Raw genomic sequence first — 114,331 nt, 5'->3', positions numbered from 1 at the left:
CAGTATATGTTGGAGGGACAATACAGCAGGGCATAAACAATCCAGGAGGTTCCTGGAGTACATTGATGATAACTTCTCCGAGTGATAGAGATCAAATGTGGAGAGGTGTTATGCTGGATCTTGTTCTCGCCAACAAAGAGGGACTGGTAGGGAATGTGAAGATCAAGAGCAGCCTTGTCTGTAGTGACCATGAAATGGTGGCGTTCAAGATCCTTAGGGCAATGAGGAGGGTGCACAACAGGCTTTTTAACCTGGACTTCAGGAGAACAGACTTTGGCTTCTTCAGGGATCTGCTTGGTGGAGTAGCATGGGATAAAGTCCTGGAGTGAAGAGGGGCCCAAGAAAGACGGTTAATATTCAAGGATCACCTCCTCCAAGCTCAGGAGTGATGCATCCTAACAAATATGAAGTCAGGCAAAAATACCAGGAGTCCTGTGTGGGTGAACAATTTGCTCCTGGACAAACTCAAAGAGAAAAATGAAGCCTACATAGGATGGAAGCAAGGACAAGTAGCCTGTGAGGAATACAGAGAAATTGTCTGAGCTGCTAGAAATTGGGTTAGAAGAGCTGATAGAATTAGGAAAGCTGATAGAATTAAATCTGTCCAGGAACATCAAGGGCAACAAGAAAAGCTTCTATAGGTACAGAGGTGATAAAAGGAAGACTATGGAAAATGTGGGCCCTCTCCAGAATTAAACAAGAAACCTGGTTACCTGGGATATGGTGAAGGCTGAGGTACTCAATGACTTTTTTGCCTCAGTCTTCACTGACAAGGGCTCCAGCCACACTGCTCAAATTGCAGAAGGCAAAGTCAGGGACTGAGAGAATGAAAAGCTGCTTGCTCACTGAAGGAGAAGATCAGGTTCAAGACCATCTAAGGAACCTGAAGGTGTACAAGTCCATAGGACCTGATGAGATGCATCTGTGTGTCCTGAGGGAACTGGTAGATGAAATGGCTGAATCCCTATCCATCATATTTGAAAAATTATGGCAATCTGGTGAAGTTCCCATGGACTGGAAAAGGGAAAAAAAAAAAAAAAACTGTTTTTAAAAACGAAAAAAAGGAAGACCCGGGGAACTACAGACGAGTCAGTCTAACCTCTGCGCATGGCAAGATCATGGAGTGAATCCTCCTGGAAACTATGCTAAGGAACATGGAAAATAAGTAGGTGATTGGTGACAGCCAACATGGTTTCACTAAGGGCAAATTATGCCTGACAAATTTGGTGGCCTTCTGTGATAGGGTTACAGCACTGGTTGATAAGGGAAGAGCAACTGACATCATCTACCTGGACTTGTGCAAAGCATTTGACACTGTCCCTCGTGGCATCTTTGTCTCTAAATTGGAGAGATATGGGTTTGACAGATGGGCCACTTGGTGAATAAGGAATTGACCGGATGGTCACACTCAAAGAGTTGCAGTCAATGGCTCAATATCCAAGTGGAGACCAGTGATGAGTGGTGTTCCTCAGGGGTTGGTATTGGGACCAGTGCTGTTTAACATCTTTGTCAGCGACATGGACAGTGGGACTGAGTGCACCCTCACGTTTAGTGATGACAAGAAACTGTGTGGTGTTGTTGACACACTGGAGAGAAGGGATGCCATCCAGAGGGACCTGGACAGGCTTGAGAGGTGGGCCCATGCAAAAATCATGAAGTTCAACAAGGCCAAGTGATTTAGATTAGATATAAAGAAGAAATTCTTCACTATAAGGGTGGTGAGGCATTGGCACAGGCTGCCCAGAGAAGCTGTGGCTGCCCCCTCCCTGGAAGGGTTCAAGGCCAGGTTGGACAGGGCTTGGAGCAACCTGATCTAGTAGAAGGTGTCCCTGCCCGTGGCAGGGGCGGTTGGAACTAGATGATCTTTAAGGTCCCTTCCAACCCAAACCATTGTATAATTCTATTATGTGATTCTATGAATAATCTTAGGGCTAAACTGAAACACAGTGACCGCTCAAAATCTGCAAGATGGGTACTTTTTCCTGCCCAAACATGAAAAGAAGGATTTATTAGATGTCTGCTAAAAATGATTGACAGTGAATGTCTGTATCTGCATTAATATCATTCTAATCTGTGAGCATTAATGTTTCTGTGTTTGCTACAAGGAGGGGCTATGGTTAGTTAATCCAAGAGCTACAGAGTGCACTGTCATTGCAGAAGGTACAATAAGTCACTTTTTAAAGTTTTAAAACAAGATAGTTTTCCACACAGGCCTCACAGGCTGTGGGTTTGGAAGCTGTGCTTGGGAAACAGCACCTCTGTTGCTCAAGCCAATGAGAACCAGCTTGTTCAAGGTGTGCCTTATACACACCCTGTTCTGCTATATAATTCATGGTAATTATATGCTCTCTGAAAACACAGAACAAAACCATAACTAGGAACAAATAGACAGTCTGGGAAAAAACTTCTTTGGTCTGTAACACTTTTTAAATAGATGCCATTTGTTTGCTCGTGCAAAAGCAATCCTTAAGCACAACTAGATTGCTGTTTCTTGCCTTGCTGAACTTTCCTGAGAGTGGACATGGTGCCAGGGCATGGGAAAAGAAAGAGGTCACCGGGGGAAGCCTTACCCTCCAAAACTGGCATTAATACAGCTGTATTTCTTAAGAGGTAGGGGTTTTACTTCCCTAGGTCCTGTCAACATCTCTGGTTTGATGTGTGGAGCAAGCAGGTGAAGCAGCTCTGACCAGCTGCCAGGCAGAGCTGAGTGGGGCTCGCTCTCTCCTTTTGCTGGTGTAAAGGGACCCCAGCACCACTCAGTTTGAAGGGCAGGGTTGGTGACTTCTGCTCTCTTTTAAAACAAAAAGCCAAAGTGCCAGACTGGAGAGGGTAGACCAGCAGGTCCTTGGTGCTGGCAGGGATCTTACCTGCTTCTGGGTGCAATGAACATATGGCTACACATTTTCCTCCTTGCATGAGGCCATAAACTGGACCTTTATGCAGGTGCCAGAGTCTCTTATTGCTCCTGGTTTAGTCATAGTGAAGTATAAATTTGTTCTGAATTGCTGGGTTTGGTTTTATTTCTCAGCAGTTTGTTTCCTAATGAGAAAAAACATGGACTCATAACTCTCCCACAGGCTGTAGTACACAGGCTGAAGTACACAGGCTGCCTAATTTAGTGTAGTTGCAATACCATATTTTTAACAATTAGTCCCTACTAATTAGTTAATTATACTGTCACTATGTAGCTATGAATAGATGTTAAATTCTATTACTGAGTGTGGTGACAGAATTAAACCCACGTGGAATGAGATAACACTCCCTACAGACTCTCCCACGCTCCCTACAGTTGTTACTACAGAAAAGATGCAAAAACAAAGCCATCCTTTTCCAAAGTGTTTTATATCATGATATCATTTTGAAATTATACCCCTTAGAGAAGCCCTGATGACACTCACTGGTGACCCACAGTAAGCAGTGCAGCTGCACCCGTGGACGTTGGTATTTCTTGGACACAGCAGGGCAGGACTGTGTCTTCAGCAGTCCCCCAGCCCAGCTGTGGATGTTCAGCTCTGCACAGCACCTGGATCACTGCAGTATCAGCTCTTGGGAGTCCCTTGGAATATCTTGTGCATGCGCTTGTGGAGGGAACAGTGCATCCTCGGGAATATGGTACAGTGTACCAGGCTGGTGGTTCCCATGAACCAGAAACTGATGCACACAGCTACAGGCATAAGTGCTATTTAGCCATGCTCAGATGAATGTGTTTCCATGCACTGTCATGTTTTTCCTGACATTTCACTTCAGAACCATGGGGTCTTGATATAACGAGTGCGTCCTTCATATGACAGCACACATGTAGGTTTTCAAAAGACTAGGAGAAGAAAGCCCCTGTGCCTGCTGAGGTCCGTCAGTGGTGCAGATGAGACTCTCATCCCCAGACCTGGAGAGCAGAGGCTGTACAGCAGTTTTACTTCACCTCAAAGTGGCTGAGACTTGCCCAGCACAGTGGGGAACCAGCATGATTACAGATGTCCTGAATCAGGCTTTTTTGTCAGCCTCCATGTTAGTGTCCTGTGGAGCCCTATCAGGAGCTGGGCATGGTCCTGCTGTGTCTCTGGCAGAGATGGGCACCAGCAGTTCCCGGACCACTGCCTTTGCAGCTACACTGGTAACAGTCTGTGCCACTGTAGCTTCAGAGGGAATTAGAACCCTGCAGTCATATGGCCTTTGAAATGTGAATGCACACCAAACACATATTACACACAGGCACCATGGTTATTTTATCAGTATCCACACTCTGTACCACCCTTATTCAACGGCCTGTGTGGATATTCACATATATGTACTCATACAGACAAATTCTGTTGTCTTTTCCTGGAAAAGGGCATAAATGTGTAAGAATAAATCAAGATCCTACTCACTAAAAAACCCCCAAACCAACAAAAAATTCCTATAAAGAAAAACATCCAAAAAAGTCACACGATATTTTAGAAAGGAAAATAATATTCCAAGTAAGAAATGGTCATAAGTGGGTGGCAATAGTTGCAACGGTGAAGCTATAGATACAGTATGGCAGAAACAGCTGTGGGTAACCCAGAGCATTTCTTTTCAGTTGAGGAATACACTTTGAGAAGACTGTCTGATCGGGTAAAAATATAGAAGGACTATAAAGGACAGAAATAAAAAGTTCTATGGGCTAAATTATGTTTTGCAAATCAGAGAATGTGTAAGGAATTTGAATAGCTGAGTTTCATCATCTTCCAGTTGAAATGAGTGTAATGCTGAGTAATTTCAAGGGGAGAAGAAATAATTCCATTATTAGAGAAATTTAATCTAGCCATGGTAACATGGTGTCACTGAAGATAACTTTGGAAACTCACAAATTTAAATAGAGTAAGACATTTAAATGACATTTTACTACAGACATCTATATGTAAATTAACCCACATAACCAATGCTACATGTAACTTCAAGTCTGGAGCTATTTAAATAATACATAACGATAGCTGATGCAGAATCATTCTAAGTTGATTTACCTGTTTCTTACCTTCTTTTGAAATTTTAATTACATTATGACAGAAAACTCAGTGCTGTGAGACAAAAGTGGAAGGGTTTGAAGACCAAAAATATGAACACTAACATAATATGGATTGATAATCAGAAGAAAACAAAGCCAACAATAGTGGATTTTAACTATAAATGCTGAAAAAATAATTAAGGTCACATATGATCTATCTTCATGATAATGAAGGCAGCTCTCAGGTAAAGCTATGTCTTCTTTGAAGACCTCCCTCCTGGAGATTTTAATTAAAAACCTAAAAACACAACAAGAAAACAAACATAAAGGTGTACATCTTTCACAGTTGTAAGAAAAGCTTGAAAAATTGATGTGAGTGAAGAATCAGAAGGTAAACACAGTGAATCCCCCTGTTTTTAAAGGCCTGAGAATTTGAAGTTTGGTCTTCTGGTTTCTTAAGCCTGTCCTGTAAGAGTTGATTAATTTTCACTCCAGTGAAAGCAGTGAGGCTTATCTGTGAAGCACATAACTCCACTGTGTGAGTAAGGGTAGTAGAATCTGGCCTGAATGAATCAGACAAATAACCATAATTATGTTAACTAGGTGCCTAAGGCATTACCTTAGTGTGCACAGCACTCTAAGAGATGTTGAGCTCTTGATGAACCAGCTACTCTTATGGGGAGCCGGGATGCTCCTTGCTGCTAAGGATTAATTCCTCTGTGCCTGGATAGACTCTGGGAAAACGCTAAAATCAAGACCGCCAGAAGATAGAGCATAGGGAGACACTTCAGCATCAACAAATATCATTTAGCACTAGGTGGTGCTCTTTTCTCTACTAAATTACTATTCAATGGTTGTGAGTGTCATGGGCTTTTTTCATTATATTGTGCCCTATTTGTTACAATAAGACTTCACTCGAAGAACAGAAAACTCAAAAGCAAAAACGTAAAGCAAACTAGAATGCTTTCTTGTGTTGCTTAGTCATCGCCAGTAAGCCCAGAGACATATATCAGGTCATGCAGCCCATTTCTGTTAGTGGGCACTGCTGTTGTTCCTGGTCTTTTTTTTCCCCAGTGCTATTTGCAGTGTCCCGGTGGTGAGGGATTTCTTACTTCCATAAGGAGATTCTCTTGGATCTGTACATAGGTCACTGTCATTAAATTTATTCCTGAGATCTTCTATGTTCCCTTTACTTTTGTATTCTTCTTCTCAAACACAGTCTATGTTCCACCCTAAATCATTCTTTGTTCATTCCCTGTATGTATTTGAGTTCCTTAGTTATGGGCTCTGTGGCTGTTACTTAGCCAGGGATACACATACTTATATACATATATATATGAAATTAGTTATTTTAAGTCTTTTCCCATGTATCAGTCTATCAGCCATTACAGGTCTTCCTCATTCCTGTTATTTTTTCTATAAACAGCCTCAAATTTGTCAATGCTTTTATTAGCAGAAGCTCACAAGAATATTTGCTAAGATTTATGTTTTCTATGAAAAGCCAGACAACGACATAATAGCTTTAATGGTTATGAAAAGTTATAGAAAAATCTCCTAATATGGAATGACTCAGTGATAACAAGTGACAAATGAAATTCTGAACACAAAGACAAAGGAGAAAATAGTCTTTCATTTTTCAGGGGAAAAAACATGATTTCATTATTGCCATACAGGAAGATGTTAGATGACAGATAACAAATGTCAGCTCAGTGCCTGTCAGACAAACACAGTCTCAGGATTTACTTGCAAAAGGATTGGGAAGACTAGAGAACATCCTTGTGCTCAGGTAAGAATCCACGGTGCAGCCTAATCTTCAGTACAGCTTCCAGTCCAGTTGTCTGATCTCAGGCACGAGGTAACAGAGCTGGAAGAGGTCCAGAGAGGGCCAGTAGAAGTGCTCAGAAGTATTACGAGGAGAAATCAAATGGAGTTAGAGCCTTCAGCTGGAAAAAGAGACAGCTGCAAAGTCATGGCTAGTTTGCTGTCCACTCTTCCTTTCAGTGTCATCCCTGAAATTAAGGAATATCCATTTTCATGCACTTTTTGGAGAGTGAGTCCTTTTGGTGCTCTCCCAAGCAATTATCAAACTCATACTGCATTAACAGAATCTTCTTTCTTCCTCCATCTGCATTTTACAGAGACTCAGTAAATGGTTTGTTAAAGCCAAATCCTTTTTGTTCTTTATAACTCCCTTCTAACTCCACCATGCTGTTTACTGGCCCCTTTGGTGAGAGCAGTACCACTCTAGGACTTAACCCATCAGAGCATTACGAAACGTTTCGCTGGGTCAGAGCAACAGCCACAAACGCTATTGCTGCCCAACGCCTGTGATGGCACTGAGGTAACAGCATGGGTGCTGGCCATCTGTCCTGATCGAGCCACAGGTTTTGAAGGTCCCAGCAGACCCTGAAAGGTCCCCCAGGGTTCCAGCACAACCGTACCCGAGACAGGGCAGGCAGATCCAGATAGCAAAGTCTGAAGAGCGACAACAGGAGATGCGGTTTGGGGAGAGCACATGTACCTGGCCACTTCCTCTGGTCCAGTCTCCTGAGATCACAGTCATTGGAACAGCCTGTTCCTTTTATTATCTGTTAATAGAGGCATTGTTCACAAATCTTGTCTAATCCTTTTTTATGCCTGCTAATAGCCTGCTTCCCCAACCTCCCGTGGCAATGAATTACAGAAGTTCATTACACACTGTGCAAAGAAATGCTCTTTCATTTCAGGATCAAACTATATCTGCAATCCCTGTCCATAAATGCAAATTTAAATAAGATTCAGCCTGTCACTGTTATGAATATTATCTTTTGGCCTAAGTGTTCCCAAGCGATACATATACAATGAGTGGTATGAAAATGATTTCAAATAAAAGTAAAACAATGCTCAGTTTGTTGCATTTTTCCAGGGAAAAGTGAGGAATGGTTTAGCCATGGCTGCTATCCAGACAAGTGAGCACCTCTTCTCCACCAACATGTAACCCAGCACAGACCTGGAAGTGTTTTCTCGTGGGAAGTGGAGGTGAGACTTGCAGCCTATCACAGAGTTTGGCCCAGTGGCCCTGGCTGCTGCTGCCATAGTACAGCACACGGTACAGCAGTGGTCCTGCTGCAAACCCTCTTTGGGAACTCCTGCTTCTCAGATCTCCCAGCTTGTTATATCACCATTTCAACTACCTCTTTTTTTTTTTTTTTTTTTTTTTTTTTTTTTTTTTTTTCCCATAACTTTGTGTGACAGTGCAAACACAGGCTGCACACACATAGAGAGTAAAGCAACTCATGCCATGCTTAATCTACAGCTGTCATCCCTTAATTTATAAATTCCATGATGCTATCAAAATAAAGACTCTCAGTTTTGTCTTGCAAGACCTATTCTTTACCTGCCCAACCCTCTGTTATTCAGGTGACTCTCCACCTACTCTCTCTTCCCCAAGTTCCTGTGTTGCCTGTGGCTTGTGGTCCCAGTACTGTTTAGGTAATTAGTCATGTCTTCACCCACCTTCCATCCTTATTTTTTTGTTATTACTATTTATTATTTTTAATGTGGTAATGCCTAAGGATGCCAATTAGGAAATAGTCATAAAAACCGTACAACAGGCCCTAACCCAAAGAACTCACCACCTGGGGTTTAGGTACACTGTGGCTAGTGAAATACATAGACAAGTGGGAAGAAGCCTGGGAGAACAGCACAGGAGGACAAGGTGTTTACACAGGGTGATATAAAACTGGTCACAGACTAACCTCTGCTAATAGTCATTAGCAGGCTCTGCAGGGAGATGGAACATTTCCTGGCCTCTTTGGAACTAATTTCATCTGAGTATTTTACCAGGTAGAGAACTGAAAATTTATTTCATTTGGAATGTGCTAGGGTTTTGATGATTGTTGTACAAATATGTAAATTCATTTTTTTCTATCTAATCTAGGGCAGACTAGCAAAACTGCCCAGGGGAGGCTGCCCTGTGACTGCTACCGCTGTGCTCATCGTATGCATATAGGACTCCTGTCATTCAGTACCTTCCACGAGGCTGAACCAAAAACTGAAAGCATGGTAGTTACGGGGGAAAGGTGAAGGACAGAGGAAGGATGAGGATACTATTGGGAGGGACATTATGAAAAATCCATCATGTTGGGTAACTGTATCCTTAAGGCAAAATTTGTGTTGTGCAACTGCAACACATTCAAGTCTGAACAACGGGTTCTGGTGAGAGGCAGCAGAAACTAATTTCCCGTGCAACTTTTGTATTAATAATTCATGTCCTTAAGGTGTGGTCCAATAGTGTTTGCACAGACACAGGAGTCAGTCCTAATACTGGTTCTGACAACTATTTCTTCTACAGATATCTGCGATTCTCATGTCCTTCTTATTTTAATTTCCTCATATGAGAAAGGGGAAGAGCTGTACTTGCCTTGGTTCAGATTTGTAAAAGAGTTGGCCTACTACTCTGTTCCTTTGGAGATATTGTGTAGTCTTGCAACAGCATGAAGAAAGCATAACATTCAGTCATCTTGATCTAGTAGCATTTTGGGTTTATTTCAAGGTGTTAGTGAATAAGGCCATAGGACTGGGTTAAGAAGAATAAGTTTCTGACCCACGGAGTGGAGTCCATTGTAAAAGACTGCAGGACCTGGCTACACCTCAGGAGATATTTACTATAAGGTCTCATCCTTCTAAGACTTGAGTTATTTTCTTCTTCATACCATGCTAGATTTGAATAGTGTTATCATAAACTATTAAACTAAATTACATTATTGGAAAGGCTACTTTCTGATCTTTTTTCCCTCTCATCTCCATTATTTATATTCTTCCTGTAATACCTGAAGGGACTTCCGGTTGCCAGTGTGAATTTGCAAAATTTTACTGCAAAACAGCTGATTGCAACTTTCAGTTAACCAACGAATTCTGAAAACATGGTGATATAAATGGCATGTTCATCTTTAGTGTATGTCCACTGATTTGAGTCATGAGTCTGTCAAGATCACGTAGAGGAGTTTTTCCCCAGAGATGTGTTCTCTTTCTTGTGCTTTCTTCTATTCTAGCAGTGCTGGTTTAGTGGGGATCTAATTTATATGTGTATTACATGGGATATAAAGTAATGTGTATATTTATATTAAAATATTTATCCTGATATAATCATCTTCGTGTACACAGCAGTTACAGTGGTACAAACTACAGCAATCTTTAGGCCGAGAAGAAAGATAAATATGTGTATGGGTATAAGGACATTTTTGTCGAATAACACAAACACTCTGAGCTGCCAGGAGCAGAGGAAAACTGTACTGCTTTGTTAACAGTGATATAGTTAAAACAGTACAATTTTTGTGTATAAAACCCATGCATTAGTACATAAAGAAATTCTTTCTTTCTTCATCAAGTGTAGTGGTGTAGCTAGCAGCTCTATTCTCATTGAATCCTCTGCTCAGCTCCAGATACAATCACTTAATCATGTGTTTCTTTCCATTAGATTTTCTCCTTTACAGTTCATTCATTTTCTGGAAGGTGGATGGAAAAAAAACATCTCTTTTCTTCTTGCTTCAGAGGTGCCTGATGCTACTTTTCCTCTTGTGCTGACCAGCTCCAGAAACAACCCTGCAGAGACATTGCTTGGTTTTGACTCCAGAGGTCCCTTTTCCTTGTCCACCTTGTCCTTTCTGGTTTCTCTACCATCTTCTCTACACAGTGATCTATACTAAACCAGTCTGTTTCCTTTCCTTACCTGGTGTTATTGTGATTATATAAACAGCATCTTGGAATCCTTTCTTCCTTCTCAACTTTGAAATTACCTTCCCCCATCCTGTTGTGAGCCAAGTGATAATTTCACTCAGAAACCTGCTTTCTTTTCCACAGTTATTGGAAGCAAAGGCTCCCTTGTTGTACTTTATAGCCTGCCAGTTTACAGTGGCTTAACACTTTTCTTTCCTCATTGTTATTTAATCAAATGTCTCAGTGAGTGATGGGAAGAAAATGAAAAGCATTTGAAATGTCTTTTATAAGCTTGACTGATTTCCAAGACCTGCATTTTGAAATGAGAAGCCAGCCAGAGAAAGTCCTGAAAAATCAAGATGTCACATTTTTCAGAAGTTTAGTTTAGTTTATAGCAAAAATCTTTCAAAAGATGACTATGGAAGAGACTAAGGTTCATGTAAGCCCAAGGCATCACACAGGAAATGCAAACAGAAGTTTCACTTTGCTAAGTAGAAACCTGGAAGCACTGAATATGTTAATGCTGAAGACTTTTGTGTTTAGTAAATAAAATGGAGTGATTATCGCTGAGGAGTGAATGCTGCTGACTTAATTTCCAGCTCATGAAACCCAGTTCCATAGGAGTCCAGTTAACCTTCCTGTGTCAGAAGATACTGGAATACAAAGAGTTACTGGGTCACACAGTTCATAGAATTATGACAGACCCGGACAAGGAAAAAATTATAGAGAAAATCCATCATCACTTACATGAGCCAAAATTTCTACATTTTCAAACTATCATATGAATGAAAATGATCAAAATTTCACTCATTAGAACGTATATATTATATCATATTTGCATATACATTTAGGTTTCATGGTGTGTCATTCCAAAATCACTGAATAAATTCTGGCTTGTATGTGGATAAAATAGTTTATTTAATACACACATTCAAGAAAACAATAGTCACTAATGAGATGATATACTAGCTGTTTATTTCCTGTCAATTTGAGTGTGAATTTGATTAAACACTGTGAACTATGAAAATTATGAGATTTAATGACCTTCAGAACAAGACTGTTCTTCCATAGCACTTGAACATTTCATGTTCCGCTGTCTGTATCCAAAAGAATATCTGTCTTCCATAATGGTGGCTTGAGTGTTTAACTTGACAAAGGCTACTAATTTTGCTTGAAGCCTTCTACCAGTCATGGTGCAATTGGTCTAACTAATACAGATTAATCAGAAATTAGTGATTTCATATATTATTGCCTGTCTCAATGAAACACTGTCACCTCCACCATTCAGCAGAAAAACACTAGAGAACGTCACGACTGTATAATGAGTGTCAGGCTGTTACCTGATAAAGTTTTGTACAGTGAAATCTTAAATAAGGGTCATTATTAAACCATTATGTTATAGATCCTTAGGGTTATGAATTATCTCAATGTTAATATCTTCTAACACTGCTCTGTTATTTCCATCAACAGAACCTTTTCTCTGAACTAAATATTTTCAACAGGTCAAAGAAATAGGTGACCTTATCATGGCCCTAGCTAACAAGTTGAACCTTTGATTAAATTGGCTTATTTAGTACTGGTAAATTATCACAGTTTAAGAATTTGAAATGACGCCTCTACTGTTTTAAGTGGTCTATTTTAATTAGATAATTTCATAACCAGCTGGTACAACATAGGCATGGCCCAAACAACTTCTCTGCAAACATACATGAGTCAAAACACAGGGATCTTACTTCTAAGTGGAGTATGCTTGTCTCCTTCAGGTTGTGTACAACTGAGTGATTTTAGGTGGCTTCTGATGCTTAAAGGAACTCTATGGACAGCTTTACCAACTGCGCAGGGTGTCCATGTGTGTATGTGTCAGTCAGAGCCATCCCTCTTCCAAACCCAGGTCTTTGTTTGGTTGCTCCAGTGATGCTGCCCAGCCTTGCACTTTGTACCCTCTCTGCAAACCTCTGCAGCTGATCAGGGGGTGACCAGAGGTGGTTTGTGGCTGTGGTGTTGGGCCCACAGGAGAGACAGGGTGCTCTACTGCAGGTCCTACCTGCATGCATGTTGACTGAGGAGCATGAAGAGAGGGAAACCTCATTCATTAGCTCTCAGACTGGACAAATCTGTAAATGTTAACATACAGCTTTACTAACACTAAAGAAGATACTGGCAGTATGGCTACATACTTAGACAGTGAAAGAAAGGGAGTGATTGTGCCCTTATTTATCCAAGTTAATCCTTCAGTGAGATGAATAGGATGATGGAGAGCAGAGGTCAACCACATTATAAGAAATGGAAAGCGGGAGAACTGATTTAAGTTTCCTGGGGCAGCCAAGTTAACAGTATATCAGACTGTTTGTTTACATTGTGTGAGTTGGGAAAAAACTAAACAAACCAGTTTATTTTAACAAAACCACTGTATGCTTTCTGGAAGTGGGAAGCACAGAGAAAGGTCTGCCATTAAAGAAATAGGACCTATGTCTTTTTCCTGTTTTACATCTGAGTGGTCACAAATCAGGCAATTTCCATGAAACATGTCAGGAGGCTAAATGTAACTTGCTATATCAATTTCAGAGGAGTCTGGCATTGGAGTAAAATATTTCAATAGAAAATATATCTGTAATACTGTAGGATTGAAACAACCATAAATTAGAAGAGAATAGTTCTATTACATCACCAAAATCTCTGACTTCCTGTTTAATCCCGATGTGGATAACACATCTTTGTCATTAAGGTCTGAAACCTGTAAATACCAACCCACCTGTATATATAACGTTAAGATCAGGAGGACTTCTGCCAGACTTTTTAATCTAACTGCATTTTCCATGTGGCAGATGAGGTCTGGATGGGGTCAGGCTGAGTCAAATGTCTAAGGGCACACGAGGGCCTGAAAAGAAATGCCGCTGTCAAGACCTAGAGTATGATCCTGGGTCTGAGCAGCTGGGACTGAGAAAGTCACAGGAAGCTCCTGCGGCTGCTGCTCCCCGCAGGGTGTTTAGCACAGCTCACATGCTGAACCGGAGGCACTGACTTAGCAGGATTTTATACGCATGCTCAGGGTGATGTGGATGAGCTTTCCTGTACTGGGGCCTACCTAGCAAAAGATGCTGCGTGGAACAAACGCAGGCAGATATTGCCAAGGTACAAATTTGGCTTGAGCGTTTTTGTTACATTAACCTTCTAGCTGTGTCAGCTGAAAAAATGCATTGGATACTGTTGGCTGAGAAAGTATCCAAGTTATTAAAGCTATTACGGTGAAAACATAGCAACCTTTGCCTTTTCCATATTTGCTTAAGCTTTATTGTTATCTTGATTTGTAAATCTGGTATAAATAAATTATGGTAACTTCATTATGCTGTAGGATTCTACTCACTGTGGATGGGCTGCAGGTATTTTTAAATAGCTCAGTACAGGCAGATGTACGACACAGTCACAAATGTTTAGTCCCCAGTAGCTGGAAACGCCCTGAACTATGAGCTTTCAATCACTTTCATTCTGAGGCTATTTTGTATGAATGCCAACACAATTCACCTGCAGGAGCTTTTTCTTTATCTGATATCTTGCCCATTCTAGAATATGTTGCAAAAATGGAGAAGCAAAGCACCTGGCCTATGGCATTAAATAGAATATAGTAAGCTCTGAAGCCTGGGGAAATGTAGGCTTTGTTCTGCCTCTACCGGATTCCCTCAGTGACTTCAAACTGAACTGTGTCTTTATTTTTCTACATTTCAGATAAATATTATCTCAGTATATTTCAGCGATATGCTGTGTAGCTGAAGTCCCCTCATACTTTCAAATGCTGTCAGAGCTTTGTATGGTGTTGCTGTATAATTCAAAAGAAAGCAGAAGACGATCATTTTGTATAGCAATTTCCAGGTGGGCCGTTTTTCAGAAACAATCCAATTTCTAAGTGAATAGAGAAATCCAGAAAAGATAGAGAAAATATGAGAAACACACAGAGTAACAGTAATACAGTGGATTTCTTCTGAAAAGGAGGGACTTTTGAGAGAGATGGGGACATGGCTAGAGGCCCCATCCTGCTGGCAGATCTCACCTGCCCATCTCTGACAGAGGCTGGGGCCTGGGCATGAACAACCTTTGCTATCAGAAGCAAAACAACTTGAACTGCAAGGTTTTTAGCATATCATTACAAATTCAAACCCGGGCCTATTCTGATGGAAAATCTTCCCTAGGAATGTGAATTGTTTTGGGCAAAATAACCAGGCTTGTTTCCTGGCAGGGATTATATTTGCATCAAAAATTAATGTCATCCGCCCACTCAGTTTCCAGCTAAAAACCAGGCATTTCATTAGCGAAGTGAGAACAGCAATGCCTGGCTGGAGGAGCTAGGGCAAACAAATCTGCTGAGCAGGGCCAGAAAAATGGGAGACCTGCACGCTCCCACAGGCATGAGGGTCGTGACGACCGCACGGGGCCAGGGGAGGAATGAGGAGGAACGAGGACATTGCATTCATGCTCAGGAGAGGGAAACAGGTGGAAGAGCGAAACCACGAGCCCTGACAGGGGGCTAAGCTCCTCTTTCCCAGCAGGGAGGCCTCGAAAGCCGTGTGCGGAGCCCTGGTGTGTGGCTGTGCACGTGTGTGTGTGCAAGAGCCACGCATGTTGATAGCATGAGTGGAGAACTGTGTGGGGGACGAGGTGTGTGTGTGGAGCCAGGGCACACAAGTGCCACAGGTGTGTATGTGTGAGGGAAGAGCCAGCGTGTGTAAGCCAGGCGCCAGAAACGGCGTCGCCTGCGCCCATAGCTGCTAGCACGTAGGTGAGTGTGCAAGAAGTGCGTGTGGGGCTACACCAGGGTGCACGGCGCTACACCAGAGCTGTGCGTGGAGGGTGTTCACTGCACGTGTGTGTGTGTGTGTGTGTGTGTAAAAGCATATGTGAGGAGGGGGGTGTGCAAGAGGTGTGTGTGGGAAGGGCCGTGTGTGCCCGAGAAACAGGGGTGTGTGTGGAGAGGTGGGTGTGTGAGGGGCATGCGTGTGCCTGAAAAGGGGGGTGTGTGGAGAGCCATGGGGGGGGTGGGGTGGGTATGTGGAAAGCTGTGGGGGGTGTGTGTGTGGGGGGTGTGGAGAGCCGTGGGGAGGTATGTGGGTGTGTGTAGAGCCGTGGGGGAGTGTGTGGGGCACGGGTGTGTGGAGACCCGTGGGTGTGTGTGTGTGGGGTGCGGGTGTGTGGAGACGCGTGGGGGTGTGTGCGGGGTGCGGGTGTGTGGAGAGCCGCGGGGGTGTGTGCGGGGTGCGGGTGTGTGGAGAGCCGTGGGGGTGTGTGTGGGGTGCGGGTGTGTGGAGACGCGTGGGGGTGTGTGCGGGGTGCGGGTTTGTGGAGAGCCGTGGGTGTGTGTGTGTGGGGTGCGGGTGTGTGGAGACGTGTGGGGGTGTGTGCGGGGTGCGGGTGTGTGGAGAGCCGCGGGGGTGTGTGCGGGGTGCGGGTGTGTGGAGAGCCGCGGGGGTGTGTGCGGGGTGCGGGTGTGTGGAGAGCCGTGGGGGTGTGTGCGGGGTGCGGGTTTGTGGAGACCCGTGGGGGTGTGTGCGGGGTGCGGGTGTGTGGAGAACCGTGTCGGGGGCCGTGTGCCCGTGGGTGAGGAGAGGCCCGTCGGGCGCCCCGCCGTGCCCGCGCCGCCGGCTGCGGCTGCCCGGGGCGGGGCCTGCTGACGCATTGCGGCTGGAGCGGGCGCGGGGCGGCTGGGGCGGGCGGGCGCTGGGGCGGCTGAAGCCCGGAGGGGCCTGGGGCCGGAGGGGCGGGGGACTGGTGCCCGGAGGGGCTGGGGGCCCGTGCCCGCGGCCCGTCCCTCCGCCCGCCGCCGGGCTGACTGACAGCGCTCCCCGCCCAGTGACTGGAAGGGCCGGAGCGGGGTGGGGGGAGGAGGAGGAGCGGCGCGAACCGCCCTGCGCTGCTGCGGCTCCTACCTATTCATTCAGGCACCTAAAATGGCTGGAGAGAGGAGGTGGCGGAGCAGGAGGAGGAGGTGAGGGGGCAGCCGCAGCGGTGCCCCCCCCCCCCCCCCCCGCTCTCCGGCGGGCCCCTCCTCGGCCCGGCGGCGCCCCCCACTCCCGGCAAGGCTGGCGGCCGCCCCTCGCCTGCCCCCCGGCACCATGTCGGCCGGCCAGGACGAGAGCTCGGTGCGAGTGGCGGTCAGGTAAGCGGCACCGCCGCCGCCCCTCCCGTGGGGACCGAGGGTCGGTGGGTGCGTGGGTGGGTGTGGGAGTGCGAGTGCTTCCCGCGGGCCCTCACGCCCGGTCACAGGTGACCGCGGCCGGCCGTGCCCCGTGGAGCGGCTGCGGGCTCCCCACGCGCGGGAGCGGGGTTCGCCGCCCGGGGACAGCAGCGAGGGACATCTTCCCTGCGGAAAGAGCGTGTCACCTCGGCTCCTGCCGAGCCTCGTTTTCCTTGCGGCAGATGGAAATAGCCAAAGGAGAGGGGAATACCCTCCTTCTGAGGGCTTTCTCAGTCATTTCTCTCTAATTTTCAGCAGCGACCCTAAAAATGTTCCAACTAATTATAGCCCGGTGCTGTAAGTGCTTACTCATGGAAGTAAAGCAGCCTCTAGACTGTAGCGATGCCGTTTGCATCACGGAGCTTTGAGAGAGTGGATCCTGGCAGACTGATATTTTTAGAAGGATAAAGGCTTTTATCCCATGGAGGCTGCGCCTACCCTTACATACCGGGAGGGATGGACTTCCATGGGGCTGCTTGCAGTAAATGAGGATGGGTATATGTGGAAGTCATAATGGGAGTGGAGGGTATATCATTTTAAAACATCAGCTAATTCAAATTACTCTTTTATCAGAGATAAAAATCTGTTGTTCGTCAGTGAACTCTTGGCTCTTCTTGGTTTTCTATGGAAGATATTATTTTATTGTTTGAAGAACTTCCAGATTAGCCCACGGATGCCTTAATTTTCAAAATGTCTATGTAATTCAAATGTGGAAAAAAAAAGATATGCGCCTGTGTGTGTGTGTATGTATGCATGCATGTATATATGTATACGCATGTCAATATCTGATTTTTGGTAGTGATACAGAATGACAATTTATTTCTTTCCTTTAAAGAAGTTTCTTTACATTATGTGCTGATGCACTTGGAGTATTATGCCGCAAGAAATCAGATCGTAGGGGAAGGTCTGTATCTCCCAGTGAGTCCTCGGAACCACTACATACATCTTACCTTGGTAGATAATGCAGAGGTTGTGCAGGAAGACAAAGAGTGTGGATCTTTTTTCTCTGAAGGGCATAGAAATAAGCGATGATACTGCATGTAGTTGTTGGTATGTGCGTGTGGGGAGAACGGTTCAATAACATTTTCAGTAAACAGAGAAACACCGCCCCTGCATGATAACATGGGATGTATGCTGCAGTTGTTCATTAAAGTCTGCTTGCTGGTTCCACTAGCGTTTGCTATGGGGAGAGATGCTTTTGTGAATGTAGTTATCTGGTGAAGCATTTTTCACAGAAAGTACAGGGAAGTATTGTTCCAAAGCATAATTAGGCTGTATTTTCTAAAAAGGAAAATATTGAGATAGGTGTGATCCTAAAAATAGGGTGTGTTACAGGTTTACAGACTGCTCTGTCATTTGAAGAAAATATTAAATATGTTCTGAGCCAAAAAAAACAGTGATGTAAAAGTTCATTTACAAATATGGAGATCTGTTGCAGCTAGGACTAAATAAAACCTGATGGTGGAAATGGGTTTATAGTCGTAGGTGTGTGATAAATAGATTAGAAGTAATACATGGCAAATAACTTGTAAAAGTGAATAAAAATCACCAAGCTGTAGCTCTTGAAAACAAATTCCTAATGTTACAGGGTGTATTGCTGTCATATAATTGTCTAACATCTTATGTCTGAGTGCAGTTCACTAATAATGAAGAATTGCATCTTTCCTCCTGTCTGCTTTCTTCCTTTTGGCAGATTCTTGTACAAGATTTCTCCCTCTTTGCTTAGAAATCATGAACAAAACCATGCACAATTACTTTTTCTTCCCCCTACTAGTAGCTCTTTGTAGATGGTTTTCTATTATTTCTGGTTGTGTATTTTGCACAGTCCTATAATTTAACTGGTCTTGCAACTCGTTGTGTATCTGTGCCATCCTGTACTGTGTATGATGAATATTACATTCTGTTTCCTTGTTGTTTTTTGTTCTTCAGTTCTTTGGAAACTTGAGTTTAGTTCAGTGATGATCTCCGCTGTTGTGATGAATTAGCCTTTGTTTTGTATACGTTTCCTGAACAAGGCTTGCTCTACAGCAGGACCAGCTTTTAGTTTGCAACCCCTGTGGTTGGTAAATGAAGAAAGATACTGCACTGAACTTACTGCAAAGCTGAATTTACTTAAACTTTTTAAATATAGGTTGTAGAATAGACATCACTGAAATTGTTTAGCAAATTATTTTTCCAGAACCCAGTCATCTCACTTAATTGTATACAGCAGGATTCAAAAATACTTCATACTTTCCAATTAGCACCACCTTTAAGCTATCATCTTGTATGCTAATTGCTCCCCATTTTCTTTAGTATAATAATGGGTTTGTGAATGATGAGCTAAATACTCCGGTTTAGTAAAGCATGAAAGCTGAAAATAGTTTGGCAGATAATCCAGTAATTCATGTTAAATTCCCCAATTAAGAAAGAAATTCCTCCTATTTTGTCATCCATCGCTGAAGGACTTGTGGATTTATAATTATTATGATGGTGTACAATTTCAGCAAAGAACTTTGCTCTCTGTGTGACTGTGTATAGTGTCTGTTTTCAGATAAAATCAGAGCACCTCCATGGTAGTTATCTAATCAGATGGCTGTTTTTTCCTTTAAATGTGAAAAGGTATCATTTTTTGTAAATCTGAAATTGCTGTCTTGCTTTTGTAAATGTCTTTTCAGTGTATGAAAACCAGCTTTTGACCAGGAGGCTATGAAATGGTGTAAGCATCGTAACAACTGTTTCTGGAACCAAGTCCACAAAAGGATGTGGATTATAGTTCCTAATTCTTGTTTGTCTTGCCACTTCAGTGGTGTCCACAGCCAAAATACAGCATGTAGGCTTCCGCCGTAGGCTGCCGTGTTGGGTAGATGAAGTTCTCACTTAAGACTGAGATCCTCAACAGCCAGTGGTCTATGTTAGTATTGCATTTTGGAGAGCCATTGTATGAACTATGCAGGGACTGGATGGGATCACTGCATTCAGTGCCCATAACTGTTAAGTCAGAGTTATGTTTACTTTTACTAACCAGACCTGGACTGTGTCATAGGAATCGAAATAGCTCCAACAGAAGAGGTAACAGTGCCTACACTCACTTCATATTGCTTGGAGCTGTGGGGTTAGAAGGTCCTAGCAGTGATGATTTAAGAAGACAAGAAAGTTGGACTTCAGTCCTTTGCATTTTTGGATACATGCTATACAAGGCAACTCATGGAGAGCAATAATTTTTGGATAGGGCTCACCAGGAGGCTTACATGGGAGACTACTATCTGATAAAGCATGGAAGGATGTCTGTTATTTGGATCCTGTTATGGAGAAGACATAAAAGTGTGGAACATTGAAGTAAACATCTATCTTCTAGTCCTCTAAAGGAGGAAGATGGCCTTCATTCACTCTGAGTCAATGGAGGCCCCAGACGTATAGATGATAAGCTTCAGTGTTGATTTGTAATACTGACTTTTGAGATGCTGTGTGAAAATAGAAGATGAAATAGTGAAGAAAAATGTGAAAAGATGAATAGGTCTAGATGCTTACCAGCAGTTGAGAAAAGTAAGATAGTCACTCAGACATGCCTGGGTGACACCTCAGGTGGAGCAGACAATAATAGGACATGAAGTGTCAGTTGGCGAAGCGAAAGGAAGTAGGGCTTTGGCATTGGGCATGTTGTTATGAAAGACGAAGCTCAGTTGAAACTGTGTTAACAGGCAGAACACAAAGAGCCACAGGAGAGAGGAGCTAGGGATGGTATTTTATAATCAGATATGTTTAACATCAGTGAGCAGTAAAGACCAGAGCTGTGAAAGTTTCCACTCTTCATTATCCTCGGGATGTTTGTGTGTATGTGCCACCTTCCCTACTTTGTCAAGAGTACCTCACTGTTACTGCTTCATCTGCTGTGACTGACGTCTGCTCTGTGTTTCATCCCTCAAGCAAAGAAGGGGAGTGTTGCTACCTTCCTCCTCACGTGTGTAGAGAGGCTGTGGGATCCAGCCACCCAGCTCTTCCCGAATCATCTCAAAAGTTTCCTTCTTGTACCCGCCCTGGGTATCTGCGATATGTTGTGACACTGCTACACAGAGGTGCAATGTTGACGTTGCCGAGTATGGAAATCATGGGTGCAAAATGTAATGGATCTACTGGGAAATTTTCCTAATAACAGTGGGAGTAATAATTATAGCTGATGAATTAAAACCTCCAGGTTCTGTTTCTGATATTCCAAAAAGGAGATGAAGTACTCTAGGAAAACATACTGATTACTAATTCAATTTAGGAACAGAGATTTTTGCAAGTAATCAAGCTGCTTGTGGCATGAAATCAGGATACAATGTTAACTTCTGATAAGGCAAGTGTGATATGTTCATCTTTTGTAACAGTAGCCTTCTACTGCAAAGGTTTGTTACAGGAATACTGATTTCTTCTTTTCGTAGCCCCAGTTCTCGAACTATGTGACTAGTTGGACCTTTCCTATGTTTTTTTTTTTTTTTTTTTTTTTAGTCTTCTTTGGTAGTTTCTGCATGTGTTTTCTGCTCATACAGAATCTGCTGTTTGTTGTTGTTTTGCCTCCCTCTACCTTTTAATCTTTTTGCATTCCTATTTTTCAGCATTTCCTTCTGATAAATTCTACGCTGAAGTTTTTTCTCTGTGCTAGATCCAGGTACTGTTAAATACACTAGGAAAGAAGCAGACAAGTGGAAGGAACCTGTCTCTTTTGATAGGTGTGTCTTGAAGCACTTCAGCTGTTGAAATTAATTTTCTTTATTGGGCTGCTGTTCTGCAAACACTTACAGCTGTGCTTAAGCTTCCTACTGTGAATAGATCCTCAAATGTCATATGAATGGCTATGTATACTGTGATACATATCATGAGCTCTGGAGGGCAAAGGTACTCATTTCACACTTCCCATGCTAATGCTAAGCATTTTCATAAAGCATCTGTAACTAGATGAGCAACAACAGTGGTTTACAGTGATATCCACTGGCTCCTTAAAATGAACCAAAATTTTCCTTTTATTAGACAATAGTTATGACCCATCTGTAATCATATGAAGCTGTGAAAGTTTTTTTGGGAAAATGTCTCAAAGTAACTGTATTAATCAAGTTCAGCAGTCTATCAGTATGCAGGTATGTCCCACCAAAGATTGGAGAAAAAAAAAATTCAACAGTATTAAATAGTAATTTTTTTTTTTGGGGGGGGGGCGGAGGGCATGTTAGGTGTTGGGAAATACTACTTTTGGAGAGAAAGTCTGTTAATGGAAAGCTACAAAAGAGATCTTGTTTTTGGAAAGCTCATGTTGCATATCTTTTGTTAGTTTTGATGTTTCTCTTTACTCCCTGACTTAAACAAACATTCCCTTGTCCTTCACTGAAACTTTACCCCATCCATATGTTTTGCGTTTTCGGTGAAAAAAAAAAAGACAGGACACCATCTGCTGTTGAATTAGTTCTGGTTTCATCATCTTTGACTTGATCATCCGTAACTGATATTGCTCGGGGCAGGCTGAAATCTGTGATCTTGCTTTCTAGGAAACAAACTTCCCTTTCCATCACTCACATGATGTAAACACAAACTTATTCTTTGGTGGAGTGCTAGTCGGACATTTCCATTTATGTCATGTATTCCTTGCCATAAGATGGGTATGTCTTGATTTAGGAAGAAGAAAAAACAATGAGTGGTGTGCACGAGTGGTCTGTTCATGCTTGTAGATGAATTATATTTTTAACTTGACATTTCCCAAAGTTTGTAGAAGACTTGGAAGTTTGCTTTGAAAATCCATTGAGTTAGTCACCAATTTCCATTTAATGGTGTTTTCTTTACTACTCTATGAAGGGTTAGAATTTATATTGCTGGCCTAGATACGCCTTTATTACTAAACTCAAACCTTCACATTTTCAGCTTTTCTGTGTGACTTCTGTAAATTCTTCTATAGTAGCTGAATGGCCCTTGTGCTTGGGATCAGGGGAGCCTTGCTCCCTCCCTCTGCTTTCCCTTTATTTGCTTTAAGCATTTTGTAGATTTCCCTTGCTGTCCACTCAGATGGCTGCTGGAATTCCTGCTTTCATGGTCTGTTGCCTGATTACTGCTGGGGAAATAGAGCCATTTCAGGTGCATTTTTTTCTGTTAAAGGAAAAGATTCAGTATCCTGCTATATTTGTGGCATCGATTTTTGTTGTTGTTATGCTAATATAATTCCCATGTAAAATACTTGCAAGAAGTTAAAAGTATCATTTGAACTGTCAAAGAAGAAAGTTTAATTAGAAATCAAACCAAATCTGAACAAGTCCAGCAGGAGTAACTACATGAGCAGTGCCTTTTTCTTGTGATTTCTTTTCTCCTCTAAAATTGTTTTAAATCTTTGTTCATTTTCTTCCCATCCGTCCTACTTTTTTGTAGTTCCCCATGTTTATTTTCACTTTTCCCTGGTGAAATTTTTCTGAAATAAGTATGTCTGCTCCAGTGTGACTAAAGGGAGAAATGCAACCTTATTTTTCAAACACGTTCTCCTGTTTTATGTGTTTACCATAGCAACAAGATGCAAATGGAGAACAGTGAAAGGATTTTAAGGTCAGCGTCACAGGGAGTTCCATGTGTAGAGAAGGTCTGTTCAATATGTATTTTAAGGTGTGAAAAACTGCTGATTCAGAGTTAATGATTGATTAGCATCAAATATTTCTTGGATAGGCTCTGTATGGAAATAAGGAGTGAGAAGGGAGGGTACCATCTGATCCTTTATTTTGTTTGCCAAACCTGTTGAGGATACTAAGTTGGCCACTGTTGGAACAATTAATTTTTGCTTAAAGAACCTTTTTATTATTTTTAATATCAGCTGACAAGTGCTAGGCTTGCTGTTTGGGATATTGCACACTTTAAGCATCTTTATGTCTTGTAAGTCTACCTAACAAAAATGAATGACGTATCCTTTGAGGCCATTTACTGTGGAGTTTCAACATAAACTGAGAGCAACAAAACCTAAGTGAGAGGTTATAATATTATTGTTCTACTATACACAGCATTTTATATGCATTCAAGGTGAATAGTGCATTTCCATTGTATTTAAAAATGGATTAAAGGATTTGTTGTCTAGGTAACTTTTGGTGTCTCATTAGCAGTTCTCACATTCATGCTGTTACAGGAACTCTGCATAGTTCAGTTGGTTAGCAAATATCTAACTTTTTGCAGGACACTTTAGATTTAATGTAGTTTTTCCATATTTGTAATACTCCAGGTTTCTTGAAATGTTTTCTTCTGTGTCCTTCAAAGCTACAGTGTACTTATTTTCTCTTTCATTTATGTTCAAAATAATTGATCCTTTAAAAACATAAATAAAACATGATTCTCAAGGTGGGTAAGAGTTAAAGGACTGTAGCACGCTATAGCATGACGGTTCAACTACCACAGCTGAACACATGAAAGGTTATAGTTAATAAGACTGGACAGAAAATGTTTCTCTTTCATGAGACATCTCAAAGTCTGACACTTTATCTTTTCTGCTCCAGTTTCTTTTGATAATGGAAGAGTTTGATCAAACAGGCTTCTCTGTTTACCTGGTCTAACTTCATTTGGGGTCTTAACGGTCTTCCACATCTTGCATCAATGGTCCAACCACTTGGTTCTTGCCTTTGTTTTAAGCTTGTGTATTTTTTCATTATTTTCATTGACTAATTTTTTTTTCTCCCGTTTCTAACCATGTGAGTTGTCTTTTGCTTAATACTGCTAAAACAAAGTTAAGGGGACATCTTAAGCTGAAAAACTGTGTAGCTATATTAATGCCAGTCAAGAGACTATAGTGAAGTATGTGACTTGTTAGCAATGTTGATAGAAAGGTTATGCAAGTCATCAGTAACAGTTTAAAACATAAAAGAAAGAGTATCCTCTAGAAATACCATGGAAATAATGAAATAGTCTTTCATAATTCTGGGGTTGCTAGCAAGCTTGCTAAGAAATGTCCTATGTATATTATAACCCTTGTATTCTATACAATGTAGGAACCCAAATAAGATACTTTCTTTGAAGCGTTTGATACAATGTTGCATTCGAAGCTGAATCTTTTTGGAATAAAGTGGTAGGAAGATAGACTGACTTAAGATGTCTGTTTATATAACTTATTCAAAATATCGAAAATTAAGAAGTTACATATCTAATTATCTTTGCTGTTCAAAGCCAATAATTCTTAGCATTCATTTAGTTGAACATTTCTACTCTTCATCATGGGACTAGTTGGGAGATGAGTCCTGAGACCCTTTGTGTCACTCTGAGTAGCTCATTATCCCAAGATCTTGGAGTTGCTAATCTCTCACTCAATAGTATTGATCAAATATATTTACCAACTGCAGCAGTGCCTCTGTCTTAGTTTGTGCTCGATTATGTCCTAGGACAGAATGCCTATATCCCCATCTCCACCCTTATGAGGATATGAGCAGGCTCTGAATGTAGGTAGTGAGTCTTTTGTCTTTTTTTTTAATACTGTTTTCATGCTTTTCCCTCCCCATGCTCCACTGACACTTTGTGTATTGACATCTCAGAATTATGTCATAAGATCCTCAGGCCTACGATGTAGCTTCAAAGTGTGGTAAACACGGTGTGATATAAATGATACACGCTGTAGTATAATGAGAAAAGCAACTGCTACTAAAACACCTTCTATGAGAACTGTTACAATTAAAAATTGCTTTGCTAAAGAAAGTGTGTGGCTTTGTTTCTCCCTCTCCCCACCATTTGTTTCTGTGTGAAGAGAAAAAAAACCTATACCTATACCGGACGCTTTGATCTGTAGGAAATAACTGACTACTCCTTTTTTCACCTGTTAAGCAAACCATACATTGCTTCAGTTGTCACTCTACATAAGTTGTCCAGGGTAAGGTTTATTTAACTCCCTGGTCTCCAATGCAGTCCTTTTGAAGTCTGGTCTTTAATTTTAAGTACATATGAAATCATTATTTTTAGACTTTGCCTCTGTAATGTGATGCCTTTGAATGTTTGAGGATTTAAAAAGTTTTATCTATACACATTACTTTGCAGACTAGGGATATTGATAACATCTTAAACATCTCCTGTATTTTCTTGTTTAATTATATAATGTGTGTGAATAATTATACTTCCATCTAATCAGTCAGTCCATCACTCAGGAACAATAAAATTGCCATTTTGGTCTTCACTAGCAGAACTTTGAGTTCAGCAAAAGTGGGTTGGTGTTCTAAAAATTAGATGTGAGGTAGGGCTGAACTGGTACTGACAGGTAAACTGTTTGACAATTAAACATCAGTACAATTATATGTCTTTTTGTATTCCCAAAAGCTTCAGACTTCAGGGTTTTCCTTGTGGATTTATTTGTTTGTTTGTTTTGTGGGTGCCTTGTTTGTTTTCTCTATTTCTTTTTCTTCCCCACACAGTCCCCAAAGTGATTTACATTGGCTGGTCATCTAGTCAACCCACTGTCTTGGCTCTGAATTTTAAAAGATAGCTGTAGATATATTTCATTATTGTTGCTAGCAAAGCTTTTGAGGAACAGATGGACTTTTCATTGTTCTCTAAATGTCAACAAGTAAAGGCTTGGTAGGCCCCAAAGAGGAAGAAACGTTGTACAGCTGAGAACTTCAGATGAAAGTGCTTTGTTCTGTGCTAGCAGGGCTGGCCCATGCCAGGCCCATGCTTCTGTTGATTTTTAACTCTGATGACTACTGAATGCTGAGATGCTTCTTTGGGAAGGAGGAGACTTGTGTAAAATGGTAGTGGCCTACATTTTGGATGATGCTTGACTGAAAATAGAGGGCCAGCGTGTTCTGTGCTGCTACTTTAGGCAAGAATTCAAGTGCTAATGAAAAAGTGAAACAGCAGTGTTGTATTGTGACAGAAGAAGAAAATTAGTGTATATAGAAATTTGAGTTATGTAAGGTACAAAGTAATCCGTATCCTTTATTCAGTACTTTTAATGTCTGGGCTGATGTCTGGTGTTAGGTTTTAGATACTTCAGTTCAAGAAAAATGTTGGCTAATTGAGGGGAATCGAAAAGAGAAGGGAAAGACTGTCCAGAAAATGTGACCAGTTCCGTAGTGTGAGGTATGAGAAATGAAGATTGCTGAGACATGTCTTGAAATACCTAGAGTCAAATACAAAGTAGAAGGCAATAAATTGTCCTTCAAGTTCAAGGTGAAGTGAATAGAATGTAATAGGCTTAAATTACAGTAAGAAAAGTAAAAGATAGGAAGAAAATATTTTTTGATTGTAAGGATGGATGTCCTGGAATGATCTGTCTGTGGAGATGTGGAATTGCCCTTATAGGAGACTTCTAAAAACAGCTAAAACTGATAACAGCCAGGGACATTTTGGACATAGTTGGTATTACTTTGGTCCAGAAAGGTGGAGTGGTCAAATAAACTCTATGACCTTTCCAGCTCTTTTCCATCCCCATTGTCTGTAATTCTGTGAAGCTTCATGTCAAGTGCCAGGACCTGAATTCAGCACAGTTGAATGATCCCATTCAAATGTCAGAATTTGTTTACAGGGGTGTGACCATGTCCACATGAACAGTAAAGCCTTACAGATTTGGAAGGGTAAGCTTAGCCTAATTCAAGTTTGAAGGGACCTTGGGAGGTCATATGTTCCAACCTCCCACTCAAAGCAGGATCAAAACTAAATTCAGGTGAGGTTGCTCAAGGCTCTATCAAGTTAGGTCTTGGAAAAACCTCTGAGGATGGAGATTCCTCAGTTTCTCTGGGCAACCAATACTTGACTGTCCTAACAAGAAAAATTTTTCCCTTATGCCAAGTTTGGAAGTCACTTGCTTTGGTTTATGACCACTACCTCTTGTCTTCCTGATCTGAATCTCAGTAAGGAGCTTGGGTCTCTTGTCTTGATAATCCTCTCTTCTGTATTGGAAGAGAGCAGGCAAGGCCTAAAAGCCGGGAAGATATTGAAGAGCTCTGTGCCTGTGATCTGCTGGAAAGGGTGAGATACGGGGGACAGCTTTAGCAAAGGGGATGCAGCCTCTTCTCCAGGTAAGTTCTGAATGTGAATGAGCAGATTCTTGGGAGACTGGCAGTCATCCAGTGGTGCTGGTGATGTGGCTGCTATTAGGAGGTAATGTTTTGTAAATATAGACAATATGAAGTACTGGAGGCTTTTGTTTGTTTGCATGGGTTCTACATTATTTCTGTTCTAAAGTCTATTCCTTCCCCTACCTGTTTTGAAGACTATTTCATGGTAGATGCAATATTGGTGCTGTGAAAGCATTTGGAATGTGATTGTTATGGGTAACAATCTGCTTTCCTTTTCTCTCAGCAGGTAAGACATGGCAGTCACCTTCTGCCTGCATTTCCTCTGCCACTGTTTAAGATCACCTATTCTTTTGGCCAAGCCGACTAATGAGAATAATTAACCTCCATCACTGTTTAATGTTTCTTTGCTTTTCAGATGTTCATGTTCTCCTTGGCCATCTCATAGAATAATTGTGTCTATTTCCCTGTCCTACACTGGGACAGTTTGTTTCACTCTTTCACTTCTTCTGGCTTGTTCAAACAATACCTACTGTAAGTCAAAGAAATGAATACAATAGTCAGTGGTTTATCACATGAAGCATGTGACAGTCTCGTGAATACAACCCAAAGTATCAGTTACTTTATCTTGGAACAGTTTCTTATGACTCTTTGCAAATTAATTATAATTTATGCATTATCGTTTTTTTTTCTTGTCTATGAAAAATGGATTTTAAAAATGTGATTTATTTCTTTGGGCTTGTGTGTTTATATAATGTGTGTGGAGCACTGGGCAACATTAACATTCAGCTTGGTTTGTATTGTTGGATGTTTGCCTCGTATCTGTGTAAGAGTGGTTGAAGTTCAATCTGTTTAAAATGGAACAATGTATTGGTAGACTGAGGAAGGTGCTTTGAAGCTCACGGTATCTGTATCTCGAAGATATATGCTTTTGATTTCTCAGATTGCAGCTAGGAAATTCTACTGACTTCCAAGTCTTATCAGATATGTCAAGGAAATCTGACTAACTGTAGCCTAACTGGGTGACTGCTTTTTTCTATAAGTATATTCTGTAATTTATACATGCATCTCTCATTTTAAGATTAAACTTCTTTTGTGCAAGGCTATATGTCTAGCCAAGGAACAACCAGTGAGGCAGAACGCTTGTAATATACTGCACTGTGAAAATTGTTCTCCTGTTTTGCTGCCTCCTTGGTAGAGAGGGGGATGGTCATTCCAGCACAGCAATGTGTGCGAGAGGTCCTCTCCTTTGCTCAGAATTTACATGAATTGGCATTGTGTTATTTTTCTATTCTGATATTAAAAAAGAAACTGTAGGATCCTGACTGCTAACCCACTTCCTGTTCAAAATAACAACAGTGCTACAATTTGAATTTAGTGTATTACTGCATCAAATGTTTTAGTGATAGCAACTGTAAATACAAATACTAAATTTGTAAACTTGTTTTTCTTGAGTCACTCTTGTGGTTTTCTGTAGGGTTTTTGGTCTGGTTCTTCCTTGTCAGCTAATAATTCATTGGCCATTTAGTTGTCTTGCATTTCTACAAGATCTGCCTCCAGCTTTTGAATGTCAGATTCTTCAGAATGGATTTGGGGATGGCATTCAAATATTCAAAACCAAACAGCTTAAGGTGTGATTTTAAGTTATGTTGTATCCCAGGGTTTCAGGTATTAATGCATTCAACACACTGTAAGATCTTTTCCCTCAGAGTCCCTTTACTTCTAAGATGCAATATATAAATTAGATTATTGAGGTTTATTTTCCTTATCTGATTGTCTTTTGAGGCTGAAAGCCCCATCTCTGGTGATCATAAAAGTAAACGAGGGAAACGCCAGAAGGGAAACTGCTAGGCTAAAATAAAGACATGGATGTATTAATATGTTAGCACTAGTGTTGGCTGATGTAAAGTGATACTGGGTGGATAATTTATAAGGTACTGCTGGGAGAAATAGCTAAAGAGATTTTTGTGTTTTAAGGGGTCTCTGCTGCAGCTGTTACCAGCACTGGGAATTCTCTGGGTATACCACTACCTGTTCGGGTAGGTAATGCCATCTATACCCTATGAACATGAGTGTCCCCACTTCTGTGTGCCAGTGTGAGCAAATGCCTGGTTAGGAGGCACTGGCCATCTCATTTCCAAAACTGGAAATAACTAAATAATCGGTGTGATTTGTTTTAGGTTTTTTCTTCAGTACAGGGTTAAGCTACAAAGTCTTGGACATCTGCTGCTGTTTATAGGGTTGGCTCTGGTGTTGGAGTATCAATGACCCTATCTTCTGAGTATTTATTCAGTATTTAATGTGCTGGAGAGACTCATATTGCTCATACAGTGGTCTAGGTACAATTGGAGCACAAAGGTAGGGGATATCTTCAATTACTTTGGAAACAGATGAAAAATTTTGTTCCCAAAGGAAATAGACTTTCAGAGCTCTCCCTTTCTTCCCCCACAGTTAGGTAGGAATGACAAGAAAGTGTAGAGCTAGGGTCTTTCCAGCTTTATAGTGAAGTCTGAAGAATTCAAGAATAGCCAGAGCTTTTTCCCTTACTTTTAATCCACAAATCTTTCTCGATATCCTTAATATGTGCCATTACGTACTGGAGTTGTTCAGATCGGTGTGCTTGTGACTAATGCAAAAATCACAGGAGAGCTACAGATTATGCAAGGACCTCTTATGTGGGGTGGAGAGTTTTGGCTTTTTAAAAGGGGAACTTGACTGTTTTGGTCAGGTTTTTATCACTTTGAGACCTCATCTAGTTTGTTTACTTTAAGTTGTTAGCTAAGGTAGATGGCAAAGGATTTAAAACATCAGATTTTACTGTTTTTTAGAAAAGCCATTGTTCCAGCAAGAATTACTAGAGGTACTGAAGTCAGCAGTTCCTACTGTGACAGCCAGCTTTAGGTGGAGTGTCACTGCTGTACTGTGTTCCAGCTACTGAATCTTTGTGTCACTCTGTTTTTGCCGCCTTTGCAAGACTCCTGCCAGCGCTGCTACTGTGAATCAGCAACCTAAATGTGCTGCTTTGCAATGGCTGCCTGGGAACACAGGGCTGAAGTCTTGTTACTCTGAACTGAAAACTGCCATACCTCCAGATTACGATGATGACGGGCAGTATAGAAGAGACACAAGAGACGATGTATATTTTGGACCAATTCTGACACTGATAAGAATATCTGACATGTTGTGTAATGCCGGTCAACTAGATTTGACTGAGAATCCAATTATGAGTTTAGTTAAAAACATGATTGTATGTGAAGTGTAACCAGTCCTGACCTCAGACTTCAAGAGGTAAGGAAATCCTCTCCTTTCATTAGTTCCAGGTAATCCCAGTCTCTGTCCTGAATCTGTCACTCAGAGTTTCAATTCATTTTATTCCCGTTCTTAATTCAGTGGTTTAGAAATGGTTAACTCTAGTAAGTATAGTTGGGAAATAAGCTATTTGTAGTTTCCTATGGGCCTTGCTAATTATTCATGTGATAGGGTTTACATAATGGCTGCATTGCAGTTGCACTTCATTTGATGACAGAGTTCTTTATTTCTGTGTAAACAAAAGTCAAGTGATAAGGCATAGACAAGCAAAGTCTATAGTTGAAACCAGGGAGAAAACAAACTTTTATGGGAGGATCTTAATGTGGTACTATCTGCTTAACTGTCATGCTTCTTAAAAAAAAAATGAAACCCCACTGACTGTATTTAGTATTTTATTATTATTAGAATTGCTTTGGCATTTCTTCAGATTCAGTGGTGAAATCAGTTAAATCATGCAATTAACATTTTTTTTTTTTTTTTGGTGGTAGCATGGGTTAGTAAAATATTAAAATTTAAAACAGTGCAGAGATTTATCTCTTTAGCTTTGACACTGAAATTGTAAAAGCAGACTGTCTTGGAAGAATTATAAGTACCTCAGTTGGTTTTACTATAGTCCTGATATGTAAACAGATACTGTAAGCTTAAATTTCTAAAGCAATTTGAAACAGTTTATTTTAAATAAGAATACTTGTTTTGAAAGCATCTGTGTTACCTCCAGTGCATTAAGGACTATGAACTCTTATGCAGACAAACCACAAGTGATTTGCATTGATGATTTCTGAGAGCAGCTGGGAAATGTCTGATTTAGAAGTATTATGTGCCAAGAAGAGCTGATTTAATTCAGTCAATACAAAGACATGGGTTTTGACCCTGAAGAAGCTTGTCAGACAGACTTTTCTTTCTGTCCCCAAGGAGCCACAGCCGGGGGTTCAGCAGACAGAAATGATCCCAGGATCAGGTGTTGCTGCCTTGTGTGTGCCGGAGCTGAGGGAGGCTGGCACAGCAGTGCCTGGCCCAGCGGCTGCGCGCAGAAGGCACGGATCATTCCAGAAACAGAGGCAGAGCCTCCCGTGGCTGTAATCTAAAATTGAGAGAACTGCTTTTAATTTGTGTGAGCTACCTTGCTGCATGATTTTTATTTTTTTTTTTAAGTGACATTGCATTAAGAGTGTTGGAGTTCTGGTTGGATTTGTAATCTAATCGGAGAACCTGAGCCCTAATGAAAAATTAAGCCTACAGCTAGAACTTGAAGCAGAAAGTACTTAGCCTCTTTATTACACCAGCAGAGAAATTAGTTGTTTAAAGCAGATACAAGTAGCAAGGAAGTAGATAGTTCTTTCTAGATTTTATTCACAGTGTGTATGCCATGAGTTAAGTATGTAGTTGGTTTGTGAACCTGTGGGTTTACACTGTGGTGCATTACCATGGTACAATTATTTCATGGACGTGCTCTGTCCTGGAGCTAAAACTTTGCTGAAATGGTATTACCAGTATTTTCATTAGTGGTAATTCCAAACTGTAGGCTTGCTAGTGCAGTGAGGTCTGCATGCTAGTAACAATTAAACCAGGAGAATGATTGTATTTCCACACTGAATTTGCTCAGCCTAGCCAACAAAGACTTTTTACGTGCCTGGAGTGGAAGCTCGACTATTAAAAATTCAGGCAGCATTTTCTATTTTATGTTATCAAATGTCAAGAATATTAAATTAGTCCATACTTTCATGATGCATGCTCTTTCACTTTGTTAGGTTCAAGTCTCCAGTGATATATTGGATATTATAGTCAATAAGTTATTTGGATTGTTTTAACTGTTATTGGAGAACTAGTAGAAGTAATACTGAAGCATCACATCTTTAACTTTAGTCAGGTGATAAGAAAGTCGATCAGTTTTTAAATGTTTTCTTCGACTTAAGCCATTCTCTAATATGGTTTTCCACCTTTACATAGAAGTTGTTCTTCTCTGCTGGCAATGGGGAAATTTAATACTGTAGGCAATGTGGAAGAAGCCACAGTGGCTGCAGCTTTTTGCCCAATGTAGTTATCTTTGCCCAAATCAAACAATTAAGAAGCTGAAATATTCCAATTATTCATATATTTAGTAAAATAGGTAAATACTTAGAAAAAGTCTCTGGTTTATCAGCCCAAAAGTTATTTTCCATGCAGTATCCACATTTAGACACAGATCTTAATTTTAATCAAATTCCCAATTTTCTGCCAGGACTGTTTTATTAAAAAAGCTTTTAGTCATGCTGGTTTCTTGCCTTTCTTCTGGGTAATACATTTGAGTGTGTGCTACAAGTGTTTTCTTCTGTGAGAACTGGAGGTATATAAGTGAAGAGAACTGGATTTGACTATAAGAAGCTGCTACCTTGGTCTTATGTAGTTCCATGTATGTATTGCCTTGTAAGTCCTTCTGCATTATTTGCTTTCCGCAGATTGGAGAAAAGGCTGAGGATGTGAGTTAGTGGCAGCTCAGCTCTTGGTGCAGATGCTGCTGCAGTGGGAGAGCGCTCGTCCTGCTAGCCTTGGGTTGTGAATCTGTGTGTGGAAACTGGCTCTCCTGTGAAGTTCCAGAGGATTTTTTGCAGATGATGTTGAGCAAGGCCCCAGTAGTCTTCACAGCAGTACCAACTGCAGACTTGTTTCACTACTGTGCTGTGACCAGTCCCTTTCTTTTCAATTCTCTTGTTATTTAAGTTCCAGTTATTTCAGTTTTCCATTGGTATTTCCATATAAATGCTAAATATTTTCTCATGAACAAAAATATTTTGTTTATTTTTTCCTGTCCCCTCTCCACCACATCTGAAAATCAGCCTGCAGCTAACAGAACAAAAGATTATGGCTTGTATTTAATCAATTTTTTGCACCTGGTTGAAACTTCATGGGGCGTGGTGTTAGAATCAGTACCTAGAGGCTTGCAAACATCTCAGCTGTTGTGGGATTGGAGAATGGGAAGGCAGGGAGAGTAGGGGGGGGAAGTTTGGGGACTGTCAGTTTATATTTGCCTGAAATGTTTGCTTGCAACAAAAGAGCATCCAGCATCATATTGAGCAACCAATACCAAGCATGACTCAGTGCAGAAAAATGTTACCTACTGCATTTCTAGCATAGTTTCCTGAATTGCCCTGACTTTTGACTAATTTCTTAGAGGCCTTCTTTTAAAGCATCATCTGAAGCCAGCAAAGAGCAGAGAGTTGGTCAGGTCTTCACAGGGATGCTGAAGACAGTGTCTCTGCATAGGAACAGAAAGATGGAAAAATTATTCTCTAATTTTTGATGTTGTTGCTGCTAATGTAGATGTTTTTACAGCCTCACAAATAGGATAAATAGACATGAAGGAAAGAAAATTGGAGATTGACATTCAGACATATAAAAATGTGTAGCTGAACCAGAAGGACTGAAGAAGGTGGATAATACTGTTCTTGTCTTGCAAGTTTTAATATAGATAGTACTGAGTAAAGTATGTGGATGATTTTCCCTAACTACAGAGTTAGGATTTACCAGCTCAGAACTTTCAGTCACTGCTTGAACAGTCTACCTTCTGTTTTGAAACAGAGCAACTTCTGTTCATTAGAAACAGTCAACAATAAATATGAAGAAATTTTCTGCAGTTTGCTTTGGAACTTGGTGGATCGGGTGTTATGGATACAAGTCCTTTTTTTTTTTTTTTTTTTTTTTTATTCTTTACAAGGAGTGGCAGGCAAGTCATACAGTGGTTTTTGTTCCAAGAATGTTGCACTGAAAATTAACAGAGTGAAGGCACTATTCAGAGCAGATTATTGAAACACTGGTTTTAGCTGTCTTGTCCCATTGTGAAGTGTCTGGTTGTTATTTTAGTAGCATTAGATAAGCAGTCATTTCAGTAATGATTAATGACAACTTGTAATTTTCCTTTAACTGACCTCATCCTCCTTTTCTTTTATTGTATTGTTTAAGTGTATTTAACTTGGGAACTGGCTTGTATCTTTCACTATAATAGTATGTGGGTAACTTTGTGTTTGTTTTGACTTAAATGAAGTTGGTGAAATGTAATTCTTGGACCTGTGGCTCGTAAGTGTAAAGCAACCAACTGCCCTAGACTTGACAATATATAACTGGGAAGAAAAATTCTCTGTATGGTGGTGAAAGAAATAAAAACAGTTCTCAGAGCTATGGTAGTCTTGTCATGAATGTGTAGTGATTTCTGGACTACAGCTCTAAGGGTTGGGAGAGTAAGTGTATGTGTGTGGGTAGTTGGGTGTGTGGGTGTTTGTGAAAAGGAACGGGAGATCTGGGTAAGGAAGGCAAAATACTTAAGTGTTCTCCTTTTGCTGCAGATATAGGAAACCCTTTTAAATTTCTTTAAAAATAAGAGTAGCTCTCTTTTTAATATTAGGCTATTTTGAGGAAGTAATGGGCTTCTAGAATAGATAAACATTTAACTGTTATGAGGAAGGAATTGGATGAAGCTTAGTATTGGCATGACTGGCAGTTGTTTTATCATCTGGATAATTTTGCATTACATCAGTTTTCTTTCTCTCGCATTCAAAAAAATTATTTTCCTGTAGTGAATAAACATTGTTTTGTTTGCTTATTTCTGAATACACTTGTGGCACTTATTCTTGATTTCCCTAAAGGTGCTGGTGGCTTGGAATGTGAGCAAGTTCCTGAATGTATGTACTTATTCTTAAAATATTTCACTTAATTGCATGAAATAACTTTTATTTTAAATTTATTCTTTTGACTTTACAGGTATTTTTTTTTTTTTTTGTGGGGGTGTGCAAAAACCACTATCATTGCTCTGCAAGTAGGAGTATTCAGCTTTTGAGCCAGAAAGCCACTGTTAATTCCATGTCTCTTAATTGAAAATACTCTGTGGGCATTATTAGTTCATTCATCGGTGTACTGTAAAGCTGTGGGCCATGTTTTTTGAAACCAGCTGTCTCACAAAACTGTGTTTTTAATAAAGTTTGACTCTGGTAATTATGCAGTAGTTAAGTGTGCTTTATAAAGAGTTGACACCATCCATATTTGTGTTGAATGGGGTACTTCTTACAGGCTTGGTGTGTTTGGATGTGTTAGGCTGTTTGGGCCCTTGTTTACAAGAGGTACCTGAATTACCCCCAAATCCCTGAACTCTAAATGTGACTGAATTTACATTTGCAGGTATGCGGACTGTAGTTTTTCTGGCATTTTTTTGGTGGTTAGTTTGTTTTTTGTGTTTTTTAAAATTCTTTCTCCTTTGTCCCCATACACATAAATAAATGGTATTATGTAGCTTGGTAGTATTTTTGGTAATTCTAGTAATTTGGTAGTAGTCTGTAGCTTGTAGTGACTACAGTATTTTGGGGGTTTAGATAGCCTATATTCACCACATTACTTTTGACAGTACTGTTTTACCTCAATTGAATTCTTGCACTCTAAAATTTCTGGAAAAAAAGTGTCTCAAATACTGGCAACACTTGTTATCATGACTCATTACTAGGCTGCTGGGCTGTGTACTCTTCAACAAGCTTTTCTTATACTCTTTTGATAAAGTTTGTTTTCATCTTAAGTTACATATAATAACATTTGTTTAGCAGACTTAATCTCTGTTAACCATTCAGTCATGTAGCAGAAAGATGCTCTTTCCTGATACTGCCCTAATTACCTAATTAATACCAGGCTCTAGTAAGCTTTACCAGCAGTGTGACTCAGCCACTCCATACAGCTCTGTGCTCCAGAGCAGGAATGATGAGAGCTGCTAACTTACATGTTAAATCTAAATTTTGGAGAAAAAACCCTCCAACGTAATTTGTGAAAGAAATATAGGGTGCCATGCTCTTTCTTCTGTATATAGAGTTGCTTTTATTATCCGTATCCACAGAAGGATACACTTGATTGTTTAATTGGCCCCTTTGTGCAGTAGTTGCAGACACTGGTCTGGGAACATACCAGAAGACCTTGCTTTTCTCTTTCCTTCTGAATTTGTGACCTCTGTGTTCTTTAAGTAGTGTAACTGTTGGGTGCTATCAACATAATTTTTTCATAATAGTGATCATTACTGATCTTCAGCATTGTCAGTGCTAGTGACTGATGTGAAACAATGCCAATAAAACGAAGATGGTGTTTCACACTGCTATACATGAGCCTATCAGTTGTAAAAGCTAAAACATATTTTTCAATAGAAACTTTAAACTTAAAAGAAGCAGGTATACTCACATGAGAGAGACAGATTTAACATGCAGTTTAAGGCAGTCCTTTTGTCCTTGATTTGGTTTTTTTTGGATATTGGTCTTGGTACATAAATATATCCAGAGCACAGCCATCAAATTGCAGGCTTCTAGCTGGTTGAACCCTCTGAGAAACTACAGTTTTGATGACATGGAGCAGTCTTCCAAATCCAGAGCCACAGATGTCTCATCTTCCTTGTGGTAAATTTTTGGGTTACGTATTACCCTTGTTCCTGCATTTCCTATGTTAGCTGTGAAGGCGTTTCTTTGATTTCTGACAGGCCTTTTGGAGGGGTTAGGTTTCTGAGGCCACCTGGGGAAGGGATCTGCCCTTCATGCCTGAACCAGATATTTGGGATGTCTCTTCTATTCTGTTGACTGTGGGGTGATGTCCAGAAGTGTAGCATAAGCAGACTGACAAGCTGAAAGTGTGTGTAGGGTTTTCTGAAAGACTGGAGACTATTGCTCAAAAAAAAAAAACCCCCATGAAATGAGCTAGCCCCTTCTGGGGTTCCTTTTTTCTCCTTTTTTTAAAAGATGAAAAAGATTCCAAGGGATTATATTTTCAGGGTTAATCCTTACAAGAGGAGTAGCCTGTGAGTGACTTGAATATTTCAGGGTATGTCCACATATTTGGTACAACATGGTGTCCAGACCCTGAGCTAATGCTGACCACACTAGTAGTACAGCTGAGCAGTGTGTTCCACTGCGCTTTAATAGCAGAGATACTTATGTGTCTTACTCTCTAAAATTACTTGTCCATGCTCCCTGATGAGAAGAGGCAGCCTCTCCAGGCTAGTTAGCTATGTGAAGATCAGGTGTCTGTAGTCCCTTTTGACACTGGACTGTTTGACCCAGGACTGCAGAGACCAACATCTTTGTTCTGTGGCTTTATTGCACGATACAGATGTACCTGCATTCCTGTGTGGTATGAAATTAATTTTGAACTTTAGTTTTACGAAAGCCTAACTCCTTGTTTCATTTATTGGTAATGAACAATAAATACTTCAAGTCTTAATTCGTAAATTAAACTCTGTTGTATTTGCTTATATCTCATTTTCTCTAAGATACTGTGTTGTTATTTCTTGCTTTCTGAGAGCGACGAGACATATAACATTAAATGTTCACAAAAAAACAAGAGAAATAGCACAGTACAATAATTTTTAAAAAATCTGTTTGCTTTGGAAATGTAATTTCCAATATCAGTTTAGTTCTAATCAAATTGTGCTTGGATTTGGAGGCATTCCAGTTCTGTGCTTGGCAGGCACGTGGAATCTTATGGTAGTGCTGCTTTTCTGTTGCAGCTGACCTTGTCTTGAACTAGAAATAATCAAGTCCTGTACAATCCTGCAACACAGTCCCCCCTTCTCTCTCTCAAAGGTCAAATTGTTCACGAAAGCTGTGGATTTCTTTGCTTACTAGAGAGTAAATTAGTCCACGAGGAATCACAAGAAGGAGTCTTGGATTAAAGCATTCGTTTGTGTTATAAGGAAAGATGTTGGCGGTCTACTAGATGTACTGGAGGGTGTTTTAGCCCTTCTCTGGGAAGTGGGGCTGGGGAAGGGAGCATGTGGGGCCGTAGGTCTCTGAGGGCAGACTTGGGCCTTTCCCCTGCCTGCGTGTTCTTGGCAAAAACACAGGCCTGTGCCTGTCAGTGTGAGGATGCCATCTGTGTTGCACAGCCTGCTAGGCTGTTACAGAATCGCACAAGAAGTAATCTGAAATCATACTGCTAAACTGTTTTCTGGCTAGCTGTAGTGGCTGCCCAGAGATGCAGCTATTGTGTGGTGCTTCAGGAACCAAGCAAAAGCAGCAGCCTGTGAGACCGCCTCACCCTGGCACTGCAAAAGTAATCCCCACCATGAGCAGTTAATGGGTAGATGAGCTGATCAGACGTAAGCTGCTGAAAAGGGTAATTGTTTTATGAAATTAAATTTGTGTTTAAAAAAAAAATAGCTGAAGAGGTAGAGGTTGAGTGTAGAGGAAGAGAACTGGACAAATCTAGTTACAGCCGTGGTATATTTCCTTAATTCCAGTTTTCCATTTATTGCATTCTCATTATGGGCAAATTGGAAGTGACAGTCTGAAGCACTGAAACAAAGCATTCTGTATGTATGTTTTTGAACAAGAATCTTTTTTGTTTGCAGTAAAATAAGTTAGCTATTGAAAATGTAATACCTCAGAGACCATTTGGTAATTTAGTGGCTGATTTTGTTGGATGTTTTAAGGTAAGGGCTCAATGGTCATGTTTAATGGCTGTGCATGGATTGAAGGGATGCTGGTACCTTTTTATCAGTATCTTAATAGGATTTTGGAGTAAAATCTGGACCACATAGATCCCATTCTAGCTTCTGCCCTGGTCCCTAATGCATTTTTATGTCCAAGAGCTATCCAGAAAGCTTTATTCTCTGGTATTGCCAAACTTGCGCCCAGATACCCACTATTTGATGCGCCTGAAAGTTTCTTAGTGTCTAAAGGCAAGTGTTGGCACACATGCAAAACATCTGCCTCACTTGTTGCTTGCAAAGGGAGCTGGTGTAAGATTAGGCTGAGTACCACCTGTACTCTGCCTAGCTTCTGTGGGCTCTGGGCACACACAGCACCTGCTGGCTGTTCTGAGCTCAGTCTAGACCATGGCAGCCATGGCAACTTCAGAGAAACATTGATGGGAACGGTGCCCAAATCTTACATAAGAGCGATTGAGTTACAGTCGCGGCAAGTTAGTGCTCCTTGCCCTGGACGGGTGACTGGCGTGTGCCCGTGCCGTTTGCAGGGTGGGAGCTGACCCATGGCGGGGGGAAAGGCTTGGCAACGTGCTGGGTGGCCGCTTGCCGCAGCTTGGCTACTGAGCCGTGTCTCGTGTAATCGCTGTAATCTGCATATCTGTAATTGCGTGTTCTTTTTACGTCTTAATAGGAGTATGTATAATACCAGTGATTGTATCATTGATGCGAAATTGTACCATTAACTGATACCACTGAATACTAATGATTAAGGCATCCAGAAACTGAGTTAGTATTTCTGCAGAAGTGGCACTGTTACAAAGGTACACTGAACTTATCTTACGCTTTGTTTGCTTTTGTTTATAAAGATGGTTTTTATTCCATTATTTGTTCAGTCATTAAAGTACTTTATGAAGACTTGTTTTTTTTTTTTCTGGCATTGTAGGCACCTGAAACAAATGGATTCCACCCTGAAGGCTGTCAAGGGCTACTGACAGTACAGTGTATTTATGGCTTGTTTAGAGACGACTGCCTAGCTGGCACTTGAAAAGAAAAGCAGAAGACAAATGACCTGGACTTTACCTGTAGTTTATCAGATGACTATAGGGGGTTAATTTGATTCTAACCTTGGGAAAAAGTGCCATGTGGTACCATTTGTAGGCATTGGGTTTGAAATGAACTTGTATTATGTGTCATTTTGAAGTGGAGTTAAAAAAAAAAAAAATTGTGATTATTTTTTCAAAAGGAGTTGAGCTGGAAGGTGTGGTATTGACTTGTAGTACTTTCAGACTTTTTATGAACTATGGGTACGTGTGTGTGTTTCTGGAGGAAAAAAAGCAGGGTGGTAAAAGCATACTAAACCAGTTCTCAGACATTTCATACTTGTTTCACTGGCCACCCAAAAACTCTTTGGAAAGGTTGAAAGGAACATTACAGAACTAAAAGTACTGAATGGTAACTTGCCAAATGTGAACATTTATTTACCGGCAGGTGTTCTTTAGCACCACAGACTGCCAGAGGTAGTGGAGGTGTAGGGGCCATTGTGCAGAGATGTATTGGCAACAGAAGAGAAACTCTTAATGGGTGATGGTTGCCTGCACAAGCCAGAAGATTGGTTCTTGCATCCTCATTGCTGTGTTAACAAGAGGTAGACCTGGTATTTGCCATATGACAGCCTTTTTTGTACTCTCAAACCTCGTTTACAGGTTAATAATTAATATACCAATCATCCAGTTAAGATGAATGTATTCAGATGCTCTAGTTGTGGTCGCGTTTGGAGGTGCTGCTAATCATAGAAGCAAGCAAGTTTCCAATGTGTGCTAGCAAAAATACTGAAAAATTTATTCAAGCAGAAGTATTAGGTGTCTTTGGGATGACATCTGTTTAGCTTTCTTTACTCCTTGTTGTGAAAGAGTATATTTAATGGGAGTGGTTTGATGAGCGCCAATGTAATGGAATAGAAAGGAGAGTGAATTGTGATGTTGAAGTAAGGGCAGGAAGCTGCTTTCTTTTTCCTGGTTTTGGAAAGCTATTATTTGTTTCCCACTTTATATTGCCTTAATTAAATGCTTTATTAGGTGATCTTGAATTGAATATTTCATATACCTACATGTGAAACTTAATTGTGCAAAATTTAATAGGCTTAGCATAGTAAGAGAGGAGTATTGGAGAGTCTTGGATTTGCAGGTTAACTTGTTTCCTGCTCAGCACTGCATGTGGTTTGAGTGATGTTTGAATTTATGCTTTTCTGAGCAAGGTGAAAATAGTCCTTTCCCCACAGCAGAACTTTTTGATTAAAAAGAAGTTTACATGGGACTTCGTTGTCATTTTCTTTCCAACACACAATTTCTGGCTCGTTGTTGCTATTTGAAAGATTAATCTGTGTTTTTTTTTTTTTTTTTTTTTTCCTACCTCTATGTAAAACAAGAATAATTTGGTGCTTTGTCCTTTATAAGTCACTCTTAAAAGTTCTTGTCTACTTATTGCTATTCTGTACAGGTGCTGAGAGGTATATGGTAAATGTGATAATTACATTTTGTTTGAGTAGTATTAGTGATACTTCACATAGCGATGCAAAATAAGAAATTCACTGGTCTCATTTTGTTTACTATATAAAAAGAGATTAAGGGGTGGCTTGATCATAGATGTGTGGAGATTCCTAGGGAAAAATTAGATAATGGGGAGGTACTTAAATGAACAGGTACAGGGATAAAATTGTTCAGTAGTTGAAAGGGGAGGGTGTGTGTGTGTATATATCTATCTATATCCTTTTATTTATATATATAACTGGGACAATTTTCCATCCCTAGAAATAAACTAAGATAGGATGGTTTTCAAAGGGATATAGTGATATTATCTAGTTTAAACAGGAATCAATTCTGGGAAGTCACGTGTCTTACATAACATAGGGTATTGACTTGATGATTTCTGTAGTCCCTGAACTGTATTATCTGAGTCTGTTCTACCTGACAATATTTTTAGCACAGACATTGTGCACCTATTCTACTGAGAGATTAGTTCCAGTACAATACAGAGGATTACTGTGCCACCACTGGCTATTTTAGCCCTTTCTAATTAGACAGTTTTTCCCGTTGTGCTGAGGCAGAATAGATTTAGGGGATTAAGTTTCCTGTGTGTGGCCTGGAGGCTCTGCAAAGTACATGTAAACAAAAGTTGGGTGTGTTCACACTTTGGAGAGGAGGACAGGGAAGGATGCAAGGCAAAATACTGTTTGGGAAGTTGCCACATCTAAGGAGATGTGATTGGAAATAGAAACCACCTAGATTGTATACAGTCGAGAGTAGCCTGAGAAACAGGTGAGATAGGGCCACTTAAAAGACAAAATGGGTAAAGTCAAACTGGTCCTGGAGAAAAATCCCAGTAGCAGACTGCCAGGCTGGGAACTGGGCAAGGATAGATGACCGAAATGAACACTTTGACATTTTAAAGCATGGGTGCTGCCTGCTTTGCTGACAGAAGTGAACACATTAAGACATGAGAGTGGGAAAGGTTGAGCTGTAAGCAGAAGGAAAAATCACTTTCCTAATTAATGTGTGGGGTGGAGTAGGAGGAAATGTTCCTAAAGCCAGTGCTGGAACAGAATCTGATTTGTTTGAGGACTATTACTTGCTGGACCACACATTCAGTGCAAATACTAAGACTTTGAGAGTGAGGAGGTTCAGGTAATCCACTTACACTCCTCATAAATGGCCAGAAATCAGATTGAAGGTGAGGCATTTGTTGTTTGCTCATTAAGGTCATCACGTTAGCTTGGTGCTAAATTTACTGAGCGCGCTATATAGAGTTCAGAGCATGAATCATCCCTTGAGCAGAATTCAGGTTGGGTGATGAAGATCTCTTGTCTGCACATTCTTTATGGAGAAGATGTCTTTAAAACCTGATGCAGTTGTGATCTCTCTTTGGTTGCTGCCTCCCAACTCCATAGCAGAGTGGGATATTGTGTAAGAGCAATTACAAAATGAGAAGGGAGTCTGTCTTTTGGGGTGAAGCTTTCCTCATGTGGCGAGTCTTGCTTTGTTCTTCCTTTGTGCTGCATATATACTGGCGAAACACTACTTTTTTCTCTTAGTATTGCCTTCAGATTTAGTGTTAAGTCAGGAAGGAAGGACACCATCATTGCTGCAGGGTCTCTGGATGTTGTGTTACAACCCAGGGTAAATGAGACGGTAACAAGTCGCAAGTAGTGACACAGATTTCCATCAGCTCAGCCGGTCTCTGGAATGGTGTCTTGCTGTGGCCTGATTATGGTCCCACGTAATGCGCTTGCAGCTTGTGTTGTGCTGGGTTTCACAGCAGCAGAGCTCTCAGAGGTGCTGCCCGGCTGCAAGGCAGGGAGCTAGCTGGGAGGATTCTCATGGGAAGTTTCCGCAGGCCGACATTGAAACTGCTCGCTTTACAGTCCTGTCATCACTGTAATAATTATCATGCAAATCATTGATATTTTAGGCATGCTGTTCCTCTTTGTGGTCACTGTGAGCCTTTATTTAGTAGTAGAAAGGAGAAAATTATTCGGCACCTGGCATAATTGCATCAGTTCCTCAGCATAGAAAATTAATTTTTAACTTAAAAAAAAAAAAAAAAAGAATGAATATATATGAAGAAACTTTATTTTTTTTTTGGTCAACTGTCATTCTACAAGCTAGTTCTAAAAGCCATTCAGAACTGGGAGGAAGTTGGGTTTTTGGGATGCAGAAAAGGTTACTTGACTTTGAAAAAGTGTTTTCCATCTTGATTTTTAGAAAAGGTCTTTCTAGGCTTTCTTGTACTAGAAAACAATGTGAGAAGTACCTCTGGAGCTTTAGAAGCCCTCAGAATTCATGCTTGTAAGAACAATTGATTGCCTTTGCTGTCTGCATGGGATTAGTGGAAGAATAAGAGTGTTTAGTCTGAGAAAGAAGCTTGCTCTCTGACTTAATGGCATTAAAATAAGACAGTAGAATAACTTATTGAGTTGGCATTTTCTAAATACTAAGTGTTATAGACAGGATGCTACAATGTTTTATTTGGTCAATTTTCAAGGTGTGTACAATGCTTTTAGGAAAGGCATATGACTAATTTCTCTTTGAAGACTTTCTCTACCTAGAAATAAAATCTATTTTATTACAAAATCTTCATTAATTTTAGAAGAAAGTAATTTTATTGTGAGATTCTGTACATACTTGTCTGATTTTTGTCTGGTGCTAGTGGATCAAGTTAGTTGTTAGTGAGGGAGCTATGTAAATCCTGAATTATTTGTAACATTTTTATTTAAAGGAAAAAAAAAAGTTATGATAATGATTGTTATTAGAGAGAAAATCTGTGACCTATATTACACACTCCGTGTCCTTAAATGCAAATACAATTTGTGGAATATTTATGCCTATTTTACACATCATATAATCTTTCCTTTAATGATATTTTCAAAGGTTTGCTTAATTTCCACCCCACACTAGAAGGGATGCTGACAGGGGAGGTAACCACCTGATCATTAATGAACTTTCTGTAAAGGAATTAATGTGCAGAAAACCTTACAAATAAATAATGCTTATTCTCTAGTGTCACACAGTGGGATATAATGAAACCTTTAGAATAAAAATTCTGAAAAATACTTCTGACTTATGCACACGCCTGGGTGAAAAATTTGTAATCTGCAATAGAAAAAGGATACATCATGCTCTGCATGATTTTTATCTTTTTTTTTTTTTTTCAGGATATTTCTAACCAACTAAAGTATGTGTGTGCTGATATAATTTGAATTAGTCTGCAGCAGTCCACTTGGAGTTGTTGGAGACTAGTCCTCTGTCCATCAGCAAGCATTGGCATGGTCGCAGTAGATCAGTAGGTAGCTTTGGGCCCTTATGTTTCCACTAGATTTTGGAACAAGTTTCGTGTGTTTGGAGTGGAGCGTTTTGGCTTAGTTTCCTCTGTAAGGGGTATAATTTGTGCATACTGAAACTGCTCTGTCATCCAAACCAGCATGTGGTAAGTGAAGATGTTGGGGGAATTTGCTTCAAGACAGCACAGCTACTCCAAACCAAACACTAATGTAGACATGGCCCTTAAAGCACAGAATATGAAATAAATATGTGCCTTTAAAGTATACTCTATGTATACAGATCTTTAACTTTGACATTTTGTAACTAAAAGTAACTACGCTGACATAAATATAGGTACTTGAAGTTTGATATGCATAGAGAATCTATGTAAAATATTCCACGATTTTTTATGTAGTTGTACTGTTGATGTTTTATCACCCTTGTATACAGCCTTATTTGTCATCTGTCTTTTAAGCTACACACTTTTTTTTTTTTTTTTTTTTTGTTGCTTGTTTTTGTTTTGTTTTAAATTTGGTGCTGCTTTGAGAACTTGGAAACACTTTATTTTTTTAAAAAAAAAGGTAATTTTGTAAACAAATTATTAATTACAGCTAGAATAATATGTTATGTTGGCCAGAGTTTTTCTTTCTGATAGTTTACCATTAAACCAATTTAATCACAAACTTCCACAATCTTCTTTAGTCATGTACACGAGCCGGTACACGAATTAAATTTTGACAAAACTGCAAGAGTATTGGGGATGCAGAGTAATTGATAAAAGGATAGAATATAAGAAGTCTGAGATGGCTGTATTTTATGAGATAGTTTGTCAGAAACTGAATAAACTGAAAGGAATTTGTCTCAGTGGGGAAATAATGAGGAATGAGACACTCTTGCCTTTAGAACTTGTTATATGTTCTTTTTCATCTGAAGGTATGTTGCTTCACTGAAACCAAACATTTCGCAGAAGTGTTATGGCTGTGATAAAGCTCCTTCACTGTCAAAGAAAAAGAAGAAATGTGAGCCTTCTCCTTGCTCCTGTAGCAAGGAGGCTTTCATCTAAGGTGATATGTAGGCTCGGCTTTGGAGGTCCTTGCTCCCAAATTACTACTTAAACTGTCCTGCATTTTTTTCATATTTCTGTTGTTATTAAAAAAAAAAAATATCAGTTTTTACAATGAAAGCATGAAGAAGTCTGATAAAACTGGAAAACTTGATTTCGAATTCTGAAGCAGATCATGCGAGTTACCCTATAATAATCCATAGCATACAGGAACTTCCAGATTTCTAGGCAGATAGTCAGCCTGTGAGTGGGGTTCTGACACAGTCAGTACTGTGGCTCAGACCGCTTCCTGGTTTGATGAAACATTCTCATTTTTCAGGCAGTAAGGTATTCTTTTCAGATTCCTTATTTACATTGTTCATATGTGTTTCTTTCTGATAATGAGAATTTCTGATAGTTCTTTTTGTCTTTTCTAAAACAGAATTAGACCACAGCTAGCCAAAGAGAAGATTGAAGGATGCCATATTTGTACATCTGTCACACCTGGTGAACCTCAAGTGTTCTTGGGAAAAGATAAGGCCTTCACTTTTGATTACGTCTTTAACATCGACTCACAGCAAGAGGAGATCTATATACAGTGTATAGAAAAACTGATAGAAGGTTGCTTTGAAGGCTATAATGCCACTGTCTTTGCTTATGGCCAAGTAAGCTTTGCAACTTTATTTTAAAGTATTTATTTTGGAGTAAAGTATTTACAATTGTTATAACTGATCTTTCTTTTAAATTTTGCAATGCACGAACCAGTTTTTTAGCATCTTGGTTTTATTTTAAATGAAGTATCCTGTAAGATACTGTCTAGGAGTTTGTATAGATGCTGTGTACAATGGCAGTTGAAACACAGAAGATATTAATTCAGACCTGCTGCCTATATATTGTAATGCTGAAAATGGCATGAGTCCATGTAATTCCTGAATTGACCCCAGCGCAGCAATACAAATTAGTGACTTAATCAGTTGATATACAGAGATAGTTTGTGTTGAGATTCTTTTCTGAACCATCCCTCTCTGCATTTTCAGACACTTTTGGGAAGAGGAGCTTTTTAAAAATAGATTCTAGGAAACTTCAGGCCACACTGTTTGTTTGTGGGCAAAATGTAGAGATCAGATTCCAAAGTTGGAGAACTTTTTATCGAGAACACACCCTCTCTGTACACTGGGCACACATTTTACTTCTCAAAGCTGAAATGTCATTGAGCACAATGCAGAGAATGTGTTATTGCTTTCTGAATATTCCTGTAGGAATTGATTACATAGAATTTGGTCTTGGATGCTGAATTTCACCACTGTTAAATGTCATATGGCAAGTCAGAGAAGTGAAGTCTAGCCCTAGTGAAACAGAGCAATATGCAGATCCAGTTTAGTAGATTATGTTCAGCTGTGTGATGCTATCTTTGCTTTAGACTTGACCCACTAATTAAGTGAAAACACAACACTACGTTATCTTCTATAAGACTTCACATTTAAGTTATTTTTCCAGTGAAGGTACAGCTTGTATTCTTCAGTGCTGTCTATAAATTAAGAACAATGGTAATTTTCTACCTGAGATACTCAAACATCATAATTAAGGAGTCTTGATCTGCTTCAGTAAAGAATTGCAAATGCTGCTTCTACCTCCAAAATATATGCTTTTAATTAAGTCTCATTTGAAAACATTAACTATTCTTTTGACCTCAGAGATGATAGCTCAAGGCTGATATAAGCACCTTAGAGGAAGTTTGTAGGGGAAAGGTTATGAAAGATTGAACTGGTCCCTGCCCTCTTATATGTGATCTGTGGATAAACAGTAGAGTGTGTCTAATTTCTGCTGTTTATCTATTTTTCAAAATGACGTGTTGTTTTGCATGTTAATACTGTAAAGATGACTCACTAGTCACTGTCTAGCCCTAGTTGTTCACAAACTGCATTTCTCTGATTCGGCACTATCAATGTGTTCTCGTGATGACACCTTTTTCAATTTAGACAGGTGCTGGCAAAACATACACCATGGGCACTGGATTTGATGTCAACATAACAGAAGAGGAACAAGGCATTATATCGCGTGCTGTTAAGCATCTTTTCAGATGTATTGAAGAAAAGAAACAGGCTGCTATTAAACAAGGACTTCCACCTCCAGATTTTAAAGTGAATGCACAGTTCTTAGAGGTAAATATGATCTGTGTTTGTGTGTGCAATTTCATGTATTTTTTTGGAAAACCTGTTAAATATTGTATGGTTTGGGTTTTTTTGTTCTTTTTTTTTTTTTTTTTCCCCTGGTTGCTACTTTTACATTCTTTTCCCACAAGATGTTTTGAATTAATCTTCAAGATTTCAAAAGGAATTTTATGGAGTTTGCTTTAGCTCTTAAATTTATGAAAAAGAGACGTTTTATCTTATTCCAATTATTTTAGTAGTTTCCTTTACAGTGTTATTTTGAAGTGTAAAAATAATTATATTAGTCATTGTTTACCCCTTTCTGCAGCACACATTTGTCTGTGGGGCCTGTTGCTCTTGCTTATTTGTAGTCCTTTACAAAACTTTAAAGGAAGAGGCTATTAAAAAAAAAAAAAAATCAATTGTACTTTGTACCTTTGAATAGTGACGATGCTTTGCCTACTTTTGTTACTTTGCCATAGATTTCTTTAGCTTTCCAAATCTGTTCAGGAGACTTGTATTCCTGTCACCAAAGAGGAAACCTAGCATAAAAATACTTCTTCCTAAACAATTGGGGATTGCAGAGATTAGTTTCTGTGTCACTGTTCCCTCTTTCATTAGACCCAGAGAAAACCTGGGTCAGTGGCTGTGGAAAAACTGTTCGCTTTGTGTTTTCTTGTAGAAACAGCTACTGGTAAGAGAGGCCATAACATCTGTGTTCTTTACGACCTGCAGCAGCTGCTGCTTTAAGTCTTGCAGTTTTTATGCTGTGTGTCCTGCCCATGGAACTATTTTTCAAATTGATTGATTTGGGCGTAGCATATTTACATTCACTACCAAGCTGCAAAATCTTATCCTTTAAGCACAGGGAGAGGAAGAATCAATTTAAACAACAGCAGATGTAAATGTGTATTACTTAGTTCAGTATTTGCAACTTTATCTACTTTGGGGGGAAAAAACCACTTTTATAGTGTCCAAGAGAAAACCTGTTGGTTTATTACTGCTGAAGTAAACTAAGTCCTTTAGTCATATGTTCCTATAATTGTTTTAAAGATTAACAAGCTGGTGTTAGTTTTGCACTAGTATAGGTTTGTCACTGCTAACCTTAAGCAGAACTTTTGGTCGCTCTGGCTAATGTTTGCCTAGAGAGAGTCTAGGCTTGAACATGGGCCGTGGGAATGCTGTACTCTTCTGTTCTCTCTGTTTGAACATCGGGGAGCTGCAGCTTCATTTCTGCTTAGCCAGCTGCATCAGTAGTAGTGTAAGGAGTAGTAACCAGTGTAGTTTCTGAATTCCTTGTGTTTTCTGACATAACATTACAAATGTGACTGTGAGAGTCCCAAAATACAGAGCAGTAATTGTGTGTTACAGTGCTAATGGTATGCGGAATTGCAGCAATTACAGCATATTTCAGATGAAATGTATGTACTAAAACCTGTCTTGTTTATCTAATTTAGAGAAAGGTTAAATGATGTATATAATAATTTCTCCCTTAACAAAATGTCACTTTTTTGGTAGATTGTTATTTTTATTGTACTAAGACTAAATAGGAGTTTTCCCAAAAAGAGTTTTTCCTGATTAGTTAGGTATTTTACTCTACTCTTTTGTCAGAAAGTATCTTCTTCCTCCCGTCTTATCTACCATTAAAGCTGGACTACATAAACAATAATAGAGTCATTGAACAAGTTGAAGCAAGGTTTTGTTTTGGAGTACCTTTGAAGTCTGACAGCTGGATAACTGTTGGGAATAGTGACTTCTGTTTGATACTTTCTTGCTTTTCTTTAGTTTTATGCAGTCTGCGTCTTAACTCCTTTTTTTCCTTCTAACTTTTCCAAAAGATAGGCATATGCAGTGCCATGCAATTGTAGGTTCATTGCCAAGGGTGCTATCTAAATTGTGGCATCAGTTTGCTTGCACTTAAAGGTAAAACGTTAGTAAGACAGCTCCTACTTAGAATATTTATGCCTAATACTTACATATAATTAGTTTTTAATATGTAAAGAATTAAAAGCATCACACTTGCAAATGCTGAGTCTCCTCTCAGGAATGGATTTTTCACTTGTGAAAGGAGAAAGCCTCTTCTTTCAGTGTATGAGAAAGTACATTGGGTGAATACAGATCTATTGCAGTGCTTTTTTGGCTTTTACCTAGGGACTTTGATCAGGGATTTAATCAGTCTGGCCTAAGCTCTGCTGAAGTGAATTGGTATAACCAAATTAAAGACACTGGAACTGTTCCAGTGTACATCAGCAGAGTCCTGAGCCATGATATTCCCAGTGGGACACTGCTTTTTTTTGGTGGGATTTTTTGATGTTTAGCCTGATGTCTTCAGTTGAATCTGAACACGTTTTCTAAAGCTCAGAACATTCTTATGAAATGATAATCCATCTCCTCTAACACCAATAATGACACAGTAACTTCTGATGTCTTTCCCGGTTCTGATATCATTTACTGACCGAAAAGTCTGATTGTGCTTAATGGTACTGAGTTGAAAGACTGATAAATCTATATGCACTTACCTTCAGGAGACCCAGTGAATGAGGCAGTAAACACTAGGCAGCCTGAAGCATGTAATAAATAGTTGATGTTGCTCATATGATTGTGCCTGAAAGTTGTAATTAAATCTGTGGCACTGAAGTGTAGGTATTATATGGAGGGAAGTAGAAAAGCCCTACTAAAGAAACTATGCCATAGTATTTTTGGCCTGCTGTGTAGTGTCTTTAAAAAGCAGCTTGCACAAAAACTGTTCTAAATTAAATTCCTTCCAGGGCAGGAACAGTGTATCTAAATGATAGAGAGACAGAATTATTAAGGTGTGGGAGAGGAGATGAGAAAAGGTGTGATGGCAGAGAGAGCAAGTGGAGTGAGTTTGAAGTGTTTGCAGGAGGGTGCAGCCAACCGAATCAACAGAACAGAAAAAAACCCCAAGGTCAAACCTGAAGGCAGCGGGTGCCTGCCAGAGAAACCACTACTGCTGTTCTGCTGGCATTGAGTGCCTCCCCTTCCCTGGTCCCACCAGAGAATTTTCTCCCAGATCTGATAATGTGGAGGAAGCTTCTGCTCCTTTGGGTGGCATAATTGTAAGGTGTGCAGGTGACTTAATTTGCAGCTGCTCTGTCTGTCATCCTATTGTCCCTGTAAGTTTGGATGTTCCACAGCATCCTTTTTTCAGAGCCTTGGCATTTTGATTTTTAGAACTTTGTGCCACACACAGATTCGTTAGTCTTTGGAGGAATTCCTTTCTAATGTAATATGTTTTGCGTTGTTGTTTTTTTTTTTTCTCCTCAGCTTTACAATGAAGAAATTCTTGATCTGTTTGATACCACACGTGATATAGATGCAAAGAATAAAAAATCAAATATTAAAATACATGAAGATTCAGCGGGAGGAATTTATACAGTGGGTGTTACAACCAGAACTGTGAATGGAGAATCAGAGGTGATAACTGAAAATAAATTACTCCGTAGCATACCAAGTACATTCTAAATATGTTGTGTGCATGTTTTGATAAGCAGTTAAAAGTAGAGGTTATGCTTGCTAACATCTGCATCTTGGACAATTTAGGTGTAAAATTTAGCTGAAATTTTAATTTTCTTTAGTTTCTGCGGCCTTAAATCTGATAAATTTTTGATATTAAGTTCATACTAATTTCACATAATGCTAGAAACAGACTTTTGCTGATAATATTTCTTCTGGGAGAGAAAATTTTGGCATGTGTGTAAATCTGATCTCCCAAATCCTTTTTATGTTATTTTTCCTGTGACAGGAAAGCTTTGCATGGTGACTGATGTGAGGTAAACTGCTGTTCATGTGCATTGAAAATCTGAATACCAATGTTATTGTACTGAAAGTTTTTATACAAAAAGTACAAAAATTGTACATTTTTGCCACAGGTGAATGGAAGAAAGATTGTCATGTAAAAAGAGGGGTACAAAGATTTCAGTGTTTTATTTCAGAAACCACAAAAAGAATAATTCTAGTTTGCTTATTTAAGAAACTTTGTGCTTTTTGGCATATAGGAACTGAAATAATAGCAAAGAGAAAAAAATGGCTTATTATGTAAAATGATAAGCATTGTAGGAACACTTTTTATTTAAACTGCAAGGTAATGCAATGTATTACTTGTCCGTTTTCTAGATGATGCAGTGCTTGAAGCTGGGGGCTTTGTCTCGAACCACTGCCAGCACCCAGATGAATGTTCAGAGCTCACGGTCACACGCTATCTTTACTATACACTTATGTCAAACCAGAGTCTGTCCTGCATTTAACACTGTATGTATCTTTGCTGTTATTAAACTTCAATTTAGTAACCATTTTTCAAACTGTGAATGTTGTTTTGGCAGCCACTGCTATTTGAATTGTGCTTAGCAAAGATGCTAGTCATCATTATGCTCAATGAATTTGCTAAGCATTATAATAATTTGATTTAATTTGTGTATATGTAACCATCCTCTAGCCAGAGGCAACCATAAACTGCAGCCTCTTACATGAACCTGCCCATTCTTTTCTAGCATTTTCTTCAGTATTTTGTTGCAACATACACAAGTAAGAAAGTTAAAATGTAATTTGTCTTTAATTGGGAAAGCGTTTTTAAGTGTCTTAATAGTTACTGGGTTGAAGCTTGCAGTCAGCTAACTGAAAATGCTTGGATATTCCAGATTAAGTGTTGGTATCCAACAAGGAGCAAGTAGAAAAGCATTTGAATCTGAGGCTTAATGTATGTCTCTTAGAGATACATTTGGCGTTCAGATGTGTTGTTATGTCTATGCACTTAACCTGGAATTCAAACTATGAATTTATGCGGAGCTTTTCTGTAGCAGATTTTGCATGTGCACCTAAATTATTAGTTGCTGTTGGTGTACCTTGTAAAGAGGAGAGTTCTGAATAGATGCATATTACTGAAAACTACAGTAGCTTCAGGGGGACTTAATTTGATTATTCTGAAGGTATCAAAATTTTAAAATAGTTTGAACTCCTAAGTATCTGGCTAGCATTTTACACATAGATATTGCATATTTAAGCATGTGGAACAGTGACTTGGATTTGTAATGCTTTTTTGGGCTGGGGAGTTGCTTTTTTGCCTTTTTCAACACTACAGATAATCATTTGCAGGCAAAATGAGGGTAGCTCCCTGAGCCTTTGTGCTATGCAGACCTGCTTTATACACCTGTTAAAACCACTTCTTTCTGCTTTCCACACTGAAATTGTGGATCCGGTGGTGCGGGCAGGGCAGCTGTCTGTCTGCTCACTCAGGAGGGACTGACTGCTATTACACTTGGATCCCAGACAGGGCACCTTGCTCACTGCTTGGAGGTTTTGTGGAAAACTGCCCGTGTAGCTGAGGGGTGAGAACTCATCCGGGAGCCTCATTTCCCACAGGGTGTCAGCTCAGAAACCCCCCTGCGCTGGTGCACTTCCAGCCTCCCCCAGCAGCAGAGCCACCCCCAGGGCTCTTGCCTGGCTCTGCCCGGCTTTTAACAGAGGCTTGTGTTAGAGGAATAGGTGGCCACCTTATGTCAAACTGTTTTGTTTCTCCTTTTCTGGGGAGACATGAACAAGCTAATATGGCTGTCTGGAGCTGGGCATTGCTGGCTCCTTCATCTGTGAAGACAGCACCCTCTTCTTTCCCTGTGGTGGTTAGGAGAGTAGAGGTTAGACCTGACGTTAGCCTCTGAACGCTCCTGGAATATAAATTAATACAAGCTATTATTGGGTGGCTAGGAGAGATGCAGCTCAAGTTTCTGTAGACAACAGTTTTGGGAGACCTTTGTTTCTAGGGCAACGCAGTTTCTCCTCCTCAGATGACAGTGTTGGCTGTGTCCCTCTGCGTGCAGTTGCCGGTGCCCGTGTGGGCAGGCAGCCAGGGCTGCAGTGCACAGACACGCTGCTCCTCACGCTGTGTTCACACCAGCCATGCTGCTCGGAAGTTTCTGGATGTACATTTGACTACTGAAAAAGCGAGAGTGAAACCCGTGCATTAATCATTACTTTGACGGCTGGGAAAGAGAATGTGGTCCCCAGCAGTATAAATGTCAAAATACCAGAAATGGTGATTTCCGTCTTGTGGAAGTGGCACAATTCCTGTTCTCTTTTGAAACTGCCACAAAAGGAGATCACTTAAGAAGCGTGAAATATTTAACTACCATGAGAACAGTTTGGTCTTCAGAGACATGCATTATCCTTCCCAGTAGTGAAGGGAGCTGTGGGCTGGCTGACCAAGGACGTGAAGATCGTTGCCACAGAAATCCTGAGGTTTGTTTTAAAGAAAAGCTGAACAATCTAGGCTTACTGTGATAGAAATTCCTAATAAAGCCTGTAGATTGGGCTTTATGAACGTTACAAATCCAGTCTACATTCAGTATATGCCTATTACATGCTACCGTGACAAGTAGGTAGAAATTGCCCTGTGATAGGTATTTTGCCAGGGAGGTCAAGAAGTGAGCGATTTAAATATTGTTCCTATTCAGTGTTGCTTTCCTGACAACAAGTCTAACTACTTAGACTGATTTACTAAGTTACTTAGAACAAAATAGAACTCCACAGTAATACAGTACAGCTACACTAACTGACAGAATAAAGCTTGGGATTAACTAATGAAAAAGGGTAATTTTGCTGCTGTGCTTTGGGATGTGAAGTGGGAGGAAGCCGAGGCTGGGCTACCTGCCCGTAGTGCCGTGCCTTCCCAGGCAGACTCTTTGTGCTGACCGAGGCGTGTGTTACAGCGTACTTGAGGGAGGGCACTTCCCTTGTTCCCTCTGATGTCTGTATTTTCTGGTCAAGTCAGAAGTGCTGGTGGAATGCTGGCTGCTAGGAGAACTGGCTTAAAAAATTCCTAAAATAAAGTTAAAGAATCATGCCACAGGGAAGCTGATGATGGGGATTAGAGAGATATAAAGTCAAAATATCTTTCGGTTATTTGGCAGGTTTATGAACTAAGGGGGCCTGGTAATTTTGGGGGGTAATAATAAGGTTTGTGGGTTGTGTGGGTTGTTGGGTGTTTGTTGTGTTTTTTTGTTGTTTGCTGTTTGTTTTGTTTTTTGGTTTTTTTTTTTTTTTTGGTTCTTGGGTTTTTTTTTTTTTTTTTTGGTTGGTTGGGTTTTTTAAAATCCATTTCCTCTGACAATTGATTTCAAGACTTGCATTCCAGGAGGGGTACAAATTTCCTTGCTCACCTTGCTGAAGGCTTGTATATTTTAATATATGTATCCCCCTGTTTCTCTGTTAAGAAATAATTACAGCTCATACTTAAAGTAATTGGTATTCACGTGCATCTAGAGCTGGGTCTTCAAGAACGATATGTTGGTACACAATAAAAATGGAGATATACTTTTGAGAGATATAGTTGTTATAAGCAAATGAATAAATAAGGAAGGAGTTGGACATGACAAGTAGGTAGTATTGTAAATAATTGTTGACTGAACTTTGCAGTAGACAAATGTTAATGTTAAAGATCTTACCAAGCTTTATGGGTGGTTCTTTATTTCAGGATAATGCCACTGATAACAGGATAATATCTGAATCTGAGATGAATGAATTTGAAACTCTTACTGCCAAGTTCCACTTTGTTGATCTAGCGGGTTCTGAACGGTTAAAGCGAACAGGAGCTACAGGAGAAAGGGCAAAAGAAGGCATTTCCATCAACTGCGGACTAGTAAGATTATACAACTTGTCTCCATAGGCTGTTGGTACCATCTTTTCTATCTTTTCAGATCACTTGTTTTTAGTAACCTGTAAAGTAGAAATGCATCATGTGCAGAACAAGGACTGTAGCATGAGATGTAACTGTGTACATTGATTCTTACTGGGTTCTGGCTTACTAACATTTTCTCTGTTGTATTAGACCCTAACTAGCAAATTATAGTACTTATACCTGTTGTGAAATATAGTTAGCTACTCTAACTTTTAAAAGATATTGTGGAGTTCTTTCACTTTTTTTATTTTTGTTTTTATTATTCTGTCAAGATCCACACAATTGGAGAACATCGCAAGCAGTTGGAAAGGAGTACATGCATGTAAAACATGAACAATGAATAAGCTTAGTTGATTAATTAATGCTGGTTCTTTATTATAATTATGAAAGATAATGTAAAACAATCATAGGCAAAACACTTCTAAATAGAAAGAAAACTTTTAATTAAATAAGCTACATAGCCAGTACACAGACAAAAAAAAACAAAAGGAAATTATGCTATAAATTAACTGTATTAAATGTTTTACTTTACTTTTGAGTGTGGTTAAGTAAATGTTAAGCTGGTGATTATCAGTGGAAATTGTAATTTCATGCCTTTGTTTTGAGCTACTTGGCTGTGTGGAGGCTCAGTGCAATTTTCTTTTAAAGAGGCAAAAATACATATATATTTTGTATATGAAAAGATGTCTTCTGGTCTAGTGTGTAGTACCAGAGAGGTATTCTGCAACTAGAACTTTCTTAGTGATTGTCTTGCTGTCATGACAGTGGTTATATTCTGTAGTTATTCTGGTTATATGGAAGAGCAAGATAATTCAGTTCAATTTCATCATTGTTATTCGCACAAAGCCAACAGAAATTTGGCGGTTTAGATGGCACAGATGTATCCTTAACAAATAGGATACAGAATGCACTAAGGTAAAAATCAGTGTGATAAAAGTAATATTTTATATGATCACAAAACTCTCATTTACAGTGAATTCCAGCCCTCAGCTTTGGGAAACAGATTGGGAGTGATTTAAACACTTCAAAGCAGTCACAGAATGTGGCGTATACACAGTTCTTCAACTGCTGGATGCAGTAAGACCATTTTCAAGACTAAGAGCTGGCTGTACAGGGTGCCATCTAGAGGAATGTTCTTTAATTTGGCATGTGATTTGAAGTACGTGCAGTTGCACATTAAAAATAATTTTACAGCCAAATGCTAGGTTGTTTATAAACATGAATTAGAACCTTTTAGCAATGAACTAGGATAGCCATGGACTACATAATTTCAAGCCTTAAATGCTTAAACCTTTATTAGACATTCCTTACGGAATATCTGTAGATGTAGTAAATACTGTTTTTTTTTATATTAATGCCCCATATTTTATTCTAGATCTAGCATAAAGCAGATTGATAAAATTAATTTTAAAAAGAATATAGCTACTGCTAGAAGTAGAGATCAACTTTAATAATCATTGAAAGTAAATGTTTGTTACATGAAGTAGTTCTAACTTTAGTTTGTGACTGACATGAGATATCAACAGATACTTCACACAAATTATGCTAAGCACTTAGCACTTGCAGATAACAGACTGCAAGTCGTCTGTTTCAATGCTGATACCTCAAAAGTTTATAGATGTCAACTGTAAAATATAAAAATCTTCAGAAATAATTTTTAACGTTAACTTTCTGGAGCATATTATTTTTTTCACAATATGCAGACCTCAGTTTTAACTGTTTTTAACATAAAGCTACTCAGGAACTGATTTTAACTTGTGTGTTACATGACTTGGTGTTTTATAGCTGGCACTTGGCAATGTAATAAGTGCATTGGGAGATAAAAGTAAGAAGGCAACTCATGTACCATACAGAGATTCAAAGCTTACAAGGCTACTTCAAGACTCTCTTGGAGGAAACAGGTATGAAAACTAGAGCATTTTATGTATTTCATTGTGAATGAGTACATAATCTTCAGAAAGTAAGATAAACATTAAACATTGATAAAAATAGCTATTCTTTTTGTTGGAGGGAGGTTCCACAGGTAAATTGCTATCGTGATAGAAAAAGCTAACGTTGCAGGGAAAAGACTTCTGAAGAGAATTTTTGCAGTGCTATTGTAGCTTTAATAGACATGAGACTTTGAGTTACTTGGAAGTCACTGTTTCCAGGATGGTCCTTTCCATGAAGACATCTTCAGACTGTAGATAGCATAAATGGCAAACTTTGTTATTGTATTATAGCCTTATTAATTACAGCATAATTTAAAGCTGTGATGAGTTTCTATTTCAGAGGGGTTTTTGTTTTTTTTTTTTTTTTTTTTTATTGGCACTTAATTGCTTGCTCTAATTGCCATGCACAGGAGCTTGGAGTCAGCTTACCATAGGCACTGCTATATTTTTAAGTTTGTATATCTCAAGGCATGGTGCATTTTTCCAGTTACCTAACTTTAGTTTGGAGCCTAATAAAAACAAACTAGTGTATCACCAGGATTGTTTGTATGAACCTGTTCTGTATACCTGCTATGCATACAAGGAAGAGAGGCTTTGGCTTCTGGAAGCTCTCTCTAAGCAAACATTAACAAATTTGTTAAAATGGCACAAATTTTGTATTTGTAACATTAACATGTTCAAATACAAAAGGGACAGTAGTTGATTATTGTTTTAGCAAGGTAGTACTGTTATTCCTCTATTTAGTCCAATCTGGCTGACTGCTCTTTTTTAGGAGTGTAGGAAGTTTTCTGGGCATTTCACAAAGGAATAGGGAGAAGTGGAAGAGAATTTGTGTTGATTTGGTCTATTCTTTAGAGAGATGACCTTGCAGCACTGCAGTGTGAGGAAAAGCAGAGCTGAACAAAACAAAGTAAAGGCTAGAATTTTGAGAAGTGCTTGAGAGGAAGAAACTCAAGAATTATGGAAAAATCATCAGAAATCAAGAGCATAGCTCTTCTAAGCTCTCTCTTGAAATAACTACAAATATCATTTATTGACTAAAGTTTATATAAAATACACTAGCTAATGAGAATTCTTTCAAATCGCTTCTAAAATTGCACTTCTGTTAAAATATTACTTTGAATCGAAAATATTTTCGAGTCTTACAGCTCCACTGCTCCCCCTCCTGTTCTTCAGGGGAATTCGCATAGCTTAGTGTACAATGTACAGCTAGCAAACGCTGTCCCAGAGCATTTTCAAGGATATTCAGTTACATACTTTCTGTTTGCCTCTGACATTAAATTTGTGGACAGCCCCATCCACCTATTTTTATATGTTATGTACATGCTGAGAGATGTCAAATTAACAGTTTGTTGTTAAGGAAGAATTATACATATTAACACAATTTGAATAATTTCTTATCTATGCTTTGGCAACCAAAAAGTGAGGGAAAGCTAAATTTTAATAAATATGTAATTTTTCTCCTGGGAAATCAAATTATTAGATTTCTGTTAGCCTTCCAAATTCCACCCTAGGTATTACAGTCCACATTATTGTTTCTCTTTTACAAATAATTTAAAAGGATTTACTAGTAGTGATTCAGGTTAGATTGCAGTGAGTCCTGAGTTAACAATGATGAAATCATTGTATCATTGTACTATTCTGACTATAATAATGATTTTAAATATAATGCTGTAACAGTTCTGAAGCAGCATTTAAATATTAATACTTCTTGAATTATTCAAGTAAGAATGTGGAGTATTAGTTTATTCTGAAAGGATTTTTATGATGTATAATATGAAAAATTAAAAGTTTCATAACTTCTGGGGTAGAGGAAGCAGCTTAAAGAAGTAGTAAAATAAAGGGAGTAGAACACTTCTAAAAAACCCTAGGTCGTAATACAATTCAGATAGGAAGGTGGTGTTCAAGTTGTTCAGTTTTCAAGACAGACACCTAGCAGAACCAGTCCTCTGAGGTTTAGAAAAGTAATCACATTCTCAACTGAAAGCACAAGTAGTCCTGATGTCAGAATTAAAAATTTGTTCTTAATCTCACATATTCCTATCTTGAGGACTAAACTCAAACGTTTTTGCGAACTGACACAGAGATACGCAGGAGGTCTGAAGAAGAATTGCTGAAACTGAATCTTCCTTGTGTCCTCAGGCTAGTTACTCTTTCCAATATAGTTTCCCAATGTGTATGGTGAGGGTAATTGTTTGCCTCACAGAGCTGCAGGGATTAGTTTGTTTGTCTCAGTCTGAAATTATGGGAAGTGAGGATCAGAATTCAGTCTGCTTAATGCAGATATTGCTCCATTGTCCTAGAGACAATGCATTCTTCCTAACGCAACCACCTAAGCTTTAATGTACAACAGAAGATAATTCCTCTGAAGCCTATATGGGAGTACTCAGTCCATCAAATGTAGGTGTTTTCCCCTGCCTGTTGAGAATTTAGGCCATGGAGGCACCTTCAGCTTCAACTCTGGTTCAGACCCCTCTAGGCTGTTCTCATCTGATGTGAAATGAGTGCGCTTCAGGGAGCGACGGAAGGGACGCTTGTTTTTCCAGCTGCCTGTGGAAAGATGAAACCACTTGGTTGGAATGAATTTTTTTTTATTATTATTATTTTTCTGCTTTTGTCCCACTGGTTCTTGCTTGTCTTTCTGCTCAGTTTTTCACTATGTTCTCACCCTGCATATCCTGTGATGGGCTGGCTAGAGGGTGTTGTAGGAACCCAAAAGGAAGATGACAGTTCATAGCCTTCTTAGGCCTAGAGCTCTGGTCCTGCTACTTTTTGTGGAAATGCTCTATGCAGTGGTGTACTTTATTCAGTGTTTCATAACGGTTATAGCCAGATGTACTGAGTGTAGGTACTAGCTTTTGGGCTTCTGTTGGAGAACATGGGATAATTTGCAGTGGAGAATTTAGGCAGTTTGGACCTTGGTAGAATCAGAGGTAGAGAACGGGTACCTTAGGCAGTTGTGCACATGCATACACAGCTAAAATGAGCATTCAGGCAGACTTCAGATTAAGTAGGTAGGCACCTCAGGGATTAGAGGCAGTCCTGACAGCTGCGTGATCTAAACCACTGTCTAGGACGTTAGGCTGATACTAAGTTCCTAAATCTCAGTTTATGTATGTTTAGGCAAACTGAATATGATTCGAAAAACATTTTTAGGAACATCAGTTAATTGCTTTTATAATTTTACATGTAGAACAACTAATAATCTAGCATCTCCTATGCTGTGCCAAGGTGATACAAAATGTAAGTGCTGAACTTAGTGGTTGACAGTCTTCTACTGTGAATTAGATCAAGGAATATTTTCACAAACATTGTGAAGTCACTGTTCTTATTTCACCTTCTACCCGAAGACCTGTTAGCTTCTCTCTACTCTTTTTGTTCTTGATCTGTAATGCTGACCTATGTTTCTAACTTCAGTCAAACGCTCATGATAGCGTGTGTGAGCCCTTCAGATCGAGACTTCATGGAAACGTTGAACACACTAAAGTATGCCAATCGGGCACGGAACATCAAGAACAAGGTGATGGTTAATCAGGATAGGGCTAGTCAACAAATAAATGCTTTGCGCAGTGAGATTACACGGCTACAGATGGAACTCATGGAATACAAAACAGTAAGTTTATCCTCTTAGAGTATCTTCTGCCTTGAAAAGTTTATAGTTCTACAGCTTGTTTTTCTGTTGCCTACTTCCACTTCATACGCTAAAAAAAATCTGAATAGCAACCCTAACTTGTAGCACTTCTGATTCCAGTGATTACCAGATGTTTTTAGAAAACTTTAATTGCATCCCCAGAGAAAATATACTTCGATGAATGCCAATGATGTCAATAGATGCTGTATGGTATTTTCTTTTTGAAAGGCAAAAATTGACCTTGTCATGCTCAGCAATGAGAAATAGTCACTTCCAAAGCAAAAATGACCACAATTTAGATTGGTGCATAAATTAATGTGTACAGTTATTGTGTATTGTTTTTAAAAACTTACACATCTTCAAAAATTTGTGTTTTAAAAATAATTTTTAAATCATATAAGGCAAATACTCAGACTACAATATGCCCACTTCTTTCTGACATTTTAAACATTTTTGGTAATAAATGTGATTACTAAACTGTGTTATCCTCCTTTGTTTTCCTTGAGATAGAATCCTGATTTGATAAAGAATTGTCTTATCATCTCATTTCTTAACCTCTTCAAGAACTTGTACTTCAGACTAAGGTGGAATTACACAGCACTGAAATGCTAAGGTGTTGGCCAGACATCAATGGTTTGAAAACTACCCATTTATCCACTGTTTTAAACTTTTTGAGAGAAGATTATCTGTTGCTAAAAGAGTCTGTTTGGAATGTCAAGTAATCTGTGGATTGCTTTTGCGGAGTTAAAAATTTTTCATGTGTAGATCAGTCTTCAGTAGTAATAAAATATATTTACTTTCTCAAGGGAAAAAGGATTATAGATGAAGAAGGTGTTGAAAGCATCAATGACATGTTTCATGAAAATGCAATGCTGCAAACAGAAAACAACAACCTGCGTGTTAGAATTAAAGCAATGCAAGAAACGATTGATGCACTGAGAGCCAGAATAACGCAACTTATGAGTGATCAGGCCAACCAAGTGCTAGCCAGAGCAGGTATGCTGCGGCTGTGTTGTGTGTAAACTGCTTCATATGCTCAGTAAACTTAAATCTGCTATATGTTCTTGCTTCATGGGTACCTTGGAATGAAGTGATGCCTTTGTAACAGTAATGTAGGACATCCTTTGGCCGGTATAGGCCCCCATCTGATTGATTCTTCTGTTTCTGGAGACTTGTTGTCATGGTGTGAGTGCAGCCGCTTGATCACTCCTTCCCCCTTAGGAATGAGAAGGAGAAAATACAACAAAATGCTTGGGAATCAAGACATGGACAGGGAGGGTTGACTCACCTCTTATGGACATGGGCAAAAGACAGATTTCTTGGGGAAGGAAAAGAACATCTATTTACTTCAAACACTACCACCCCTTAACAGAGCAGAACCATGACAAGCATTACCACATCTTAAAAACACCCTTCCCCCCACCATCCCATCTTCCCAGTCTCAGCTTTGCTCCTAATTTCTCTACATCCTCCCCATCCAGTGGGGCAGAGAAGGGGAGTTGCGGTCAGTCCTGCTGCTCCCTCCTCTGGGGTAGGACTTCTCCCACCCTTCCCAGCATGGGGTCCCTCTCACAGGAGACAGTCCTCCATGACCTTTCTCCAACAGGAGTCCTTTCCACGGGCTGCAGCTCTTCCTGAGCTGCTCTACTGCGGGTCCCTCCTGCATGTTGCAGTCCTCCCAGTGCCAAACTACAACAGCGTGGGCTTCCCACAGAGTCCTGGCCTTCTTCAGCTGCAGCCACCTGCTCCATGTTAGGATCTTCCACAGGCTCCAGATTGGCATCTGCTCCACTGTGTACCTCCATGGTGTAGGGGAACAGCTTGCCCTCTCACCACAGGCTCCAGAGGAGTCTCTGCTCTGGTGTATTTCCACGCCCCCACCCCCTTCTTTCTTCCACTGACCTCTGTGTTCATATAAATGTCTTCTTCAGAACTCCCACTTCTTCTCCCACGTTCCCCTTAAATACATTATCGCAGAGGCACAGCTCCTGTCCCTAATGGGCTCAGCCTTAGCAAGAGGTGGGTCTGACTTGGAGCCAGGAGAGCTTTGAGAAGCTCCTCACCTCCCTGCTCCCCCCAACACATTCCACCTCTTACCTCTGTGAATCATGTGTTTAAGAACTGTGACTAAAATCCACATTCATTACAGAAGACAATACTCACAAACTTCCTTCACATCAACACAAAAAACCAAACCAAAACATAAAGCTTACCCACACTAAAAGTAGTATCATCACAATACTGGAACACAATCCACACCATCTACCCTTCATCCCTCCACCACACTTATAACAACAGAAATTCCCATGATTATTCTGTTAACACCATTCAGTCTGTTTTGCCCATTACATCTCTCCATTATTAGCATTACCTTATGTTCCTCTGCCCCCCACATTGGGCACCACAAGGGCCTGTCCTAGTTTGAGCCCAGAGGGCAGCTGAGCACCATGCAGTTTCTTGCTCATTCCCTCCCCCCTCAGGAATGGGAAGGAAAAAGTACAACACAATGCTTGGGAATTGAAATAAGGACAAGGTGGGGTGACTTACCCATTATGGTCATGGGCAAAAGCCAGACTCATTAGGGGAAGGAAAAGAACATCAATTTATTTGAAACACCACCACTTAACAAACAGCAGGACATTGAGAAGTATAACTGCATCTTTAAAACACCTTCTCCCCACCATTCCCTTCTTCCCTGACTTAGCTTTGCTCCCGATTTCTCTACCTCCTCCCCATGTCTGTAGCAGTGCAGGGGGGCATGGAATAGGTGTTGTGGTCAGCCCTGCTGCTCCTCCCTCTTCCAGGGGAGGATTTCTCCCCCTCTTCCTCTGCCCTGCTTCATTATGGGGTCCCTCTCACAGGAGACAGTCTTCCATGACCTTTCTCCAACAGGAGCCCTTTCCATGGGCTGCAGCTCTTCCCAAGCAGCTCCCTTGTGGGTTCCCCCTGTGTGTTGCAGTCCTCCCAGCTGAACTACAACAGCGTGGACTTCCCACAGAGTCCTGGCCTTCTTCAGCTGCAGCCACCTGCTCCATGTAGGATCTTCCACAGGCTGCAGGTGGGCATCTGCTCCACTGTGTACCTCCATGGTGTAGGGGAACAGCCTGCCCTCTCACCACAGGCTGCAGGGGCATTTCTGCTCTGGCTCACCTCCATGCCTCCTCCTTCTCCTGTCTTCCAATGACCTCAGTGTTCACATAGGTGTCCTCCTCACAACTCTCACTCCTCCTCCCCAGGTTCCCCTTCTTAAATACTTTATCTCCGTGCCGCAGCCACCCTCACTAATTGACTTGGCCCTGGCGAGAGGCGGGTCTGACTTGGAGCTGGTGGAGATTTGAGAAGCTTTTCACAGGGGCCACCACTGTAGCCTCCTCCCATGCTACCAAAAACCCTGCTACACACACAGACCCAACACACTTCTATTAATAGAAATAGTTTAGTACACTGATTTGACTCTTCAGTTAGGACTATGAGCAGCATGAAATGTGAAATAATACCTTTGGATGGGAATTACTTGTATGCTTAGTTATAAATGGACTTAACTATTTTGCTTTGGATGAGGACCTTGAACGCAGATGAGTGAATATTGGCTTGCTTTCCACCTCACAGAATAATCAACCAATTGATTTACCATGACTGCATTGTTCTTTTTGTGTGCTGTTTGTCAGATAACTTTTGATTTATGGTACATGCATTGTTGAAAGGTGCTAATATTGAAAATAAGTGAAATATAAAATGGTACTTGTAAGAATTCTGATCTTATGATACAGGGGAACCAAAAACTTAATGCAGCTTAAAGAGCAAATATATTTTACAAATCAGATAAGATTTAAATGTGTAGCCCATACGACTGTTTCTCTTTGCTGGTACTTTCTGCATATTAGCTGTGTTCAGATATTTATACTGTTACAATCCTTTCTTAACCTTTCTCTTCCACCCTACACCCCCTTTCTCTCTGTCCTTTAAAGGAGAAGGAAATGAAGAAATTAGCAACATGATTCATAATTATATCAAGGAAATTGAAGATCTCAGGTATTTGCATAAGATGTATTTGAACAATTTTTATTAAAATAAACAAATAAATTAGAAGTGTTAGTGAGTAAGTACTTAAGCTGTTTTCTTGTGTGGGGATTACTGTAGGACCATGCTCCTTCGGCCTCTGAGACCATCTGGTGTTGCTCCTGGCCACAAAAATTAAAATGTTAAGGGTGAAGCTGACAATAGAAATAAAAGTAAGATGTTGCCTAAATAACGATGATGACTTGATATTGTTGCAAAAAGGACAGTAAATCTTGGAAAGATTGTTTTATAACTTCATAACCTTGTATACAAGTGATAGTAGTGAGAAATTACATGTTACAATTTAGCATTTTAAAAAAACCACCATCTGCTTTCTTTTTAAATTAAAAAGTATTAAATATTTTAGATATTTTTATTTCTCTATTTCTTGGAGGTGTATCATGAAAAAAAAAGCTAAAGATTTTGTGTAGCTTTCATGCAATGTGTATATATTTATAGTATATGCAGATATATATCTGTACATATATCCGTATGTATATTTATACAGACATTTATATTTATATGTATTCTGTCTAGGGTATACGATTAATGTATAATATACATAACTTGTGTAAAATGATCTCCTCAAGGGATTTACTACAGTTGTATTCTGTGGGACTTCACCTTGGCTTGTAGTTTCTTTTTAAACTGAAGGTAATGCATTGCAGTTACACATGCGTACAGTATACATCTCTTTCATTAGCATTGCTTGTGATTCATGATCTACAATTATTCTTTTTTTTAAGAGCAAAATTATTAGAAAGTGAAGCAGTGAATGAAAATCTTCGACGCAATTTGTCAAGAGCTTCAACAAGATCCACGTACTTTGGTGGACCATCAGCATTTTCTGCTTCTATGCTTTCTTCAGAGAAAGAGACAATGGAAATTCTAGATATAGCCAAGAAAGATCTAGAAAAGCTGAAAAAAAAAGAAAGGAAAAAGAAAAAGAGGTGGTGTATGAATTATAATGTTTTTTGTTTTCTCTTTATTAGTAAAGAAGTGTATTTTTTTAACCACTGAGACTTTAAAATTCACTCATGGTTACTGTGTGGGTTTGGATCCTGAACTGCTGTTCTTTCAAACCTCTTTATACATTGAAGTTATAGGTGTTTTTCTTTTGCATCTTTTCTTCCAGTGAAGTATGCAGTATTTATAGAATGAACATCTCTGTTGTAATGAATTTTTCTAGATAATTATACACAATAGTAAAAGCACAGGTGCTCTCCATAAATTTTGATATTTAATAAAATTTTTTTTAGTCATCTGAAATTCAACAGAAGCTTTCAAAAACCAAAATTATAAACTTTTTTATACTCTATGTCAAAACTGAAACAACTTTCTGAAGAAAAGATATTCTGAATAGCTGGGAATTCTTCGGTAGTTCTTGGAATGGCTTCTTTTGCTTTTTCTTCTGCTTTTATGAATGTTTTTAATTTAAGTTTTCCTAATTCTCTGCAACATCATGCTTTGCTGTTTTTCGCTGTTCAGCTTCTCATCTAATACAATGCTCACAGACATTGATATAAATGCCTGTTCAGACATCAGTTAGTACAGCAAGGATCTGTTTGTGTACTCTGAGACTTTGATTCCGTTAGAGATCTTTCCCTTTTTCTTGAAATTTTCTGCACTTCTTATCTATTACTCTTTCTACTAATGGCCCTGTAAACTACTTCTACAAGTTAAGAGTAAAATTAAAACAGTATAAGCCTGAAATAAAGTATAAAGTAGATTTGAGTTAGTGTTATCTCCAGTTTGAGGTTCTATATCTATAAAGCCATTCACCACACAAATGTCTAATACTTTAGAGGACTAGATTCTTCCTTTGCATATAATTTTTCGGGAGACTCATACTTCTATGGGAATTTTGATAGATTTTATGTCTCATGTTTGTAGGAACTTGAGGGGAGAATGGAAGTATTAAATGAAACAGAATTTTCTGTCCTCTCTTCAGCCAAACACTTCAGAGTGTTCTTTAATTAAATACAAAACCAAACCTCTTTGTTCTGGTATGTTCCAACACATTTTAAAATCAAGCATGCATTTAAATGCACATTTAGACTCCCGGCTGTTAGGTTGAGGCCCGAGTATTAGGTAGCAGACAGGATTGTGACCAAAAAACAGATAAAAGTTGCTACGTGTATTGAATAGTATCTCTCATTGTTGGAGATGATCACTTTTAAAAAACATTTGGAAGTTTTACCTCACATACAGTAGTAAGTAAAACACATGATTGTTCTTTGTTTGTTTGTTTGTTTCTGAAAGAAACTTCTGCATTCAGTCACACTTGCTCACACCAGGACATCTTGTGAATGGGATAGTCAAGTGGTCTTATCCAGAAGTAGAGACTACTTATCATAAACTATTTTTGAGATCAGTTTTCTATCCTAGCATTATAGAATTATAGAACCATAGAAAAATTTAAATTGGAAGAGACCTCTTGATGGTCCAGCCTCCATATTAAAGTGGGTATTGTGTTCTATAGAATGGGATCATATTCTTCAAAGTGCTAATAAGGTTTGAATCTATCTACTGACCTGTCTGCAGACTGCTTTGTAATAAGTATTTATAAATTTCTGAAGTGCATGTGTTAGAAAAATTTTTTAGAAGCTAAGGAATGTTAGAATTTGAGGGATTATGCATATAGCCTGTCATACTTGTTACCTGCAGAGTGTTTCTGTCTAGTTAGTGAAATGCAAAGTCTGTGTTCAGGATATATCACTGTGAATTTTTATTCTATTGAAATTTCAGGAATTGTCAATAGGTATGCTAATGTATCGCAAGGGGACAACTTACTCTGCAGTTTGGTAGGGATTCTTTGCTCTACTTCTGTCTTCTACAGGCATTTATCTGCTTTTACTGTACTATTTCATTTTAGGGTTGCTGTTCTTTTAAAATAATCTAACTAGCATTTTCCTATTAAAATGGGATCGGTAAGCGTAGTTACTATTTCTGCCCCATCTACTACCTTCTTGATCTGTTTATTTCCTGGTTATGGGTCAGTATGATGAAAGATGCATAATTTTAAGTACATGTAATTAACTAAATTGTTGTGAACTAGCCTGAAGATCTAAGAGCCAGTTTCTGAATAAGCAGCAGGTATGTACTGCTATATATCTGTAGCCTTTAATAAGCATCCGTCATAAAGTTTATCAGAAACATTTTACACAGCAGTAAAGTTTTGGCTACTGAAATACTGACGTGCTTGACTGGGCTGTCCTACAGTGTGACCTACTCACCAGAAGCCTCAGAGCAAATCTCCCATGTCCCTTTCAATTGTTAGTCAGCCTTACGTACCTGGTAACCTTTTTTGACTGTTGTATTTTGACTTCCATAACCATTTATTAAACTAAATTAGTGATAAAATTACATGGGATTAGCTCCTACCTGATACTGAAGGAAGATGGCAGGCAGTATAAGGTAAAAAGGCAGCAAAAGCTCTTGCTCAAAACTTGCTCATAATGGGAACATGAGGAATTTCAGTAGTTGTTGAAATTTAAGTCATCTCTACACTTATATAAATCATGCAGACATTTATTTACTGATAAATCCACATTTATTCAAGAGGAAAAAAGTACAAGTAAAAACACTAACACTTTGTCCATCTCATAGCTTCTGATGCATATGTTTTGTTAATTTATTAAAAAAATAACAAGCAATCATTGGCATGTACTTTCTGAATCCCAGAAAAATAACCTGCAATCTTATTTTTATTTAAAAACAAACAACAAAATGCCAAACCAAAAAATTAATGTGGTTTGAAGATTTCTATATGAATTATATTCAGAATATATTATTTAGAATATTAGTACTAAAAATTTCTCATTACTATTTTATATTACAATATGTTATCAGCATATATAAAACGAGTGCATTGTTTTTTCCTAATATATTTCTGAGGATATATAACTGTTCAATGGCAGTACTTCTTGCAATTTTCAGTATTTTACCTGCCAATTTTAAGTGGCAAAAGCAGAGAAAGCTTTCTTTAGAATGAAGAGATTTTTTTGAATTCATGTTAGAAATAATTCACAAAATTAAATATATTTTCTATATCTAAAACTTACTCCGTAGTGCAAGTTGAATTTATAATTGTTGACAGTGGCAGATTAGTTAATCAACAAATGCTTCTTCTTTGTTTTCTATTTACTCTCCAACTGTGCAAAATGTATTGCCTTTTTACGACTTGTTGTCTCTTGATGGTATCTTTTAAAATTTCATTTTAAACTCCGCAAGCTCATATATATCATTTTTTTACCTTCTTATCACTTTTGCTTTTCACTGTCTGTTTTGTCCTTCATTGGCTTGGCCTTCCAATACTGTACCTCGTGCTTTTGAAGGCTACAGAAACTTGAGGAAAGCAGTCAAGAAGAAAGAAGGTTGGAATATTTCCCAGGTTTTTAATTACCTGTCATTTCAATTAACTGGTTGTCATACATGAAAGAAGTTGGGCAGATTCATAGGTACTTCAAGAGTAGTTCATTTGGCTTTTCAAAATTCTTTCCAGTGTTTTGACTTTCAACAAGTATTTTAACTGGAAGAAACCTCTGTTGTAGAATTGAGGTTGACTCCGCGATTGCATAGTGTTGAGCAGGCGTTTGTGGGGAGGTGGTACCCTTGGAAATCATTATAGAATTAAGTAGATTTCTTTCTTGCATGACCTGTATAGAGTGAAAGGCAGGAGGAAGGTGCAGTAGTTCATGTAGTATGAATTATATAGCAGGCAGTATACGATAATAATAATTTTGTCATGTGAGATCAGGAAGATCTTGGACCTTCACACATTAGTTAAGTCTGCTTCTTTTATTTTTGAAAGCATGTGATTGAAGCCTTGACCATTCCTTTTGTTCAGTTTCAGCCAAAGCAGTAGGTTAAGTGGTTAGTCATAGAGAGCAGTTAAGTTGAGGCCTCTAAAAAGAGAAATATACTGTCATTAAAAATGGAAGGAGCTTTTATTTTTCAGCTGTCTAATTTGAAGCAAAAATCCCCCACTGACTTCATGCTGATTATGTGAATCCACAGATCGGTAGCACACAAATTAAGCAGTATAGTTCTGCCTGGGAGAGCTGCTGGCTCTCCTTCCCCCTCTCTCTCCCCTTTATTAGGCAGAACACAAATTCTCTGTAGTGGTGAGCTCCATGCTGTGTGCAGAAGGGGAAGTGGAGATTTGCCTCAATCTGCATGAAGATTGCAGTTAAGATCTGTTACCATTTAGGCTTATTGACCAACATAAACTAGAACATGTTGTGGGCTGAGTGAGATGAGAATCTGTGGAAACGAGATTACGTGGCTCAGTGTTTCCTGTTTAGCTTTTCTGTACAAATCTGGTTAGGCTTTTTACTTCCAGCCTCCCCAGCTGCTGTATGGATTCAGACAGTCCAAGCAAAAGCTTTTTGCCTTGCTCATGGTCAGCTGTAGCTGGATTTGGTTTCACTGGTGATGAGTGGGGCAGAAGGAACCAGTTAGCATTGAACAAAAAATCATGTGTGCACAGAAGCACTGTGTTACTTAACTGGCACTCTTCAGAGTAGAGCTCTGTTCTAAAGGTGGTTTTAAGTGTCACTTGTCAAATTATAGTGTCTTATGTCTGAACGTTTCTTGTTGTTGCACTGAGTATTGGATTTGTCTAAGAGTTAGACCTCAAGTCTGAGCTCCTTTTGGTGTCAGTGGAGGAAGATGTACATTTTTAGTTACCCTGCCTGATCAGTGGCAGCACATAACTTTCCAAACTTTTATGCAGCTTAAGTTAGGTTAGGTGGATTCTACATTATGTAATCCTAACCATGCTTTTTTTGTTATTACCCCTCTATGGTGTCTAGCCCTGTTCTATCACTATTTCCCACCTATTTGGGATGGTTTGGGTTTTACACATGTAGCACTAGAGGGACTGACATTTGATCTGTGACAATTTGCAGGGTGCCGTTGACTTTTGAATTTTAAATTTGTATGTGATGTCCAAATGTGCACGTAACGTTAAAACTCATCCTAATGGCTAATACACCAAACCTTTAAAACAAAACCAAAAAATCCCTTTTGTAATTTGCGTAAGCTATCACTGCAGTTCAGATTGCCAAGAGAGGAAAAAATAGAGATACTTGACATTTAAATGTGTTTTGAACCATAGCTTGAAAAACAAAAGTATGGATATATACTAAAATGTAGTCTTAATAGTTGGGAGAAGTTTCTTTTGGGGATGGACAGTCCTATTACAAAAATTCAGTCTTTCTCAACTCTTTTTGTTGTTGCCTATTCTGAACATTCCCTTGATGTCAAAGTAGATAACTGATCGAAAGAGTAGTTACAGTATGATAAATTAGGATATTGTTTAAGGCTTATACATAAATTTTCTGATGATTGTAAGCACAGTAAGCTTGGCTTGAGCGTGTAGAAATACCTGTAATGTATGTTGTACTTGTGCACAATGTTCTTTGTTTTGTAAAAGCTTCTCTGGGTATACTGCAACTTCCATGCAAAACGAATGTTGGTGTAGTATATGAAGATACGTATTCTGATTGCCCCAGTTGTGCAATATACCCTAAACCAATGTGCTAATCATTAATATTTTTTTGCAAGCTAAGATTAAGAGTAATTAAGCATTATTTTTTTTATCTGTGGGAGTTTGGAAGTTGTGTTTTACCCATGCCCAACACCTGTACCTTTGTCTAACTACACTTCGGTTTTCATCTTTATTTGGAATTACAACTTATTGGCTTGGGGGATGGGAGGCACATGCCCTTCGAGTTTGTGAATATTTTGTGTCTGTGCCTCTTCTGCTAGTGTTAAAGAGGATAACACAGATAACGAGCAGGAGAAGAGAGATGAAAAAGGCACTTCGGAGAGAGAGAATAATGAATTGGAAGTAGTAAGTATTCAGAAGTGTTTGGTTTATTTGTTCATTGTCTGTCTAAAGTTTTACAAGGTTATAGAAAGGAAATTAAGAATGGGTCAAGTGAATACTGTGGCTTTGCAGTGATAGTCACAGGTGACTGGGGGATGGAAAAATGTGAGCATGCTTCAACATCTTTCTGTTTTGTAGGAGGAAATTCAGGAAGTAAGTGATCATGAGGATGAAGAAGAGGAAGATGATGAGGATGAAGATGACATGGAAGTTGTTGAAAGCTCAGATGAATCAGATTCTGACTCTGATGAAAAAGGTGATGTCAGTGCAATGTTCTGTAAAATTTTACAAACACTATCTGTCATTCTTTGGGTTTTGGCAGGCAAGATAGCATGTTGTCAACCCCCTGTCCCTAGTTTCCGTGGATTGTATGTCCAGTGAATTTTTTTTTTGGTTATAGTGCTAAAATATGTATTAGACATCAGATCAAGTGTCGTACTGGCTTTAAAATTAACCAGAAGCCATCAGTTGTTTGGTAACACATTTCTTCCTTGGTTAGAATATCCAAAGTGTAAGGTTTAAGTACTGGGTGATTTCTGTGTCTCAAGACTAATCACCAAGGTGATCACTCCCATTCAACTAATTTGGAAATGTGTAGAATTTAATTTTGAAAGGCTGGAAGTCCATCAGCCTTCCTAATTTTCCTGCGGCATGCAAGTTAGGACTGCTGGAATCAGAGACAGCATCACCAGCAATTTTCTCATGTGAGTTGGGCCAAATGGGCAAACCAAGCCTGTTAGTTCCTTCTTGTTTGAGAGTCACACAAACCATTAGCAGGAGTTGCAGAACCTGAAAAAAAAAATAATCCTCAGCAGACATTTTTATTCTGGAGCACATAATCTTAAGAAAAAAAAGGACCTAACTGACTAAAGAAATTAATTAAACTTCTATAAACATAGCTTGTGGGTTAGTCCTTTTTTCTTGTTTCTCCTACTTTTCTCATTCCCTTCACCACTCCAATTCCATTACTGAGGTGGCTCCTCTCTTCTCAGAGTTTTAGCTGTATCTTTGTAAGAGCTAGAGAAGGGAAAATCTCCACTTGGGGTCTGCTAGCAGTCAAATTTTCCTTTTATAACCTGATGGGTTTATGAATGACAGTTGTTGTCCAGCCCTGAGGCATAACTGAAGTCTCGCAGCCTTTTGTATGGGGAAGGGCAAATTGCTGATGTTGAGATTTAAATGTGAGTAATTGCAATACATGGGCAATGGTGATCCAATGAGAGAAGTGTTTCCCTACCTCTTTGCCAGTTGCAGGATGGACAGTGTTTCAGGAGGAGACTTTATCATGAATTGCAGATAATACTACAGTGCAGCACATGAAACTTTGCACAATTTACATGTCAGGAAATGACCCTAACGTTGAAGGGGTTATCTATATTTATGTGATCCTCGCTGTTACTTTAATAGAAGTCTTAATTTTTAATTACTCAAATCTTTTTATTTTAGAAAATTATCAAGCTGACTTGGCAAATATCACCTGTGAAATAGCCATTAAGCAGAAACTGATAGACGAGCTAGAGAACAGCCAGCGAAGGTTGCAAACGCTGAAAAAGCAGTATGAAGAAAAACTAATGATGTTACAACATAAAATTCGAGATACTCAGCTTGAAAGAGATCAGGTTCTTCAAAACTTGGGTAAGAAATACAAAATCATTTAAATCTAGATGTTGTGTTGTTTGCTACTTTCCTCACTTCCTTTTTCAAATGTGATAAGAAATTTCAGAAAACAGAAGTAGTTTTGTACCCATAATGCTAGTGAATCATTCTTTACTCATTCTAGTTTCTACCAGAATTGAGAGATTTTTTTTAAAAAATATATTGCTACTGACAGGTATTTGATTTGGTTGAATAAGCATTTTCAGTTTTCTGGGAGCACTCATTTTGACATAGTCCTTGAGATAGTTCCTGAATTAAAAGTTCTTTCCTGCTCCTCCCACTCACCTTTCTTTTTATTTGCATAAAAATGAGAACTAGGATCAATGGCCTTTCAGAGATGTTTTACTGACCAAACTTTTTTGAATCTGTATTGAGATGAAAAACTAACTCTGACTCTGGAAGTCCTATGCCACAAATGGTTGAACTTTGGGAGAGTACTGGGGGCAATGTTTTGTTTGTTTATTTTTAAAAATATAATATATATGCTTTATAGTTATATACTTCATATGTTTTGGGTTTGTGTTTTTTTTTGTTTGTTTGTTTTGTTTTGTTTTGTTTTTTATGCTTTTTTTTTTTTCCCCCCCTTATTATTTCTTAGACCTTCCCTTTTGATCAGTGCCAGAAAAAGGATACGGGGCTTGATGACTCTTGGGACTGTTATGATCTTATGCACATATGTGTGAACGAGCATGTGTACATCTTTGTCTTCAGATGCTCAGATATTTGTTGTCTAGTCCAAAGAAATCAGAAGGAAAGTGTTAACACTTGATCTCTTATCCAAGAAATGCATACAAGGTAGAAAGGTTGAAGTGGTGCAGGTCACAGGAGCTAGAAACAAATTAAATTTTCAAAGATATTGCAGATAATGCTAAAACCAGAGGAAGCAGTCATCTGCTGTGGCTGGCAAAGTGAAAATATCCTGAACAAAAGCAGGTTAAGAATTCCCTTTTGCTCTAGGTTCTGTAGAAACCTATTCAGAAGAAAAGGCAAAAAAAATCAAGTCAGAGTATGAAAAGAAACTCCAAGCTATGAATAAAGAACTACAGAGACTTCAAACAGCGCAAAAGGAACATGCACGATTGCTTAAAAATCAGTCTCAATATGAAAAGCAGCTGAAGAAACTGCAGCAGGAGGTGACAGAGATGAAGAAAACCAAGGTATATTTCAGTATCTTGCAGTGTTGTACAATGAGTGTTTACTGAAAAATGGGTTGAAATCTCCTGTATGTTTATCTACCAGATAACTCTGTTCTTGCTGTCAGCTGCTTGAAAGTCTGCAAACAGAAAAGATATAAAGACGAGGCTATTCCTGAGAGAGAGGGATGGCTTTTTGGTTTAAAGAACAGAAATTACAGTATCAAAGATGGAGAAGCTTGCACTGCTTATTAGCAGTTATTAGCAGCTATTCAGCACTGAGTGAAGATGACACATTAGATGGAGGAGGTAAATTGCTAAAGGCATGTAATATATTGGAAGATGGCAATCTGGAGAAGAAACTTAATGAGTGGGGGCAGTGAACAGCACTTCAGTGTGATCAGCTTTTCTAAGTGATGACCTCTTTACAGGTTCGCTTGATGAAACAAATGAAGGAAGAGCAGGAGAAAGCTAGAATGACTGAATCTAGAAGAAATAGAGAGATTGCACAGCTTAAAAAGGAGCAACGCAAACGAGAGGTGATTTGACAGATAAAGAACTTTGATTTGGAATAAGCACCTATCATTATGATGTGCATCTGCTTGCAGGCACACACTGTGTGTATATATATTCACTGAGGCACTATTTTCACTTGTCAAAATACACATAATTTGGTTTGACTTCTATGATAACACAGTTCCTAGGTTCAGGTGATAAGTGCAACAGAATATAGAAGGCGTATTATTTTATTAGTATTACTTTATTAGTGAATCTTCACAAAACACTTGCTACTACCTTGGTTGCATGCAAGCATTCTTTTTGTTAGAGAATTCATATAGTGAAACACTTTATTTTCATTCTGCACTAGAAAGAGAAAGAAACAATTGTGACTTGACCACTTTATGTCACAAAAGTTTTGCAAACTTGTATTAGTGTGTAAAGGTCTTTTTTTATACAGTACAGTCTTTGTGGCAGATAATGGAAAAAATATCATGCTCTGCTTGTATTTTTTCACAGCATCAGCTCAAGCTTCTGGAAGCTCAGAAAAGAAATCAAGAAGTTATCTTACGCCGCAAAACGGAAGAGGTATTGTGGTAAAACAGTAATGCATCTTTGCAAACAGAATGATACTGTATTGCTGTAACTTAGAATGCAGTTTTGGGGAGAAGTAATGGTGTCTCTGCACTCTGTTTCAGGTTACAGCCCTTCGTCGGCAAGTAAGGCCTCTGTCTGATAAAGTGGCAGGAAAAGTAAGTCGAAAGCTGAGCCTGCCTGAGCATCCTATACAGGAAGCAAGTTGTAGCTCGTCTGTCGAGCACGACGGATCAAGAACAGCAGCACAGCAGAAGATGAGAATTCCTGTTGCAAGGGTTCAAGCATTATCTGTAACTGCAACAAATGGGACAGGGTAAGGATTAAAACTGTTTAGTACTCTCTTAAAGGAACTGAAAATTACATGGACTTTCTAGCAGATAATCTTGCAATGACACATATTGCAGTAGTTGTTATTTTTCAAACTGCTGTCATGCAATGCGCACAGAGTAGGCATTTTACCATCATCAAATGCAATTTCAGTTTTATGGGTTTAAGATAGTGTGGAATAATATAAAATGACATTAAAGAGCAAGTCACACTAAGAAACACCAAAATTTCAAAATCCAGTTAATCTTCTCTTAAAGAGAAATGCCCATGGTGATCCAATGCCTGCAGTGTTCTTAAGTACAAAGAAAAACTTGTTGGAAAACACAATTTAATGTCTTAGGTTTATTGGTGATCTTCCACTGTGATTTGAATCATATCCCCTTTTTTAAATAGGGAACAATTCTTAGGTGGCATTTGGTTTCAATGGTGCATCATACAAGATGCCACAGTGTTTGATAGCTGTTTTTCAAATGCAATATAGCAGAGCACATAGTAGAGCACAGTAGACTTCAGGGCTGTGTACAGGTAGCTACCTGGTGTAATGAAAAACTGCAAGAAATTCTGCAAGAAATTCTTAAGTTGTCTGAAAAATATTCTGGCCTGATCATTTCCACATTCAAATGTATAACTGGACTACTGTAGACTTAGCTGTATTTTTCTCTTGAATTTATCACAGAAAGAAATACCAGCGGAAAGCAGTGACAAGCAGAGTTTACACCTCAAGGGCAGCCAGGATGAAGTGGCAGTTACTCGAACGCAGAGTGACTGATATCATTATGCAGAGGATGACCATTTCCAATATGGAGGCAGATATGAACAGGTTACTTACGGTGGGTAATCTACTATGCACTGCTGGCTGTATCATCATATTAAATAGAGAGCAGTGCATTTATGTTTGCTGTAAATGAATTGCTGTGATGATGGCATAACCAAAGTGACTTGGAATACACTGCAGTCAATTGAGATGTTCTTAAAAATTCTAGTAAATATTTGGACTGTGGGATTGCTGTGCTTAGTAAGAAATAAAAAACACAATAATGGGATCATGTGCAGATATATTAAAATATTCACCTATATGACTACTGCTTGTAGAAATCACAATATGTTAGTTAAAGTATAAGAAGGGAAATAAACAAAAAGGTGCTTAAATGTTCTAAGTGTTTACTAATTCCTTTTTATGTAATGTTATGTATTTGGGGAAAATAGCAACGTGAAGAACTTACAAAAAGAAGAGAAAAGCTTTCAAAGAAAAGAGAGAAGCTCATCAAGGATGGGGCTGGCAGTGAAGCAGATAGAAATGTCCAAAACATAAATGAAGAGATGGAATCACTAACTGCAAATATAGACTACATTAATGACAGCATTTCTGACTGCCAAGCAAACATTATGCAAATGGAGGAAGCAAAGGTAGGTCAAATATTAATGCAAAAATGGTAAAGTGGAGAAAAGAAAAAACAACTGTGTTAGCCTTAAAAATGTTCTCATTTAGAAATGAATTTTGTTTTGGATGTATAATTATTGAACCAGAAATTGAAAAGTGATGGAAAACTTGGGTGAAGTTTGAAATTAAGAGTGTTCATACAGCTGAACTATCAGATCTAAGTTTTAATGTAAATAGTGTAATGCAAGTTAGGATTGCAAAGCATTTAATTGTCAAAGATGTTGCTTTCTATTCTGCTGGCATTAAATTAATATAATTCTTGGGACTGAAGGCTAACAACTCGTATCCTCTTCCTACATCTGTTAATATGCTTCTGCTCCCCTGTACTGGTTTTGTATTCTTTAAATATATTTAAATATTTTTCTATGTGAGAATTTATGTAAACTCTTTATATTGCATTTTAATATATTTTCAATTATGGAACAGTGGCTTTCTGTAACTAAAGAGCTTTTTCAGGCCAGGTTGCTTGTTTAACGTTTGACATTTTCAGATAGTAATTTAGTAAAAGGAAATCGTCACTTACAATTGATGTAGAATTTTGAATGTTACCAAAGACAGTGAAAGCCAAACATGAAAACTTATGATACACATCATACATTACATGATCTATCAGGAAGAATCCACCACATCCAATTGCCTAGGTCTCTTGGCACGTGGTAGCATGAAGTCTGAACTGTAATACTTAACAATATTTTTATATGGCAGTGCTTGAGTTCTCCCACTCCCACCTTGGGCTGATCTGTGCTTTCATGCATGCTACATGGCCAGCAGCTTCTACTATTTTACTCACAGCAGGGTTTCTTGAATTTTGGACAGCATAGTGCAAGGTTACAGGGCTTTACCAGCAAAGAAGTAGTGAACACAAAAGACTTAATAATTCCTTAGGGTACCAGAGTACCGAGTACTGACTGAGAATAATCGAAACAAAAATGTGGAAAAGACTAGTGGGAGAAGTCTTCAAATGCATGAAGGCTGCAGAGAATGAAGAAATGCACCCATTTCTGCATCCACTGTGAATAGCTTAGATTGTAGAAAGAATGGATCTGAGTTGGAGTTTGATAAGAGCCTTCTAATATGAAAGAAACTGAAGCACTGAAAAAGACTGGGAAGGCTGCCGAGTCTACTATGGGGTGTTTTCGGGATAGTTTGGAAAAGAAATCTTTCGGGCATGGTTTACAGGTACCAAGGGGATGAACTGGGTGATATTGCAGCAACTTCACTGTTTCTGTTTTCTATACTTATTGTAATGATTTAAAAAAATATATATAATTTTTCACAATCTGTTTTTATTGTTACACATGTAGGAAGAAGGAGAGACCTTGGATGTAACAGCAGTGATTAATGCTTGCACTTTGACAGAAGCTCGATATTTGCTTGATCACTTTCTCACGATGGGTATCAATAAGGTAATATATTAAGTGAAATATGTGTGAGCCAGGAGCAGAGCTGTACTGACAGAAAGACTGACTAATGTGCATTAGACAAAGTAAAGCTGATCAACACTACTGAGTCGCGCTGGTTCTCAGTGTGCAGGCCCTTCCATTGTCTCCTTCAACTTGTTGCCTGTTTTTCAATTCCCAGTAAAGCCTACTTCGCTCTACTAATTACCTCATATTGTTCTTGTAAGAGCACTAGCTTTTCATAATCAAATAAATCTCTTTGTGTGTTTTTCAACAAGCTCCTAAAGAATGCTCAGGATCTTTTTTAAAGACTGGCTCCGCCACTTCCTTAAAAATATGAGCCTTTTAAAAATTTATTTTAAGCTATATATTGATGCGTGGCATATGTTGGACAGACTTCTATTTTTGAGTAGAGCAATAGGGGCTTTTTCTGAAAGCCTTAAGGAGTAATATTTTCAAAATTAGTATTTAGCGGTTTTATAACCCTGTGCAGACATGTATCATATGCTCTTGCTGCTGCTTTTCTTTCTGTTTGGAGGCCATGCCCAGTGTCATTGAATCAAGTGAAAGATGTAAAGGCTATTGAGATGGGCTTTGGATCAGTCCCACTGACCAATTCTCTGTTCTTTTTTTTTTTGCATTTTTGATTCATCACTATGCAGGTAATCAGAAAAGTTTGTGTGTGTTTTATTTAAAAAAAAAAAAAAAAAAAAAAAAAAGGAAAAGAAAATTGCCACAATCACATTGGTTTCTGCAAATTTCAGTCTTTTGATTTGTTCAGCCCTTGGGTGGGTTGAGTGGATACCTATCTTGCTGCAGAGTTAATATGAAAAGAGTGCCTCTGACTTACTCTGTTAACAAATTCTCCTTGTCATGATAAAAAGCTCCATTATGTGAAAGTGTTTCTCCTCTTTCTGATAAGTAATTATCATATGAAACAGGAAAACTAAAGGTACGTTTTCTTGCAAAATTGGTCATGCCTGCAGTTTATTCTATTGTTTGTTTCCACATGCAAAATGTGTCTATTGGTATGTTGGTTTACTTCATTATAAAATCGGAATCTACTGTGTAAGCTCATAGTACTATACTTCTTTCTCAAGTGCAACACTCAAAGTCCTCTGTTATCCTGCAAGTCTTCAACAAGATGTGTTGTACCTTCATTTATTTCCTACTGTTTCTTCTATTTGGAAAACATTCTCTGTAACCTTCCTTGGCTACGTTTTCTACAAAAAAATTTCCACTAATCCATGGTCTAGGGAAGTCTCCTTAGAATAGATTGTCTCTTTAAGTTAGGCTATGAGCTATTTCAGCAGAAGCTGGAAGTTCACTGAGTGATTCTACAGGAAAGATTACAGTTCTTGTAAACTTTTTTGGGGTTTTGGGGATTTTTTTTTTTGGCTATTATTTATTATAGAGTATCATATATAATAATAATTTAAAAAAAAGTGCTTGTGAAAAATGCAGGTGTTGATTTTTCAGATGCTTTCTACTCTTAAATAAATGCAAAGAATCTGTGAATTGTACTTGAGAGTTAGTCCAACTCGGCCACTAGATGCATATTTGCAAGGCAGAGTCTGAGGAACACAAACTAAAAAGAATCATTAAGCATTCATTTAACAACAACAACAAAAAGATGTTTAGTTGACACTTGATCTCTAGGATGTGAGAGGAAGGTTACAATGTACACATTGTTTATGTCTGTAGTTTTAAAAAAGTTTTGGCAATTCTCATTTTGTAACAAAAGATTTGAGATAAAGCATTTGTCATCTTTTTCTTTCTTTCTCCTAGGGTCTCCAAGCAGCTCAGAAAGAAGCTCAGATCAAAGTTCTTGAGGGACGCCTTAAGCAGACAGAAATTACTAGTGCTACTCAAAACCAATTGCTGTTTCATATGCTAAAAGAAAAAGCTGAGTTAAATCCTGAACTTGATGCTTTGTTGGGTCATGCTTTGCAAGGTAATTTTATCATCTTGTATTCTGAATAGTCAGCTGCATGTCACGTTTGCCTTTCATGCATGCTGTACTGGGCGTTATAGGCTATTTCTTTTCTGAATAGATGCTGTATTTTAACATCTTACACTTAAACTCTATTTCACAATTAATGTGCATAGAAACATAGTATGGTTTGGCTTGGAAGGGACCTGAAAGATCACCTACTTCCAACCCTCCTGCCATGGGCAGGGACACCTTCCATCAGATCAGGTTGCTCCAAGCCCCATCCAACCTGGCCTTGGACACTTCCAGGGAGGGGGCAACAATTTTTAAGTATATCTCCTTGGCAGTGAAATGTAGGAAACAGAGAAGGTTTTGTTTGTTTGTTTGTTTGTTTGTTTGTTTTTAAATTTTTGAGTTTTTTAAAATTTAAATAATCTGCTTATTATTTTTACAAAAGACCATTTACAGTTTTGTATGTGAAATTCTAAATATGCAATCCTGTGGCATCCTATGTCTCTTACGGCATCTATTCTACTTGTGAGACGATATTAAGAAAAATTTAGAATACATTTGGATACTTTTGTTTTATTTCTTCTTATAAATGGATATGTTTTGATTGGAGTGTTGCTTTTGTTTCCTTGTTGCTGTTATTTACACAGACCTAGATAGCATACCACTGGGTAAGTATGTTTAGCTTTCTGTGTACTGTACAGCTGCATGAGTTACTAATTCATTCATGTTCACTAACTGGTGCATATTAGAATTTGTGAGTATGTGAAGTTTGCATGAACTATTCTGTAAATGTACTCATTACCATGAGCTTATAGAGCATTTCTTCCTCTCTGAAACCACCTATAGCCCTCATGTTAGATTTGTCAGATAAGAAGTGAACACAGTAAGCAGAGCTGTATTTCAAATTTATGACTTGCTGGTTATGAACCTACAATATGTTCAGACTACATAAAGCTATTTTGTGATGTACTACTGCTGTAGTTGTGACAAATTCTGTTCATCTTTTTAGTTCTGAAAAAAGTAACTCTTACCATGTAGGTCAATTTTAACCTTCTGCAGATAGCTCATTTTGTAATGTAAATATTGTACTGGATGCAGATTATATCTCACTTTTTCAGCTTTGCCAGCTTCTGGACAGGTGATACCTGAAGACCTGTGTCAGGGCATCTTGCTGCATACAGCTAATATTTATTCAGGAACCTTAGTGGTTATTAATATCATAGTGTATCAAAAATAGACCCTTGATGTGTGTGCATGTGTATGTGTTCACCCCTGTTGGAGTGAGAGCAATGTTCCTCAAGACAGGAAGTTAGCATTGCATTTTCTTTAGCTGTGGACAGGTTTTTACTTATTAACAGCATCTGAAGCAGTGAAAAGACACTTGTTAAATGCATTGAAACTGCATTTTAAAAGCTCTATTGTCAAAATTTTTGTAGAATGTATCTCATTAAAGAAACTTTTTAACACTTCGCAAGGGTGAACTGAGGCTTTTAAAACACCTAAGCCACCCAGGACTATGCTAACAGTTTATAGGAATGAAACTTCACTGTGGGTGTATCTTGGCTGAATATGCTGTACTAACCTCAGTCCGTGCTGAAACCCAAACTGTTGATAGTCTGTGCTTTGTAGATCACTAGTGACGGAATCTCTTGAGCTGCAGGGAGTTCAGACGCTGTTGTATGAGGTTTCCAGGCTGGGACTGTCAGCTGGTCAGCAGGGACTCTGTTGGTGCAGGGGTTCCCTGGTAACCTGACATGATTCCCACAGGTGGCAGTAACCCAGTCAGCCTCATCCCAAGCAGTGGGGTTGCACTTCCAGGGAGCTTGTGAACTCTTCCCTTGATGCCTACTTTCAGCTCTGATATCTTCAAAAGTTCTTAGCCATTTGAATACACTTGAATTGAAGAAATTTGACCATTCCCCAGTGTAGTTGTGCGCCTGCATTCAAGCATAGACTTGAGAAAAAGGGTTCAGTCTGCAGCGAAGCACATCACAGCCTCAGGCTTTGACCCTCAGAATGGGTTCTGAATGCAGACCTGCCTTGCGTGTGGATGAACTAGCTGCCATTTGCTATCTTGTGAAGAGTTAACATGACCATGAAGTCGGGTCCTGAGGTGTTGCTGGAGTGACTCCTTTCTGAAGAATTGTAGGAGCTGCTTTTCCTTCCTGCCTGTGAGATCTGGACATTCATGGATGTGAGTCACAGCCATGTATGTGCAGGTCTTGAGAGGGCTGGTCAAATGTCATTTCCTCTGGATGAACTGTGCTGGTGTACAGCGTTGTAACTGGTACTGACCAGTTGCCTCTGCATGAGGATGAAGACAAATCATCAGAAAAGCTCTCCACTGTTCCTCAATCATTAGTTTAGTAGCTGTTATCTGAGCTGCTTCTTGCAAGCTGTACTGCCTTTACTAACTTAATTGCTCTTTTCATCTCTTCTTGCTCAGGACTTCTTTCAGAATCTTGCTCTTCTGCCTCTTCTCATTTCTTGTTGTTGATTCTGTGTGCTGATTTCTACCTGGGGGCTTTGTGCAGTCTTTCTGTGTTGAATTGCAGACAAACTGAAGAAAAATATCAATACACGTCAGGTCACATGAATGCGAGCCTACAAATAAAATCCCATCTTTTGTGACTAACCCACACTTTCTACTTCCTTGCCTGTAAAAGCTGATCACAAGTCCCTTGAGAAGGGGATGAAGTAACATCGCCCTAATATGAATCTTCAGTTTTAAAAAAATGCATTTATTTTATTGATGCTGCTTTTGTGCCTTGCTAGAAGAAGCAGTATTCTCTAGATCCCCTCGTATGTAAAAGACATAGCATAATAACAAGTACAGAAGAAGTTTAACATGGGCTCAAATCCAGGATGGAACAAAAAAGAAAGTTTAGAGTCCTATTCCTGTGACCCTGTTTTCTCTACAATATTGTTGTATTTCTGATAATTAAGGTTACATTATTAAAACTAATACAGCATTTGAGTACCTCTGAAGTGCATTGTTGGTGTTGGTGCTAGATTGATGTATGGTTTTGACTTTTTCAGGAAATGCTTTCAGATGTAGCATACAAAGGAAGGCAGCATTTTCCTTTTCTTCATTCCTTCTCAAAATTCAACTCAAGACTATATGACTTTCCTTCCTTCCTTTCTCCAAAGCATGAACTTGCACTTAAAACACATACATGGGCAAACCTATTTTAATATGGGTACAAAATATACCAATATGGATACCAAACATATTGGTTCTATGCATTACAAATGGTATCTGCTTTCTGGCAGAATTTGAGTAAATAAACTTAAAGCACCTCTAATAAAAAAAAAACAGATATAATGTAATGTCATTAGAGGATTATTTAATCCTTAATATTTCATGAATATGTTAAAAAATAAGGGACTTTGCTTGCAGGAATGTATTACCTATGTCCTTAAACTATGCTTAAAATGTGTTATTAGAATAATATACAAGTTAGGGGATTTGGTTTCCCAGCAGTTTGGAACTGATTGTACACATGCCCTGAACTTGTCCCAGTTTAATGTTTTGCATCGTTTGCATGCAGACATGTTGATCTGATGTTTGACAGTGTTAGTGTGTGACATGCATGCTGGTTTTGTCTTTTGTGGACAGGTTTGTGTGCCCATTTTACTTCAGGAGCATTTCTACTGAACAGCTTCGTTTTACAATTAACTTCAATAGAATTAATCTCTTTTTAGGAAGAAGTTCGATAGTATTAAATGATGGCATCATCCTGTTTTGAAAGCTAAATGCTTATATACTAATAAAGCGCTTGCTTCTTGTCAGCCCAAATGGTGCAATTCTATATAAGCTGAGGCTGAGCCTCAGCTCACTAGCTAGTTAAAAATATATATATATATATATTTCATTATAACCAGACTGATTCTGTCTTAGAGCAAGAAGATTACAAAAAAAAGAGGAAGAAGAGACATCCTTACTGCCAATTGATTTACATCCTATCGTTTCCATGTCTTGCAGTTAATTTCCTTTGCTTTATTTTCTTTCTTCCAGATTTCCTTCTAGAATTTATTTCTGGTTTTCTCTCATGCCTGCTGCTCTGCTACAATAAATAGAAGACCACATTTGACACAGTATGCCTATGTGTATGATTTATTTAGGTTGTATGAAAAAACTTAGTTTAGATACCAGGAAGATTCAGTGGGGACTGGCTCAGGATATTCTGAAAACCTCTGCCTTTCATATGCTGTTCATCTACATTCAACATTGTCTGAGCTGTTTTGTATAGCACTTAAAACCTGCATGTCCTGTTGCAGATGGACAGACTAACATTATTCTTTCAAAAACTTTCTAGAAAATTTGGAAGATAGTACTGATGAGGATGCCCCATTGCATAGTCCTGGGACAGAAGGAAGGTGAGCAATCTTTGTTAACAGGTAACTGGGTCTGGTTCTAGAAAAATTACTATCACTTCCTCTTTTTGCAACCCATCACGTATCCATTAGAAGATACCTCTGACACTGTTTCATTCCACTTTGCCCACCATTTCAATAGAAAGAAGAACCAAATAAAAATACACATTCTACAGAGTTATGACTATTTTCTTGCTAAATGTGATGCAATTTTTCTTTTAGTTCATTATCTTCAGATCTTTTGAAGCTTTGTGGTGAAGTCAAACCCAAAAGCAAGGTAGGCTGTACAATGGTGGTAATAATTCATACTTTAGTGGCACCTTCTGGGAAATGCTCTTGTTTTGCTCTAGAGACATTGAAGAATGAAGACATGCAAAAGGTGAACTGATGTACTGTTCATGTGACTTGTACGTAATATGCTTCTGTGTAATATTCCTCTCTAAGAAGCAATGATAAAAATGTACTTTTTCAATATTTTGTTGTTGAATTTTTACAGTTTCAGAACCAGATATGTTCTTAGAATTACTAGAACTCCAAACTGGAGTAGATTTTCAGCTTAGTATTAATTAGGTTGTAGTTTAATATTAATGCCAGTGGGAACTGTGAACATGCTTATCGTTTGCGATTTGCTTCTGTGGTCATAGAAATGTAAAGTAAGTTTATAAAATAAATAGAAATTTGACCTCCAGGCTCTTAATTACAGTTGGCATTGGAGGAATATATCTAGGCTGACTGCAGTTGAATATTAATGGCACTGGGAACTGGAAACACGTGCACCTTTTGTGATTTTGCTTCTGTGTTCACAGGAGCATAAACCAAGCTTGCAAAGTAAATAGAAGCTTAGCCTCCACTCTTCTAGCTGCAGTTGGCTTTGGAGGAATATATCTAGATTGGCTGTTGCATGATGCATGATCATGTTTTATAAGAATGATTGTGTTGCACAAAGCTTGGCTCCTTTGTCAGGTTTTGTGTTGTTTTCAGATTGTTGAAATACTGAGTGAATCTTAATTCATGTTGGCCTAAACTAATTTTGAAGTGACATAAACTAAGAAGCAGAATTTTTATATCTACAGCAGCGTTGGTGTAAGAATTCACACATTGCTTTATTCCTCTCTGCTTTATAACATTTCATTTGGATAAACCTTAGGGAAGTAATATTGTACTCCTGTAGTATGGACAGGCACTTATAGTTGGTTGAAAGGATATCCCTGGAAAAGTTGTCAGTCAAATCATTGTTACACGCTGTTCAGTATGACTTGCCTCCTCTGAAATGTTGCCAAAGAATAGAGGCGAGCTCCTTGATTTAGTTTCCAAAGGTAGTTGCCAAGTGAATTGAGGTGGATGCTAATTTCATTTTACATTTTACTTTTAAGTGTCTCACTCTTGACGCATATAATGAAATGTTTAAGTTGCAACTTAGTTTTTATTTGTCTCCAGGCCCGCCGGAGGACCACTACCCAGATGGAATTGCTGTACGCGGACAGCAGCGATTTAGTCTCTGACATTAGTGCTGCAGACTCTGCTTTGACTGGCACTCTTGCATCAGTTGCAGAAACCCAAGAAAGTGGGATGGCTGCTGACACAAACGATACTTCTGCTAGGGACAGAGAGTTTATTCCCCCACCATCTGGCTTACCTTCTAAGATAGGCAGCATGTAAGTCTGGCCATGCTGTACTAATTATCCTTTGCTTTTGAAAAAATGCATGTTGCCAATTCCTTGTAATCTATTATTTTAACTTTACAAAGGAGGTTGATATACTTGAAGCTTACTAAATAATACTGACAAAGCTCCTCCTTCTTTTCTACCATCACCACTCTAGAAAGTGTAAATGCACTGTTGTAAGTAACGTGTTTCTTACGGAATGTCTAAGTTCTGTTAAGTTACTTTGTCATAGTAAAATTATTGTAGCCTTATTTCTTTGTAGTGGGAAAAATCCATCTAGTACCTTGGATACTTTGCTGTATTAGTGCTATGAGAAATGCACATTCTAGGGAGGTAGTGAGAATCTGCTTAGAACAGCAAAGACATTTAAAAAAAAACCCACCCCAAAGCCCCAACCCAAAAACTTTATATAATGTAGTATTTGTCTGTGGTCCTAACTATTAGGTAAAGTCTTTCTGTGAGTCATCTTGTATGGATCACGCTTAAAATAAAGAAGTCTATACAACAATAGAGCATATAAGTGTAAAGCTAAAAGAAACATGTTGGATATTATGAATCCTCAAAAATCCTTTCTATTTGCAGGTTGCACTTACCTGCAGAGAAGTTTTATTAATTGAAAGTATTGCTTGATGCCGAATAGAACTAAAAATATTATTTTTGTCTTTTTACTTTGGGGCCAGCAGGTCTCTCACATGCACTCTTCTTTTTTTTTTTTTTTTTTTCCCCCACTTGCTCTTGCTGTTCTTTTTATATCTACCAATATCACTGGTGGTTATTAGCCATCCACTGCTAGAGACCCTTTTCTTGGCTTTTTAGGACCTAGCTTCTATGTTGCACAAACTCATGTGTAAACTGAATGTGCTTCACACATTCAGTGATATGAAAAACCATGTCCTATCTTCATGTTACAGATTATGGAATTAGGCATCTTTCACTATCCATCTGTCCTATTTGCATAATATTTTTACAGCAGTCTCCATCTAATGTATATTTGCAACTTGTATTATTTTTACTACGTATTTCTAGCATGTGCTTGAGGTGGCAATCATGAACAGTAAAACACTGCTGACAGCAATTATTAACCCATGCTGATGGCTTCAGTGCATTTTACAAGTAGAATCAGCTTGAAAAGAATGCTTTTGGGGGTGCAAATAGGTGAAGAAACCCACTTGTTTCAGCAGTTAGTGTGAGATCACTAGAGACTTTTGAAGCTTCAAGACTTAAAACGTCAAGTGTTATGGCCTGGCATCCAAGACTCAGGTAATACCAACTTTTGCCTCACTCCATCTTCTAGAATGTATCCATTTGTGAAAGTCAGCCAGCAATGAGGCAAAACAGGATTTTCCAAAACTGTGTTCTGTGAATGTTAGAAAGTTACATGCTGTCAGTAAATGAATTCAGTCAGCAATAAGAGTCACATATATTTTGGTTTGGTTTTGATCATGTTTGAGCAGATAAGCGATCAAAAATTCCTAGAGTCTGCAGTGACTTTCTCACTGTAATTGAGATGCTTTTTCAAAACTAGAACTCAGTATGTTTTATACAGTTTTGCTGGTCACTGGTCATTGTTGAAGAGAGATTGTCTTTGTGAGCCATATGGCCTTCCTATATGGGCTTGTAGTGCCATCATATCTCTTGTAATAAATAGAATACATTCCTCTGGAGCAGAATGTGGTCTTACCTGCAATAAATATTTTCTCCCTTGTGCCACTTACATAAGTGGCATTCGGGGGTGAAGGAGCAGTAACAGTGAGCCAAAATATGCATTCTCTGGAAGTGAGAGAAATTAATTATATGCTTAGGTGCAAATTTAGGTGTCTGCATGTGTACAAACTGCTCCACTCTGGAAACCTCTCAGTTTTCTCAGATCTATGGTGATTCAGAAAGGCACTTAGATGCATGTGGATGACTGTTAGTTTGGTTGGAATTCTGTTTACAAAGATGGCTAGTGTGCTCAACTCACCTACAGCAGCCTCTTCAGAGTACAGTGGTCTCCTGCAGGTGTTGTGCCATCTCTGTTCAGATGTCTCTGGGAAATCTAAAAGAGCACCAAAAACCTGTAATTAGGTGTGTGTATTGCTCCTTTTTATTCAGGTCATTGAGATCATATACCTGCTTTTCACATGAGGAAGTTTATTCCAGCAAGGCTGCTGCATTTTTATAATACCTGCATTTCCAGGCTTTCAAAAAGAATTAATAATATGATTGTGCTCTTTACACCTTCTTCTGTGCTGAGGATGTGCTACTGTGGAGTCAAAGATGGAAGACTCAAGGGATAGGTAGCAAGTGAGCAAGAAGGAGCTGGCTCCATGTCTGAACATGCAGGATGCTGGTGTGAGGCAGAGGAACTTGGGTTCCAGTTTCTGGTGTGGCTGGTTTAATCTGCTAGCTGCCCAGTAGTCACATCAGCAACCAGGGCAGTGGAGTCTGTAACCCAACTATGTCGTCCTTGCTGAAAGATCTAGCTATCAGGTTGATCATAGGATTTGCTTTGTGACTTCAGGACTTTTGCATTCCTAAATGTGTACTGGTCCAGCATAAAGAGAAGAAGGGAGTATGTCCTGTTCCCTCTCTTTTTATGTCCTTTGCAGAGCATGCCTAGAGGTTAGAGAGCCCTCCTGAGAAGTGGGTACTCTGGCTTTGAAGAGAGAATTGAACCCACCTTCCCGTTCTTTTTGTGTACTGTAACTGCTAGATTTCTGTGCCAAACCAGACAGGTTGTCACTTGCCCTCCTTTTCCTATCTGTTGAAGATCCTGGGGGGGATCCTTGGGTCTGCATGCAGCTCTTGGCCCTAGGTGCTACAGGTATGGCCTTCACCTTCCAGTTAGGCTTTGTGTTCAGTGCGAATGTGATTACTTGAGTCGAGTAGCTGTTCTTGGTTGCACTGTCCTTGTTAAATCATGTTATTCTGCATGCCAGTCCCCAGATGGGTTTTATATATCACAGACATTCTCTCAAGGGAAACTGGTACAGCTTTTCTCATGCAGAGAAGTTACAGCTATGTAGATGCAGAGCCTGTAGGACTCTTGAGACCAGATGCTAGTAACTGTCAGGCAGGTGGCCTGCCAATTGAACTTTGTCAACTTAATAGATTATGTGGCACATAGCACTTTTAGAATCTGCTTTCTCTCTTTTAGTGAGTGTTTCTGGTTCTTGTATTCATAGAAACAACTTGTAAACACACACACACAAAAAGGATAAACTAAAGCAAATGTTGCTTTTCTGATTGCCCAGCTAGTGAGAAACATGAAGAGTGGAGACCATCTAGATTCCCTTCTTTTTTTATCTGACTGTGGTGAAATGATGACATCTGGGTGTCAGCATTAGTATTGCCCTCTTGATCTTCTTGCCATTTTTAATGGGGAGTAAAAGGTTGGGAGAAATACCACAGTGACTGTGAACTGGAATTATTTCAAATGAAGAACTAGAGAGACAAATGAAGGATGGAAAGCAGGGAAAGAAGGAAGAGGGGATGAAGAGAAATAGCATCTCTACATGTAATAGTCAGGCTGTCAGTGGGAAATACTTTTTCTCACTTGCTAATTTTGAATTTGACATTGAAATATGAACATGTTAATGCAAAGTTTCATTCATATGTGTCATCATGATTTCTCTGTTCTTCATGTCTGTAAGTGGTCTATTGTAGATAAAAGTTGTAGAATCTGCAACTTTAGATCATAGTCAGACCTTCCATCTTCTCCTTGGTCTTAATTTAAGCACATTCCACTGTTTGGTTTTTTTTAGTCAGTCTCTTTTATTACCGAATTGGTAAATCTCCTTTGCATATTCATCATCTGGCCCTTCATATGTTGATGAACTGTAAAAGTTAATAAACTTGTTGTATTTTTATATTAAAATGTGAGAACAAATTTAGAGTCCATAACCTCAACTGGAACAACAGTAGGTGAAGCACATTCTGAAATTTGAAATATGAGTGGGAGAATGACAGCTAATGTAAGAAAAGCAAGTTTGTAAAGGACCTTAAAGTAAGACAATGATTCCTCTTGCTTTAGTTCTAGACAGCCATCTCTGTCAGAGAAGAAGATACCTGAGCCTTCACCTTTAGCAAAGAGAAAAGCCTATGAGAAAACAACGGAAAAGACAAAGGCAAAAGAACAAAAATTGTAAGATTCTTTTAAATTTATTTTCTCTGAAATAAATTAAATCTTGGGCATATTTTATTGAAAATAAATCTATATTTCTTTAATTCTAGGACAGTTTTTATTGTTGGCAGTGAAATTATTCACTACTCAACTTCTGTGTGTGGGTTTTTTTCCCCAGAGTCTTTTTCTGTACAAAATAATGCAGGAGCAGAGCCCTGAGAAAACATTCTTTGAAGCATTTGCAAATGACTTTTTTTTCTTTTTCTCCTTAATGGAACTCATCAATTTTTCTAAGAAACCAAAGTTTTATCAGAATGTCTTCATTTTATGTATGTGGGTTTTCTGCTTGGAGCTTTCACTGTTGGCACAACGTTCAAAGTTTATATGCTACCTTGCACTCAGCAGCAGTTTGTAGTCTTTAAGTTTGTTACCTTCTCTGGGAAACATCTGTAGCTAGCATTATAATTTTTTTTATTCGCTTAGGAAAAGATCATCTAACATTTGAGGCATGTTGCATTTAACTTCTCTAACCATTCATAACCTGTTAAAGAAGATGTTCTTTTTTTCTTGTAGCTCAGATTCTGGACCCCCAGAGGCTAGTCTGTCACCTCCTACTTCCCCACCAAGCCGGCCCCGTAATGAAATGAATGTTTTTAGTCGTCTTACTGTTTCTCAGGGAAACACATCAGTTCAGCGGGATAAGTAAGTCACAGAGGGAAGCCTCAGTCCCCACCCAGGAAATTGCAAAGTGCACTCAAGTTATCAGTGTAGTATCTGTTAGATATTTTGTCCTTCTGCAAGACAAGAGGAGACATTTCTTGTGTTTTCATGTAGTTTTCCAAGAAAATATTTTAAACTTCCATGGAATCATTGTAAAAATTCAAGAAAAGCAATTTCCTGCTGAACCTTGTTTCCTGTTTTGTAGGCTATGTGTGGTTGTAAAGCCAAAATAGAAAAGAACAGTAGAATTCTTAGACGTATGTGTATTTGTGTGCGTGTTTACACTTGGAAGTAGGATTTGGCTGACAATTTAGGAAATAGTGCTTTTGACAGTTATTTGGTTACTCCAGTGTTTCTCCGGGTGCTGTCACAACAGGATGAGATGTTGAAGTGGCTAGAACACAGTTATTTAGAGATTATCCAAATTATTGAACAGACTGACTTTAGGAGGTAATCTGGAGGAGCTGATAATATTCATGCCTTGCTTAGAAGAAGTAGAGCTCAGTTTCCTTGCATGTTAGGCATCTGCTAGGAGCCTTACTCCAAACTGCAGTGGACTTGACTTGAGCAAAATCTTTGCAGGTTTCAGTACTGGTACTAGTGCCGTGCAGCGCTTATGAACTGCAACTCAAACTTAGAATAAACCTTTAGTTCTGACTGTAGCAAGACAAAAAATTGCTCTTATCTGTTTACACTAATGTTTCTTGTAAAACTTCGGGGTTTTTCGGTGGTCTACAGAGTCACTGCATACCATGCAGTAGCTTGCAAGGCTTTCAGTAGTTTAGCTGTGCTTGTAACTTCTTTATCTTAGCTATATTGCCTTTATCTTATCGCTAACTCCCACCTAACCCTTTTCATTTTCCCTGGACTGTCTTTGAAGTCAAATTGAAACTGCTCAATCTGTTTGATTTGAGTTGAAATTGAAGGACATCTTAAGACATACTGTAAAAGTTCATGTCTGGAGGGGATTTTTTCTTGTTGTGTGTTTTCCTGAGTTTTATTTCTACACATTTTTGAAAATGAGAGGTGAAAGATTTTGAACTTAGAACATTTGCAAATTGCTGTTCTTTTTTTCAGTGGGCTATCAATACATTTAATATTTATATTTTTATGCTTAACATTTTACATGTTTCTTCTGCATTTAACAGGCACTGATGTTCAGAATTTTTTTTTTCCTTTTGATATTTTCAACAAGCACTATGTTACTGGAGTTAAATTATTCATCCCTCTTCTTTTACTTTATTGCTTTTACTTCTGTAAGAAAATGTTGGGGAACTAAGAAATGGCTCAGCTGATATTGCTCACCTTTTTGGGCTGAGACAGTCTGCCAGTGCAACTCACTGTTGAGAGTGCTATTTTAAGATTATTATTCCACTCCCCTCTCTCCCCCCCCCCTCCCCATTATTACGGGTTTAAGGTATACCCCGAGCAATGCTGCATACTGTATGTGGATTTGCATTGCTTTTCTGAATTGGCCATGCTGTTGTTTGTTCTCATATGGAGGCTTTGATTTGCTGATACCTATATTCTTTCTCCTCACAATTCCACCACTGTCGATTTGTAGGTCTGATGAAAGTGATTCCTCTCTGTCGGAGGTACACAGGTACTCTCTCTTTCTCTTTTCTGTTTTCTTGGCATCTCTCACTGAAGTTATTCCTATTCTTAGGAATTTTCATTTTGCTGCATGAATTTTCCTCATACTTGTGCATTGTATCTCTTTTTGCTTTTGCCAGAAGTTAAAAAATCTGAAATTTTGGTCAAGCATGTCTCCCTCTCTCCCATTTTAGGGTACTTTTTATTGTTGTTGAGCATGCCAGGTTTTTTCTTTTTAAATGAAGTATGATGTAAACATTTCCTTAGACATACTCTTTCTCTCTTTGTTCTCTTTAAAAAAAGAGGAGCGGACATTTTTCTAGGTCATTTTCCATGCTTCTCTATTTCTCTTTGTTTTTCTTGTTCAGTTGTATGCTTTGGTCACTAAAAATTAAATCCCAGTGTAAATACAAATGAGTAGGTTTTTTTATTATGTCTTTCTAATAGAGAATGCACAGTGGTTTAAGAGATGAAAGAAATGTTCCCACTTAATGTTCCTGAGCTGTGATTTAGGATTTTGCTATTCAATGAAAGAACAGTTTATCAAGAGGTGGGCAGTGAAAGGGCTAATAATAATGTGATGGTGGCTTTGGCCGTTGTAGAAGTCATAGCATTTATTTTCTGTAGATTTCAGAGTTCTGCACATATGTAGGTAAATAGCTCAGGGACATGTATTTTACATGGCTTGTCAAGGGAATGAGTGGGTGAGAACAGCAGTACGAATTAGTCTAGATGCAGCATGATCCACTGGGAAATACTACAGAGAAAACCAACTTAGTTTTGTGTGGTGTAAGAAAACAAAAGCAGAGACCTAAATTAATAATAATAATAAAGTAAATTGTTCCTGTATTCTTGAGAACATAAAAGGTGCAGATTGAAAGGTAAATGCTTTTCCAAAATGAGGAAGTTAATGTCAAACAATTTAAGGCAGATTAATAATAGTAAAATCTATAAAAGGGTTGTGGAGGAGTATTGTATTATACGAATGAAAATTTTCTGAGAAGTAAAAATGTATAAAATAATAATTTCTAAGACTCTACTAGATAAGCCAGCTAATTGTCACAAAGATAGTATCAGGAAGAACTTCTTACTTCCTGTAACTAACTTCTGGGCAATATTACGGAATTTTTACATTTTCCTAAAGCATCTGACATATTTTTTATGTTTTTTTTTGTTGTTGTTGTTTTTTTTTTTTTATTATTATTATTATTATTTTGTGAGATAGGGCCATGGCTTAGTTCCTTTTTCTCAAAGTTATGAGTGTAATCCCCAGAAGAGCATGACTGTGAATCTTAACTGCAAGTTGGCCGGATCACAGCATTGTGTTGCATGTTTGTAGGTGTTACCTTGAGGCTTTTCTACACTTCACAGAAATCAACAGGGTCTGTGCATGTGTGCAGTGGTATGCATGGGATTTTAGACTGCTAAACATTTTTTATTTGGTGTTGAACTGTGATTTTTTTCAGGCTGAGTTACAGTCTTTTGGCATCACCACAGTACTAACTGCAAGTCCCCAGGAAGGTTCCTCTGGGCTCTCTGTACTCCAGCCACACTCCCTTTTAGCCATTTCAGTACAAGTGTGGCATTGGGTACGGGGTGCAGCAGGAACCTTCTTCAGGCACACAAGTTAGCAACAGTTTTCCAAGCCTGCCCATAGAATGCAGTTGATGTGAAATGCCTGCTGAGTTTGGAATTGGCAGTGTACATTACATTTGCTCCATTTTTCAGACATGCTATTTAGATTAAGATGTCTTTATGCATTTGCAGTCTTAAGGTTGGTCCTAGGCATCCAGGAGCTTTAAGCATCCTGGTTCTTCAAGCATTACACAGACATTCCCATGTACCCAACATTCAGCATCTTGTCTTTTTTTCATTTGTTTGTTTTTGTATGTGATTTCCTTTATCTGATAGTCCAGAGTTGATACTTGAAGCTAAATTGTAAATATCTTTACATAGCTTATAAAAGGCATTCAACTGTTCTGCCCTCACATCTAAGAAAATTAGAGTAACTTTTTTCCCTATATTGAAGTAAATTAGTTTTATCTCTGTTTATGCCAAACTCACATTCTCTTCTTTTCTTTAGGGGGATAATTAACCCATTCCCTGCTTCAAAATGCATCCGATCATCCCCGCTTCAGTGTATCTATACAGCTGAAGGACATACCAAGGCTGTGCTTTGTGTGGATGCAACTGATGACCTTCTCTTCACTGGATCTAAAGGTTGGGCAAGCTCCATGCATCTGTGCTGCCTACAGAGGCTACTTTGACAACTGGGGCATTGTGAAATTCTCAGTTTGTGCTTAGTGCTGTAAACATGGTGGAAAATTGTGAAGATCTATTTTGCAACATAAGCTGAAGAAGGATTTACAAGCCATTATCTACACATTTTTAACTCGAATACGTAATATTGTTTATTTGTAGTGGAAAAAGTAACTATCAAGAATAACACTAGCATTTTTTGAGTGATATGATGGAACCAAGCCTGATAACACGCACACATGATGTGCAATGCAAAGTAGTAGCCTCAGGGTAGGAGTAGAGGTGGGAATTGGGCACATCTTTGGCTGTGCTACTTACAGAGTCTGAATAGAGTCTTCATGCCATAGTTGATTCTTTGAGTAGAGCTAAGGACATTTTCTGTTTCCCCCTCTTGACTGTCCCTTGTGGGTAAAATAATTGTATGGCTGTCGTGAAAGAGGCTAGATTTTTAGTAGTCACTAAATTCCATACTGGATGATACAGCCAGTCTATTAACTATTCAAGCTGGCAGAAACAGTGTTTTGGAGGAAAATATTTATCTTCTGTCTTTGGTGACTTTCCATTGTAATTACGCAGTTTGGCTTGAAGATAACATAACCAGACCTCAGTGGTTACTTTTAATGAATACGCTTTCTAATATTGCTCAAAAAATGATTCTTGCATGTTCTTCTTTTTCTCTGGGTCTTCTCATATAAGGTACTTATGGGAAAGGACTTGCTATATTTTCAGTTCTGCAGCTGAAACTGTAGCAGACTTTTTCTTCCAAATAGAACAAATGATAATATGTGATTTTTATTTTTTTTTCCTTTAAGTATGAAAGCTAAAGTAAACTAGAGTGGTGGCTGGGAAGGCGTAAATATCTTACTAGTTCACATAATGAATAAACTCTGAAATGTCAGGGCATTTTTTTTATCCCTATATTCACATAGAAATAATGCCACCAGATGCAGGTCTTCCACTGTTAATATTCAGGTATGATTTCTGTGGCTATTCTACTAGCTGGCTGTTAATATCAAGGTACACTCTTACAGTGAATTGGCAAACTTTTGGTCTTACAAGTTTTAAGCCAACATTTCAGCATTTGTCAAAGTGTATACAAATGCAAAAAAGGAGATATATTTAATTTCTGTAAATGTTGCTTAGATGATTATTTGTATTGATATTTTTAATTTGTTGGCTATGTAGGGAAAAAAAAGCTTTTTTTTTTTTTTTTACATCAAGATTTGTTTTCTAAAGGGTTGGGGTGGTTTGTTGTTTTGTTTTGTTTCGTTTCATTTTGAACATATGGATGCTTGCAGGTGTTGTAAATATTTGCTCTTGTCATATGCTAGCTTCCCATACTTATGGAAGAATTTTTCCTGTGTATTTTTTTGGAGGGGAAAAGTTTACAAACTACACTTGTACTCAATAGTGTAGACAGCTGTTTAATTAAATAAGGCTAAATCTTTTGGAAATTGTTGCTGAAGCAGAAAGTCTCAGCTGACTGACATCACATAACCCTAGCAGCCAGTGCCAATTCAGTGATGCCAACAAGCTTTCAGGCGCATTGCAGATATTGGGCTTTGGTCTTGATAGTTGGTATTTTTAAAGTGCCTGTCAGTTCTTGGTATACTTGCTTTCTTCAGGCTATTATAACTACTGCCTACACAAGAAGCTTTCTCTTCATCCTCCCCGTACTTGTTCCAGTAAAAATGTACTTCTAAATTAAATATATGGAGAGATACAGACATGGTACATCAAGGAAAGCTTCCTGTGCTCTCTATTTGTGTTGCAAAATTATTGAAAACTTCTGTGTGTTTGGGATTTTAGTCTTACACTGAGTCCCTTACACTGAGATTTTCAGAGGCTCCTAAAGCAGAAAATAGTTTGGATCACTTCTTGCCTTTGTAGTTTCGTTGTTGAGCCTGAAAGCCTCTCCTGAGCTATACTCTTGATGAAGAATTTCTGAATTAAAAACTGTTCTTCTGTTGATCTGTCATTATCCAAACTTTACAGCCTCTAAATTGTATCTTCACTTCCCTTGAGATGAAATTTTATCCTTTTAAAATGCTGTGGGAGCTAGCATGTCTTGAACACACAGCATTTAATGATAAACCTTACTTAGTTTCATGATGGTAGATGATGCTCATGTGTATTCTTTAAGACCTGTTTAATTTAGCTGGTTTTCTGCAGTGCCTACCCAAATGGAGGGATATGTATGAGTGCAAATGAATGCATGTATCTTTTTCAAGTTACTGAGTTTTGGAGAAACATGGGTTTTTTCTGTTTAGGTTTTTTATTATTCTTTTCCCCTTTTTGTTTGTCTGTATTTAGACCGTACCTGTAAAGTCTGGAATCTGGTAACTGGACAAGAGATTATGTCTCTAGGGGGTCATCCAAATAATGTTGTTTCTATAAAATACTGCAACTACACTAGCCTGGTCTTCACAGTCTCAACCTCCTATATCAAGGTGTGGGACATCAGAGATTCTGCTAAGTGCATTCGGACATTGACGTAAGTATGCTAAACCTCAAGTGCCAAGAGTTTAAATGAGTCTTAACTTTAGATAAGTGTTACTATATTTAATTCAGTAGTGCAGCACAGTGTAATTCATGTTTTCTGGGACTGGAAGCTTCTTTATGTGTTCAGGCTAAGTCAGTATGGGATACTGGTAATATATGGAAACACAAAACAATTTGCATTCATGCCTATAGTGTTTTATCAAATGTTCAGTATTCATAATTGGCTTGTAGCCTTTTTGCTCAGGTGAGTAGATTTGTTTTTAAACTGTATACAAATTAGGGAGAACATAATGTAGGGTTTGTTTTCCTTTTTTTTTCCTCCTTTGTCCTTCTACTCAGGTCTTCGGGCCAAGCGATGCCTGGTGATGTGTGTTCAGGAAGTACTAACAGAACTGTCACTATCCCAGCTGGGGAGAACCAGATCAATCAGATTGCACTGAACCCAACTGGCACATTCCTCTATGCAGCTGCTGGAAACTCAGTGAGGATGTGGGACCTGAAAAGGTACTGAACACCAGCAGAAAAGTATGGTCTTTAGGTGGTTACGTGTGCATATGAAACAAAGTTGATGAAGTGTTTCCTGTTTATGGTAATGCCCCTAACCTGGGCAAAATATGGTCAAGATATGGATCAAATGATGTGTGATGTGGTGGTAACTGAGATAATGGAGGTGCTCATGATTTCCTCATGTGTTAAGGTTACGGTGAATTGGTTCAGTAAAAATGACTGGAAAAACACAAGGTTTTGTTCAAGACAGGCACTACAAAACAGACTCTTTTAAGGTGACACATACATGAATCCTGACTAGTAATTGTCGATGAGATGATAAAAGCCAATTGATGTAATGTAATACAGTGTGGGACTGTGATAGCCACGCTATAGCAGCACTTTTCCACACAGAACCTGCACCCAAAGAGTGCGTTCAAAATATGGTGGACACTTTGAGGAGTCTGATTTGTCTTCACTTTTAATTTTTTAATTCTCCTTTTACATACATAGGAACTTGTTTACACTTAACATAGATTTAACATTTACCCATGGATATGAGCAATAAAGTACATGCAAACCAGAGGATGAATAGTGAAGACACAGGGGAAAATAAAAAGATCCATTCTGGCAGAAACTGCTATAGACTGTATCGGATATATGGAAAAATAACAAATCTTCAACTCTTCTCTTATTCTTGAAGATTTCAGTCTACAGGAAAGCTAACTGGTCACCAGGGTCCTGTTATGTGCCTTACTGTAGATCGAATTTGCCACGGACAAGATCTTATTGTCACTGGTTCAAAGGATCATTATATAAAGGTAAACCATTAGTATTCACTTCCTTATTTTAACACTTTACATCAGCATGGGATGCAGGCTTCAGGAGAGGTGACTCACATCTCCATATCTGAACTGTGATAGCCAAGATGGCAATTCTTTCATCAGCTGCGGATTATGAATAATGTTCAGTCTTAATAAACACTTATGGCTTAAATGCTATTTTTATTTCATGATGGAATACGGATGGATTCTTGTCTGTAATTAAACTTTTTCTCAATCCCCAGTATGGTGGACATTAGGTGTTTGAATTCATGGAGAAACATTCATAACACCTACTCTTAAGTAAGATTTAGCTCTTGAAAATATCTTAAGTCAGTGCCTCTGTTTTGGAGTGCAGACCTAATTGCTTCATCAGAGACACTGTGTGCTCCCCACAGAAATGTATCTCAGCCAAGGTGCCCAGTCTGTTTGGTGTATTCATTAATACACAGGTTGCTCTGAGTTGTGTTCACTTGTTGACATTGTGATTAATTCACTCAAAGACAGGGCATCTGTTTTTTGGGGAGGGTGGTTCTGGTTTTTTTTTTTTCCTTTTCTTTCTTTTTTCTTTTTTTGACCCACCTCAGCCACAGAGTATTAAACCCACAAGCTCCCGTTTCTCAGGACTATGCCTAAACTGCCAGACTATGGGAACTATATATCATCTTCCCCATAAAGCTGACTGTCATGCTGCAAAGAACATGTGACTCATGAGGCCAAAGAGACAATGAGCAAGATACACTAGCTTGTTATGAGGGGGTACCCTTCATTCTAGCCCTGTGCTTCTCACATACTGGAAAAAGTGTATAAACACATCTGGGAGTGGAGCAGGAGCCAGAACCCGAGTGAGCTTTCTCATTAAGCTAGGCTTTCTACTTTTTGTCCTGCAATTATTGGATGCCTGGCTGTGCATTGGGCTAGCCTCAGAAAACATCCTGGGAGGTGAGTGCACAGCTTGATTGTTTGTGCTGTGGATCTGAATCCTGTCAGCAATCCCTATAGTTAGAGTCCAGAGGATTCTTAGGTGGTAGGGTGACAGAGGCAGGCACTCTAAAAATTTATTCTCTGCACTGTTCAGAATATTGGGTTAGTTAGGAGCTACCATCTTGGCACAGTAATGAGTGCAGAACCTCAGTGGGAACAACGGGATGTAATCATGTAATGCAAGTTTGTCATGTTACCAACTCATGACAAGCAAGGAGGTAGAAGGACATTTGGAAAAACATAGCTGTCAACAGTGAGAGAAGTTTATCTGCCATTCTTGTCTGCTCCGTTGCTGTGATCAGGCTATATAAATCCTTACGAGGCTGCCTGCTTCTTGACTTACACCACTAGAATGTCCAGGGATATTTTGGTCACATATATGTGCTGCAGAGTAGTGGGTGTGCTGCAAGGAGAATGCCTCCAGAACTGTCAAGCCACTTTGGATGGTAAAGATGATCTTGTATGTGCATGGTCAGTGTGGCAGCTTGGGAATTTTAAGTGCTTCTGCACAAGGGTGGGTCCACTGGGGTTAGTAGGTCTGGTCACAGATACTGTTTTTCCTTGCCACAGGAAACTACTGTCTTGTCTACTGAACCAAAAATATCAGTCATCTCTGTCCAAGTGCCTAATTTTAACATGTATCATTGAACTTGTTTTGTTACAACTGGAACTAATGCATGTTAATCGAATGCAGTAACTTTCAAAATACCTTTAATTCACTTAAGGTATTCTTTTACACTGCCAAGCTCTCCCTTTTTTACTGCTAAGCTTATTCATTGTAAAAGGTCAATGAAGAGCAAATAATAGGGGATGAAGTCTGATATTTGCTTGTGAAACAGAGGTAGTCATTTAAAAAGTTACAGCTCATCTGTTCCTCCTCAGCTTAGTCTAAATGGGTGAGTTCTGGCTCACTACAATGCAAAATGAAGGGTTGCTTACACTGCTGCTCTAGGGACAAAGACCTGATGGGACTGACTATGCTTTAAATTGTTAAAATGGCCTCACTTAAAGAATCAGTTTTAAGACCCCATTCTTAGAGAACAGACATAGGAGAGAGGTGTGTCTTGTCCATGGAAAGCATCAGCATTTAATGATATGTAATCCTTGCCAAACACCTTCTCTGGAAAAATATATTAATGCCTCTTCCTGCAGCTGCCTGTGTAATTCTTATAGAATCATAGAGTGGTTTAGTTTGGAAGGGACCTTAAAGATCACCTAGTTCCAATCCCCCTGCCAAGGGCAGGGACACCTCCCACTAGACCAAGTTGCTCAATTCTTCCAGTGCGAGTCATGTTCCCCATACTCACTCATGAGCCTTGTTTCTCTAGCCCACTGCACAGTATATATAGGCTCTTTCTTGTGAAGATACTGTGTATTTCATAACCAAGTAGTAGCACTTCTTCCCACAGCAATCATCTCTGAAGTTGGTGAAGCATTCCTGCTTCAGGCAAGAGGTAGAAGAAGAGAAAGGAGTGGTTCTGGTAGATAAATTATGTCAAATATACATCATGATACAGTAGCCTGTAATAAGACTTTCCAAGTTTTTCCCCTGAAGTTATTTGCTGCACATCTTCCTAGCTGGTTAGATGGTAGATAATTTTGCATAACATATTTGATCATTTATTTATTTATTTTAGTTGTTTGATGTGACTGAAGGGGCTCTTGGAAGTGTAAGTCCTACACACAATTTTGAACCTCCCCATTATGACGGCATTGAAGCACTTGCTATTATGGGAGACAACCTTTTTAGTGGATCCAGAGATAACGGAATTAAGAAATGGGATTTGGCTCAAAAAGACCTTCTTCAGGTAATGGAAAAAAATCATGCGGCTAATATGACAGTCATGCTGTACAACTGTTTTCAGGCTGTGTAAATGTTCAGTCTCATGCAATGACTATTCACTTGGGTACTGATGTTTTTACTAGGGAAGGCACAGAGCACTGACTAGAAATGAAGTCGATAATGTACTTGATCTTTACACTAGGAACACAGTTGCTTTTCTTTTCAACATACGTAGCATCAGGAAACTGATGAAGTGATTAGCCTTCTATTTTAGCTCTAGTATGTGGTTTGTTTTTTTGTTTGTTTGGTTGGGTTTTTTTCTTCAGAATGAAGGCAGCACTAGAGAAGTTGTTAAATTTTGGACTGAGAATTCATTAATGACAAACAGTGCTTTAGATCAGGCTACAGAATATTTTCTTGTGAAGAGAGTTTACAACCTACCTCGCTCCACCCAGTCTTTTTTCTAAAAAGCTTACTCCTTAAATCTCCATTCATCTTGGTATACAATGCATATATTATATAATGTATGCGACATACACATAATAATCTGTTTGCTGTTAGAACATGTTTGCTGTAAGTTTTAACTGTAAAAAAAAAAGGGAGTGGGAGAGAGGGGATGACACTCAAAAAGGACTTGAAATCCAGGGAAGCTTTGAAGTTCATTGTAATTTGTCTGACATGGAGAACTGATTTTTGGCTACTTGCTATAAGCCAGTCTGGTTTTTTTAGGTCTTACTAAAGGTTTTTGAGATAGTCTTAACTTAAATGATTGCATCTCTGTGTGAGAAATGGAAGGCAGAAAAACAAATGCTGGAAGATACTGCTGCTTTTGAAAAGGTTCGGTTAGATACCAATCATTTAGTAATTTTTGGAGGGAAGAGGAGCATGTCTTTTATGTGCATTTAATGTGCAGACTGATAGCAAGGAAACAAATAGAATATTAAAGTTTTGGGACATCAGAGAATAATGGACTGGTCACCTTAAGAAGAACATTTCTACATGAGCATACTTAGTGTTCCATAAATATAAAAACTTTCTTGAGCTTCTTTCAAAATTGTCCATATTGAGTGCAAGTTCTTTTTCAGAATACTACTAAAACTTCAGACTTAAAGTAAGGATTCAGAAATTCAGCTTCTTACAGAAAATCTTGACTTGGCCGTGGGATATCTACCCTCATATCTGCCTGTCTAGGGAAATGTACCAAGCAGCTTGTTGGCAAGAACAGGAGTACCAAAGGAATGAGAAAGATTTTGTATTCTCAGAATGGCTTTATTAAAGTTGTAAGAAGTAGCTTCACTCTTGCATTTTAGGCTCATTAAAATATTATGTAATATGTATTTTTGCTGTTGTAATTAGTTTAACACCAGAAAGAATATGGGGGCACAGCTGAAGTAGTATGTAACAGTGGACTAGTCGTATTCCTTTTCTTATTTTCCTTTTGGTATATGTGCATTTCATAACTTCTATGCTTCATGTTCCCTTGTTTGCTTTTTTGGTTTTAAAAGTAGAACGTAATAAATATGATCTCATGCTTCTTTCTTTCCTTTTATTTCTATAAAATGTGTGTTTTTCAAGGAGGTGAGACCAAAGCATTTGACAAAACAATATAAATAATTTTTATTCGATTTTTTTTTTTAGGGAATGAAGAAAAGTGCTGTTACTTTTGCTAGTCATGGAGTAATTCAGGGTGAAAGGGCTCACTAGAGGTCACACAGTGCAAACTTGGTCCAAGCAAGGCCAACTTTGTAGTTAGGTCTCGTTACTCAAGGCCTTGCCCCGCTGAGTTTTCAAAATCTCCAAGGTCACAGATTGCACAGCTGCTCTGGGTGACCCACCACACTCCTTAAACTACTCTTGTATGCATTTCCCTCCCACTGATATCCAGTCAAAATTTCTGGTTTTGGAACTTTCTTTTGGTGTGCACACTTGACTGTTGTAGCTGAAGGAAAAAAAAAAATAAGCTGACCTGAAACAGAGCTGAGCTGCTTTAAAGTCTAAATGCCAACGTTTCAGCAGAGGTCCTGATTTGACATACATGTGTTAAACAAGTCTGCTCCTGTATAATTGATAAAAATCACTTAGCAAACATGCTATTCAAAAGAATTTGGAGATCATCTACCTTACTTGGTGTTATACATCCCAAGCCACAAAACACTGCTGTGACAAAATTAAGATTTATAAGAACCACTCCTCCTCCCAGTTTCATGAAGTGCTGGGGGACCGGACCACCAGTGTTGTGATAGCAGTGTGTATTATAGATTAAACACCATGATGATCCTAGAAAGCTGAATGTACTCCATAATATGAGAAAGGCAGCAAAGCAAAGCAGCTCCTACCAAAGTGAATTGGAGAAGAGCCACTCTTGGCCCCCTTAAAAGAGAGCAAACTTGGGCTGTTATTTCCCCAGTGTTGGTACCAAATGGATGTTGTTATCAGCTGGTCTGTGCAGAATTTTCCTTTCCAAATTAGCAGTAAAATGCTGGTGTTCTTCCTCAATAAAGAATTAATGTATTTTTGTTAAGTGCTATATCACAAAATCAATTTATAATGTGTAATGGGAAAAGAAGAAAGGAGGACGGCAAATATAGAAACAGTTTATGTCTCCTTTGTGTCTTTTCGGAGCAGAAGTTTGGATTTTCTTTTCATGTGTTTTATAGATGTTTTACAGACAGACTTGAAACATATACAGAGACCGTATGTTCAAATACACATTTGAACATAGCAGATTTAGCTTTATCCTAAATTAATTTCTGTTTCACGTCAGGTCAGTTGTGCATGTTAGATTTTTTTCTTGTTTTGCAGTACTATTTCACAAAGAAAACCAATTTCTTGCAATAGAAGTACCCTCATGGAAGATAGCACCCTCCTTGCTATAAAGGAGGAATAGCCAGAAGGCTGGGACATACCTAGCATCATGTAGTAAACCTACTGCAGGATGGGAATCAGGATTAGGATTTGGGATTTTTCCATTTCTGCACTCGTTCTTCTAAAAGTTTTGCAGCCCTGTGAGACTTGCCTGCTTTCTCTTTTTCAGCAAGTTCCTAATGCTCACAAAGACTGGGTGTGTGCTCTTGGCCTGGTACCTGGCGCTCCGATTCTGCTCAGTGGCTGCAGAGGAGGCACCCTCAAGCTGTGGAACGTGGATACCTTCGCACCCATTGGGGAGATGAAGGGACACGACAGCCCTATAAATGCAATCTGCACCAACTCTAGCCAGATTTTCACAGCAGCAGAGTGAGTTTTGAATCTTTCTTTTCCAGAGCTCTTGCTAGAATTCTGTCTGTGCAAATGCATTTAGGACATCTTCAGTTGTGTAAGTCACTTCATAGCAAGCATGAGGTGACCTAGTCCATGCCCCTAAATGCTAATAATCTACTGTAGTAGTCTCCAAAGTGGGGTGGATACACAACATGTTTCATTGGGGTGTGGGAAGAAAATACTAGAATTTCAGTAGTAGATGTATATCATTTATAAATTAATAAATACACATGGGGGTGTGTGCTCAGAAATTTTTTAGTGGTAGGGGTGTCTGATCAAAATAGTTTGGAGACCACTGATGTACAGGATGGCAGGGAGAATTTGGCAACAGTTGAGAACTTTACCAGCTTCTCTACAGTTAGACTAGTTTAGTTTACTAAAACTAATCTGAGTTTACTGTTAGGGTTGATTCCTGACCTGTGGGAATTTTTCTAAAAGCCATAGTATCTGGTTGTTTTTTGGTAGTGTTGGGGTTTTTTTGTTTGTTTTTAAGTGCTGGCATATAGCAGAAGCTTTGCAAGCCATCCTACTGTCATTTAAAAACCTTGATTTGGATATTTGCTTCCTCAGTAAAAGTGAGGAATTTGAGTATCTGAAACCTCAGGCAACTTGACCAAGAAAAATGCCTCATTCTGGAGAAAGTGCAGGAGACGGCAGCAGAGCCTGCTTAGTGGCATAGTCTGAGTGCAGGTGCTGTGAAAGCTGTCATGTAATCTTCTAGTGCCAATCATGGAAGCTTCTGGCCTTCTGAATTGAAAGCAAATCTTTCTGAATTGATGCAGAATTTCAAAGTTGCCCAGCTTCCACATCTGGTGGCCAATGTTTATGTTTAAGCATTAATAGGTAGGTGTAGGGATGTCAAAGCTTATGACTCTGTGTAAAGAGCATTAATAAGTTTAGAACAGACATGGACCTGAAATTTATTCTTTATTATTAGGGAAAGAAAATCCCAGCCTTTTGGCACTTGTAACATTGTGGTGAAGGTATACAGAATTTAGGGTATTCCTGACAATTTACAGTGAAGTGAAGGCTCAAGTCAGAAAACCTCTATACTGTGCTAAAGTCTGTCCTGACTGTTGCCTGCTGGCTTTTTCTGAGGGGATTATAAGGAATACATGAATCAGTGTTTGCTAGTCACATAATTCAATGCTTAGGAGAGATTTATAACTCCTAGTTCTCCTGTACAAGATAAATTTCTATTTAATGAGACTAAATCTTTATTTTACTTTTTAATTATGCTAATAGAATTTTGTAACACATTCCACATGATACTTTACTTACACATAGTTTAAAATTGTGTAAATAGTAGTTGTTGCTAAAAGTACAGAGTTATAGCTTGCCTCTCCTGGGCTTCTGAACACCAGCTCACTGTTACACGCTTTCCAGCACTTGGAAAAGGGTTTTGGTTTGGGTTTTTGGGTGGGGTGGGGTGAAGGATTGTTAGGACTTTGTATAGTCTGTGGTTCTGTGCTTTTTTTTACCTTTTCTTGTTATAGACTGACACCTCTCAGGCAAACGTAGCACATTTCAGGTCCTGTTTGGTTTAACCCATCATAACTTTTCACACTTCTTTAATGGCAGGAAGTAGTTCTGTTCTATTGAGTCTTGTCTCTCTAATTCTGTAGTACAGTGATGGTCTACTGAGTTGCAGAGAGTTACATGATGGAAGCTCTTCTCTGATGTCAGTCTACTTAAGCCTATTACTATTAGCTGTATTTTAAAAAATTAAGTAATAACAGAGTAGGATTTTATTTTCCTCAGACATACAATCTTTATACTTGCCTAGATGGTTAAAGGTAGTAGCCAGTGCTGTGATAAGGTTAGGGAAACTTAAATATATATCTTTGATTACAAAGTCTTCTAGAGGTGGAATAGGCCTTGCATATCCATTAAGGAAATCTTGTTTTGCCAACAATGCCTTTATGAATAAGGACCCTGAGCTTTTAAGAAAGCTTCCCTGGCTGCCCCACAAAGTCTGCCACCCCCTCCCTTCCCCCTCCTCATCTGCCCTGTCTCAATTTAATTACTTCACTCTAATACTACTTTGTTTTGTTTTTCAGTGACCGGACTGTGAGGATCTGGAAAGCTCGAAATGTAATAGACGGACAGATATCAGACACAGGAGATGCAAGTGAAGACCTTGCCAGTAATTGAAATGAGGGGAATAAATGAATATATTGATGAATTTGAAGTGCACTCTATGCAGTTTTCTGCATGCTTGTTAGGTAAACACTGATGACTGGAATGAACTGACAAATAAGAGTGAACTCTTCTAGTAGACCTGCTGTCCTTAAAATATGTACTGTATTTAAGAAAAAAATAACCTCTTGGTAACATGCTTGTGTCTCAGTGGTCACATATATATGTCTATATATTATGGCTGAATTTGTGCGCATATGTAACACTTGCAGTTTCAATTAACTGGAAATCAGTCTTCTCTAATGACCATCTCAAAATTATAACCTGAAATATGTAACAAGTGCTCTGCTGTATTTCACTGACAACTATGATCAGCTGTTTTGCATTTTAGGGTAGCAGGGGAATGATGATGTCCCAGTAACAAGCCTTTGATTACGACAGGCATTTCTAGATTCTAAAGGTCACTTACAATGTTTTTAGGAAAGTGGAGTGAATAAAAGATGGGAAGAAGCTGTTAATGACACATTTATCTGACATGGCTCTCTCCTGCTAACAGTGAATGCCATATGATTTGTGTTAATGTTAGCATATAATCCTTGTTGACCAAAGTTGTGCAGCTATGTATACTCTGTGCTCAGGACTAGAACTAAAATACTCTTAAATTGATATGTTTTATTAGTGTTTTGCCTATATTCTGTAATGACTAGTTGTTCTTAATGTCATGATGGAAATATATCTTAATCTATTTTTCTTATGGATCTGTTTCTATCATCTCACAGTTTCTTTTTTAAAGCAAGATGTCTTTCCTTTTTATCTAATTTTATATGCTGCTAAATGTATTTTAAATACACTGTTTTGCAAACCTTGGCAGTTACTTTGAGAACTGAACCACGTGTATTGGAAAAAGCTATGTAAATAGATGGTTGTACAAAGACAATATTGTATCTTGTGCCTGTATGACTTTTAAAGCTCTTAGAGTGTGGATATTGAGGGAGGATGTATAATTTACCCAACTGCTCTGAATATTAATTTGTAAATTCTGCAAACTTTAAAAAATTATGTAGATTGAATGTTTGGATATAGAGGTTTTTTTGTTTTGTTTTTGTTTTGTTTTGTTTTGTTTTTTCCCAGAAAATATCAGTCTGTAAATTGTAGCTTATGTAGGTAACACCTAAATAAAGATGTGAATGTGAACTACTTCTCTTTGCTTTTTTTCATCATACTTCCTTATAAAAATTCACTTCCCTTGCAAAGTCCCCAAATAGAAAATGCACAATTTTACACAATGCAGTTGAGTTGCTTGCTGAATAATGCAGCCTGTAAGTTGTTCTAGTAAACCACGTCTGTGTTCTAGTTGGCCATTATTTGTGTTTTAATAGTATTTAGGAACCCTAGCAGGAGTTCCCTCATGCTAAGTACAGTGCAGACTTGAAATGAAGCAGATGGTCCTGTTCCTAAGAGATGACAGTTCTTATCTTATTACATATGGTCTGTCAAACAAAGTTCTAATGCCTCTTACTGATCTGAGATGATTTATTTCCTTCTCAGCTCAGTTTGAAGGGAGTTGAAAATGCATACTGCTTGTGATTTGAGGTTTCTGATTTATTCCAGTTTTTGGCAGAAATGAGTAATGATGCATATTGTTAAGAAACAATGTATAGGTTAGTTAAAATAAAGAGCAGCACTACCAATTAGTGTTTATCTATCATGCTTTTTGCCTATTTAAGGGGTGTACACAGAAATGTTTTGGGATTATATCACAACTTTGAGCAAATGGAGAGTGGGTTTACATGCAAGACTCGTGTGGGAGCCTTCGTGTGCCTGGCGGAGGGTCCCTGTTCCGCCTGGCCCAGTGGGTAAAGGCCACCACCCTGCCAGGCTCCACAAATGATGCCAACAGCTTGGTGACCCCTGGCTTTGGAGCTGAACGCTCACGGCTGTCATCTGGGAGCCCTGGGTAGTTCTGGGGTTTGAGTGTGTGTAAGATTTGTGTGAATATTGTGTTTTACAGCTGCAGAACAAAAGTCCTTAAAACCTAGGAAATGACTACCTGCTGTCAGGCTGCTCTGCTTGAACGAGCCGTATGGTGAGGCTGTTGTGGCAACGGTCTGAATTGCAGATGCTTCTCTCTGATGATGCTTGAGAGCACAGATGTTTTGTTTTATGAAGCTGCCTCCTGATAGGCACCACTATAACTTAGACAAGGTGTGTATAGAAAGATTTTTTTTTTTACTCCAGGAAGACATTCCACCTAAACCAGATCTTACCATAGAACACTTGCCATCAAGTAATTGGAAGAAAATTGTCATTTTATAAAGGTCACAATATCAATGTCTTGTTTTAATGGAGAAGTCTTCATGTGTTTGTTTTTCTCCAAACTTTTCCCTTGTACTATAAAACTACATATGTGACAAAAGATAATAGGAAATCAGAAAAGTAAGCACAGGACTCTGATTGTCTAAAGATGTTTGTTTAAAAAATGAAGGTGGTCTCTGAAAAATTAATTTTCTAAGAAGTCATTGGAAAATCCTGTTCTTACTCGAAGTTGGAATTCAGAAGCTGAGTGAAGTTTGTGGACAAATTACTGTCTAAATACCGTTTTATCTGCTTAGATATATTCTTAAATACAGGCAAGGTCATGTGTTATAATTAATCTCGTATAAGATACAAATGCTGAGGAGATATTTGCAATGTTTCTTTTTATGTATCAGAACAAGTGCTTATCGTGACCCTGCTTTGTATAGAAGGCTCCATGCTGCCTGCAGAAATCGTCTTTTGACCATGGAGAGGATCAGGAGCCTGTGTTTCTTGGCTGTTGTGCTAGCAGGTAAATGTGTGGCACTTGGGTCTTGTCATAGGCCTTAAAAGCAAGATATAAATGTGGTAACAACAGGTGAGCTATTAGGGGAGGCGATCATGTTGCGTGGAAAAGGAGGGAACGGGCAAGGCTTCAACTCCACCTGAGGTGTCTCTGTGGGAAGACACCTGGGCTGGCTTGGTTGGGAACACACCCCCGTGAGCACACACCAGCGCATTCACCTCCTGGGCACCAGCACAGACACGCTGGAGTCAGTGGGACCATTCAGCCACTGAAAGCTACCCTGTGCTTTGCTAGTCTGTCTTCTGTGATTTTTAACCCCGTATACCAGAGGTTAATTCGGTCCAGAGTCTAATAAGGGAGGAATACGTCTTATTATGTTGCTAGATAAAGAAAGAGGGAATCTCTGCAGCAAATGCATTTGAAATGTATGGATGAACCCAAAATGTAAAGACTAATACTATTAAATTAGAAGGTTTCTGGTAATACTTCAATTCCTTGCTTATGCCTTATTGCAGCATTTTCTAATCTAATTTCATAAAATTGAAGGAAAGGTTTTTAAAAATCAGTGGAGATAATTTTTCATGTATATCTTTCACGCTACCTTGCTTCAGCTCCTGTTCCCATGGAAATTATTGTGGAAAAGCAGCAAGTAGCCATAGCTGTTGCTCTGTTCAACTGCTTGTTTGCATTTCATCTTCTGTGTGTGTTTACAGACGTGGGCCATGAATGCAGTGAAAATAATGCAGGGGTTTTAAAATTAAAATGTTTTCAAAAAGCAGGGAAGGAAAATTGCATCTTCCCACTTGCTACTACCCTATTTCTACTATAATAGAAGTAAATCCAGGAACAATGGATGAACAAGGGTGCAGCGTTGATCAGCTGCTCATACCTGCAAGTGCTTGTTTTCAAAATTTGCTGGAAAATTTAAGCTTCACATTGATATGGGGAGGGGGGGGATGAGATTGAAGAAATTACTTGGTTCCTGCTGGGGAAAATTTTTTTTTCACTTGAACTTTTAAATTCACAGTATCTTTCTTATGAAGCATTTTGAAAGTATTTTATTATACAAATGAGTTGATAAAAGTCTCCTGTGAACCTATGTTACGGAAAATGATGCCAAGTTATTAATCTGCTGTAGTATGTTCAGATATATTCTTTGATTTCAGTAATGAAAACACTGATGCTCCATTTGACTCCCATCAGAAAAAAACAAAAAAACAACAAAACCCAAAAACCTAAATGAAATGTGATGGGTTTACTCTAGAGGCAAGGCTCTACCCACTCAGCCCAGAGTCTTCAGTGTTTCATTAGACCATTGATGAATCCTCCCTGATTTCTGCTCCAAGAAGAAATAACTTAGGGATTGCAGAGGAACATTCATATTCCTATTCTGCTTTGGATGAAAAAGAGGATCAGAATTTAGGGGTTTCCTATATGGCAGATCACAGGGGGTGAATGCTGGACAGAAAGCAGCCAGCCTGTGGGGCACGACTGCCCACCCCAGAAAACAAAGGTGGAAGCCAAGCCTGCCTATCCGGCAGCTGGCGAAGGTTAACAGGATTTCCTCTGTTAATTCCTGCCTCTAGAAGGTGATACGAGGCGTTGCGGCAGCGAGGAGCGAGCTCTGCTGCATGTCACGGGAGCATCAGGCGCTCCGGCAGCAAAGGGGGGACGAGAGTTTTCTCAAAAGACAAATGTAGATGGCACTCAGCTCCTGCTTTTCTGCATTCCCATGCCCTGCTTGGAAATCAACTTTGGCATCACAGCATGATGGCATTTTCTAGTGAATCTACAGTTTTATTCTGTAAATTTTCCCAGTGTATATATAATTATTGCTTGTGCACATCTGCTTGTAAATGGAGAAGCCCAGACTGCACCAGCAATCATGTTTTAAACTTTCAAGCACAAAACAGTCCACATAAAAAAGCAGAGGTATTAGTCATTTTATGGAAAAGAGCAATTATCGTTCAAGTAGATTTAATCTTTGAATATTGCTGTAATGACTAAAATGACATAAGTTAACTTCAAAATAGGTATGCTGCCTGTGGTACGCCTGCTCTCTTCAAGAATATTTGGTAAGAGAGCATTTTGTCAGCACGGCAGGGAACCAGTCTCGTGGTCCCCCTGCTCTCAGGAAGCTTGATCCACAGGGGAACCACAGGGATTGACCTGCAGATGCAAAAAGGAAAAGATTTAACACCTTACTAAGAGGTTTTTGTCAGGATGATTCTGTGAATGACTAATCTGTACCTTTTCTTTTACTGCTGGCATCTTTCCTTTACTTATAACCATACGTGTATTAATAGAAAGTACTAATACCACATATGAGTAGTAGTCATACAATATAAAAATGAAACCCAATACAAGCGTATATATAATGAGTATTTTTATATATATCCTACAGGTGCATGCTGATTTCACATATTTGTATCTCCATCTGTATAGATAACCTCTGTGTATGAGAGAATAAGTATACAGGAAATGTAGCATTTTAATATCACTAACAGATTTAGTCCTTTCTGAAGTACACCTCCTGTTTAGCTAGCCTGAAGTGTTGCTCTCACGCCTCACCAGCAGTTTCATTAGCCTGCTATTTAACTTTCCGTGAGTATTTCAAGCAAGTCGTGCTTCAGCTGAGCACCAGCAGCTTTGAGCACTGAACAATACAGACCCACTGCCTCGGCTTGTGAAAGAAGCTGGTCGCTCTTGTCTCGGCCACGAGCAAGAATGCTGCTCTGCCATCATCTTAGTCATCAAAGAATCAGGTGTATTAGCCGCAAAACGGGGCAAAAAAATCAACAATAACAAAAATAGCTGAAGAAGATTTTTGGGTTTTGGTTTTGTTTTGTTTTGTTTTGTTTTGTTTTGTTTTTTTCACATGGTTCTCTGCTGCTGCGGCTGCTTTGTCCCCGTGTCCAGCCCGTGGCAGGTGCCTGGGCTCGGGCCAAGACGGGCGGTGTGCCGGGGCTGTGGCGGTGCAGAAGCGCATCGACTGCCACCCCCAGCCGGGCGCTTCCCGGGAGGCCTGCAAGGCACGGGGCT

The 114,331-nt window shown here is 38.9% G+C and overlaps 1 protein-coding gene across 10 annotated transcripts; it reads left to right on the top strand.

The window, feature by feature from the left end:
• The first annotated feature begins 16,394 nt into the window (after positions 1–16,394).
• Positions 16,395–109,662, top strand: KIF21A (kinesin family member 21A). 10 transcript variants are annotated; one of them, XM_032996188.2, is made up of 37 exons: positions 16,396–16,802; positions 46,867–47,089; positions 48,404–48,586; positions 51,863–52,012; positions 52,712–52,846; positions 56,061–56,225; positions 58,050–58,165; positions 61,613–61,808; positions 62,633–62,822; positions 65,795–65,858; positions 66,632–66,835; positions 70,223–70,261; positions 72,660–72,744; positions 72,919–73,036; positions 74,227–74,415; positions 75,394–75,593; positions 76,001–76,108; positions 76,587–76,655; positions 76,766–76,977; positions 77,668–77,821; positions 78,198–78,398; positions 79,737–79,838; positions 81,621–81,786; positions 82,425–82,445; positions 86,097–86,157; positions 86,377–86,431; positions 87,592–87,809; positions 91,834–91,944; positions 92,497–92,625; positions 94,208–94,246; positions 96,320–96,456; positions 98,809–98,989; positions 99,337–99,501; positions 100,187–100,304; positions 102,926–103,096; positions 106,106–106,305; positions 108,390–109,662. In XM_032996188.2, the coding sequence occupies exons 1-37, from the start codon at positions 16,759–16,761 to the stop codon at positions 108,481–108,483; spliced, it is 5,013 nt and encodes a 1,670-aa protein (XP_032852079.1). In that variant the 5' UTR covers positions 16,396–16,758; the 3' UTR covers positions 108,484–109,662. The 10 variants fall into 10 exon arrangements, with proteins under 10 accessions (XP_032852080.1, XP_032852079.1, XP_032852081.1 ...); XM_032996189.2 differs by lacking the exon at positions 82,425–82,445 and having other exon boundaries at positions 16,395–16,802; XM_032996190.2 differs by lacking the exon at positions 70,223–70,261.
• The last annotated feature ends 4,669 nt before the right edge of the window (positions 109,663–114,331 follow it).

The sequence above is a fragment of the Tyto alba genome, unplaced genomic scaffold (genome assembly GCF_018691265.1).
Source record: "Tyto alba isolate M040663 unplaced genomic scaffold, T.alba_DEE_v4.0 Super-Scaffold_2, whole genome shotgun sequence".
Classification (NCBI taxonomy): domain Eukaryota; kingdom Metazoa; phylum Chordata; class Aves; order Strigiformes; family Tytonidae; genus Tyto; species Tyto alba.
The sequence above is the reverse complement of the archived record's forward strand: the minus strand, read 5'-3'. Positions and strand labels throughout refer to the sequence as shown.

Excerpts from the sequence above, each read along its gene's own strand:
- KIF21A (XM_032996188.2), top strand. The coding sequence starts at position 16,759 with ATGTCGGCCGGCCAGGACGAGAGCTCGGTGCGAGTGGCGGTCAG. Across the intron at positions 58,166-61,612 it reads GACTCTCTTGGAGGAAACAG|TCAAACGCTCATGATAGCGT; the intron begins GTATGAAAACTA and ends TTCTAACTTCAG. Across the intron at positions 61,809-62,632 it reads AACTCATGGAATACAAAACA|GGAAAAAGGATTATAGATGA; the intron begins GTAAGTTTATCC and ends TACTTTCTCAAG.